Source organism: Mobula birostris, chromosome 11, assembly GCF_030028105.1.
Source record: "Mobula birostris isolate sMobBir1 chromosome 11, sMobBir1.hap1, whole genome shotgun sequence".
In the NCBI taxonomy this organism is placed as follows: domain Eukaryota; kingdom Metazoa; phylum Chordata; class Chondrichthyes; order Myliobatiformes; family Myliobatidae; genus Mobula; species Mobula birostris.
The window spans coordinates 34,959,911-35,104,089 of record NC_092380.1 but is presented as its reverse complement, the minus strand read 5'-3'; the positions used below and the strand labels follow the sequence as shown (position 1 = coordinate 35,104,089).

The window sequence follows — 144,179 nt, the reverse complement described above, 5'->3', positions numbered from 1 at the left end:
TACGGTCCACCATGATAAGAAGGTGCATGAAACGGCCGGGGGGGGGGTGGGGGAAGAGGATCAACAAGGTCCTCAAAATGGCACCTGAACATGACGGTTAATTTTTGCCCGCTGGCACTCCACACAGGTTGCAGTTCAATCACGCACATCCTTTCTGAGGCCGTGTCACACAAATTTTAGTGCAATCAGTTTCTGTGTAGTCTGCTGGCCCAGATATGAGAGGCCATGTAGGGAGTCAAAAACAGTCGGTCTCCAGTCTGCGAGTACGATGGGGTGAGGGCGAACTGTTGAGACATTGCACCGAAGAGAAACCCCAGTGTTCCCAAACATAATGTCAGCCAACCGCAGGCCCGTGGCTGCTCTTCGGTAAGCCTGGACCTCTGGGTCAGTAACTCGGTGGCTGCTGTTCTGGCATAGACAACCCCTATGTGTACGGCCTCAACAGCTGGCTGTGAGAGGTAATCAGCCACAGCATTACTTTCCTCTTGATATGTTGTGTATCAGTTGTGAACTCTGACATATAGGCCAGGTGGCATTGCTGCCTGCAGACCAAGAGTCTGATATTTTGGCCATTTCACAAGGGGTTTGTGGTCAACGAACACTGTGAAATGGTGACCCTCTAGAAGAAAACAAAACTGGCACACAGTCAGGTAGAGACTGAGATGCTCATGGTCAAACGTGCCGTACTTCCTTTCGAGGGGACGGAGCTGCTGGTTGAAGAAGGTGAGCAGCTGCCACGCACCTCCGACCAACTGTTCGTGCACAGCACCCACACCATTGTCTGAGGCATCAGTAGTAATGGCTATGGGTGCAATGTGGAGTGGGTGCTCCACAATTATACCAGTCGAGCTCTTTTTAATGTTACCCTATGGGAGCACCCACTCCACAATGCACCCATAGGGTCACATTAGAAAGAGCTCGACTGGTATAATCAGATTCCCTGGTCATGTCTGCTGACCACTTGATTAGGGGTATTGCCTTTAAGTGCCTTGTTAAAACATCAATAATCATATGGGCAGCAACCATCATTGGACTTAAGGGCGAAGCCCAGGGGCTATTCGACCAGCATACAATTCCAAGTCTTTCCATGTTGGGAACTGAGCCTTCGCGGTTGCCAGCTTTATGGGTCCAGTCTACACGCACAGGCGTAGACCGCTGGGCCAGTTGTGGGAATGTGGTGCTCGACCACATGTTTAGTGACTGTCATGGAGAATATTGGCCGGGTGAGGTTTGGGAATTCACCCAGCAGTTGAGTAAACTCATATGTGGTGGTGCACGCGCTTGACAGAGTCGTTGTGGGGAACTTACTGGGGAGCAGAATAACGAACCAAAGTCCTTGACGTCCAGAAACTGGCAGTTCTTAAGATCGACTAACAGTCTTTGGGCACACAGGTGATCTGCATCAAGCAGATGTCTAGCCACTTTAACCCGAACAAAGTATCATGTGTAATGTTGCTCACTGAAGCAGAGTGTCACCCATCGTGTCCCGTAGGTCTGGATCCGGCTGCCGTTGGCTGCCTCCAGCGAGGTTTCATCACTCTTTGCCCTTCTGATCAACAGGCGATGCCAGCAGCACAATCACTTGAGCACACATGTCGTACAGGAAACGTTGCCCTGAAAGGGTGTCTGTGATTTACAGTAGACGACCCTGGCAGTTGGAACCCATGGTGTTCACAGACCTCTGATGTCCTGATGCACTGGCACTGTCGAAGCTGCAAGGCGGTTGGCACTTCCTAGCGTTCCTGTCAAAGTGAGCGTGGTAAAAGCACAGCCCCAGCATCGTCTGCTTTGCAGCCACAGGCGTCCTTATGCAGAGGGACTTGCTCACCAGGCTTATTGAGGTAGAGAAACGAGGAGGAATGATGCATCACTGCCTGACTGAGTGTAGATTGTCAGCTATTTTAGCAAGCTCCCTATAGTCCTTATATACATATTATACATAGTCCTGTAGTGCATTAGTGAGGGCTACGCAAACTTGATCAGGAATTTGACATATGAAGCATTCTTTAAAAATAAAACAAGGATGTTGATTTCCCAGGAGAGGTGGCATATGGTCTACAAGTTCTGAAGGCCTAGCATTGCCGAGACCATGCTCAGACTTCAATAGTCCAAAAGACTGTAAAAAATGAGTTTTCAACAATTTGTATTTACTATGTTCAGGCAGGTGCCGAAGCAAACTCACCACTCTTGCCACTGCAGAATTACCGAGCAACACTACCACATAGTAAAATTTGGTGTCATTAGCAGTGATTTCTCACTGAACAAACTGGGCATCTGCTTGTACAAACCACATGACTGCATCTTGCTCCCAAAACTCCAGAAGTTTCAAAGTGACAGCATTGGCCAACATGTTCAATAACTCCAGAATCGTAGAGCATTGAGGTCACTGATGTAGATTATCACAAATAAAATGAAATGAGATGTTTATGTTTAATGAAAGCATAACACATTTTATTGAACTCCAAGACCTACACAACAAAAGCGCACTTTTACGTAATGACTTCATCATGTCAGACCAGCTTCTTAAAACGAAACCCCAACTCAGTGTTAATGGTTGTGAATTATGTACATTTCCACCAATTATGTTAACCTACAACCCCGTGATCAGTATGTCCTGGGATGACGTTCCAAATTGGAGGCCCGATGTCAGGGAGTCTAAGATTCCGGGGCCAAGGACTGGAAGCCCGGAGGGGGCCTGTCCTGGGGTTGGAGGCCTGCACGTTTGTGTGCGAAAGTGGCTTGTTTTGCTGCTGTTGTCTAGTTTTGTTTTGTTGTTATTGTTGTTGTTCTGCAGGATGTTGTGGGCATGCTACATTGATCTCACTTGCAGCCTGCCCCTGTCCTTGAGTGTGTAGGTCAGTAATGTAAAGAATGCTTTTCACTGTAGCTTCAATGTATGTGTGATAAATAAATCCGAATCCGAATCTGAGCTCATAAAGGATTTAAAAAAGGGGGGAAATTGCAGAAAATCTGAAACTAAAACAGAAAATGTGGCCTATCCGAGAAAAAAGTTTCAGGGTCTGATCTTGTTTTCACTGTTAGTTGTCAGCCATTGCTTATAGACTTGCCTCCAACTCACGGGTTGTGAGTTCAAGTCCAGAGAAATAGAACTGACCGTTTCAGCACAGAGCTGGCCCTTTGGTCCGCCATGTACTTTATACTTATACTTTATTGTCGTCAAACGATTGATACTAGAACGTACAATCATCACAGCAATATTTGATTCCGCGCTTCACACTCCCTGGATTACAAATATTAAGTATTTAAAAATATTAAAAATAGTAAAAATTAGTAAATATTAAAAATTTAAATTATAAATCATAAATAGACAATAGAAAAATGGAAAGTAAGGTAGTGCAAAAAAACTGAGAGGCAGGTCCAGATATTTGGAGGGTACGTCCCAGATCCGGGTCAGGATCCATTCAGCAGTCTTATCACAGTTGGAAAGAAGCTGTTCCCAAATCTGGCCGTACGAGTCTTCAAGCCCCTGAACCTTCTCCTGGAGGGAAGAGGGACGAAAAGTGTGTTGGCTGGGTGGGTCGTGTCCTTGATTATCCTGGCAGCACTGCTCCGACAGCGTGCGGTGTAAAGTGAGTCCACGGACGGAAGATTGGTTTGTGTGATGTGCTGCGCCATGTTCACGATCTTCTGCAGCTTCTTTTGGTCTTGGACAGGACAACTTCCATACCAGGTTGTGATGCACACTAGAAGAATGCTTTCTACGGTGCATCTATAAAAATTAGTGAGGGTTTTAGGGGACAGGCCAAATTTCTTTAGTTTTCTCAAGAAGTAAACGCGCTGGTGGGCCTTCTTGGCAGTGAACTCTGCTTGGTTAGACCAAGTCACGTCATTTGTGATATTGACCCCGAGGAACTTAAAGCTTTTGACCTGTTCCACTTGCGCACCACCGATGTAAATTGGGTCGTGCAGTCCGCTACTCCTTCTGAAGTCAACAACCAATTCCTTCATCTTGCTGACGTTGAGGGATAGATTATTGTCTTCACACCATGCCACCAGGTTCTTAATTTCCTCTCTGTACTCAAACTCATCATTACCTGAGATATGGCCTACAATTGTTGTGTCATCAGCAAACTTATATATTGAGTTTGATGGAACCTTGGCTACACAATCATGGGTGTACAGTGAGTACAGCAGGGGGCTGAGTACACAGCCTTGTGGGGCACCGGTGCTCAGAGTGATTGTAGAGGAGAGCTTGTCCCCTATTTTTACAGCCTGGGTCCTGTCTGTGAGGAAGTTGAAGATCCAGCTGCAGATCTGAGTTCTAAAGCCCAGGTTCTGGAGCTTAGGAATCAGTTTATTTGGAATGATGGTATTAAAGGCAGAGCTGTAGTCAATGAAAAGGAACCTTACGTATGCGTCTTTATTCTCCAGGTGTTCTAAGGAGGAATGTAGGGCCAGACAGATGGCATCTGCCGTTGACCTGTTGCTCCGGTAGGCGAATTGCAAAGCGTCAAGGTTGACCGGTAGGCTGTGGTTGATGTGTGCCATAACCAGTCTCTCGAAGCACTTCATAGCAATTGATGTCAGACCCACAGGTCGATAGTCACTCAGGCATGCCGCCTTGCTCTTCTTCGGCACTGGGATTATCGTTGCCTTCTTAAAACACAAGGGGACCTTAGACTGAAGCAAGGAGCAGTTGAAGATGTCAGCAATCACTCCAGCTAGCTCGCTTGCACAGGCCTGGGACACCATCTGGGCCCGTCGCCTTCCTTGGATTTATCTTCACGAAGGCTTTTCTCACGCCCTCCTCGGTGACGATGAATCTCGATGCCACCAGGTCCGGTTCATCTGGAGGGAGCGGGACGCTCCTCTTCTGTTCGAATCTTGCGTAGAATACGTTAAGTTCGTCAGGAAGAGAAGCGCCACAGTTATTGATATTCCCAGCCTTTTCTTTGCGCCCAGTGATCTCATTTAGACCCTGCCATAGTCTACTGGCATCCCTGGGCTTCCAACTTGGCTCGATATTGCCTCTTGCTATGTTGTGTCACCTTGTAACCTTCTCTAAAATCAAATCTACCCTTCCCTCCATGTGCCTAACTAAGAATTTATTTACTTCCCCAAACGAACCTACCTCTACCACCAACCCTGGCAGGGTGTTACATCCACCACTCTCTGCGTAAAAGACTTACCCCTGACACCCCCGCCCCTTTACTTTCCTCCCTAAAATTATGCCCCCTCATATTTTTGCCCGGGGAAAAAGTCTCTGGCTGCCACTTGATCTAAACCTCTTATCATCTTGTACACCTCTATTGTCATTTCCCACCCTCTTTCACTCCAAAGTGAAAAGCCCCAGCTTATTCAACCTATCCTCATAAAGATATGCACTCTAAACCAGGTAGCATCCTGGTGAATCTCCTCTGCACCTTCTCTAAAGCTACAACATCCTTTCTATAATGAGGCAATCAAAACTGAACACAATCTCCCAGGCAGTGGTCTAATCAGGGTTTTATCGAGCTGTATGATTACCGGCTGGTGGCATTGTGGCATCAGCGCTGGACTGCTGGTTCTGAAGTTCAAACCCAGCCGGCTCCCCGCGGCACTCTTTCCATCCATGCGGGGTTACGAGCTGGTGATCTCTTTGAAAAAAAAACTCACCCGGCAGAAGGCATTGGCACACCATTGTTGTAACTTGTCTCGTCCGTGGATTCCAACTACATCAGAATGGCGTGAGTGGAAGTCATCCGCTACCCAGGAAAATTCCAGATGTGACCTACATTATTATTATTATGATTGTCGCACAGCTATTGAACTCCAAGTTCCAAGAAACTCTTAGTGCGTATTATTGGCTGCTGCACTGTCAGAGATGCAGGTTCAGAGGTAAGTTATTAAATGCAAACTCGGTGTATCTGTTAGACGATCCCACTGTACTGTTGTTGGGAACAGGAAAGTCTTCCCAACTTTGACCATAAGGTCAAAGATAAAGGGGCGGAATGAGGCTATTTGACCCAAGTTTGCACCACCATTCGGTGATGGCTGATTTATTTTCTCTCTCAACCCAATTTCTTGCCTTCTCCCCCAACCTTTGATCCCCTTAATAATCAAGCATCTGGATTAAAGATACAAAGCATAGCTTTATTTGTCAAATGTACATCGAAACAGAATGAATCTAAACAAATCAGTGAGGACTGTGCTGGGCAACCCACAAGTGTCGCCACACTTCTGGTGCCAACGTAGCATGTCCACATCTCACTGACCCTAACTGGACACCTTTGGACTGTGGGAGGAAACCAGATCACCCAGAGAAAACCCATGCGGTCACAGGGAGAATGTACAGTCAGCAAAAGCTGCCACTGTAAAGCATTGTGCTAACCGTGATTACCTCACTGAACCTCTGTTTTAAATATACCCAATGACTTGCCCTCCACACCCATGTGTGGCAATGAACGCCACAGATTTGCCACCCTCTGGCTAAGTAAATTCTTCCTTATCTCTCTTCTGTTCTGAGGCTGTACCCTTTGGTCCTAAACTCTCCCACCATTGAAAACACCCTTTCCGTGTCTACTTCATCTAAGCCTTTCAACGTTCAGTAGGCTTAAAAGTGATGCTGGCCAATATTGATCATTAAGAAAGAGATTACAGAAGCTTAACCCACGATGATGCAGCGCCTACTGCTGCTCCATTTTAGTTCCAGGGACTCAGGTTCAATCCTGACCTCTGCCACTGTGTTTGTGGATTTTACACCTCCTCCCTGTGACCGTATGAGTTTCCCCACCTGCTCTGCTCCAGACTCCTCTGCATCCTAAAGACATGTTTGTGGGCTACAGACTCCTCTACATCCTAAAGACATGTAGATGGGCTCCAGATTCTTCTACATCCCAAAGACACATTGGTGGTCGTTAATTACCCAACAATAGGTGGATGGTCAGAGAATCAGAGGTGTGGGAGAGGAAAGTAGGTGGTAGAGAAAGAGGCAGGGAAATGGAATGGGTCAGCATAGTCACTAGGCTGAATGGCCCTCTCTACATTGTAAGATAATATGAACAATTATGAGAGAGATTAAAACACTGGTTCGACCATGCTTGGAGTATTGTATGTAGTTCTAGGCATTAAATTGCAGGAAGGATGTGATTGGGCTGGAGAGAGGTCAAAGGAGATTCCCCAGAATGTTCAACCTGACAGCATGAACATTGAGTTCTCCAACTTCCAGTCATTCCCACCACCCCTCACCTTCTCTCTTTTTCCATTCCCCTTTCTGGCTCCCCTCTTACCTCTTCTCTTCTCCTCACATGTCCTTCACCTCCCTCTGCTGCCCCTCCTACTTTCCTTTCTCCTTTGGTCCAATCTCCTCTCCAACCAGATTCCTTCTTCTTTAGCCCTTCACCTCTTCCATCCATCACCTCCCAGCTCCCCTCTTCCCTCACCCATCTGCCTTCCCCCTCACCTGGCTTCACCTGGCTTCACCTATCACCTACCAGCTTGTACTCTTTCACCTGCCCTCTTCCTTTTCAGTCCTGATGAAGGATCTCGGCCCGAAACCTCGACTGTTTATTCATCTTCATGGATGCTGCCTGACCAGTTGAGTTCCCCCAGCACTTTGTATGTGTTTCACAAGGACGTTGCCAGGGCTGGAGTACTTTGGTATGGAAAGAGATGAAAAAGGCTGGGCTTGTTTTCATTGGAGTGTGAGAGGTTGAGGGGGCCTTGATAAAAGTATATAAAGTTAAGAGAGGGATGAATAGGCTAGATAGTCAGAATCTTTCCCCATGGTAGGGGTATAAGAAATGAGAGGAAGGAATTTTATAGGGGATCTGAGGGGAAATGTTCTTTAACCAGAATGGCTGACATCTGGACCATGCTCTTGAGGAGGTGGCAGAATCAAATACAATTATCAAAATCGGGTTTGTTATCATTGGCATATGTTGTGAAATTTGTTAATTTATCAGCAACAGTTCAATGCAAATCATAACGTAGAGGAAAAGAAAAATAATAAATAAATAAATAAATCAAATACAGTATACATATAAAATGCTGGTGAACACAGCAGGCCAGGCAACATCTATAGGAAGAGGTACAATCAACGTTTCGGGCCAAGACTCTTCGTCAGGACTAACTGAGAGAAGAGATAATAAGAGATTTGAAAGAGGGAGGGGGAGGGGGGAGATCCGAAATTAGGAGGGGGAGGGACGAAGCTAAGAGCTGAGAAGTTGATTGGCTAAAGGGAAACAAAGCTGGAAACATGGGAGAAAGAAAGGGAGCGGAGCACTTCCGCTAATGCCCCTCCTCTCCTTCTTACTCCATCCCCTACTTTATTTATTTATTCATTTATTATTCCCCCCCACCTTTTTCTCTCTCTCCTTCCCTCTCACAATCACTCCTTGCCTGCTCTCCATCTTCCTCTGGTGCTCCCCTCCCCCTTTCCTTCTCCCATGTCTCCAGGTTTGTTTCCCTTTTGCCAATCAACTTCCCAGCTCTTAACTCCATCGCCCCCCCATCTTCTTCTATCATTTCAGATCTCCCTTCCCCCACCCTCTTTCAAATCTCTTACTATCTCTTCTTTCAGTTAGTCCTGACGAAGGGTCTTGGCCCGAAACGTAGACTGTACCTCTTCCTAGAGATGCTGCCTGGCCTGCTGCGTTCACCACCATTTTGTGTGTGTTGCTTGAATTTCCAGCATCTGCAGATTTTCTCGTGTTTACAGTATACATATATTGAATAGATTAAAAATCGTGCAAAGAAACAGAAATAATATGTATTTAAAATGTGAGGTAGTGTTCGAGCGTTCAACGTCCATTTAAGAATCAGATGGCAGAGGGGAAGAAGCTGTTCCTGAATCGCTGAGTGTGTGTCTTCAGGCTCTTGTACCTCCTTCCTGGTGGTAACAATGAGAAGACAGCATGTCCTGGGTGAAGGGGGTCCTTAATAATGGACGCTGCCTTTCTGAGACACCGCTCCCTGAAGATGTCCTGGGTACTTTGTAGGCTAGTACCCAAGATGGAGCTGACTAAATTTACAGCCCTCTGCAGCTTCTTGCAGTCCTGTACAGTAGCTTCCCCCCACTCCCCCGTACCAGACAGCGATGCAGCCTGTCAGAATGCTCTCCATGGTACATCTATAGATATTTTTGAGTGTACTTGTTGACATACCAAATCTCTTCAAACCCCTAATGAAGTATAGCTGCTGTCCTGCCTTCTTCACAGCTGCATCGATATGTTACTACATTTAGGAGTACTTCAACACTTAAATAGACAGTGCCATTCTCTGTAAACTCTAGAGACCATTGTGTCTGAAAATTCCAGGAGATCAGCAGTTTCTGAGATACTCAAACCACCCCGTCTGGCACCAACGATCATTCCACAGTCAAAGTCGCTTAGATCACATTTCTTCCCCGTCCTAATGTTTGTCAGAACAGCAAGTGAACCTCTTGATCAGGTCTGCATGGTTAGGGTTTCTGCCACCTGATTGATTGATTAGATATTTGCATTAATGATCACCTGTATAGTTGCCAATGGGTGTATGTATATGTGTGAGCTAAGAGCAGGAGAAAGGTTTCACTCTGCTTCTCAGCCAGCCATTCAATGAAATCAAAGCAGATGTGACTGTCAACCTACCATTCCGCCTCACGCAATAATCTCTGGTGTACAAATCCTTCAGTGAAACCGGGACACCCAGGCGATTGAGGAAAAACATCCAAATGCATCTCTCAAATTTACCAGATACTTGGGAGCAACTTGTGGGAGATCTCCCTCCTGTGGGGTCCTCAGTGACTGCTGGCTGGCAAACTGCCTGTTTTACAGGGGGCAAACTTTCAACAAGGCAGCGGAGCAACACCAGGGAGCCACGTTTTCCCTGGGATAGGACCATGGTCAAAAGTTAAAACGACAGACAAGGTGATGCCGTCCACACAGCATCTTCACCTGAACTTCCTTAAAGCTGAGGAACTCCTGTGAATTATCAGAGACTCTGGGTCAGACACAGAGAATTCCCAGGTATGGCGACTGTATGGTGATCAAGACCCCAGTGTCAGGATTTATATGCGCCTTAATACGTATAAAATCACATAAAATGTTACAACATCAATGACCTGTACCATTACTCAGTCTCTCCTTGTTGCATTTAGTCTTTCTCCCTGATCAGAAGTCATATACAGTACTGTGCAAAAGTCTTAGGTGCATGTATATAGCTAGAATCCACCATTTGCACTAACTTGAAATTTTTGTCTGGTGGCCTGTGATCAAGAAGCTTGCCATGCAATGTTTGGGATGGCAACATGTCCAGAAGATGCCAAGAGCAGAGCCTCTCCATCCCTAGGAATGACCTGGTAAAGGATTCAGGTGGATTTTTTCGGACCGTTCATGGGCACATATTTCTTTGTAGTAGTGGATGCAGCTACAAAGTGTCCGGAAGTGATCCCAATAAACTCCACCGTGGCCTTGCACACTGGTGACGTCTCTTCTCAAGGACTGGCGGTCCAGAACACTTCATCAATGACAATGTGTTAAGTTTTGTAACTTCAAAACATTTTAACTAATTCAAAGAAAGACATAGAAGTCGTAAACATGAGTCTAACTGCGTATTTGCTTTAAGCAAGGGACGCACGTATCACATGGTAGCGTGATGACGTATGCAATTCACGTGTTATACATATAACACATGATGAATTCTTGAAACAAACAAGAAGGTTTAATCAAACAAGACTAGTCTAATGTTACTGATATATTAACTACACAACACAACGGACCATAGTTTGCTGCAGAATAGTTTCAGTCATTCCTGAAAATGAATGGAATAAGACATATCACATCTGCACCATGCCACCCAGCTACAACAGGCTTGGCAAAAAGTTTCGTCCAGAATCTGAAGAATGTTCTGTGAGCAATGTCAGCAGAACGCACTGCACTGACACTGACTCTGAGTCAGAAACTCGCTAATTTCCACCTTGCATACCGCAATGCAGCACACTCCACAAACAACAACTCTCCAGCCATGCTGTTCCTGGGTCGTCCCGAGTGTTCACGCTTGGATCTCCTCAAGCCCAATCTCAGGAGGAGTATTCAGGACAAACAGCTGAGATAAATTGAGGGAACCTCAAACAAGGAGGGTGGATGTTTCAAGCAACACGCATAAACATTGCTGGTGAACGCAGCAGGCCAGGCAGCATCTCTAGGAAGAGGTACAGTCGACGTTACGGGCCGAGACCCTTCATCAGGACTAACTGAAAGAAGAGATAGTAAGAGATTTGAAAGGGGGAGGGGGAGGGGGAGATCCAAAATGATAGGAGAGACAGGAGGGGGAGGGATGGAGCCAAGAGCTGGACAGTTGATTGGCAAAAGGGATATGAGAGGATCATGGGACAGGAGGCCTAGGGAGAAAGAAAGGGGAAGGGGGGAAGCCCAGAGGATGGACAAGGAGTATAGTCAGAGGGGCAAAGGGAGAAAAAGGAGAGAGAGAAAATTAATTAATAATAATAAGTAAATAAATAACGGATGGGGTACGGGGTGGAGGTGGGGCATTAGCAGAAGTTAGAGAAGTTGATGTTCATGCCATCAGGTTGGAGGCTACCCAGACGGAATATAAGGTGTTGTTCCTCCAACCTGAGTGTGGCTTCATCTTTACAGTAGAGGAGGCTGTGGATAGACATATCAGAATGGGAATGGGAAGTGGAATTAAAATGTGTGGCCAGTGGGAGATCCTGCTTTCTCTGGCGGACAGAGCGTAGTTGTTCAGCAAAACAGTCTCCCAGCCTGCATCGGGTCTCGCCAATATATAGAAGGCCGCATCGGGAGCACCGGACGCAGTATATCACCCCAGCCGACTCACAGGTGAAGTGTCGCCTCACCTGGAAGGACTGTCTAGGGCCCTGAATGGTAGTGAGGGAGGAAGTGTAAGGGCATGTGTAGCACTTGTTCCGCTTACAAGGATAAGTGCCGGGAGGGAAATCGGTGGGAAGGGATGGGGGGGACGAATGGACAAGGGAGTTGCGTATGTTTCACTCCTGGACAAACAGTCCTGGTGAGGGACTACAGAGGTGATCAAAACTGGGTACCTGGAAAGATTAAGGACAGAACTGGACCACTCTCCTACCCAGTGGAGATTGTGTCTGATGTCATCTGGAGGTGGCACATCGATCAGTTGAGGAGAGTAGAGAAGAAAGGTGCCCAGAGCTGTCAGAACCACTTCGTGCAGTCCCGGTCAACTCCTACAACCAGCACGGAGGAGACCCCAGAACCTGAGATTGTTTTAACAGCCACAAGCCTCACCTGCCAAGCAAACTGACTGCCTGCACCTCTCCCTACCACCTCGGTCAGGAAAGACTTTATCCCACAAGCCTAAGAAATCCTCCACAGTGATTAAATCTTTCGAGCTGAATGGGACAATTTAAAGTTTACCGTGCTGTGTGTCTATATAGTATTTGTATTATATAGTGTATATATATGTATATGTGTATATATGTTTGATTACACATTCTTTGTTTATTTACATAATTCGTTACAGGTTATATGTAGGAAGTACCTGGATGGCTACATTGTTATGCCATCACATCATACGTGAGCACCTCACTGAAGAACTAAGTGGACTCATTTTCCTGGCTCCCATGTTTTCCTTCTGAAGTTATAAAACACAACAGCTGTTGCAGCACTCTCTCCCTGTTTGTTGCATGAGTCTGTCCCTCCCTGATCTATTAGCTCTGTCTCTCCCTGTACAACTGCCTCCGGTGCTGAGTAATTTTTCCTTCACTGTTTCAGTTTTACTTTTATAGGACAAGTATTTATTTATTAGCAACATATTTTTACAAGGTTCAGAAACAGCCTAGGAACACACAGCAAAACTTCGACTCATCAGCAGATCCTGGCTGCCTGAAGTTTGAGCTGAGTTCTGATCACATGTTTAGAACATGGAACATAGAAGAGGTCTGTAATTACAGGCCCTTCAGCCCACAGTATTGTGCCAACCATTTAACCCACAATTTAACCCTTCCTTCCCACGTAGCCATTCCTTTTGCAGTTAGTAAAATTCCATCTTTCCCAGAACATCCTGGTGCAATTCTACTCTGCCACCATAGAGAGCATCCTCACATCAGCCATTACTGTCTGGTTTGGTGTAACATCCCCTCACAACATACTAAAACTACAGTGGCTGTCTGCTCAGCAGAAAAGGCCACTCTCTACAGTCTACCATCACGGCAGGACTTACACGTGTCCAGGACAACAAAGCAGGCAGGAAAAATCATTGTGGACACAGCCCACCCGGAAAACTGCATTTTCCTAAAGCGCCCTTCTGGGAAGTATAATAGGGTTATTAAAACAAAAACTTCATGCCTTCTTAATAGCTTCTTCTCTCAGGCAGTTAATCTGATCAACCATTCTAGTTAGCCTCCCCCCTCCCCCCCTTATCTATAACCTGTGTCAGTACACTGTAATTTAAACACTTTAAACCACCTTTCATAATGCTTTTCACATTGTAAATCCATGCTGGAATTTATGTACATTTACTTTAATCTCTAGCTTCTTTTATATAATTCCTTATTCTTTACAGTTGTTAAATTTAATTTTTTGTTAATATATTACGTCACAGCAAATTCCTAATACATATATATTCAGCGGCCACTTTATTAGGTATCTCCTGCATCTAATAAAGTGGCCACTGGGTGTATGTTTGTGGTCTTTTGCTGTTGTAGCCCATCCACTTCAAGTTTCAACGTGTTATGCATTCAGAGATGCTCTTCTGTGTTTATCTGAGTTACTGTCGCCTTCCGGTTAGCTTGAAACAGTCTGGCCATTCTCCTCTGACCTCCCTCATTTACAAGGCGTTTTTGCTCACAGAACTGCCGCTCACTGTATGTTTGTTTTTGTTTTTCCCCACCATCCTCTCTAAACTCCAGAGACTGTTGTGTGTGAAAATCCCAGAGAATCAGCAGTTTCTGAGATACTCAATCCACCATGCCTGACACCAACAATTATTTCATGGTAAAAGTCACTTACATCACATTTCTTTTCCATTCTGATGTTTGGTCTGAACAACAACTGAACCTCTTGACCATGTCTGCATACTTTTCTGCAGTGAGTTGCTGATTAGATATTTGCAATAACTAGCAAGTTTATCAGGAGCGCTGCATGCAAGGTCTTTAGTATTATTGATGATCCCACCCATCTATCCAGCATTCTCTTTGACTTTCTACCATCAGGTAGGAGACTCCGATGCATAAAAACAAGAATGGTCAGCATGGGAAACAGTTTCTTCCCCCAGGCATGAGGCTTCTGAACTCCCTGCCACATCGAATTCAAAGTGTCACCAGTTAATCTGTTCTGTACCTTCGAGTATTTAAATTATGCACTTTGGTTTGGTATTTATGTGTGATTCATCTGTAGGTTTTATCCTTACCTTCTTATGTTATCATGTGTTATGTGCACTACTGTGCTTTACACCCAGGTTCGGAGAAACATTGTATCATTTCTATATACATTACATGGTTTTATTATAAACATATATATAGTTAAATAACAATAAACTTAATTTAACTTGACTGTACAGATGTACTTAATAAAATGGCCACTAAGTGTAACTACCCATGACAAATGAAGTGAGCCTATCTAAGAGTCTCGTAAATGTCCCTAATGTATCTATCTCTACCAATGACCCTGGCAGCGTGTGCTGAAGGGCCTGTACTGTACTGTACTCTTCTATGTTCTATGACTTATCAAGAGGTGGGTGGGTAGCAAGTTATTGAGGAACAGAACTACAAGTTGTCCATTCAGTGGATTGGGAACTGTCATTTTTAAAGAATGTCTCGCGGATCTGGGAAGGGTGAAAAGTTGCATAGCCAAGGTTAAAAGGGGGCAGTCCCTGACATGAATCAGGGCTTATTTATTTACTTAAAAATACAGCACAGTTACAGGGCCTTTCGTCCTTATGAGCCCACTGTGTCCATTATAGGCCCAGGTAATGACTTATCCTGCTCACCTATACGCCTTTAGAATATGGGAGGAAACCTGATCACCCTGACATGGTCACAGACTCCTGAAAGATAGCAGTGGGAATTATGATGTCCCTGCAGTTGGGAGAGTGGGTGGGGTGGAGTCTACCGAATACAAGGAATGAAACATTTACTTTGCCAGTCGCCCGCTCCAGTGCTGTGCTGGGAAGATCACGCTGTCCCAGGAGTGGCCAACAGCAGTCTGCAAGTTCTCCTGCAGAAGAACAGCTCTACAAGATTTCCTGTGTGTGTCCTCTGAGTTTAAGTAAAGGTTGGAACTGTCTGGCTAAATTTCAGGAGTTACACAAAATGACCCAAGATGGTCAAATTTCTGTTCCACTGACACTTAATTGCATAATCCTGGAAAATCACCACCGATTTTTGCCACAAGATTTATGGGCAACACTTTCAAACAACTTCTTTCAGATTTCAGATTTGCAATACATTTTACTTTAATTGTCCAGTGGTTCAGGGTGAAAGGTGAAATGTTTAAGGGGTCAATGGGGAGAAGCTTGTTCACTCAGAGGGCGGTGAGAGTGTGGAACGAGCTGCCAGTGGATTTAGTTCTGATTGCAACTTTTTAAGGGAGGTTTGGATGAGTGCATGGATGGGAGGGGTATGCAGGGCTACGGTCCAGATGCCAGTCGTTGGGACTAGGCAGATTAATAGTTCAGCATGGACTAGAAGGGTCGAAGGGCCTGTTTCTGGCTTTGACTCTGTGACTCAGAGGTCAGCCTCAATCACAATGAACATTAGAGATTCCAGTTAGTTATGCGTAATTCTATGCTAACACTAACTTTCCAAGGATGTTTGCAAAACAGTTTACATCCTGTGATAAACATTACAGGAAATGTGAGTCTTCCAGTTTCACCACAATTGTGCAGATTTCTGCTTGCGTTTCAAACTTCATTGAAGTTACATATCCAGACTTCGTAAAGGGATATATAGTTGGCCTATTCATTACTCCAAAGATGGCACATTTTTATTGCTCCCCCAGTAGCTGGTCCATGTTCAGAAGACCATAGACATAGGAGCAGAATTAGGCCATTCGGTCCATCAAGTGTTCTACCCTTCAATCATGACTGATTTATTTTCCCTCTCAACCCCTTATCCTCCCTTATTCCCATAAACGTTGACCCCCTTACTAATCACACATATATCTACCTCCGCATTAAATGTGCCCAATGACCTGGCCTCCACAGTCATCTGTGCCAATGAATTCCACAGATTCACCACCCTCTGGCAAAAGAAATCCCTCAGCTGAGGCCGTGCCCTCTGGTCCTAGACTCACCCTATTGGAAACATCCTCTCCACATCCACTATACACAGGCCTTTCAATATTCGGTAGGTTCCAATGAGATCCCCCTCATTTCACGAAAGCCCAGTGCCATCAAATACTCCTCGTATGTAAACCCTTTTCATTCCCAGCATCATCATTGGAAACAGATTCTCTCCAATGCCAGCATATCCTCCCTTAGATAACAGGTCCAAAACTGCTCCCAATTCTGCAAGTGCAACCTGACCAATAGCATGTGTGTGTGTGTGTGTGTGTGTGTGTGTGTGTGTGTGTGTGTGTGTGTGTGTGTGAGTGTGTGTGTGTGTATGTGTGTGTGTGTGACTGTATGTGTGTATGTGTGTGTGTGAGTGTATGTATGTGTGTGTGTTTGTGTTTCTGTGTGACTGTGACTGTGTGTGTATATTTGTGAGTGTGTTTGTATGGGTGTGTGTGTGTGTTTGTGAGTGTGTGTGCGTGTGTGTGTTTCTGTAGGTGTGTATGTGTATGTTTGTGTGTGTGTGTGTTTCTGTGCGTTTGTGTGTGTGTGTGTGTGTGTGTGTGTGTGTGTGTGTGTGTGTGTATGTTTGTGTGTGTGTGTGTGTGTGTGTGTGTGTGTGTGTGTGTGTGTTTCTGTGTGTTTATGTGTGTATGTGTGCTTATGTGTCCAGACTTGTAGTGGGACTGTCTCCAAAGAAACCAATCACATCATTTAAGCATAGGTTTATGATTGCACATTCCGTGAAGGTTTTGAGGGAACCATGGGCTTTGCGTATTTAATGTTCAAATAATATTTGAGTAATCTTGCGTGTGTGTGTGTATCCATATATATATATATGGATACACACATATATTGGTTGATTTAACCACTCTTGTTCACTTAAATAATTCATTACGGTTATACGTATGGACGTGTGAATTGCATACGTCACCTCGCTACCACATGATAAGTGTGCACCTCGCTTAAACAAGATGCCTTTAGACACGCATTTTGGACTCCAGTCTCTGCCTTGAATTAGTTTAATGTTTTGAAATTACGAAGCATAATACTGACCATGAGGTATTTTCAAAACAAACCCAATACAACTACCGACCTGTTGAAGCACAGCAAGCTATTCAAACTTAAAAAACGCAGCAAGGCATGTTGAGAAAAAAAAGCAGCTAGCATATCTTCTTCAAAAGGGAAGACACATTCAACAAAGTCCGGAAACAGAAAAATTTATGGGTTCATAAAGAGAAAGGAAGGGTTTGTGGGTTCATAAGAGAAAGGAAGGGTTCGTGGGTTCATAAACAGAAAGGAAAGGTCCATGGGTTCACAAAGAGAAAGGAAGGGTTTGTGGGTTTACAAAGAGAAAGGAAGGGTTTGTGGGTTCACAAAGAGAAAGGAAGGGTTTGTGGGTTCATAAGAGAAAGGAAGGGTTCGTGGGTTCACAAAGAGAAAGGAAGGGTTTGTGGGTTCACAAAGAGAAAGGAAAGGTCCATGGGTTTATAAAGAGAAAGGAAGGGTTTGTGGGTTCACAAAGAGAAAGGAAGGGTTTGTGGGTTCACAAAGAGAAAGGAAAGGTCCATGGGTTTATAAAGAGAAAGGAAGGGTTTGTGGGTTCATAAAGAGAAAGAAAAGGTTTGTGGGTTCACAAAGAGAGAGGAAGGGTCCATGGGTTCATAAAGAGTGAGTACCTGGTGGTAATAATCATTAAAAAAAAGAAATGGCTGGCTACATTGGAAAGATTGACACGTTTGAAAGCACAACAGATAACTGGATTTTATATGTCGATCAAACTGAGCAGTATTTTGAAGGAAAAGAAATAGCCAATGAAAAGCAAATACCAATTTTGCTAAGTGCATTAGGTTTAAAGCCATACAGTTTGCTTCGAAGTTTGACTGCTCCAACCAGGCCGTTAGAAACGAGTTTTGTTGATATTGTAAAACTGATGCAGGAACACTATGAACCAATGCCATTGTTGATTGCAGAATGCTTTAGGCATCATAAGTGGAATCAGAAGTAAGGGGAGACCACTTCAGTGTACGTGGCTGAATTGAAGAGATGGTCTGACCACTGCCAGTTCGCTAATGATGCACTGAGAACTGAACTGAACTGACATTATTTCTTACATCCTTCACATACATGAAGATTAAAAATCTTTACATTACGTCTCCATCTAAATGTGCATAGAAACATAGAAAACCTACAATGCAATGTGAAATCATAGTCATTTATAATAACTTATAATAAATAGAACAGTCGATGTAAAATTGAAATACACACAGATCAGTGTGAGTTAATCAGTCTGATGGCCTGGTGGAAGAAGCTGTCCCGGAGCTTGTTGGTCCTGGCTTTTATGCTGCTGTATCGTTTCCCGGATGGTAGCAGCTGAAATAGATTGTGACTGGGGTGACTCAGGTCCCCAAAGACCCCTTGGGCCTCTTTTTACACACCTGTCTTTGTAAATGTCCTGAATCATGGGAAGTTCACAACTACAGATGTACTGGGCTGTCCACACCACTCTCTGTATAATCCTGTGATTAAGGGAGGTACAGTTCCCATACGAGGCAGTGATGCAACCATAAACACAAACTACTCTGCAGATGCTGGGGTTAAAGCAACACTCACAACACGCTGCAGGAACTCAGCAGGTCAGGCAGTATCCATGGAAAAGATCGGTCGACGTTTCGGGCCAGAACCCTTTGTCCTGCTGAGTTCCTCCAGCGTGTTGTGAGTGATGCAACCAGTCAGGATGCTCTCAATTGTGGCCTTGTAGAAAGTTCTTAGGATTTGGGGGCCCATACCAAAGTTCTTCAACCATCTGAGGTGAAAGAAGCACTGTGAAGTCCTTGGTGATGTGGATGCTGATGGAGGGTGGCTAATGTTGTCCCTCTCTTCAAGAAGGGAGGAAGAGAGAAAACAGGGAATTATAGACCGGTTAACCTGACGTCGGTGGTGGGAAAGATGCTGGAGTCAATTATAAAAGATGAAATTACGACACATCTGGATAGCAGTAACAGGATTGGTCTGAGTCAGCATGGATTTATGAAGGGGAAATCGTGCTTGACTAATCTTCTGGAATTTTTTGAGGATGTAACTATGAAAATGGACAAGGGAGAGCCAGTGGATGTAGTGTACCTAGACTTTCAGAAAGCCTTTGATAAGGTCCCACATAGGAGATAAGTGGGCAAAATTAGGGCACATGGTATTGGGGGCAGAGTACTGACATGGATTGAAAATTGGCTGGCTGACAGAAAACAAAGAGTAGCAATTAACGGGTCCCTTTCGGAATGGCAGGCGGTGACCAGTGGGGTACTGCAGGGTTCAGTGCTGGGACCGCAGCTGCTTAATATATATATATTAATGATTTAGATGAGGGAATTAAAAGTAACATTAGCAAATTTGCCGATGACACAAAGCTGGGTGGCAGTGTGAAATGTGAGAAGGATGTTATGAGAGTGCAGGGTGACTTGGACAGGCTGGGTGAGTGGGCAGATGCATGGCAGTTGCAGTTTAATATGGATAAATGTGAGGTTATCCACTTTGGTGGGAAGAACAGGAAGGCAGATTATTAATTAAATGGAGTCAAGTTAGGAAAAGGGGAAGTACAACGAGATCTAGGTGTTCTTGTACATCAGTCACTGAAAGCAAGCATGCAAGTACAGCAGGTAGTGAAGAAAGCTAATGGCATGCTGGCCTTCATAACAAGGGGAATTGAGTATAAGAGCAAAGAGGTCCTTCTGAAGTTGTACAGGGCCCTGATGAGACCACACATGGAGTACTGTGTGCAGTTTTGGTCTCCAAGTTTGAGGAAGGACATTCTTGCTATTGAGGGAGTGCAGCGTAGGTTCACAAGGTTAATTCCCGGGATGGCGGAACTGTCATATGTTGAAAGATTGGAGCGACTGGGCTTGTATACTGTGGAATTTAGAAGGCTGAGAGGGGATCTTATTGAAACATATGAGATTATTAAGGGATTGGACACACTGGAGGCAGGAAGCATGTTCCCGCTGATGGGTGAGTCCAGAACCAGAGGCCACAGTCTAAGAATAAGGGGTAGACCATTTAGAACGGAGTTGAGAAAAAACTTTTTCACCCAGAGAGTGGTGGATATATGGAATGCTCTGCCCCAGAAGGCTGTGGAGGCCAAGTCTCTGGATGTTTTCAAGGAAGAGATGGATAGAGCTCTTAAAGATAGCGGAATCAAAGATTATGGGGATAAGGCAGGAACTGGATACTGATAGTGGATGATCAGCCATGATCACAGTGAATGGCAGTGCTGGCTCGAAGGGCCGAATGGCCTACTCCTGCACCTATTGTCTGTTGTTTATTGTCTATTGAACTTAAAGCTGCTAACCATCTCAACCCCAGATCCATTGATGTCAATAGGGGTTAGCCCGTCTCCATTCCTCCTGTAATCGACAACTAGCTCCTTTGTTTTTGCAACATTGAGGGAGAGGCTGTTTATTTGACACCACTGTGTCAGAGAAATGTCTTCTTAGAAACATAGAAACATAGAAAACCTACAGCACGATACCGGCCCTTTGGCCCAAATGCTGTGCTGAACCTGTACTTAATTTAGAAATTACCCCGGGTTACCCATAGCCTTCTACTTTTCTAAGCTCCATATACTGATCCAGGAGTCTCTTAAAGGACCCTATTGTATCCGCCTCCACCACCGTTGCCAGCAGCCTATTCCACGCACTCACCAGTCTCTGCGTAATAAACATACCCCTGACATCTCCTCTGAACCCATTTCCTAGCATCTTTGTCATGCCTAGTTTAGTGTTGGTCAGTATACTCTTCATTCTCGTAAAGGTGTCTTTTGCCATCCCTATTCTTCTTTGGATGTCCATGTCGCCCCTGCCATCTGATGTCACCCAGCTTCCTAAGTAGCAAAAGTTCTGTACTTGTTTTATGTATTCCCCATTTATTCTCAGCCTGCAGATAGGATTCTCCTTCTTTTTGGCTAACACCATACATTCTGTCTTTTTGCCATTGATAGATAGACCCATTTTTGCACTTTCTTCAACAATTCTATCAATTAAGTTTTGTAGTTCTTCCTCGGTACTTGCAATTAACACAGTGTCATCTGCATATCTGAAATTATTGATATTTTCACTGCCAACTTTGATTCCCAAGATGTCTCTTATATTTTGTAATATTGTTTCACTGTACACATTAAATAAATCAGGGGAGGAAACACACCCTTGTCTAACGCCTCTATTGATTTTTGTTATCTAACTCAGTTCTCCATCTATTCTTACAGCGACAATTTGCTCCCAGTACAGATTTCTGATTAGGCGGAGGTCTTTAGAATCTAGATCTAGAGTTTTCTGTAAAATTTCAAATAACTTATTCTGCTTCACTTTATCAAATGCTTTTGTGTAGTCGATAAATCAAACAAACAAATCTTTTTGCACTTGAATAGCTCGTTCTAATAGTATCCTTAACATCAATATTGCATTTCTTGTACCTTTGTCTTTCACAAAACAACACAGTTCTTTACCTATTTCAGCTTGTATCTTACTTTTAGCTCTTGTCATCAAAATTCTGATAAGTATCTTGGTGATATGACTCATTGAACTTATGGTCCTATGTAATTCACATTCTATTGTTCCAGATTTCTTAGGAAGAGTGATAAATACTGATTTTCTCATCTCTTCTGGTATTATTCCAGTCTCATAAATGTCATTGATTAAATCAGTAAGTTTTTCCATTCCATAATCTTCAAGGGCGATAATTTGTTCTATTACATCAGAACCTGCTGCCTTTCCTTTCTTCATCTTATTTATTGCATTATGAAATTCAGATTTTAAAATACTTGGACCTTCAATGATTTTCTTAACTTCTGATTTTTCACTTCGATCTTCCCCAAACAATTCCTGAATATACTCGGTCCATCTGTTCATAATCTCATCTTTTTCCATGATAATGGTACCATCCTTTGCTTTCAAACATCCACCTGAAGAACAGAGGAGCTTTTTACCAGTGATATTCTTGATTTGTTGATGTAACCTTTTTGGATCAGTAATAGGGATTAGAAACATAGAAAATAGGTGCAGGAGTACGCCATTCGGCCCTTCGAGCCCGTACCGCCATTCAGTATGATCATGGCTGATCATCCAACTCAGAACCTTGTACCAGCTTTCCCTCCTTACCCCCTGATCCATTTAGCCACAAGGGCCATATCTAACTCCCTCTTAAATATAGCCAATGAACTGGCCTCAACTTTTTCCTGTGGCAGAGAATTCCACAGATTCACCACTCTCTGTGTGAAGAAGTTTTTCCTAATTATGGTCCTAAAAGCCTTCCCCTTTATCCTCAAACTGTGACTCCTCGTTCTGGACCTCCCCAACATCGGGAACAATCTTCCTGCATCTAGCCTGTCCATCCCTTTAGGATTTTATACGTTTCAATAAGATCCCCCCCTCAATCTTCTAAATTCCAACGAGTATAAGCCTAGTTGATCCGGTCTTTCATCATATGAAAGTCCTGCCATCCCAGGAATCAATCTGGTGAACCTTCGTTGTACTCCCTCTATGGCAAGGATGTCTTTCCTCGGATTAGGGGATCAAAACTGCACACAATACTCCAGGTATAGTCTCACCAAGGCCTTGTACAAATGCAATCCTCTTGCTATGAATGCCAGCGTACCATTCGCCTTTTTCACCGTCAGCTGTACCTGCATGCCCACTTTCAATGACTGGTGTATAATGACACCCAGGTCTCGTTGCACCTCCCCTTTTCCTAATCGGCCACCATTCAGATAATAATCTGTTTTCCTGTTTTTGCCACCAAAGTGGATAACCTCACATTTATCCACATTAAATTGCATCTGCCATGAAGTTGCCCACTTACCTAACCTATCCAAATAACTCTGCATACTCTTAGCATCCTCCTCACAGCTAACACTGCAGTCCAGCTTCGTGTCATCCGCAAACTTGGAGATGCTGCATTTAATTCCCTCGTCTAAGTCATTAATATATATTGTAAACAACTGGGGTCCCAGCACTGAGCCTTGCAGTACCCCACTAGTCACTGCCTGCCATTCTGAAAAGGTCCCATTTATTCCCACTCTTTGCTTCCTGTCTGCCAACCAATTCTCTATCCACATCAATACCTTACCCCCAATACCGTGTGCTTTAAGTTTGCACACTAATCTCCTGTGTGGGACCTTGTCAAAAGCCTTTTAAAAATCCAAATATACCACATACACTGGTTCTCTCCTATCCGCTCTACTAGTTACATCCTCAAAAAATTCTATGAGATTCGTCAGACATGATTTTCCTTTCACAAATCCATGCTGACTTTGTCCGATGATTTCACCGTTTTCCTAATGTGCTGTTATCACATCTTTGATAACTGACTCTAGCATTTTCCCCACCACCAATATTAGGCGAACCAGTTTATAATTCCCCAGTTTCTCTCTCCCTCCTTTTTTAAAAAGTGGGGTTACATTAGCCACCCTCCAATCCTCAGGAACTAGTCCAGAATCTAAAGAGTTTTGAAAAATTATCACTAATGCATCCACTATTTCTTGGGCTACTTTCTTAAGCACTCTGGGATGCAGACCATCTGGCCCTGGGGATTTATCTGCCTTTAATCCCTTCAATTTACCTAACATCACTTCCCTACTAACATGTATTTCCCTCAGTTCCTCCACCTCACTGGACCCTCTGTCCCCCACTATTTCCGGAAGATTATTTGTGTCTTCCTTAGTGAAGACAGAACCAAAGTAGTTATTCAATTGGTCTGCCATGTCCTTGCTCCCCATAATCAATTCACCTGTTTCTGTCTGTAGGGGACCTACATTTGTCTTAACCAATTTTTTTCTTTTCACATATCTATAAAAGCTTTTACAGTCAGTTTTTATGTTCCCTGCCAGTTTTCTCTCATAATCTTTTTTCCCCTTCCTAATTAAGCCCTTTGTCCTCCTCTGCTGGACTCTGAATTTCTCCCAGTCCTCAGGTGAGCCGCTTTTTCTGGCTAATTTGTCTGCTTCTTCTTTGGAATTGATATTATCCCTAATTTCCCTTGTCAGTCACGGGTGCACTACCTTCCTTGATTTATTCTTTTGCCAAACTGGGATAAACAATTGTTGTAGTTGATCCATGCGATCTTTAAATGCTTGCCATTGCATATCCACAGTCAACCCTTTAAGTGTCATTTGCCAGTCTATCTTAGCTAATTCACGTCTCATACCTTCAAAGTTACCCTTCTTTAAGTTCAGAACCTTTGTTTCTGAATTAACTATGTCACTCTTTATCTTAATGAAGAATTCCACCATATTATGATCATTCTTACCCAAGGGGCCTCTCACGACAAGATTGCTAATTAACCCTTCCAATATCCAGTCTAGAATACCCTGCTCTCTGGTTGGTTCCTCGACATGTTGGTTGAAAAAACCATCCCGCATACATTCCAAGAATTCCTCTTCCTCAGCACCCTTACCAATTTGGTTCACCCAATCTATATGTAGATTGAAGTCACCCATTATAACTGCTGTTCCTTTATTGCACATATTTCTAATTTCCTGTATAATACAATCCCCAACCTCACTACTACTGTTAGGTGGCCTGTACACAACTCCCACCAGCGTTTTCTGCCCCTTAGTGTTATGCAGCTCTACCCATATCGATTCCACATCCTCCCAGCTAATGTCCTTCCTTTCTATTGCATTAATCTCCTCTCTAACCAGCAATGCTACCCCACCTCCTTTTCTTTCATGTCTATCCCTCCGGAATATTGAATATCCCTGAATGTTGAGTTCCCATCCTTGGTCACCCTGGAGCCATGTCTCTGTAATCCCAACTATATCATATTCATTAATAACAATCTGCACTTTTAATTCATCCACCTTGTTACAAATGTTCCTTGCATTGACACACAAAGCTGTCAGGCTCGCTTTTACAACACTCTTAGCCCTTATACAATTATGTTGAAAAGTGGCCCTTTTTGATTTTTGCCCTGGATTTGCCGGCCTGCCACTTCTACTTTTCACCTTACTACTTTTTGCTTCTACCCTCATTTTACACCCCTCTGTCTCTCTGCACTGATTCCCATCCCCCTGTTGTGAACTAACCTCCTCTCTCCTAGTCTCTTTAATTTGATTCCCACCCCCCAACCATTCTAGTTTGATAGTCATAGTCATACTTTATTGATCCCAGGGGGAAATTGGTTTTTGTTACAGTTGCACCATAATAATAAATAGTAATAGAACCATAAATAGTTAAAAAGTAATATGTAAATTATGCCAGTAAAATATGAAATATGTCCAGGACCAGCCTATCTGCACAGGGTGTCTGACCCTCCAAGGGAGGAGTTGTAAAGTTTGATGGCCACAGGCAGGAATGACTTCCTATGATGCTCTGTGCTGCATCTTGGAGGAATGAGTCTCTGGCTGAATGTACTCCTGTGGCCACCCAGTACATTATGTAGTGGATGGGAGACATTGACCAAGATGGCATGCAACTTACACAGCATCCTCTTTTCAGACACCACCATGAGGGAGTCCAGTAGTCACCTCAGTAGCCCTCGCAAATCTTCCCGCCAGGATATTGGTCCCCCTAGGATTCAAGTTTAACCCGTCCTTTTTGTACAGGTCACGCCTGCGCCGAAAGAGGTCCCAATGATCCAAAAACTTGAATCCCTGCCCCCTGCTCCAATCCCTGAGCCACACATTTATCCTCCACCTCATCGCATTCTTACTCTCACTGTCGCGTGGCACAGGCAGTAATCCCGAGATTACTACCTTTGCGGTCCTTTTTATCGACTCCCTTCCTAACTCCTTATATTCTCCTTTCAGGACCTCTTCCCTTTTCCTACCTATGTCATTGGTACCTATATGTACCACGACCTCTGGCTCCTCACCCTCCCACTTCAGGATATCTTGGACACGATCAGAAATATCCCGGACCCTGGCACCAGGGAGGTAGACTACCATCCGGGTCTCTGGACTGCGTCCACAGAATCGCCTATCTGACCCCCTTACTATCGAGTCCCCTATTACAACTGCTCTCCTCTTCCTTTCCCTACCCTTCTGAGCTACAGGGCCGGACTCTGTGCCGGAGGCACGGCCACTGTCGCTTCCCCCAGGTAAGCTGTCCTCCACCACAGTACTCAAACAGGAGTACCTATTGTCAAGGGGCACAGCCATCTGGGTACTCTCTATTACCTGACTCTTCCTCTTCTCCCTCCTAACCATGACCCACTTGTCTGCCTCCCGTGGCCCCGGTGTGACCACCTGCCTGTAACTCCTCTCTATCAACTCCTCACTCTCCCTGACCAGACGAAGGTCATCGAGCATTCAACGGCAACCCAGGCCTGTACCAGAAAACCAGGTATGATTTGCAGAGGGCTATTTCAAGGGTGAAGAGACAATTTCAAATGAGGTTGGAGGCGATATCAGGTGCACAGCAACTCTGGCAGGGACTGCAAGACATTACTTCCTACAAAGCGAAACCCAATAGCATGAATGGCAGCGATGCTTCATTACCAGATGAACTCAATGCCTTCTATGCAGACTTTGAAAGGGAGAACACAACTACGGCTGTGGAGATTCCTGCTGCACCTGATGACCCTGTGATCTCTGTCTCAGGAGCTGATGTTAGACTGTGAGCGAGGCGGAAGGTCCCGATGGAGTACCTGGTAAGGCTCTGAAAACTTGTGCCAACCAACTGGCGGGAGTATTCAAGGACATTTTCAACTTCTCACTGCTATGGGCAGAAGTTCCCATTTGCTTCAAAAAGGGAACAATTATACCAGTGCCTTAGAAGAATAATGTGGACTGCCTTAATGAGTATTGCCTGGTAGCACTCACATCGAGTGAGTGAGTGGGCCAGAGAAGGAGTGGAGCTTTGAGGCTTTGACTCGAGAGGCTTCGACGAGAAGAGGCAGAGGACAAGCTTGCTCACAGTTAGTCTTTACAATGTTTCCTGAGACAGTGATGTGCCTCTTATGTGAGATGTGGCAGTCTTGGGGGAACAGCCCTCTCCCGCAGAGTCACATCTGCCAGAAGTGCATACGGCTGGGCGATCTGGAAGACCGTGTAAGGAATCTGGAGCAGCACCTGGATGACCTTTGACTCATAAGGGAGAATGAGGCAGTCATAGATGAGAGCTACAGGGAGGTAGTCACACCTAGGCTGTCGGAAGCAGGTCGTTGGGTGACAGTCAGAGGGGGGAAAGCGAAGGTGAGTAGACAGGTAGTGCAGAGCACCCCTGTAGCCATTCCCCTGAATAACAAGTTTACCGTCCTGGATACTGTTGGCGGGGACGACCGACCAGATGTGAGCCATGGTGGCAGGGCCTCCGGCACTGAGTCTGACCCGGTAGTGCAGAAGGGTGGGACGGAGAAGAGAAGAGCTGTCGTCATTGAAGACTCTATAGTCAGGGGAGCAGACAGGAGATTTTGTGGACGTGAGAAGGACATCTGCATGGTTTGTTGCCTCCCGGGTGCCAGGGTCCGGGATGTCTCTAACCGGGTGCACGACATCCTGGTACGAGAGGGAAAGCAACCAGAAGTCATGATACATGTTGGGACCAACGACATAGGCAGGAAGAGGGATGAGGTCCTGAAGTGTGAGTTTCGGGAACTAGGCAGAAGGCTGAAGAACAGGACCTCAAGGGTGACGTTCTCAGGATTGCTGCCAGTGCTACGTGACAGAGATGGTAAGAATTGGAGGAGATGGCAGTTGAATGCGTGGCTGAGGAGTTGGTGCAGGGAGCAGGGTTTTAGATTTTTAGATCATTGGGATCTCTTCTGGGGAAGGTGGGACCTGTACAGATTGGATGGGTTTCACCTGAACTCGAGGGGGAGCAATATCCTTGCAGGTAGGTTTGCTAGCATGGTTCGGGAGGGTTTAAACTAATTTGCAAGGGGGATGGGACCCAGAGCGATAGAGCAGTGAAAGAAGTGCATGGAGTAAAGCCAGATCTAACATATAGGGAGGCTTTGAGGAAAGAGAAGCAGAATAAATGGTGTAAAGACAGTAAGGTAGAAGGACTGAAATGTGTGTACCTCAATGCAAGAAGCATCAGGAACAAAGGTGATGAACTGAGAGCTTGGAGACATACATGGAATTATGATGGAGTGGCCATTACAGAGACTTGGCTGGCACCAGGGCTGGAATGGATTCTCAATATTCCTGGATTTCAGTGCTTTAAAAGGGATAGAGAGGGCAGAAAAAGGAGAGGAGGGGTGGCATTACTGGTCAGGAATACTATTACAGCTACAGAAAGGGTGGGTAATGCAGCAGGATCCTCCTTTGAGTCAATATGGGTGGAAGTCAGGAACAGGCAGGGAGCAGTTACTCTGTTGGGGTTATTCTATAGGCCCCCTGGTAGCAGCAGAGATACAGAGGAGCAGATTGGGAGGCAGATTTTAGATAGGTGCAAAAATAACAGGGTTGTTATCATGGGTGACTTTAACTTCCCTCATATTGATTGGCACCTGATTAGTTCCAGGGGTTTAGATGGGGCAGAGTTTGCTAAGTGTGTCCAGGACGGATTACTGCCACAGTATGTGGGCAGGCCGACTAGGGGGAATGCCATACTAGATCTAGTACTAGGTAATGAACCGGATCAGGTCACAGATCTCTCAGTGGGTGATCATCTGGGAGACAGTGACCACCGCTCACTGGCCTTTAGCATTATCATGGAAAAGGATAGAATCAGAGAGGACAGGAAAATTTTTAATTGGGGAAGGGCAAATTATGAGGCTATAAGGCTAGAACTTGCGGCTGTGAATTGGGATGATGTTTTTGCAGGGAAATGTACTATGGACATGTGGTCGATGTTTAGAGATCTCTTGCAGGATGTTAGGGATAAATTTGTCCCGGTGAGGACTATAAAGAATGGTAGGGTGAAGGAACCATGGGTGACAAGTGAGGTGGAAAATCTAGTCAGGTGGAAGAAGGCAGCATGCCTGAGGTTTAGGAAGCAAGGATCAGATGGGCCTATTGAGGGATATAGGGAAGCAAGAAAGGAGCTTAAGAAGGGGCTGAGAAGAGCAAGAAGGGGGCATGAGAAGGCCTTGGTGAGTAGGGTAAGGGAAAACGCTAAGGCATTCTTCAATTATGTGAAGAAAAAAAGGATGACAGGAGTGAAGGTAGGACCGATTTGAGATATAGGTGGGAAGATGTGCCTGGAGGCTGTGGAAGTGAGCGAGGTCCTCAATGAATACTTCTCTTCGGTATTCACCAATGAGAGGGAACTTGATGAAGGTGAGGACAATATGAGTGAGGTTGATGTTCTGGAGCATGTTGATATTAAGGGAGAGAAGGTGTTGGAGTTGTTAAAATACATTAGGACAGATAAGTCCCCGGGGCCTGACGGAATATTCCCCAGGCTGCTCCACGAGGTGAGAGAAGAGATTGCTGAGCCTCTGGCTAGGATCTTTATGTCCTCGTTGTCCACGGGAATGGTACCGGAGGATTGGAAGGAGGCAAATGTTGCCCCCTTGTTCAAAAAAGGTAGTAGGGATAGTCCGGGTAATTATAGACCAGTGAGCGTTTCATCTGTGGTGGGAAAGCTGTTGGAAAAGATTCTTAGAAATAGGATCTATGGGCATTTAGAGAATCATGGTCTGATCAGGGATGATCAGCATAGCTTTGTGAAGGGCAGATCGTGTCTAACAAGCCTAATAGAGTACTTTGAGGAGTTGACCAGACGAGGGTGACTAGATGAGGGTTGTGCAGTGGATGTGATCTACATGGATTTTAGTAAGGCATTTGACAAGGTTCCACACAGTAGGCTTATTCAGAAAGTTAGAAGGCATGGGATCCAGGGATGTTTGGCCAGGTGGATTCAGAATTGGCTTGCCTGCAGAAGGCAGAGGGTCGTGGCGGAGGGAGTACATTCAGATTGGAGGATTGTGACTAGTGGTGTCCCACAAGGATCTGTTCTGGGACCGCTAATTTTCGTGATTTTTATTAACGACCTGGATGTTGGGGTAGAAGGGTGGGTTGGCAAGTTTGCAGATGACACAAAGGTTGGTGGTGTTGTAGATAGTGTAGAGGATTGTCAAAGATTGCAGAGAGACATTGATAGGATGCAGAAGTGGGCTGAGAAGTGGCAGCTGGAGTTCAACCTGGAGAAGTGTGAGGTGGTACACTTTGGAAGGACAAACTCCAAGGCAGAGTACAAAGTAAATGGCAGGATACTTGTTAGTGTGGAGGAGCAGAGGGATCTGGGGGTGCATGTCCACAGATCCCTGAAAGTTGCCTCACAGGTGGATAGGGTAGTTAAGAAAGCTTATGGGGTGTTAGCTTTCATAAGTCGAGGGATAGAGTTTAAGAGTCGCGATGTAATGATGCAGCTCTATAAAACTCTGGTTAGGCCACACTTGGAGTACTATGTCCAGTTCTGGTCGCCTCACTATAGGAAGGATGTGGAAGCATTGGAAAGGGTACAGGGAAGATTTACCAGGATGCTGCCTGGTTTAGAGAGTATGTATTATGATCAGAGATTAAGGGAGCTAGGGCTTTATTCGTTGGAGAGAAGGAGGTTGAGAGGAGACATGATAGAGGTGTACAAGATAATAAGAGGAATAGATAGAGTGGATAGCCAGCGCCTCTTCCCCAGGGCACCACTGCTCAATACAAGAGAACATGGCTTTAAGGTAAGGGGTGGGAAGTTCAAGGGGGATATTAGAGGAAGGTTTTTTACTCAGAGAGTGGTTGGTGCGTGGAATGCACTGCCTGAGTCAGTGGTGGAGGCAGATACAATAGTGAAGTTTAAGAGACTACTAGACAGGTATATGGAGGAATTTAAGGTGTGGGGCTTATATGGGAGGCGGTGTTTGAAGGTTGGCACAACATTGTGGGCCAAAGGGCCTGTATTGTGCTGTACTATTATGTTCTATGTTCTATGTTCTATGTTCTACATCGACAGTGATGAAATGTTTTGAGAGACTGGTTATGACTAGACTGATCACCTGCCTCAGCAAGGAACTGGACTCTTTGTAATTTGCCTATCGTCATAATAGGTCAATGGCAGATGTAATCTCAAAGGCTCTCCACGTGGCTTTAGACCACCTGGACAACACAAACACCTATGTCGGGATGCTGTTCATCGACTATAGCTCAGCATTTAATACCATCATTTCCACAATCCTGATTGAGAAGTTGCAGAACCTGGGCCTCTGTAACTCCCTCTGCAATTGGATCCTTGACCTCCTAACCGGAAGACCACAATCTGTGCGGATTGGTGATAACATATCCTCCTCACTGACGATCAACATTGGCGCACCTCAGGGGCGTGTGCTTAGCCCACTGCTCTACTCTCTGTATACACATGACTGTGCGGCTTGGTATAGCTCAAATAGCATCTATAAATTTGCTGATGAAACAACCATTGTAGGTAGAATCTCAGGTGGTGACGAGAGGGCGTACAGGAGTGAGATATGCCAACTAGTGGAGTGGTGCTGCAGAAACAACTTGGTACTCAATGTCAGTAAGACAAAAGAGCTGATTGTGGACTTCAGGAAGGGTGAGACGAAGGAACACATACCAATCCTCGGAGAGGGATCAGAAGTGGAGAGAGTGAGCAGCTTCAGGGTCCTGGTGTCAAGATCTCTGAGGACCTAACCTGGTCCCAACATACTAATATAGTCATAAAGAAGGCAAGACAGCAGCTATACTTCATTAGGAGTTTGAAGAGATTTGGCATGTTAACAAATACACTCAAAAACTTCTTTAGTTGTACTGTGGAGAGCATTCTGACAGGTTGCATCACTGTGTGGTATGGAGAGGCTACTACACAGGATCGAAAGAAGCTGCAGAAGGTTGTAAACCTAGTCAGCTCTATCTTGGGCACTAGCCTACAAAGTACCCAGAACACCTTTAGGGAGCGGTGTCTCAGAAAGGCAGAGACTATTATTAAGGACCTCTAGCACAAAGGGCATGCCCTTTTCTCACTGTTACCATCAGGCAGGAGGTACAGAAGCCTGAAGGCACACAGTCAGCGATTCAGGAACAGCTTCTTCCCTTCTGCCATCCAATTCCTAAATGGACATTGAAGCTTTGGACACAACCTCACTTTTTTTAATATACAGTATTTCTGTTTTTGCATATTTTAAAAAATCTATTCAATATATGTAATTGATTTACTTGTTTATTTATTATGTTTTATTTTATTTATTATTATTTCTTTTTCTCTCTGCTAGATTATGTATTGTATTCAACTGCTGCTGCTAAGTTAACAAATTTGACATCATATGCTGGTGATAATAAACCTGATTCTGATTCTGATTTAAAATAGAACTGGACACTGGTCAGCGGTTTCAGTCATTCTACAAAATGAGATTGAACAGCATTTCAAAAATACCAAACTGAAGCCTGCAAGTATCCATCTAAGAACTTTTACTGGAGAAGAGAAACCTCCTGTGTGAATGACAAGCTGATAGGAAACAGTGAAATACAACAATCAAAGAGCCACATTGAGCTTGTTCATGGTAAAAACAGAAGGACCAGCATTGTGGGGGCGTGATTTGCTGAGACCTCTACAACTTGGAGATCCATCCACTGTTTGCATGCCACATCCCCTGCAATGAAGCCAACTGAAAGTGAATTTGGAAAGGTACTGGATGATGCCGAAATTGTCTCCATCTGTACACCATGAACCATTTCCCAACAGAGAGCAAACAGGTGTTGGAGCCAACCTCTGTGCCTCTGGTTGGAAAGCAGATTGGGGCAAGGAAGGACCATGCTGCTCAGAGGAAGTATGGAAGTGATGAAAGCAGTGATCCAGCTACAACCGTGTTGTAGGAAACATACAGAGTCATAAAGAAGTACAGCACAGAAACAGGCCCTTTGGTCCATCTAGTCCATGCTAAAACTATTTAACTGCCTGTTGCCATCGATCTGCACCGGCACCATAGCCCTCCATATCCTTACTATCCACGTACCTATCCAAACTTCTCTTAAACGTTGAAATTGAGCTCACATGCATCATTGTGCTAGCAGCTCATTCCACGCTCTCACGACCCTTGAGCGCAGAAGTTTCCCCTCATGTTCCCTTTAAACTTCTCACCTTTCACCCTTATCTGCGAAAGCCTCTGATATATTAATCAGGCAGTTACTTGCAAAATGTGGCTTGGTTTTAAGCTGGAAGAGAGTTCAAGGAGCTTCAAGGAAGTTGCAAGCATTCAGGTTTTGTGAGTATAAAGAACCAGAATCTACTCTGCATGCATTAACTTTATTGCATGAACTTCAAGTGGGAGACAAAAAGCTGCTTGTAAAAATAGATGCAAAGACCAAAGCCCAGCTGGATGAATGGAAGGCCAAAAAGAAGGGAGTCAATGGAGATATGGATACAGAGGATTCATCAGACGATGTTGTGGATGAGGAAACCAAGAGGAGAGATCAGATCGTAAAGGGAGCAACAGAGGGATTACTAAGAGAACACTCCAGAGAACTAAATGCACCTTCCCAAGGTCAAGATGCACAGACTACTAGAAATAGAAAGTGGCTACTGGTATCAGAACCACTTCCTACAGTCAATTCCTACAATCTCCATAGATGGAAGTGAACACCCTACAGCCTTTACATCAAGTTCTCTTACCACTACAAAGAAAAATTTAGGCACAAATTGACAGAGAAGCCTTGAGTCTGGTTTGGGGAATAAAACATTTCAACCAGTACAGGTATGGGAGAGAGCTTACCTTCATTACTCATCATCAATCACTAGTGTCCATTTTCAATCCACAGATGGGTGTTCCACTAACAGCAGCATCACGAATGCAGAAATGGGCTCAGTTTCTTGTAGGATAGAATTACAAGTTTGAATTCAAGAGGAGAACTAATCATGGAAATGCTGATGGATTGTCCTGTTTACCCTTGGAAAAGGAAATACTTGAAACATTTACAAAAGGATACTCCTCTTGATGCATTCTCTCCAATAGTAGCATAGAAACATAGAAAACCTACAGCACAATACAAGCCCTTCAGCCCACAATGCTCTGCAAAACATGTACTTACTTTGGAAATTACCTAGGGTTATCCATAGCCCTCTATTTTTCTGAGCTCCATCTACCTATCCAGAAGTCTCTTAAAAGACCCTATCATATCCACCTCCACCACCGTCGCCGGCAGCCCATTCCATGCACTCACCACTCTCTGCGTAAAAAATATACCTCTGACATCTCCTCTGTACCTACTTCCAAGCACCTTAAAACTGTGCCCTCTCGTGCTAGCCATTTCAGCCCTGGGAAAAAGCCTCTGACTATCCACACAATCAATGCTTCTCTTTATACACCTCTATCAGGTCATCTCTCATCCTCCGTCACTCCAAGGAGAAAAGGCCGAGTTCACTCAACCTATTCTCATAAGGCATGCTCCCCAATCCAGGCAACATCCTTGTAAATGTCCTCTGCACCCTTTCTATGGTTTCAACGTCCTTCCTGTAGTGAGGCGACCAGAACTGAGCACAGTACTCCAAGTGGGGTCTGACCAGGGTACTACATAGCTGCAACATTACCTCTCGGTTCCTAAACTCAATCCCATGGTTGATGAAGGCCAATACACTGTATGCCTTCTTAACCACAGAGTCAGCTTTGAGTGTCCAATGGACTCGGACCCCAAGATCTCTCTGATCCTTCACACTGCCAAGAGTCTTACCATTAAGACTGCACAGAGTCTTGTCATCTTCAGAAGTTTTTGGATGACTCTGCCACAGTTGGATGCATCAGCAAGGGAGATGAGGTTGAGTACAGGGCTACGGTAGGTAACTTTGTCACATGGTGTGAGCAGAATTATCTGCAGCTTAATGTGAAAAAGACTAAGGAGCTGGTGGTAGACCTGAGGAGAGCTAAGGTACCAGTGACCCCTGTTTCCATCCAGGGGGTCAGTGTGGACATGGTGGAGAATACAAATACCTGGGGATACGAATTGACAATAAACTGGACTGGTCTAAGAACATTGAGGCTGTCTACAAGAAGGGTCAGAACAGTCTCTATTTCCTGAGGAGACTGAGGTCCTTTAACATCTGGTGGACGATGCTGAGGATGTTCTACGAGTCTGTGGTGGCCAGTGCTATCATGTTTGCTGTTGTGTGCTGGGGCAGCAGGCTGAGGGTAGCAGACACCAACAGAATCAACAAACTCATTCGTAAGGCCAGTGATGTTGTGGGGATGGAATGGACTCTCTCACAGTGGTGTCTGAAAAGAGGATGCTGTCTAAGTTGCATGCCATCTTGGTCAATGTCTCCCATCCACTACATAATGTACTGGGTGGGCACAGGAGTACATTCAGCCAGAGCCTCATTCCACCGAGATGCAACACAGAGCGTCATAGGAAGTCATTCCTGCCTGTGGCCATCAAACTTTACAACTCCTCCCTTGGAGGGTCAGACACGCGAGCCAATAGGCTGGTCCTGGACTTATTTCATAATTTACTGGCATAATTTACACACAATCTAACTATTTATGGTTCTATTACTATTTATTATTTATGATGCAACTGTAACAAAAACCAATTTCCTCCAGGGTCAATAAAGTATGACTATGACTATGACTACTATTAATACTATATTCTGCCATCATATTTGACATACCAAAATGAACCACCTCACACGTATCTGGGTTGAACTCCATCTGCCACTTCTCAGCCCAGTTTTGCATCCTAATCGATGTCCCGCTGTAACCTCTGACAGCCCTCCACACTATCCACAACACCCCCAACCTATGTTTCATCAGCAAATTTACTACCCAACCCTCCACTTCCTCATTCAGGTCATTTGTAAAATCATGAAGAGAAGGTGTCCCAGAGCAGATCCCAGAGGCACAACACTGGTCACCAGCCTCCATGCAGAATATGACCTCTCTACAACCACTCTTTGTCTTCTGTGGTCAAGCCAGTTCTGGATCCACAAAGCAATTTCCCCTTGGATTCCATGCCTCCTTACTTTCTCAATAAGCCTTGCATGGAGTACCTTATCAAATGCCTTGCTGAAATCCATATACACTACATCTACTGCTCTACCTTCATCAATGTGTTTAGTCACATCCTCAAAAAATTCAATCAGGCTTGTAAGGCATGACCTGCCTTTGACAAAGCCATGCTGACTATTCCTAATCATATTGTGCCTCTCCAAATGTTCATAAATCCTGCCTCTCAGGATCTTCTCCATCAACTTACCAGCCACTGAAGTAAAACTCACTGGTCTAATGTAAGTCTAAAGTCTCCCTACTATGGCAGAGATGATCCAAAAGGAAATCAGACAAGACCCCACACTGTCTCGGGTCTACATGGCCACCCAAACTGACTGGAATGTGCAGCAGAACTCCCAGTTCCCCAGTGCCAAGATGACCTTGCCCTTGACGTAGTTTGCTTTACATTGGAATTGAGAGTTGTTGTACCATTCAAGCTGAGAGCTAAATTGTTGGAGGAACTTCGTGCCAAACATCTAGGCATGGTCAAAATTAAAGCATTGGTTTGAAGTTTTGTCTGGTGGCCTGGGATAGATCAGCAGATTAATCAGCTTGCCATGGACTGTTCAGGATGCCAAGACACCCGGAAGATGTCCAGAGCTGTTCCTCTCCATCCTTGGGAATGGCCTACATTGCCCTGGCAGAGGATTCATGTGGATTTTGCTGGACCATTCACTGGTCTATAGATGCTGCCTGGCCTGCTGAGTTCTTCCAGCATTTTGTGTGTTGCTCAGAAGGACTATGCAGGACTAACAGCTGAGACAAATTTAGGGCTTCTCAAACTTGGAGGTTTGATTTTTCACTTCTTGATAAGCTGCTCTGGTGAGGGAACACTGAGGGGATCAAAAGTGGGTACTCAGAAAGATTATGGACAGAACTGGAACACTGTCCTACGCAGTGGAGATTGCACCTGAAATGACACATAGAGGAGGCCCCAGAACCTGAGATTGTTTCACAGCAACAAGCCTCACCTGCCAAGCAGAGTGATCCCCCTTGTCAGGAAAGATGCTATCTCTGAAGAGTAAGAAATCCTCCACAGTGATTTGGCTTGAATGGGACAATTTAAAATTTACTCTGTGTGGATGTCTATATATTATACCGTGTATATAGTTGAGATGCATTTTATATTGTGTTGGAATGTATAGCTAAGCAGGGAGGAGTTGTTGCTGTGGCACCACTCCACTAGTTGGCATATCTCACTCTTGCACGCCCTCTCCTCACCACCTGAGATTCTACCACAATGGTTGTATCATCAGCAAATTTTTAGATGGTATTTGAGCTATGCCTAGCTGCACAGCCATGTGTATACAGAGAGCAGAGCAGTGGGCTAAGCACACACCCCTGAGGTGCGCCAGTGTTAATCGTCAGCCAGAAGGATATGTTATCACCAATTCGCACAGACTGTGGTCTTCCGGTTAGGAAGTCAAGGAACCAATTGCAGAGGGAGGTACAGATGCCCAGGTTCTGCAACTTCTTAATCAGAATTGTGGGAATGATGGTATTAAATGCTGAGCTATAGTCGATGAACAGCATCCTGACATAGGTGTTTGTGTTGTCTAGGTGGTCTAAAGCCATGTGGAGAGCCATTGAGATTGCGTCTGCCGTTGACCTATTGTGGTGATAGGCAAATTGCAATGGGTCCAGGTCCTTGCTGAGGCAGGAGTTCAGTCTAGTTATAACCAACCTCTCAAAGCATTACATCACTGTCGATGTGAGTGCTACCAGGCGATATTTAAGTAATATCGTAATTATTGTTTGATTAAGCACTCTTTTCGGGATTCCAGCCGGGCCAAGGTATCAATTATAACTGACATTTCGATGACAAACTCTGTCATCTTTATCAGGGATGATGCCTGCGCATGTCTAGTCCAATGGTATTTAAACCTCCATTGTCTCTCCCTCCCGATTGGTTAGTTCTCATCTAATCAGGTTTCCGCTTTCTAGGCTTGTTTACAATTGAATTCCTGTTCTTCCTTCGAGCAAGACTTCATCTTTGTTAAAAATCTTATCCTTCAGTTGTATTTCAATGGCTTCTTTTACCAAGTGGTCTCAAAAGCCATTGGTGTGGCACAGTAGTTCTGTGCCATTGAAGTCAATCCTATGGCAATTGCGAATGTAGTGTCTGCTACCACCAATTTCTCCGGGTAACCCAGACGGATACACCTCCTGTGTTCGTTGATGCAGGTTCCCACTGTGCGTCCCGACTGGCTGATCTACGCTGATCCACATTCACAGGAAATCCTGTAAACACCAGCCAACCGGATCATCTTTGACCTGCATAAGCTGTGAGTTGAGCTTCCTTACAGGTTTGTGGATGGTAGTAATCCAAAATTTCTTCAGGATCCTGGCAATCCTTCCAGAAACCGTGGAAATACAGGGAAGACAGGCAGAATCAACAGGTTCCTCCTCATTGTTAGGTTTCCTGATTTTTCTATTGGCTCTTCACCTTGTAGCCATTCTGAGGGAATGTCGTGCGTAATTGTCTTATTTCCTTGGGGAGACTCTCTGGGTCCAGATAATATAATGGTCAGTTTCGACGTGGTGTCCATGTTCACGAGAGTTCTCATTAAGGACAGCTTGGTCCTCCTGTGGTCAAGGTTTGATAAGGGTACCATTGACCTTTTTGAACACACCCTTACTTTGACATACTTCCTCTGTAAGGGGAACGACTCTGAATTTACAGACAGAGTGACCATGGGATTGCTCTTGTTACTGGCTATTCCTAAATTCTACATGGAGGACTGAGGAGAGGGCTCTGAGTTCATTGCCCTTAAACTCCAAATGCTTCTTCAGATACGTTGATGACACCTTCATAGTGTGTAAGTCAACATTTCACGTCAAAACAGTGCATGAAGACTTAGAAGGAAGAGGAAAGATTGCCAGATTGTCAGGACGGCACAGCAGTGTAGCATAACGCTATTACATCACCAGAGATCAGCAATCAGTGTTCAATCCCACCGCTCTCCGTACGTTCTCCCCATGGCTGGGTGGATTTTCTCCGGTCCTCCCACATTCAAAAGGCTATATACATATAGTCTTCCCTACATATAAAAGACCATGCCAGTAACGCTTGATTACAAACCCAGCTAAGAATCCCATGTTCAGAGATGCCTCAATGTCCAAACTATTTTGATATTAGGTGTCATTGCTTTGTCTTTGGAAAGAATGTGGTCAACAATGGAAATTTTATCATATCTTTCTTTCACTGTGATGGTCAAAGAAAGACCAAAAGTTGATTGCAGTTGTGCTCCTGAACCTATTTACTTGCTGGAGATGTTACAAGCGATTAAGGTTAATCTCCAGGTTAATCGGGTTCTAAATGTAATTATTTCCAAATACATCTAAAAAGTTATTTTAGTGTTTAATAAGCCGAATGCATTGTCATTCTTTTCAGATGTTTTCATATATGATGTTCTATGTTACAAATAAATCGATTCGGATGGAAAAGTCGCCTAGCAACGCAACATAGGCTTCAGAACGGCCTCCACTTCCGCCACACCCTAACCTGCTGCCAAGCGGAAACGAACCTGGATGGATGTTCCTTCGTGCAATCAGGAGTCAGAACGGTGAGGTCATGTGCGAATTCCAGCCAATCGACCGGACTTTGGAGGCGGGGGGAATGGCCGCGCGCAGGGTTTGTGTGACGCGCGAAGAGACTCGAAATTGTCTCAGTGGTTTAAAGGTAAGCTTGCCGGGTGAATTTTATATCTCCCCTCCCCCCCAATGAAAAAGAGCTGGGAAGTTAACGGTGCTCGAATGGGTTTGGGTAGGGGGGATTTTGGTGATGACGAAGGGATGATTTCAGCTGATGGAAATAAGATGCAAGCCCTTGCTCTTTGTTTGCTGCCGTGATATGATGAAGTCCAGCTGCCCAGTCCTCATGTTGTCCCGTTGGAGTCACTCCCCACCCTCCCTACTGCATGTTTTAGACCTGAGGGGTTTCTGGGTTGCCCACCCCTCCATTTCTTCCCCCTGCAATAATCCTACATTTCTCTAGCGTCTGCAGCCCCGTTGAAAGGTGGGCAGATGTAGAGGTCGAAGCACACCGGTTTCATCCTTCCCCCTTATGAGATCCGCACCTCGTTACATCCTGTCCCACACACAGGATCCCAGGCTCCTGGACTTGTAGGCACAAGAGTCTGCAGATGGAGCATCACACACAGAACGCTAGAGAGACCCTGGGCCAGGCAGCAGCCCTGGAGGGAAATAGACAGTCAACGTTTCCAGTCCAGAAATGCCAGATGAAGTGTCTCCACCCAAAAAGTTGACTGTTCAATTTCCTCCATGAATCTGCTAAATCCCTCCAACGTTTTGTGTATGATGCTCCAGGATCCCCCACTACTGTTGTCAGGTCCTGTGTGGCCAAAATAAAATTTAAAAAAGCGGAAAATACTAGATCAACAAAGCTAGATGCTAGAGGACTTTAGTGGATCAGGCAGATGCATGGAAGAAAAGTGATAGCTGCCGTGGGCTGGAAGATAGAGGGAAGATGCTGGCTACTGGTCTTGACTATGTCTAGATGTTTCCTGTAGTTGGGGAGTCGAGGGTCAGAGACCATATCTTCTGAATAGAAGGATGTAACTTTAGAACAGAGATGAGGAGGAATTTCTTTGGTCAGAAGGCACTCAACCTGTGGAATTCTTTGCTACAAATGGCTGTGGAGGCCAAGTCATTGGGCATATTTAAAGCAGAGGTTGATATCCTCTTGATTAGTAAGAAGGGAGTCAGTGGTTCCAGGGAAAAGGCAGGAGAATGGAGCTGAGAGGGATAATAAATCAGCCAGAAAGAAATGACAGAGCTGACTCGTTGGGCCAATCGGCCTAATTATGCTCCTATGTCTAATGGTCCAATTTGTTGCATGATTTGAACATCTTCAGTTTCTATTGTCTCCAGAAGATATTAAGTCTTCTTGGGTGGTTCCTCAGGATGGAGATGACTTGTTTCTTCTCTGGTGGCTGCAGTAAGAACCATAGACTCTACCTGAGATGGGGCAAGAGGTGGTTGGGTCATTTGTGAAGTGATGTGTTCCTTCTACCTCTGAAATATTCCTTACACGCGCTGCCGAGGCATGGACTGGAGTTTTTCATTGTCACCTGAATGCTTCTCCACTTTGAGGTCCCAACAAGTCTCCACTAGAAGCTCCTAGGAGTTTTCCAGAGTTGCATTTCTTCATGGAGGTTTCAGAGCACGTCCCTGAAATATTCCCGCTGTCCAGCTTGGCAATCTTTTCCCAAGACAGAGCCCAAAATATGGTGTGTGTTTTGGAAGTCTGGCCAACGACCAGCATAGTTTATACTAGAGTCTGACCACAAACGTCACCGTGCTTCCGGCGCTAAAACAGCACGTTCATAACTTATTAACCCTTAAGGCATCCGTCAGTCTTGCGAGACCATGGATCTGCACCTGGAAAGTCTTCACTCTCCAGGACGCAGGCCTAGGCAAGGTTGTATGGAAGACCAGCAGTTGCCCATGCTGCAAGTCTCCCCTCTCCACGACACCAATGTTGTCCAAGGGAAGGGCATTAAGACCCATACAGCTTGGCACCAGTGTCGTCGCAGAGCAATGTGTGATTAAGTGTCTTGCTCAAGGACACAACACGTTGCCTCGGCTGGGGCTCAAACTCGCGACCTTCAGGTTGCTAGTCCAATGCCTTAACCACTTAGCCACATGCCCACACAATTATTAACCCTAATGGGTACGTTTTTGGAATGTGGGAGGAAACCAGAGCACCCGGAGAAAACTCACGCAGTCACAGGGAGTACATACAAAAATGTACAGAGTGGCGGAATTGAACTGGGATCACTGGTGCTGTAAAGTGTTATGCTAACTGTTACACTAGCTCTGGTCTCTGTTTTTAATATACTCAGCATTCTTGGACAGAGAATACCAAAGATTTAGAACCCTGTGAACAAGTAAGTTTCTTCTCACCTCTGTCCTGGGAGGCCAACTGCCAGTCTTTATTTTTAGACTGTGACTACTGGTTTATAGATATATAGTGTGGGGGAAGCATCAACTCCACCTCTACCCTTTCAAGGTCTAGAATCAGATGTATGCATGATATAAAACTTGCAGATGTTCTAAAGTGGTGTGGGCTGTGAGAAGGATTCAGAAAGGCTGCCAAAGATAGATACAGATTCAATGAATGGACAAGGACTTGGCACATGAAATGTAATTTTTCTTTTGATGGAAGAAAAATTGGAAAGGTGGGAATAGTTTTCAATGTTGAGAGTTTGAAAGGTGTGTAGGTGTTCAAAGGGACTTGGGTATCCTTCATGAATCACTCAAAATTAACATGCAATTGCAGCAAGCATTTAGGAAGATGGATAATAATGGCTTTTATTGCAAGGGGATTTGAGTGCAAAGTTAAAGATGCCTTGCATCAGTTACATGGGATCCTGGTGACACCATCTGGTGTATTATGCTCTGGTCTCCTTATAAGATAAGCAGTTAGTTTTATTATGTCACGTGCACTTTGAAACACACTGTGAACTGAGTTGTTTGCATTAATGACCAACAAAGTCTGAGGATGTGCTGGGAGCAGCCCGTGCTTCCAGCGCCAACGTAGCATGCCCACAATTTTCTTACCCTGACCCTAATCCGTATGTTTTTTTGGAATATGAGAGGAAACTGGAGAACGTATAAATGCTTTACAGACAGCGGCTGTAAAACATTGGGCTACCTGCTATGCTACTGAGCTGCCTGTATGTAAGGAGGGTATTTATTTATTTTGTGATACAGCGCAATGCAGAACAAGCCCCTTCTGGCCCAAAAGGCCATGCCGCCCAGCAACCCACCTATTTAACATGAGCCTAATCACATGGAAATTTACAATGACCAATAAACTTACTCACTGGTACGAGATTGGACTGTGCGAGGAAATCAGAGAACTTCGAAGGAGCCCATGCTGTCATAGGGAGAACTTACAAATTCCTTACAGCCGGTGCTGGAATTGAACTCCAAACTCCGACTGCAACAGTGTTGCACTAACCGCTACATGACAGTGGCACCCTACAGTTACAACTGAAGGAATACAATGAAACTTCATCATATTTACACTTGGGGTGGCAGGTTTGCTGTATGAGAAATTAGTTAAACAATGTCTATATTTTGTTTTGAAGGATGAGGTGATCTCATTAAAACATACATTTTTACAAAGCACAAGAAGTTAGAGATGATGTTTCCCTAGGGCCAAGTCTGATCTATATAGAATCAGGTCAGGACAGATACCAGAAGGAATTTCTTCACACAGATTGCAATAAATCTTTGGAATGCTCTATCCAGAAAGATTGTGGGGAGTAAATTTAAATCAATAGATTTTTAGACAAAGAAAATGGGGGAATAGGATGAATGCAAGAAAGCAATACTGAGTTTAAAAATCAGACATGATCTCCATAAGTGGCAGAGCAGGAATAAGGGACTTACTACCCAGGGTAGTCATTTAATTTTTTTTTAAATTGCAGATGTCAGTCACTCTGTGGCTAACTACATGGGAGTGATAGAACTGTATGTCACAGTAGCGTAGCAGTTAGGCATTTGAAGTTCAACTCTGGCACCGTCCGTAAGGATTTTGCATGTTCTCCCTGGGAACGCGTGGGTTTCCTCCAGGTGCACCAGTTTCCTTCCATATTTCAAAGACATAGCGGCTAGTGGGTTAATTGGTCATTGTAAATTGTCCTGTGATTTGGCAAATGTTAAATGGGCAGGTTGCTGGGCGGAGCAGCTTGTTTGGCCTGAAGGACCTGTTCCACACTGTGGAGGGGGACTGAAAATCAGTCTCACTCTATATGCTGTGTGGTGAAGTGCCAAATGAGTCAAATGTATTAGCATCACGGTAAGACTGTGATGACAATACAGCAGGCTCGGAAATCGTATCTCATAGAGTTGCTGGAATCGCTTAGTGTTAGTATCACAATCCTGCACATCTTCATCAGAAACAGAATCCAGTTGTACTATCATTGACATGGCAGCAGTACAATGCAATACATAAAAACACTAAATTACAATAAGAAATATATCAATAAATAGTGCAAAACATGGACAGCTTTTGAAAAGTTTTATGCCTCTAGCTGGTGCTCTGTGGAGAGATTTGCTGTTTTTTCCGTGCCTGTGACCTAATTTGTTCTCTGAAACTAGTCTCACCTCACTCATTAAGAGCTAGACAAGTTTTGAGGTCAGCAATGAGATAATGTTCAAGATTCAGGATTGTTTAATGTCATTTCCAGTACACAAGTGTAAAGAAGAATGAAGTAATTGTTATTCCAGATCCAAAGCAGCACAGGAAAAAAAACACACAATAAGATAAAGAACGCAATTTAAAAAACACAAGAAGTAGATGAAATAGCTATATGCATAGATTGATTATATGTACATAATGTGACACAAATTGGTATACAATTATTTGTTTCTGTCCTGGTAATGTCGATGAGCTTGGAACATCAGTACTAAACCTAATCCAATTTCAAAATCCATATGGCTGAGGTCACATCGCAGGCAATGATATGTAACAGGCAAGGTTTATGTGGTAATCATGCAAGGATCGTAACTGAATGACCAGCCACCTCCTTAGTTGAAAAGTACAGGCTCTAATGACTATAACTGGCCTAAATTGGCTGAAATCCATTAACTCCTCACAGAACTGCAGATGAGCGTTAGACCATGTGTACAACGCAGCTTCGGGTGCTGTATATGGATGAGGAATTGAGACATTTCAAAATAGAAACATAGAAAATCTACAGCACAATACAGGCCCTTGGGCCCACAATGCTGTGCTGAACATGTACTTACTTTAGAAATTACTTCAGGTTACCCATTGCCCTCTATTTTTCTAAGATCCATGTACCTATCCAGGAGCCTCTTAAAAGACCCTATCGTATCTGCCACCATGGCTGGCAGCCCATTCCATGCACTCACCACTCTTTGCATGAAAACTTATCCCTGACATCTCCTCTGTACCTACTTCCAGGCACCTTAAAACTGTGTACTTTTGTGTTAGCCATTCCAGCCTTGAGTAAAAGCCTGTGACTAACCACGTGATCAATGCCTCTCATCATCTTATACACCTCTATCAGGTCACCTCTCATCCTACGTCGCTCCAAGGAGAAAAAGCCAAGTTCACTCAACCTATTCTCATAAGGTACGCTCCAATCCAGGCAACATCCTTGTAAATCTCCTCTGCATCCTTTCTATAGTTTCCACATCCTTCCTGTAGTGAGGTGACCAGAACTGAGCACAGTGCTCCAAGTGAGTTCTGACCAGGGTCCTATATAGCTGTAACATTACCTCTCAGCCAGGACTTGGTCACCGCTCCCCTACTTTCTCAGCTACTTATGGTTTTTAAATTCAAGTCAAATGAAGATAGATTGGGGCTTTTTCTCCCAAGTGTAGGAAACCAAGAGGTGATGTTATCGGGGTTTATAATATCACAAGTGGGTAGGTGGGGGGGAGCAAAGATAGCCTTTTTCCCATGGTTAGAAAGTGCAAAAAGGCACATCTTTAACATGAGAAGGGGAGAGGGAAGATATTTAAAAGGGGTCTGAGGAGTAAGTTATTCATGTACAAGGTTGGAGGTGCCAGAGGCAGTGGTAGAAGTGTGAACAATTACAACTTTAAAAAGCTACTTGGACAGGTACCTGGATAGGAAAGGTTCAGAGGGATATGGGCCAAACACAGGCAAATGGGAAGGCATCTTGGTTGCCATGAATGATTTTGGCAAAGGGTCTGTCTCTGTGCTGTATAACTCTATGACTTTAATTATTGGTGACTGTGTTAAAGTGACAATTAAACAGCTGATAGAGCCATTCCCCTGTGCTTTCAGTGACACAGGTTCAGCCCTGACTTCGAGTGCTATGTGGAGCTTGTATGTTCTCCCTGCAACCATGTGCTTTTCCTCCAGGTGTTCCAGTTTCCTTCCTCTGGTTGGTAGATAATCGTCCTCTCCCTGGTTTGTAGATAATCGTCCTCTGTAAATTACCCCCACTGTGTAGGGGTTGGTAGAATCTGTAGGGAGATGGTGAAATGTGGAGAGAAGAGAGAAATTAGATTCATGTTGGATTGGTGTAAACAGGTGGTCGATAGCACAGATTTGTTGAGCCCGAGAGCTTGTCATAATAATGTTTATTCCAATTAATAAGTTGTGAATATATAATATTGATCAATTTGGAGTTGAATCTTTGACTCTATCTGGTAAGTGGAAGAGGGGGTCCACACCTCCATGCTCACGCTACCATCAGGAAGGAGGTCCAGAAGCTTCAGGTCCCAGCCCAGTTATTACCCCTCAACCACCAGGCTCCTGAACAAGTGTGGATAACTTCACTCACCCCAACGTTGTACTGATTCCACAGCCCATGGACTCATTTTTAAGGACTCCACAACTTATGTCCTTAATATTATTTATTACAACTTATCTATTATTATTTTATTTTTCTTTTTGTATTTGACAATTTATTGCCCTTTGAACATTGGTTGATGTCTATCTTTTGTATGTCATTTCTTACTGATTCTATTGTGTTTCTTTGTATTTACTGTGAATCCCTGCAAGAAAATGAATCTCAGAGTAGTATATGGTGACATATATATAGTTTGATAATAGATTTACTTTGAACTTTGAGCGCCAAATTTTTGCACATCTGTAGCAGTTTATTGTTTTGTGTGTTGTTTATTCTAATGTGTTCTTTCTTTTTAAACCCTGTAAACTCTAGTATGGTGATTGCAGGACATGGAATCCATACGTGTAACAGCTAGAGATTTATGTGAGTACGATGACCTTGCTACAAGCCTCGTACTCGATCCGTACTTGGGTTTTCAAACTCACAAAATGAACATCAGGTAAGCATTCGTCAAGTTGCTGTATCTCTCCGTACATCTTCTGTTTCTTCACTGTTCACATCTGCCCACCCCTCATTCCTGAACTTGTCATTTCTACTATCTTAACTGAGCCACTGTTCATTTTCTGTAGTTTCTGCAGGAAGCACATTACATCCTTGCTTTTATATTCTAGTCCCCTTGAAATGAATGCTAACATCGCATTTGCCTTCCTCACCACAGACTCAACCTGCAAATTATTTTTTAGGGATTCCTGCACAAGGACTCCCAAGTTCTTTTGCACCTCAGGTTTTAGTATTTTCTCTCATTTTGAAAATAGTCCACCCTTTCATTCCTTCTACCGAAGTGCATGACCAATAACTTCCCAACACTGTATTCCATTTGCCACTTCTTTGCCCATTGTCCTAATCTAAATCCTTCTGTAGTCTCTCTATTTCCTCAAAACTACCTGCCCCTCCACCTATCTTCGTATTGTCTGCAAACTTTGCAACAAAGCCATCAATTCCATCATCCAAATCATTGACATATAACGTAAAAACAATCAGTCCCAACACATACCTCTATGGAACACCAGGTCACCGGCCAACCAGAAAAGGCTCCCACGCTTTGCTTCCTCCAAACAGCCACTGTTTTATTCATGCTAGAATCTTTCCTGTAATACATTGCTCCCTCAACGTCAGCAAGGTGAAGGAATTGGTTGTTGACTTCAGAAGGAGTAGCGGACCGCACGACCCCATTTACATCGGTGGTGCGCAAGTGGAACAGGTCAAAAGCTTTAAGTTCCTCGGGGTCAATATCACAAATAACCTGACTTAGTCCAACCAAGCAGAGTCCACTGCCAAGAAGGCCCACCAGCACCTTTACTTCCTGAGAAAGCTAAAGAAATTTGGCCTGTCCCCTAAAACCTTCACTAATTTTTATAGATGCACCGTAGAAAGTATTCTTCTAGGGTGCATCACAACCTGGTATGGAAGTTGTCCTGTCCAAGACTGGAAGAAGCTGCAGAAGATCGTGAACACAGCTCAGCACATCACACAAACCAATCTTCCGTCCTTGGACTCACTTTACACCGCACGCTGTCGGAGCAGCGCTGCCAGGATAATCAAGGACACGACCCACCCAGCCAACACACTTTTCGTCCCTCTTCCCTCTAGGAGAAGGCTCAGGAGCTTGAAGACTCGTACGACCAGATTTGGGAACAGCTTCTTTCCAACTGTGACAAGACTGCTGAACGGATCCTGACCTGGATCTGGGCCATGCCCTCCAAATATCCGGACCTGCCTCTCGGTTTTTTTGCACTACCTTACTTTGCATTTTTCTATTTTCTATTTTATGATTTATAATTTAAATTTTTAATATTTACTATTGATTTGTACTCCAGGGAGCGCGAAGCGCAGAATCAAACATCGCTATGATGATTGTACGTTCTAGTATCAATTGTTTGGCGACAATAAAGTATAAAGTATAATACTGTGGGCTTGCAGCTTGTTAGGCAGTTTCATGTGTGGCACCTTGTCAAAGGCCTTCAGAAAATCCAAGTACACAACATCGACCGATTCTCCTTAGTCTATCCTGCTTGTTATTTCTTCAAAAAATTTGTCGGGCAAGATTTTCCCTTGAGGAAATCATGCTATCTACAGCCTATTTTACCATGTGCCTCCAAGTACCCTGAAACCACACCTTTAACAATCAACTCCAACTTCTTCCCAACTACTGAGGTCAGACTAACTGACCTCTAATTTCCTTTCATTTGAAGAGTGGGGTGACTTTTGCAATTTTCCAGTCTTCTGGAACTTTTCTAGAATCTAGTGATTCTTGAAAGATCATTGCTTACAATCTCTTCAGGCACCTCTTTCAGAACTTTGGGGTGTACACCATCTGGTCCAGGTGACTTATCTACCTTCAGATCTTTCTGTTTCCGAAGAACCTCCCTAGCAATGGTAACTTCACACTTCATGACCCCTGATAACTGGAACCTCCACCATACTGCTAGTGTCTTAATTATTACCTCTCCAGCATCATTTTCCAGTGGTCCGATATCTACTCCCACCTCTCTTTTAGACTTTATGCATCTGAAGAAACTTTTGGCATCCTCTTTAATATTATTGGCTAGCTTACTTTTGTATTCCATCTTTACCTTCTTAATGTCTTAATGACTTTTTAGTTGTCTTTTGTTGGTATTTGAAAACTTCCCAATCCTCTAACTTCCCACTAATTTTTATTAATATAATAATAAACTCTCTTGTTAGCCACAGCTGTGTCATCTTTCCTTTAGAATACTTCTTCCTGTTTGGGATGTATGTGTCCTGTGCCTTCCAAATTGCTTCCAGAAATTCCAGCCATTGCTGGTCTACCATCATCTTTTCCAATCAATTATGGCCATCTCCTCTGTCATGCCTCTGTAATTTCCTTTCCCATGGTTTTCACTCCATCTTCCCACTCGACTGTCTATTGTGGCCATGCAGACATTTGACTCAATCTGTGACCTATCTGCCTCTGGTCTCCATAAGGAAATGTTTATTTAGAATAACAAAGTCCAAACAAAAAATCAAGAAATTATATTGTGAGAAATACTACACAAATTTTTCTTTGATTGCTGACTTTCTTCCATTTGAACTATATTTTAGTATTAAACTTTTGGAAAATACTCTGATACCTGCAGGGCCTCTTATTGTCTTCTTGCTTGAGTCTGAAGCCATAAGCCTAACTCTAAGTGACGAATTTTTATTTCATTCCAGCCATCGACCAGTCGTAAGGAGGCACCAATACCTCAGGGATATTCTTCAAAAATTTCTTAAGTCACAGGATTTGGAAACTGTGTATCGAGCGTTGACTCTGGGTGACTGGGCCTGGCACTACTTCTTGCACAAAACGTCTCTTGAAGAAGAAATATTCAAAGCTCAGGTGAGTGAACAAGTGAATGTTTTTGCTTTTACCTTTTCGTGAAAGTTCTGAGCCTTGCCAGAAGCAGTTTCATAAATACCCAGTCACCATGCCCAGTTGTCCTGCTTGAGCCCAGATAGAATCCTGCAAGCAGTTCAGCTGTGAGAATTGTGGCCACGTGCTTTTTCCCAACCTCACTCGTGTCTGCATCTTTATTTTAAAGTTCATTATCGTTCAAACATACACATGTATACACCTGAACAAAACATCATTTCTCTTGGTTCAAGGTGCAAAACACAGTACATGTAGCCACACGCAGCACATATTAGATTAGATTAGATTATGAGGACACTCAGTCCTCGTTTATTGTCATTTAGAAATGCATGCGTTAAAAAATGATACAATGTTCCTCCAGAAAGATATCACAGAAACACAGGACAAACCAAGACTAAAACTGACAAAACTGCATAATTATAACGTATAGTTTCAACAGTGCAAAGCAATACTGTATTTTGATAAAGAGCAGACCATGGGCACGGTAAAAAAAAATCTCATGTCCCGATAGCCCCATCATCTCACACAGGCGGCAGAAGGAGAAACTCTTCCTGCCATGAACCCCCAAGCGCCGCAAACTTGCCGATGCATTGGAATCACCCGACCACAGCCGACTCTGAGTCCATCCGAAAACTTCGAGCCTCCGACACTGAGCACCAAGCACCATCTCTGCCGAGCACTTCGACCCCGCCCCGGCCGCCGAGCAACAAACAAAGCTGAGGACTTGGGGCCTTCCCCTCCGGAGATTCTGGATCACACAGTAGCAACGGCAGCGAAACAGGCATTTCAGAAGTTTCACCAGATGTTCCTCCGTGCTCTCATGTCCGTCTCCATCAAATCAGGATTGTGCACAGCACCCTACTTGACAGATAACAGACATCATTGACAGGAGTGGTCGCTGCAAGCTGCGTCGTGCCGCCATCTTCTCCTCCTTATAGTTACAATCCAGCACATAGAGACAAAATAATACCACCTGAGTGGCCAGATCGATAGAGTGTGACATGCACAGACTGTGAGAAGTTCTCCAGTTCTTACCCCTGGTCTTATTCTAACTTTTTCCGGTGAAGCCTCTGCCTCAGTTTCAGGTGGCATTTCAACATCATGTGGTGTATTCTCCTGCTAACTACCAGGACGAGACTGTGTAACACACCTATGTACTGATTAGGGCATTTTCTACAACTTTCAGAAGCAGTTATAAATCTCAGAGCTGAAGCTTATTTACCCAAGTGCTGCTTTTCTAAATGGTTCCATTTTATTCCTCAATTTGGTCTCCATAGTGCACCATTGCGCTGGAGTAGGTTCCCCAAGTATTGGCAACAATCGGGTACATAATATGGCTATCCAAGTAGTCATTTTTAACTGTGGGTCAACTTCACAGCACCTAGAGTATGCAGACAGCAAGATCTATCGTTAATTTTCACTTCATATCCCCCTCCTATTTCCCCAGTCGTAGGCTCTCTACCACATGTAATAGTCCCATCTATATCAACTAACTTGTTTTAATATAAGTAACAAATCTGAGGTCTCAGTTGATAGGGACAATTGAAAACAATTCGTATAACCTTGTAAATATGAATCAGCATTTTTTTTCTAAAATTCTTTTAATGTTGTAATCCATTTAATGTGTTCTGTATTTCAGACCATAAGATACAGGAGCGGAATTAAGCCATTTGACCCATCAAGTCTGCTCTGCCATTTGATCATGGCTAATGGCAGAGCAGACTTGATGGGTAAAATGGCTTCTGCTCCTGTATTTTATGGTCTTATATACAAAACATATTAAGTGGACTACAAAATTATCCCTCAACCCCATTCTCCTGCCTTCTCACCATAATCTTTGATACCTCTACTAATCAGGAACCTATCAACATACTCTTTAAATACACTCAGTGACTTGGCCTCCACAACCATCTGTGGCAATTAATTCCACAGATTCACCACCCTCTGGATAAAGAAATTCCTCCTCATCTCTGTTCTAAAGTGTCTTCCTTGTATTATAAAGCTGTGCCCTGTGGTCCTATACTCCCCTACCGTAGGAGACATCCTCTCAATATCCACTCCATCTAAGTCTTTCAGTATTTGATAGTTTTCAATGAGATTCCCCCTCATAATAATCAAAAGCTCCACAACTCATTCCCGACGAGGTCTGCAGCAGTTGTGGTATTTCAGATCATTTGAAGCTCAGCCCCAGAATAGAGAAAACATTTGTTTGTTTATACACGTGTACAGAAATAATAAAAATATACACATTGTAAAAACAAGCAAATATATACGCAGGCACGTGTGTGTGAATAAAGTTTACTCTTTAAAATGATCTTTCAGAGAAATATGTTTATTTGATGAATTCCTGAAATTTTGACCCTACTTTAGGTATTTCGTTACCTTCGAATATTCCTACCTGAAAGTGGCTTTGAAATTCTCCCGTGTAATCGATATTCTTCAGAATCCAATGGAGCCAAGATAGTGTCATTGAGAAAGTGGTATGTTTCCTCGCCTTTAATGGGATCTGTGACAAGGGTTAAGATAATGGCCTTTCACTTAACTAATTTGTGCTGAAGTTACAACCAGATTAATGAGATAAAATATGTTAATTTGGAATATGTAAAGATAAAGTTTAGTATTATTTCTCACATGTACATTGCAACATACAGTGAAATGCCTTATTTGCATCAAATCAAATCAAGGATTGTGCTGGGCAGCCTGCAATTGTTACACATTTCCGGTGCCAACATAGCATGCTGACAAATCACTAACCCTAAAGCCTGATCTATACTTCTGCGTCAACACATCGCTGTAAGTACTGCGTCGCCGCAAGCCCTACGCAAAGCCAACGCGGATCCCTATGCCAGAGCCTGCGTTGCTGCAACGCGCACCTCTCCCAAAATGTAACCGCGCGTCGCGGCAATGCAGAACGCAGCAGCTGTGATTGGTCCGCTTGGTAGCATCAAATTTCATCCTACGCTGCAATAGCTTCCCATTGGGCGACTGAAGGGCAGGGAAGGAACTCTGGCTGCAATGCGTTCCATAAAGCTTTACAGACCTCCGAAATTATGGAGGACACATTTCGCTTTTACAAAAAAAGACACTTGCGTCTTGTTTACCGGGAGAAAGACTACCATGACCATGAAGCCTTGCGCGGGCAGGTGAGTGCACATGCGTGACGTGCGTGAATTGCAGAGCGGCGCAGACACACCAACGTACAAGTATAAATGCTCACAATGCGCGTAAGTCACTTGCGTAAGTTACGGCGTCCAGTTAACGCAGAAGTATAAATCAGGCTTTACTGTACATCTTTGGAATGTGGGAGGAAACCGGAAGAAATGCATGCAGTCACAGGGAAAATGTAGAAAACTCCTTACGAGCTGCAGCAGGAATTGAACCCAGGTTACTGGCATTGTAATAGCGTTAGGCTAACTGCTGTGCTACTGTGCACCTAATCACAAGTTTAAGGTCCACTATAAGACCTGACCATTAAGCCCAGGCTAACTTTTCATGACACTTTCGTATATGACTTTGGATAAGGAACTAAACAGGAGCCTGCCTATGCATTTTAGACCATAAGAACACAAGTCATAGATCAGAATTAAGCTGTTTTGCCCATGGAATCTTCTCTGCCATTTGATCATAGCTGATTTATTTTCCTCAAACCCCAATCTGTAACTTTTGACACCCTTACTAATCAAAAAACCTTCTCCCTGTAATCTTTGATGCCCTCACTGATTAAAAACCTTTATTTTGTAATCTTTGACGCCCTTACCAATCAAGAACCTATCAACCTCTGCTACAAATATACCTAATGACTTGGTCAGCACAGCTGCTTGTGGCAATGAATTCCACTGAATTACCACTCTCTGGCTGAAGAAGTTCCTCCTCATGTCTGTTCTAGAGGGATATCCTTATATTCTGAGGCTGTGCCTTCTGGTCGTATACTCTCCCATTAATGGAAGCATTGCTCCACATCCACTTTATCCAGGCCTTTCAATATTCAATAGGTTTCAATGAGATCACCCCCCCCCACTCCCATCCTTCTAAACTCCAGTGAATACAGCCCAGAGCCATCAAATGCTCCTCATAGGATAACAAAATCTTCAGGACTCTAGATCCTTGCAACAGAGCATTGTGTCTGTTCCCCTGACGATGCCACACCCAATTATAACTACATTTCTCTTCTCTTCCTCCCTCCCACCCCCGAAATGATTTTGAGGCAAAGAAGATGGTTTTCGACTTCAGGAGAACCCGCACCATTCACACACACCCCTTTTTGCATCGGCGACACAACATTGGAAACTGCAAGCAGTTTCAAGTTCCTGGGAGTGCACATCTCATGGTCCCAAAACACATTCTACACAAATAGGAAAGCCCACCAAGGCCTCCACTCTCTGCGGAGGTTGAAGAGAGCTGGACTATGTACGTATACTCACATCATTCTACAGATGCACTGAAGAGAGCATCCTAACAAGCTACATCACTGCATGGTACAGAAACTGCACTGCAGCGAACAGAAGGGTCTGCAGAGGGTAGTCAAAACTGCCCAGTGCATCACCGACACCAGGCTGCCCACCATCAAGGACATACGTACAGAAACCAGTAACATTATGAAGGATCCCACCCACCCTGTTCATGGACTGTTTGTCTCACTCCCATCAGGGAGGAGGCTATCTAGCATCCACACCAGGACACCAGACTCAAAAACAGTTACTTTCCCCAAGCAGTAGGGCTAATCAATACCTCCACTCACTAACCCACCCCTCCACAAACCCCAACCACCACTACTTTATCATTTCCTGTCAGTCACTCTATGTACGGTGACTTATGTTGTAGTGATAGTAAATTACAGCACAGAAACAGCCCCTTTGGCCCAACTCATCAATACTGAACCATTTAAGCTGTCTGGTCCCATCAACCTGCACCTGCACCACAACCATCTATACCCCTATTTTCCATGTACCTGTCCAAACTTCTCCTGATTGTTGAAATCGAGTTCACATGCACCACTTGCACTGGCAGCTCATTCACACTCTCACGACCCTCTGAGTGAAGAAATTTCCTCTCATGTTCTCCCTTAAAATTCTCATCTTTCACCCTTAACTCATGACCTCTAGTTTTAGTCATTGGAAGAAGCTGCTTGCATTTACCCTATCGGGTACCCCTCATAATTTTGTACACCTCTATCAAATCTCCCCTCAGTCTTCTACATTTCAAGGAATAAAGTCCTAACTGATTCAATCTTTCCTTTTAACTCAGGTCCTCCAGTCCTGGTAACATGCTCGTAAATCTTCACTGTGCTCTTTTAACCTTATTTGCATCTTTCCTGTAAGTAGGTGACCAAAACTGCACACAATACTCCAAATTATCTTGTAAACAGCTTCAACATGACATCACATCTCCTGCACTCAATGCTTTGATTTATGAAGGCAAATGTGCCAAAAGCTTTCTTTACAACCCTAACTACCCATGCCCCCACTTTCAAAGAATTGTGGACCTGTATTCCCAGATCACTTTGTTCTACCGCACTCCTCAGTGCCAATGTGTAAGACATATCATGGTTGGTTCTACCAAAGTGCAACACCTCACACTTGACTACATTAAATTCCATCTTCCATTTTTCCAGCTGCAAGCTTTGATAGTTTTCCTCACTGTCCACGAGACCACCCCCCCCCCCCCCAATCTTGGTGTCAGCCACAAATTTGCTGATCCAGTTTACATTATCATCCCAATTGTTGATATAGATGACAAACAAGAACGGACCCAGCAGCACTCCACTAGTTACATGCCTCCAGTCAGAAAGCCAACTGTCTACTACTACTCTCTGGCTCCTCCCACAAAGCCAATGTCTAATCCAATTTACTACTTCATCTTGAATGCCAAGTGACTGAATCTTCCTGACCAACCTGCCATGCGGGACCTTGTCAAATGCCTCGCTAAAGTCCATGTAGACAACATCCACTGCCTTGTCTTCATCAACTTTCCTGGTAACTTCCTCAAAACTCTATAAGATTGGTTAGACACAACCTACCACGCACAAAGTCATCCTGACTATCCCTAGTCAGTTACTGTCTATGAAAGTGTTCTGATATCTGGTCCCTTAGAATAGTTCCATTAACTTTCTCCCTACTTACATCAGGCTTCCCGGCCTATAATTCCTGGTTTGATTTTAGAGCCTTTCTTAATTGTCAGAACAACATTAGCTATCCTCCAATGCTCCAGTACCTCACCTGTCGCTGAGGATGACTTAAATATCTGTGCTAGGGCTCCTGCAATTTCTGCACTTGCCTCCCGTAGGGTCAGAGGGAACACCTTGTCAGGCCCTGGGGATTTACCCAAATTAATTTGTCTTCAGACTGCACACACCTCCTCTGTAATCTGTTATCAGGTCCATGATCTTGCTACTGCTTTGCCTCACTTCTGTAGTCTCTGTGTCTGTCTCCTGAGAAAATATAGCTGCAAAAAATCAATTTAATGACTCCCCCAACACACATAAAAGTTGCTGGTGAACGCAGCAGGCCAGGCAGCATCTCTAGGAAGAGGTGCAGTCGACGTTTCAGGCCGAGACCCTTTGTCAGGACTAACTTAGTCTCGGAAGGGTCTCGGCCTGAAACGTCGACTGTTCCTCTTCCTAGAGATGCTGCCTGGCCTGCTGCATTCGCCAGCAACTTTGATGTGTGTTGCTTGAATTTCCAGCATCTGCAGAATTCTTGTTGTTTGCGTTAATGACTCCCCCATCTCTTTTGGCTCCACACATAGATTACTATTCTGATCTTCCAGAAGACCAATTATCCCCTGCTCTTAACCTATTTGTAGAATCCCTAAGGATTCTCCTTTACCTTGTCTGCTAGGGCTACCTCATGCCTTCTTTTACCCTCCTGATTTCTGTCTTAAGTTTTCCCTTGCATTCCATAAGTACCTAATTTGTTCCTTCTGTCCTATATGCTGTGCACTTCTTTTTTTTCCTTAACCAGGGGCTCAGTTTTTCCTGAAAACTAAGGTTCCTAAAGCTGCTACCTTTACCTTTTATTTTGACAGGCACATACAAGCTTTGTACTCTCAAAATTTCACTTTTGAAGGCCTCCCACTTACCAAGTACACCTTTGGCAAAAAACAGCCTGCCCCAATCCACACTTGCCAGGTCCTTTCTGATATCATCAAAATTGGCCTTTCTGCAATTTAGAATCTCATCCCATGGACCAGACCTATCCTTTTCCATATTTACTTTGAAGCTAATGTCATTATAGTCACTAGATGCAAAGTTATCTTGTCTCATTCCCTAATAAGCAGACCAAGTGTCACAAACTCTCTCGTTGGGACTTCTATGTACTGAACATGTTTGACAAACACTATCCCATCTAGTCCTTTTACTGTACGGGAGTCCCAGTCAAAATCTGGACAACTAATATCGCCTACTGTAACAACCTTATGTTTCTTGCAACAGTTTGTCCTGTGCCTACCGTGAGATCAAAACGTGAGGTTCCATATATTGACTGCCCCCCAGTAATAAAACCTAAAATTTGCTAAACCTAAACCTCCATTCTTTTTAGCTTTTTGAAGATGAACTTTATTTAGTCGAGAAAGTTTATTTTTCCATATATATGAAGATATGATAGAATCCAGACAGTCAAAAAAGGATTTAGGAATATAAACGGGTAAGGCCTGTAAAAGGTGTAAAAATTTAGACAAGATATTCATTTTAATAGAATTAATTCGGCCAATCGACGATAATGAAAGGGGCAACCATTTTGATAGTGCCCTTTTTACATTTCTTGTTACATACACCTGTTAGGGTGCATTCTCCAGTTACCTTATAAGGTAACCGTTGCCTTCAGCCAAGAGCAGATGTCATCAGGTGGTTCCCAACCTTCACCGAGTGTTTCGACCCTCAACCACAACACTCTCCAGCTGGTGGGCCAGCAGTGGTGGCCAAATCACTGCCCATCTGCTCCTGGCTTCCAGCTTACCTCCTGTTGCCTACTCCAAATCCAACAAGAGGCTCGTTCTGCCTCTTCCCCCATCCTACGAGCTGCTTGTTTTTCGCTCCTTTCATCCAGGCCCAGACCTGACAACAACCGCCATGCTGATTTGGCTGGGAAACCTCTGCAGCCGATCTCCACAGGGAACAACCATGCCTGCCATCCCTTGTCTTTACACTCCTGCACTAAGGGCTGGTACTTCAAGGCCTCTCTCTTGTGGGCCTCTACCCATCCCTCCTCCCAGTCAGCTCAACCAGAATTATTTTCTTGTCTTCAGTTGAGCACAGTACAATGTCCGGGCGTAGGGTTGTGTGCACCACATCCGGGAACTGCAACCTCCTTCCCACATTGACCTTCATCTCCCAGGACCTGGCCGTTAGCAGCAGATTGGGCTTTGGTTGTTTGGTTACAAAAGGCCTGGCTCCCTCTTTGATGAAGGTGATGGCCTTCCTCAAATCTGTGCCAGCCGTCCTCTCCCGCTCTAGCGTGTCAGCAAGAGCGAGAAGCACCTTAGCATGGCGCCACCTATACCATCCTTGAGTTAGAGCTGTTTTACACCCCGACAGTATATGAGCCAGTGACCCCTTATGACCGCAGAGCTTACAGTTTGGGTCCTCTCTCGTCCCCCATGTGTACAGATGTAATTGTGAACATAATTCAGTAAGGTAAGAAAATTTGCTTTAAGTAAATATTTATAATTCTTAGTAATTGTTACACCCAAATAAGTAAATTGATTTCTTACAATTTTAAAAGGAAGGTTAGTATTAATTGATACCAAATTGTTCAAAGGAAAAAGTTCACTCTTATGAAAATTTAGTTTATATCCTGAAAATTGACCAAAACAGGAGAGTAAGGAAAGTGCAGAAACCATAGAAACCATAGAAACTACAGCACAGAAACAGGCCTTTTGGCCCTTCTTGGCTGTGCTGAACCATTTTCTGCCTAGTCCCACTGACCTGCACACGGACCATATCCCTCCATACACCTCCCATCCATGTATCTGTCCAATTTATTCTTAAATGTTAAAAAAGAACCCACATTTACCACCTCATCTGGCAGCTCATTCCATACTCCCACCACTCTCTGTGTGAAGAAGCCCCCCCTAATGTTCCCTTTAAACTTTTCCCCCCTCACCCTTAACCCATGTCCTCTGGTTTTTTTCTCCCCTTGCTCAGTGGAAAAAGCCTGCTTGCATTCACTCTATCTATACCCATCATAATTTTATATACCTCTATCAAATCTCCCCTCACTCTTCTACGATCCAGGGAATAAAGTTCTAACCTATTCAACCTTTCTCTGTAACTGAGTTTCTCAAGTCCCGGCAACATCCTTGTAAACCTTCTCTGCACTCTTTCAACCTTACTTATATCCTTCCTGTAATTTGGTGACCAAAACTGAACACAATACTCCAGATTCGGCCTCACCAATGCCGTATACAACCTCATCATAACATTCCAGCTGTTATACTCAATACTTTGATTAATAAAGGCCAATGTACCAAAAGCTCTCTTTACGACCCTATCTACTTGTGACGCCACTTTTAGGGAATTTTGTATCTGTATTCCCAGATCCCTCTGTTCCACTGCACTCCTCAGTGCCTTACCTTTAACCCTGTATGTTCTACCTTGGTTTGACCTTCCAATATGCAATACCTCACACTTGTCTGTATTCAAGGTAATTCAACTTTCTTACAGACAGCGGCAGGAATTGAACCCTGGTCAGTGGCGTTGTAAAGCGATGCAGTAGCTGCTATGCTACCATGAGAGGCATAGATGGGTTTCAGAGTCTGAATCAGAAAGCGTGACGGTTATCAAAAAGTTGAAGCTAAAGTCTGACCTGAGCCTTGTGGCCCATCAGGCCGGTGCTTATGCCGGTTTCTGTATCAAAAAGTAGGGAGGCATAAATTCAAGTTGAGAGGAAAGAGTTTTAAAAGAAATTTGAGGGTTAATTTTTTTTAAACACGGAGTGCTTGATATTTGGAACTCGTCGGAGGAGGTGGTAAAAAGAAATATAACCACTTTGTTTTGGACAAGCACTTAAAGTAGGCAATGCATAGAAGGTTATGAACCTAATGTGTGCAAATACACTCAGTGACCACTGCATTAGTTACCTTCTGTACCTAATAAGGTGGTCACTGAATGTATGTTTGTGGTCTTCTGCTGCAGTAGCCCATCTTCTTCAAGGTTTGACATGTTGTGTGTTTGGAAATGGTCCTCTGCACACCAGTGTTGTAACGTGAGGTTCTTGAGGTATTGTCATCCTCCTGTCAGTTTGAACTAATCTGGCCATTCTCCTGTGACAAGGCCATTCTCTCAATTGCAAGGCATTTTCGCCCACAGGACTGCTGCTCGCTGGTTGCTTTTGTTTTGCTTTTTGCACTATAGAGACTGTACTGTGAAAATCCCAGGAGAGCAGCAGTTTTTGAGATACTCAAACCAACTATTGTGACACCAACAATCAATCTATGGTCACTAAGATCACATTTCTTCCCCATTCTGATGTTTGTTCTGAACAACAATTGAAGCTCTTGACTACGTCTGCATACTTTTATGCATTGAGCTGCTGTCACATGATCGGCTGATTTGATATTTACATTAACAAACAGGTGGCCACTGAATGTATGCAGTATTAATGTAGTCAGGAGGAAGAAGGATAACATTGACATGAAGGGCTGAAGGGCCCATTTTGTACTGTACAATTGATTATTGTTAACATTTCTAACAGATGGAATTTTATAAAACTGTGAGAGGTATACAGTAGATAGAATAAGTAGGTGGTACCTTTTTTCTCCAGGGCCGAAATTCGAATACTAAAGGAAATGCATTTAAGATGAGTGAGGCTAAGCTTAAAGGAGTAAGTTTTTTTTTTGCGCGGACAGTGGTGGATGCCTGGAATGTGCTGCCAGGGTGGTAGTGGAAGCATGTATGATAGAAGTATTTAAGAAGTGTTTAAGGAGGGAATAGAGGGACATGGACCAGCACTGCTGGGTTGTTGGTAGAGGTAGATACATTAGGGACATTTAAGAGATGTTTCGACAGGCACATGGATGAAAGATAAGCGGAGGTCTATGTAGGAGGGAAGGGTTAGAGTGGGTTTCAAAAGTCTTAGAGTAGGTTTAAAAGGGCTTGTACTGTGCTGTAATGTTCTCTGTGCAGACAGAAGGGATTAGGTGTCATTAGCTTAATTAGTTTGGCAGAACATCACTGCTGTGTCCTTGACTGGGATGACCTAACATAACAAAGTGTGCAGACTTGTTGTCTTCATTTTGCAAACAGTGAGTGCTTTTCTCCTGTTTAATTGGCACTTTTGTTCCTGTTCAAAAGGAAAGAGAATGATAAGATTGAACTGCTTGTTGGCTGCTTGGCAGAGCTTTCCGAAGAGGATGAGTCCCTCCTGCGTCCTGGAGAGAATGACTTCAGTGTGATGTACTCGACCAGAAAGAAATGTGCTCAGCTCTGGCTAGGGCCCGCATCCTTCATCAACCATGGTATGTTTGTACACTTGGTCCTCTATTTAACAGTGGAAGAAATGAAAAAACTCGTAGAGAATGTGCCGTTGTTGCAAATGTTTCCTTGTTTTACTTTATAGAATCGTACACTTAGAGAAAGTACAGTGCCTTGTAAAAGTATTCAGTCCCCCAACTCTTTGTTCAGATAAATGAGTACTACAAGTAATTTTTGACCAATTTAACTGAGAATTTTTATTTGTGAATCATATGCTCCTTTTTTCACAGTAGAGCCCAAAAAGCAGGGAAATTGTAAAGCATGAAAAACTAAAAATTCAAAACCTGAAATGTCAGCAGTTCAAAAGTATTCACTCCCCTTTGCTCAGTACTTAGTTGAAACACCTCTCGCAGCTATTACAGCCAGTAATAACCTTTGTGCAACATGATGGAGCAAGGTTTACCCATTCCTCCTAGTTAAATTGCTTAAACTGTGCCAGGTTAGTTTGGGAGCAACAGTGAGGTCTTGCCAAAGATTTTGATCGGATACGGTCAGTACTCTGACTGGGCAACTCAACAACATCAATTTTCTTCACTTGAAGCCACTCCTTGGTTGATTGCTCTCGCATTGTGCTTTGTGTTGTTGTCTAGTGAAAGACTAACTTCCTCCCCAGTGGCAGAGGCTAGCAAATTTTTATGCAAGATCTCTCTGTATTTAGCAGCATTCGTCTTCCAGTCAGTTCTGGCCAGATTTCCAGTCCCTGCTGCTGATAAGCATCCCTACAGCATGATTTTACACATTTTACAGTAGGGATGGTGTTACCTGGCTGATGTGCAGTATATTAGATTTATGCCACTCGTACTGCTAAATGTTGAGGCCAAAAAGTTCCACTCTGTCTCTTCCAACCACAAGACCTTCTTCCACCTTACAGTATCTTCTAAGTGACGCTTTGCAAAGTCTTTACAGGAAAGGATATGCATTTTTTTTTATTAGGGTTCTTCCTTGCCACTCTTCTATAAATACCCTTTCTATGCAAGGCCTTAGAGATTGTAGAGCCATGAACCTCAACTCCAGTTGGAGCTACTGACTTCAGCAGCTCACTCAGTGTGAATGTTGGCATCAAAGTAGCCTCTCTTACAAGTGCCATTATTCTCCAGTGACTAAGTTTAGAGGGGCGGCCTGACCTAGGCAGTGTGACAGTGGTTTCATATTGTTTCTACTTTTTCACAATTGACTGCACTGAGCTCTGCCTTTCACTGCCTTTGAGATAGTCTCGTACCCTTCCACCAGATTTGTGCTTCTCTATTATCATTTCGCTGACGTGTCTTGAATGCTTTTTTGTCTGCATTTTTTTGGAATGCATGTTGGTTTGGTCTGCTGAAGATCTACCATACTCTTGGACCATACAGAGAGAGCGGGTATTTACACTGTTCTTATGAATTCGTTGAAAGCAGGTAATCCTCCAATTTTCTACATCAACTAATTGGGTGAGTAGTATATTGCACCTGAGGAAAGTTAGCGTAGAAATTACAAATGGGATGAATACTTTCTCAGCCTCAATTTTGATTTTTAATTTTTAGTAAATTGTTGACAGGTTTTGGAATTTTTCTTTTGATTTGACATGATGCACAATGTTTTGTAGAGTAGCTCAAAAATCCTACTTCAATATATTTTAAGTTTAGAAATTTAGACAGTAAACTGTGAAAACAGTTGTGGGGGCTGAATACTTTTTCAAGTCACTGTATATATTATGTCTTGAAAGTTAGCTGCAGGACGTTCTGGAGCGGGAGGGTGAACAGCCAGTGGTCGTGGTGCACACAGGTACCAACGATATAGGTAAAAAACGGGATGAGGTCCTACAAGGTGAACTTAGGGAGTTAGGAGATAAACTAAACAGTAGGACCACAAAGGTAATAATCTCTGCATTACTACCAGTGCCACGTGCTAGTCAGAGTAGAAATAAGAGGATATTTCAGATGAATACGTGGCTTGAAAAATGGTGCAAGGGGGAGAGATTCAAATTTCTGGGGCATTGGAACCAGTTCTGGAGGAGGTGGGACCGGTACAAATAGGACGGTCTGCACCTGGGCTGGACTGGAACCAATGTCCTAGGGGGAGCGTTTGCTACTGTTGTTCAGGAGAATTTAAACTAATGTGGCAGGGGGATGGGAACAAGTGCAGAGAGACAGAGGGGTGTAAAATGAGGGTAGAAGCAAAAAGTAGTAATGTGAAAAGTAAAAGTGGCAGGCTGGCAAACCCAGGGCAAAAATCAAAAAGGGCCACTTTTCAACATAATTGTATAAAGGCTAAGAGTGTTGTAAAAGCAAGCCTGAAGGCTTTGTGTGTCAATGCAAGGAGCATTCGTAACAAGGTGGATGAATTGAAGTGCAAGTAGTTATTAATGAATATGATATAGTTGGGATCACAGAGACATGGCTCCAGGGTGACCAAGGATAGGAGCTCAACATTCAGGGATATTCAATATTCAGGAGGGATAGACATGAAAGAAAAGGAGATGGGTGGCATTGCTAGTTAGAGAGGAGATTAACGCAATAGAAAGGAAGGACATTAGCCGGGAGGATGTGGAATCAATATGGGTAGAGCTGCATAACACTAAGGGGCAGAAAACGCTGGTGGGAGTTGCGTACAGGCTACCTAACAGTAGTAGTGAGGTTGGGGATGGCATTAAACAGGAAATTAGAAATGCGTGCAATAAAGGAACAGCAGTTATAATGGGTGACTTCAATCTATATATAGATTGGGTGAACCAAATTGGTAAGGGTGCTGAGGAAGAGGATTTCTTGGAATGTATGCAGGATAGTTTTCTGAACCAACGTGTCGAGGAACCAACTAGAGAGCAGGCCATTCTGGACCAGCTTTGTGTCACTGGCAATGAGGAAGGGTTAGTTAGCAATCTTGTCGTGCAAGGCCCCTTGGGTAAGAGTGATCATAATTCGGTGGAATTCTTCATTAAGATGGAGAGTGATATAGTTAATTCAGAAACAAGGGTTCTGAACTTAAAGAAGGGTAACTTTGAAGGTATGAGATGTGAATTAGCTAAGATAGACTGGCAAATGATACTTAAAAGGTTGACGGTGGATATGCAATGGCAAGCATTTAAAGATCGCATGGATGAACTACAACAATTGTTTATCCCAGTTTGGCAAAAGAATAAACCAGGAAAGGTAGTGCATCCGTGGCTGACAAGGGAAATTAGGGATAGTATCAATTCCAAAGAAGAAACATACAAATTAGCCAGAAAAAGCGGCACACCTGAGGACTGGGAGAAATTCAGAATCCAGCAGAGGAGGACAAAGGGCTTAATTAGGAAAGGGAAAAAAGATTTTGAGAGAAAGCTGGCAGGGAACATAAAAACTGATAGTAAAAGCTTTTATAGATATGTGAAAAGAAAAAGATTGGTTAAGACAAATGTAGGTCCCTTACAGTCAGAAACAGGTGAATTGATCATGGGGAACAAGGACATGGCAGACCAATTGAATAACTACTTTGGTTCTGTCTTCACTAAGGAGGACATAAATAATATTCTAGAAATAGGGGACCAGGGGTCTTGTGAGATGGAGGAACTGAGGGAAATTAGTAGGGAAGTGGTGTTAGGTAAATTGAAGGGATGAAGGCAGATAAATCCCCAGGGCCAGATGGTCTGCATCCCAGAGTGCTTAAGGAAGTAGCCCAAGAAATAGGGATGCATTAGTGATAATTTTTCAAAACTCTTTAGATTCTGGATTAGTTCCTGAGGATTTGAGGGTGGCTAATGTAACCCCGCTTTTTAAAAAAGGAGGGAGAGAGAAACCGGGGAATTATAGACCGATAAGCCTGACATCGGTGGTGGGGAAAATGCTAGAGTCAGTTATCAAAGATGTGATAACAGCACATTTGGAAAGCGGTGAAATCATTGGACAAAGTCAGCTTGGATTTGAGAAAGGAAAATCATGTCTGATGAATCTCATAGAATTTTTTGAGGATGTAACTAGTAGAGTGGATAGGGGAGAACCAGTGGATGTGGTATATTTGGATTTTCAAAAGGCTCTTGACAAGGTCCCACACAGGAGATTGGTGTGCAAACTTAAAGCACATGGTATTGATGTGGATAAAGAATTGGTTGGCAGACAGGAAGCAAAGAGTGGGAATAAACAGGACCTTTTCAGAATGGCAGGCAGTGACTAATGGGGTACCGCAAGGCTCAGTGCTGGGACCCCAGTTGTTTACATTATATATTAATGACTTAGACAAGGGAATTGAATGCTGCATCTTCAAGCTTGCGGATGACACAAAGCTGGGTGGCAGTGTTAGCTGTGAGGAGGATGCTAAGAGGATGCAGGGTGACTTGGATAGGTTAGGTGAGTGGGCAAATTCATGGCAGATGCAATTTGATGTGGATAAATGTGAGGTTATCCACTTTGGTGGCAAGAACAGGAAAACAGATTATTATCTGAATCGTGGCTGATTAGGAAAAGGGGAGGTGCAACAAGACCTGGGTGTCATTATACACCAGTCATTGAAAGTGGGCATGCAGGTACAGCAGGTGGTGAAAAAGGCGAATGCAAGAGGATCTTCATAGCAAGAGGATTCGAGTACAGGGGCAGGGAGGTACTACTGCAGTTGTACAAGGCCTTGGTGAGACCACACCTGGAGTATTGTGTGCAGTTTTGGTCCCCTAATCTGAGGAAAGACGTTCTTGCCATAGAGGGGATACAAAGAAGGTTCACCAGATTGATTCCTGGGATGGCAGGACTTTCATATGATGAAAGACTGGATCGACTAGGCTTATACTCTTTGGAATTTTCAAAGATTGAGGGGGGATCTGATTGAAATGTATAAAATTCAAAAGGGATTGGACAGGCTAGATGCAGGAAGATTGTTCCCAATGTTGGGGAAGTCCAGAACGAGGGGTCATAGTTTGAGGATAAAGGGGAAGCCTTTTAGGACCGAGATGAGGAAAACCTTCTTCACACAGAGAGTGGTGAATCTGTGGAGTTCTCTGCCATAGGAAACAGTTCAGGCCAGTTCATTGGCTATATTTAAGAGGGAGTTAGATAAGGCCCTTGTGGCTAAAGGGATCGGGGGTATGGAGAGAAGACAGGTATAGGGTTCTGAGTTGGATGATCAGCCATGATTGTACTGAATGGCGGTGCAGGTTCGAAGGGCCAAATGGCCTACCCTGCACCTATTTTCAATGTTTCTATGTCAGGTCTGGATGTTAAGCTGACTTGTTTGTTGAAGTGTCACTGAAAGGACATTGTCATTGGTGCTCTGATTTATTTGCCCTGTTCATAGAGCCAGACTAGCTGACTCTGAAATAGCTTGGTATCAGCTAATGATGCAGCATAAAGTTTTAATGACACCTCAAGACTGGAACAAGGAGCATTGAGTCAGTCTTTGGATTCTATTTTGTTCGAACTACAACCTGTGGTGGCACGGTAGCATATCGGTTAGCATAATGCTTTGCACCACCAACTCCCACTGCTGTCCGCAAGGATCTTGTACATTCTCCCCGCAACCACGGGTTCCTCTGGGTGCTCTGTTTTCCTCCCACAATCCAAAGGCATATGGGTTAGTAACAGTTAGTAAGTTGTGGGCATGCTATGTTATCACTGGTTTGTGCCAGTAAATTATGAAATAAGTCCAGGACCAGCCTATCGGCTCAGGGTGTCTGACCCTCCAAGGGAGGAGTTGTAAAGTTTGATGGCCACAGGCAGGAATGAATCTGTGCTGCATCTCGGTGGAATGAGTCTCTGGCTGAATATACTCCTGTGCCCACCCAGTACATTATGTAGTGGATGGGAGACATTGACCAAGATGGCATGCAACTTAGACAGCATCCTCTTTTCAGACACCACCGTGAGAGAGTCCAGTTCCATCCCCACAACATCACTGGCCTTACGAATGAGTTTGTTGATTCTGTTGGTGTCTGCTACCCTCAGCGTGCTGCCCCAGCACACAACAGCAAACATGATAGCACTGGCCACCACAGACTCGTAGAACATCCTCAGCATCGTCCGGCAGATGTTAAAGGACCTCAGTCTCCTCAGGAAATAGAGACGGCTCTGACCCTTCTTGTAGACAGCCTCAGTGTTCTTAGACCAGTCCAGTTTATTGTCAATTTGTATCCCCAGGTATTTGTAATCCTCCACCATGTTCACACTGACCCCCTGGATGGAAACAGGGGTCACTGGTACCTTAGCTCTCCTCAGGTCTACCACCAGCTCCTTAGTCTTTTTCACATTAAGCTGCAGATAATTCTGCTCACACCATGTGACAAAGTTTCCTACCGTAGCCCTGTACTCAACCTCATCTCCCTTGCTGATGCATCCAACTATGGCAGAGTCATCCGAAAACTTCTGAAGATGACAAGACTCTGTGCAGTAGTTGATGTCCGAGGTGTAAATGGTGAAGAGGAAGGGAGACAAGACAGTCCCCTGTGGAGCCCCAGTGCTGCTGATCACTCTGTCGGACACACAGTGTTGCAAGCACACGTACTGTGGTCTGCCAGTCAGGTAATCAAGAATCCATGATACCAGGGAAGCATCCACCTGCATCGTTGTCAGCTGCTCCCCCAGCAGAGCAGGGCGGATGGTGTTGAACTCACTGGAGAAGTCAAAAAACATGACCCTCACAGTGCTCGCTGGCTTATCCAGCTGGGCATAGACACGGTTCAGCAGGTAGACGATGGCATCCTCAACTCCTAGTTGGGGCTGGTAGGCGAACTGGAGGGGATCTAAGTGTGGCCTGACCATAAGCCGGAGCAGCTCCAGAACAAGTCTCTCCAGGGTCTTCATGATGTGGGAAGTCAATGCCACCGGTCTGTAGTCATTGAGGCCGCTGGGGTGTGGCGTCTTCGGCACAGGGACGAGGCAGGACGTCTTTCACAGTACAGGAACCTTCTGGAGCCTTAGGCTCATGTTGAATACATGGCAAAGTACTCCACATAGCTGAGAGTCTGCTCTGCTATTCCATCATGGAAGTACTCCACATAGCTGAGAGTCTGCTCTGCTATTCCATCATGGCTGATTTATTATCCCTCTCAGCTCTTGCTTTCTCCACATAACTTGTGATGCCCTGACTAATCAAGAACCTATCAACCTCCACTTTAAATATACCAATGACTTAGCCTCCACAACTGTCTGTGACAATGAATTCTACTACCCTCTGGCTAGAGAAATTCTAAATGGATGTCCCTCTATTCTGAGGCTATGCCCTCTGGTCCTAGACTCACACACTATAGGAAACAGCCTCTCACATCTACTCTGTTCAATATTCAATAGGTTTCAGTGAGATTCCCATCCCCCTATTCTTCTAAGCTCTGGCAAGTACAGGCCCAGAGTCATCAAACACTCCTCACGCATTAACCTTTTCATTCCCAGAATCATTCTTGTGAACGTCCTCTTGTCCCTCTCCAATGTCAGCACTTCTTTTCTTGAATAATGATCCCAAAACTGCTCACAGTATTCCAAGTGTGGTCTGACCAATGCCTTATGAAGCCTCAGCGTTTACATCCTTGTGGGCATTGGGATAGCAACCCCATCCCTAGTGCTACAGAAGTGCCTACAGAAGCTCCAAAGGCCTCATCCCTGAGAGAAGAAGGACACACCATAACGATGGGCTTCACCTGGGAAAACCTGAAATACTGGTGCAGGACAGAGGACTCTAATAATCTGTAGTAGGGGTGAGGAGCTTCAGAAGAAAAAAAATGACATCCTTGTTTTAATATTCTAGTCCTGTGGAAGTGAATGCTAAAATTTCATTTGCCTTCTTTACTACCGGATCAGCCTGCAAATTAACCTTTAGAGAATCCTTTATGAGTGCTTCCAAGTCCATTTGCGCCTCAGATTTTTGAACTTTTTTCCCCCGTTTAGAAAATAGTCTGTGCCTTTATTCTTTCCAAAGTGCATGACCAGGCAGTTCCCAACATGATATTCCATCTGCCATTTCTTTGTCCATTCTTCCAGTCTGTCCAAATCCTTCTGCAGACTCCCTGATTCCTCAGCACTACCTGCATCTCCACCTAACTTCGTATCGTCCGCAAACTTGGCTACAAAGCCATCAGTTCCATCATCCAAATCATTGCAATATAGTGTGAAATGAAGTGGTACCAACACTGACCCCTTGTGGAACACTACTAGTCGCCAGCAGACAATCAGAAAGGCCTCCTTTATTCCCACTCTTTGCCTCCTGCCAGTCAGCCAATCTTCCATCCATGCTGGTATCTTTCCTGTAATACAAGGAGCTCTTAGCTTGCTAGGCAGCCTCATGTATGGCACCTTGTCAAAGGTCTTTTGAAAATCCAAGTACACAACATTCACTGAATCTCTTTGTCTATCCTTCTTATTTCCTCAAAGAATTCCAACAAATTTGACTAACAACACACATCAAAGTTGCTGGTGAACGCAGCAGGCCAAGCAGCATCTGTGGGAAGAGGTGCAGTCGATGTTTCAAGCCGAGACCCTTCGTCAGGACTAACTGAAGGAAGAGTGAGTAAGGGATTTGAAAGTTGGAGGGGGAGGGGGAGATCCAAAATGATAGGAGAAGACAGGAGGGGGAGGGATGGAGCCAAGAGCTGGACAGGTGATAGGCAAAAGGGGATACGAGAGGATCATGGGACAGGAGGTCTGGGAAGAAAGACAAGGATGGGGCGGGGGGGGGGACCCGGAGGATGGGCACGAAGTATATTCAGAGGGACAGAGGGAGAAAAAAGAGAGTGAGAGAAAGAATGTGTGCATGAAAATAAGTAACAGATGGGGTACGAGGGGGAGGCGGGGCCTTAGCGGAAGTTAGAGAAGTCGATGTTCATGCCATCAGGTTGGAGGCTACCCAGGCGGAATATAAGGTGTTGTTCCTCCAACCTGAGTGTGGCTTCATCTCCACAGTAGAGGAGGCCGTGGACAGACACGTCAGAATGGGAATGGGATGTGGAATCAAAATGTGTGGCCACTGGGAGATCCTGCTTTCTCTGGCGGACAGAGCGTAGATGTTCAGCAAAGCGGTCTCCCAGTCTGCGTCGGTCTCACCAATATATAAAAGGCCACATCGGGAGCACCGGACGCAGTATATCACCCCAGTCGACCCACAGGTGAAGTGTTGCCTCACCTGGAAGGACTGTTTGGGGCCCTGAATGGTGGTAAGGGAGGAAGTGTAAGGGCATGTGTAGCACTTGTTCCGCTTACACGGATAAGTGCCAGGAGGGATATCAGTGGGGAGGGATGGGGGGGATGAATGGACAAGGGAGTTGTGTAGGGAGCGATCCCTGCGGAATGCAGAGAGAGGGGGGGAAGGAAAGATGTGCTTAGTGGTAGGATCCCGTTGGAGGTGGTGGAAGTTACGGAGAATAATATGTTGGACCCGGAGGATGGTGGGGTGGTAGGTGAGGACCAGGGGAACCCTATTCCTAGTGGGGTGGCGGGAGGATGGAGTGAGAGCAGATGTACGTGAAATGGGGGAGATGCGTTTAAGAGCAGAGTTGATAGTGGAGGAAGGGAAGCTCCTTTCTTTAAAAAAGGAAGACATCTCCCTCGTCCTAGAATGAAAAGCCTCATCCTGAGAGCAGATGCGGCGGAGACGGAGGAATTGCGAGAAGGGGATGGCGTTATTCCACATCCCATTCCCATTCTGACGTGTCTGTCCACGGCCTCCTCTACTGTAAAAATGAAGCCACACTCAGGTTGGAGGAACAACACCTTATATTCCGTCTGGGTAGCCTCCAACCTGATGGCATGAACATCGACTTCTCTAACTTCCGCTAAGGCCCCGCCTCCCCCTCGTACCCCATCTGTTACTTATTGTTATGCACACATTCTTTCTCTCACTCTCTTTTTTCTCCCCCTGTCCCTCTGAATATACCTCTTGCCCATCCTCTGGGTCCCCCCCCCCCCTTGTCTTTCTTCCCGGACCTCCTGTCCCATGATCCTCTCGTATCCCCTTTTGCCTATCACCTGTCCAGCTCTTGGCTCTATTCCTCCCCCTCCTGTCTTCTCCTATCATTTTGTATCTCCCCCTCCCCCTCCAACTTTCAAATCCCTTACTCACTCTTCCTTCAGTTAGTCCTGACGAAGGGTCTCGGCCTGAAACGTCGACTGCACCTCTTCCTAGAGATGCTGCCTGGCCTGCTGCGTTCACCAGCAACTTTGATGTGTGTTGCTTGAATTTCCAGCATCTGCAGAATTTCTGTTGTTTGCAACAAATTTGTCCGTCTAGATTTCCCCTTAAGGAAATAATGCTGACTTTGGTCTATTTTATCACATGCCTCCAAGAACCCCGAAACTACATCCTTAATAATGGTCTCCAGCATTTGCCCAGCCACTAAAGTCAGGCTAACTGGCTTATAATTTCCTTTATTCTGCCTCCCTCCCCTCTTACAGATCAATCAATGCATTTTGCTCTATTTTTCGATGTTTTGTTGTACATGTAACAAATAAAGTTAATATTTTATCTATGATACAAGTGTCTAGGATGTAGATGTTAATGTAATGTGCTCCAGCAATACCAAGAAAATTACAGATCCTGTCATTATCCTGGAAATTGCTTAAAATTTAGAAATGTAACTAGTTAGCATAATTGACTCATATTTCTCAGATCTAGATATGAATTTATTTAATTTCATGCCATGGGAAATGTGAGATAATTTTTAGGTAGAGAATATGGTTGAGGACATGGATGTGGTGAGGACCTACAAGTACCTGGGAGTGCACCTAGATGACAGACTTGAGTGGAGCATCAACACCCAGGCCGTGTACAAGAAGGGGCAGAGGCACTTCTGTTTCCTGAGGAGACTGAGGTCCTTTGCAGTAAGCGGGGCTCTCCTTCACATGTTCTGCCAGTCTGTTGTTGCCAGTACAATTTTCTATGTGGTGGTGTGCTGGGGCAATGTCATCAACAGGGGTGATGCAAACAGCTCAATAAACTGATTAGAAAGGCTGTGTCTGTTATAGGAGTCAAACTGGACATACTGGAAACTGTGGGAGAACAAAGAACCCTACGGTAGAACAAAGGATCCTACAGAAAATCCTGGCAATTGTGGACAATGTTTCTCACCTTCTGCATGTCACCTTGGCTGAACAGAGGAGCAATAGACTAAGACAACTGTGCTGCTCCAAAGAGCGCTATATGAGGTCATTCTTACCCTTAGCCATTAGGCTCTATAATGAGTCAACCTATAGTCAGAAAAATGATGACCCCCTGCCATTAGACTGTTTTTGGTAACTTTTTTTTTTATTCTTTCTTACTTCTAGTATTTGTATATCTGTGCACTTGCAATGCTACTGTGACACTGTAATTTCCTTTGGAATTAATAAAGTATCTATCTATCTATGTCAGAGAAACAGTCTATCTTGCATTTACACTTCAACCTACATCAGAAACAGGTTGGTCACTGCATTACTGGTACTTGTGGGAGTTAGGTGTATACAGGTTACCTGCTGCATTTCCTGCATTGATTGCACCTTCAAAATACTTCATCAATTGGATCCATTCGAGGCTTTGAAAGATGCAATACAAATGCAAACTTTATTTCTATCACATTTGCATGCTCCCAGTCCACAGCTACTCCTCAAAGGTTTCTTGATTCTCTCTTCAGTTCACCTCTAATCTCCCCTGATCGCTCAACTCTTTGGAACTGATACCATCTGTCCTTAGGAATTCATCTGTCTTCTATTGTTGAGGCTTTGAACTAGCAGAATAGGCAACTCAAAGCAATCTTTGCTAAATTAAAATGGTTCTGTTATGATTCTAAATGGATATTGAAATATGCATGCATGTGTGTCTGTGTGTTTGTGCATATTTCTAGCTGTAGTTAGAAATGTTTTTATAAACGTCTCTTCATGGAGTGTGGTAACACTCCTGAAACAAGGTTGGTGTGTCTGGGGTTAGATTGGGTAAGGACGTCAGAGTTTCCTTTCTGCAAACATTAGTGAACCCCACAGGTTTTCACAACAATCTGTTGTTTCATGGTTGCTGTAACTTTCAGCTGCTATAAATTCAAATGTATATACCTGAATCAGTGGTCTGGTACACTGCAAATAAAACAGGCTATAACTCAAAATATGTGTTTATAAGGAAGGTTAATTGTAATGCTATTTCTTCTTTTCTCTCCTTCTCCTTGTCCTGAAGACTGCAGACCAAACTGTAAGGTAAGAGAGTGGCCTTTATCACATTATTTCACATGGTTTTGTCTTTAAGTAACAGCTGTTGAATCAGACACAACACAAAAAAAATCCTAAATCTATGTGACATTATGTTTTACTGTCATCCTTTTTTTCTGTCAAGAAATTGTTGACATATCATTTAAATTATGAATCAACAGGTTTAAAGTTCAACACCAGGAACTGATATCTTGGTGTGATGATGGCAGTTATCCGATGACTACAGGGAAATCTGTGTGGGCGGGTTTTTAAAGTGGAAAACTCATTGCACTGGGGCAGTTCCATTCTCTTGACATCAGAAGTCCAAGTCCAGTGGTATGAACAAACATCACAAACTGGGGTCTGTCCTTGTCATGCCCTTCGCTCTCCATGGAACGTTGCAGTACCGCCTTCCTGAGGTTGGATCTTACTGTAGATTTCATCCACCCAGTCCGCCACAGCTGATGTCACATGCTGGGACAGGGATGTCCCTATCTCACTAGCGTATGAGGTTGCCCATTACCCACACCTGGTTTAGCTAGCCTGTTGAAGCCGTGTACCGGGGTGTAGCTGCTGTCGCATGCAAACAGTTACTTGGAGTCACAGGTGAGAACCGAGTGTCCGGTGGGGGTGAAAGATGAGTGAGCTGCCTCTGAATGGACATGACAAGGCCTTCACCAGAGGTGCTACCCCTCCCTGCACATCCCAAACACCCCAATATCCTGGTGTAGAACTAGGGAATTGTGGCATTATTAGAAGAATGCACTTAGTGGCCACTTTATTAGGTACCTCTTATACCTGGTAAAGTGGCTACTGAGTGTACGTTTATGGCTTTGGGAAAATATAGAACAGAAAATGGCTGTCATCTGAACCATACCTGTGAACAGCTTCCCTCTTTGTAGTAAATCTTTTGTACTTCCTCACAACAATGACATCTTGCATTTATATAACAACTTTATCATAGCATCCCAATTCACAGGTATTAGCAAGCAAAATTTGACACTAAGCCCTGTCAGAAGATATGAGAACAGATGATCAAAAGTCAGAAATAGTTGAAGAGGCATAATTTTAAGGTGATTGAGGAAAGTATAGCGGGGATGTGAGAGGTAGGTTTTTTACAGAGAGTGATGGGTGCGTGGAGCATGCTGCCAGAGGTTGTGGTTGAAGCCACGTTAGGGATATTTAAGAGACTTTCAGGTGCATGGATGAAAGAAAAAATTAGGGCATTATGGGAGAAAAGGGTAGATTGATCTTAGAGTAGGTTAGAAAGTAGGCACAACATTATGGTCAAAGGGCCTGTACTATGCAGTACTGTCCTATGTTCTTGTTTTTAAGCAGCATCTTTAATGAAGAGACTGAGGTACAGAGTTCAAGGAATTCAAGGAATTGCTAGGCATAGAAACTCACAGATAGAAGACTGCACCCATGATGATTGGTCTATTGTTACACAGCATATCATAGCACAACTGGTCTCCTATTCTACAAGTACATTTACCTTGTATTTTCCTCACAGTTTGTTCCAACTGAAGGTGACCGAGCATGTGTCAAAGTACTTCGAGATATTGAGCCTGGAGATGAAATTACCTGTTACTATGGTGACAGTTTTTTTGGTGAAAACAATGAGCTGTGCGAATGCTACACATGTGAAAGGTGAGGAATAAGATGGTTTCCAGACCACCTCATCTGCTGGAAGGTGTTGTTTAGTTGAAGGTCATGATTATTGAAATGTACACTTGAGCACAAGTCTTCTGAGACTTATGGTGGCATCATTCAGCAATGGATAAAGTGGGGAGTGGGAGGGAGCTAAATTGCTAACTCCTATCCAAAGGCCTGATCTGAAAACATGAGTTAGAATCCTACCACTACAGCTGGGAATTAATTTTTTTTTTAAATGAACAAATCTGTAATTTGAAGTTATTCTCAGTAATGGTGACCATAAGTTACTGATTGATGTTTAAAAACCATTATGCTCCCGTTATGCTTTGAGAAGAAAATCTACCATCCATCATTGGTCTGATTTAAAGACCCACAACAGTCCGTTGATTCTTAGCTGCATTCTGAAATGGCTCAGCAAGCCTCTCAGTTCACAGCAGTTCGTAATGGGCTGCAAATGCTTTGGGGTGGCTGAAAAGAAGCCAGTTATAAGAAATCCAATAGTGAGGACCCTTTTACCCCTCTTTAGATGGTGCCTGACTTGCTGAGTTCCTCCATGTGTGTTGCTCATGATTTCCAGCATCTGCAGCATGTCTTGTGTTTGTGGAGACCCTTTATTTTATTCTTAAATGGAATTGATCTTCGAATTCTTACAGGAGAGGTGAAGGAGCCTTCAGGATGAAGAAGCGAGTTGTGGAAATGAATGCTGTCTACAACTACAGGCTAAGAGAGACTGACAGCCGCCTGAGTCGCATGAAAGAGAAAGGGAAAGGAAGAGTACGTGCATCTCTCTACCAGAAAACTGTTGATAGGGCACTGTGGAAAAGTAAGTACTCTCACCAGTGAACGTTGCTACCATGAGAGGGGCAGGTTCCATTGTTGAGGTAGGGAGGCTGGTGGAACATCGAAAAGGATACTCAGTCTATCAGTCAGGTGAAAACCAATCAGGAAATTGAGAACTGCACTAACAGGGATAATTACAGATGAAGAAAACAAATACAATATTTAACATTGAGCAGTACAGCACAGTTCAGGCCATTCGGCCCATGATATCATGCCAGCCTTTTAACCTCCTCTAAGGTCAATCTAACCTCTCCCTTCTTCATAGTAAAAACTCTTACCTCTGACAACTCTCCTATACTTTCCTCCAATCACCTAAATTTATACCTTCTCATATTAGTCATTTCCACCCTGAAAAAAAATCTCTGGCTGTCCACGCAATCTATGCCTGTTATAATTTTGTACACCTCTATTAAGTCATCTTTTGTCCTCTTTAACTCCAAAGAGAAAAGCCTTAACACACTTAGCCTATCCTCATAAGACATGCTGTCTGATCCAGGTAGCATCCAAGTAAATCTCCTCTGCACACTCTCTAAAGCTTCTACATCCTTCCTATAATGAGGCGACCAGAACTGAGCACAATATTTTAAGTGTGGTCTAACCGGAATGTTACCGAGATGCAACGTTACCTCGCGGCTGTACCCTGAGAAATGAAGGTCAACACACCGTACACCTTCTTAACCACCTTATCAACTGTACGGCAACTTGACCCACCTTAATGTATCCAGCTGGAATGTTTCTGCAGCATTCAAATGCTTACAGGGTTTCACCTACACTATTTCTAGCACCATTCTCGCAAGCTGGAAGCCCCAGAAACAGGAGGCAATGTCTCAGAATAAACGATCACCCACTCTGAACTGAAATGAGAATACATTGGTTGTGAAATCTTTTGTTTTTGTCTCAGAGAACTGGGTGTGATTCATTGAACCTAAATGGGTAAATTATGGTATGTTATTGCCACATGTACAAGGGTACAGTGAAAAACTTCTCTTTCATACTGTTCAAAGCACACGCTGTGCTGGAGGAACTCAGCAGGTAAGGCTGCACATATGGAGAGAAACTAAAGTCAATGTCACAGGCCAAGACCCCTCAGCAATACTGTTCATACAGTTCAATTCATTATAACATTATCGGGATCTGGAGATTGAGCTGGAAAGTAGATAAAGCAGAGGATTATTTGTAATTTTATTGAATAGCTATATGGCTTACTGCTGCTTCTAATTTTGTTTTTTCTCATTTCACTTCTTTGATCTGCTTGTAATTCCTAATATAGAGTCACAGATACCTACAGCAGAGAAATGGGCCCTTCGGCCCATCTATTCCGTGCTGAATCATTTAAACTGCCAAGTCCCATTGACCTGTACCCGCACTATTGCTCTCCATGCCATACCATCCTTGTACCTATCGAAACTTCTATTAAACGTTGAAATCGGAATCGCATCCACCACTTGTACTGGCAGTTTGTTCCAGACTTTCACCACCCTCTCTGAAGAAGTTTCCCCTCATGTTCCCCTTAAACTTCTCACCTTTCACCCTTAACCCATGCCCTCTAGTTGTAGTCTCACCCAACCTCGGTGGAAAAAACCTGCTTGCATTTACCATATCTATATCCCTCATAATTTTGTATACCTCCATCAAATCTTCCCTCAATCTTCTACATTCTAGGGAATGAAGTTCTAAACTATTCTATCTTTCCTTATACTTGGGTCGTCCAGTCCCAGCAACATCTTTGTAAATTTTCTCTGTACTCTTTCAATCTGATTTACATCTTTCCTGTAGGTAAGTGACCAAAACTGCACAGAGTACTCCAAATTAGGCCTAACCAACATCTTACACAACTTCAACATAACATCCCATCTCCTGTACACAATACTTGGATCTATGAAGGACAATGTACTTTCTTTACAACCTGTCTACCTGTGATGCCATTTTTCAATGAATTATTGACCTGTATCCCCAGATTCCTTTGTTCTACTGCACTCCTTATTGCCCTACCATTCACCTACTCTGCATTAAATTCCATCTTCCATTTTTCCAGCTGGTTCAGATCCCACTGCAAGCTTTGATCATCTTCCTTGCTGTCCACTGGTATTATCCACAAATTGTGACTATCAATATGAAACTTGCCTTTATTCATTTCAGTCAGTGTCCTCCTATCATTTGCATGGATGAACTACAACAATTGTTCATCCAGGTTTGGCAAAAGAGTAAACCAGGGAAGGTAGTGCACCCGTGGCTGACAAGGGAAATTAGGGATAGTGTCAATTTCAAAGAAGAAGCATACAAATTAGCCAGAAAAAGTGGCTCACCTGAGGACTGGGAGAAATTCAGAGTCCAGCAGAGGAGGACAAAGGGCTTAATTAGGAAGGGGAAAAAAGATTATGAGAGAAAACTGGCAGGGAACATAAAAACTGACTGTAAAAGCTTTCATAGATATGTGAAAAGAAAAAGATTGGTGAAGGCAAATGTAGGTCCCCTACAGACAGAAACAGGTGAATTGATTATGGGGAACAAGGACATGGCAGACCAATTGAATAATTACTTTGGTTCTGTCTTCACTAAGGAGGACATAAATAATCTTCCGGAAATAGTAGGGGACAGAGGGTCCAGTGAGATGGAGGAACTGAGGGAAATACATGTTAGTAGGGAAGTGGTGTTAGGTAAATTGAAGGGATTAAAGGCAGATAAATCCCCAGGGCCAGATGATCTGCATCCCAGAGTGCTTAAGGAAGTAGCCCAAGAAATAGTGGATGCATTAGTGATAATTTTTCAAAACTCTTTAGATTCTGGACTAGTTCCTGAGGATTGGAGGGTGGCTAATGTAACCCCACTTTTTATAAAAGGAGGGAGAGAGAAACTGGGGAATTATAGACCGGTTAGCCTGACATTGGTGGTGGGGAAAATGCTAGAGTTAGTTATCAAAGATGTGATAACAGCACATTTGGAAAGCAGTGAAATCATCGGACAAAGTCAGCATGGATTTGTGAAAGGAAAATCATGTCTGACGAATCTCATAGAATTTTTTGAGGACGTAACTAGTAGAGTGGATAGGGGAGAACCAATGGATGTGGTATATTTTGATTTTCAAAAGGCTTTTGACAAGGTCCCACACAGGAGATTAGTGTGCAAACTTAAAGCACATGGTATTGGGGGTATGGTATTGATGTGGATAGGGAATTGTTTGGCAGACAGGAAGCAAAGAGTGGGAATAAATGGGACCTTTTCAGAATAGCAGGCAGTGACTAGTGGGGTACCGCAAGGCTCAGTGCTGGGACCCCAGTTGTTTACAATATATATTAATGATTTAGATGAGGGAATTAAATGCAGCATCTCCAAGTTTGCGGATGACACGAAGCTGAGCGGCAGTGTTAGCTGTGAGGATGCAGGGTGATTTGGATAGGTTAGGTGAGTGGGCAAATTCATGGCAGATGCAATTTAATGTGGATAAATGTGAAGTTATCCACTTTGGTGGCGAAAACAGATTATTATCTGAATGATGGCCGATTAGGAAAAGGGGAGGTGCAGTGAGACCTGGGTGTCATTATACACCAGTCATTGAAAGTGGGCATGCAGGTACAGCAGGCGGTGAAAAAGGCGAATGGTATGCTGGCATTAATAGCAAGAGGATTCGAGTACAGGAGCAGGGAGGTACTACTGCAGTTGTACAAGGCCTTGGTGAGACCACACCTGGAGTATTGTGTGCAATTTTGGTCCCCTAATCTGAGGAAAGGCATCCTTGCCATAGAGGGAGTACAAAGAAGGTTCACCAGATTGATTCCTGGGATGGCAGGACTTTCATATGATGAAAGACTGGATCGACTAGGCTTATACTCATTGGAATTTAGAAGATTGAGGGGGGATCTTATTGAAACATATAAAATCCTAAAGGGATTGGACAGGCTAGATGCAGGAAGATTGTTCCCGATGTTGGGGAAGTCCAGAATGAGGGGTCACAGTTTGAGGATAAAGAGGAATCCTTTTAGGACTGAGATTAGGAAAAACTTCTTCACACAGAGAGTGGTGAATCTGTGGAATTCTCTGCCACAGGAAACAGTTGAGGCCAGTTCATTGGCTATATTTAAGAGGGAGTTAGATAAAGGGATCAGGGGGTATGGGGGGGAAGGCTGGTACAGGGTTCTGAGTTGGATGATCAGCCATGATCATACTGAATGGCGGTGCAGGCTCAAAGGGCCGAATGGCCTACTCCTGCACCTGTTTTCTATGTTTCTATGTTTATCATGTCCAAACTATTTAAAATTTGTTCATCAGCATGACAGTGACTTTCTTCAAAACTGTAGAGCTGTCATTTCTTTCCGACGCAGTCCAGGGATTGACTTTGCTGCTTGCCTTATGCTATCTTCAGTGTTTAGATGTCTTCTCAGCCTCTTAACGATGAGAATCACACACAGTATTTAAAGTGATGACTGACCATAGAAAGTTTTCAGTAGGAACATGTTGCATAGGTCTCACTGCTGACTGAGATAATCATAATAACCATCCACTGGTATATGAGGAGGGGTGGGGAGGACAAGATCCCAACCTTTCCTGACTTCATGTTAGCATAATGGGCCATTAAGCTTAGCAAAGAGTAATGGGATCTTTATAATAATCACTAATGAGATGGTGGAGTTGGGGGGATTAATTCACCTCAACCTTGATTGTGTGTGAGACTGTAGAAATCATTGTTTGTGAATTTCCCCTCCCCCCCCCCCCGAAAGACGCAAGGAAATGTTGCATCTCTATAAAACCCTGGTTAGAGCACACTTGGAATATTGTGTTCAGTCTGGTCTATAAGAAGGATTTGGAAGCTTTAGAGAGGGTGCAGAGGAGATTTACTTGGATGCTGCCTGGATCAGAGAACATGTCTTATGAAGATAAGTAGAGCAAGCTGGGGCTTTTCTCTTCAGAGCGATTGAGGATGAGAGGTGTACAAGATGATAAGAGACTTACTTCAAGTGGACAAACAGACTTTATCATCGAGTGAAAATAGCTCATAGAAGGGAAAATAATCTTAGGATGATTGGAGGAAAGTATGGATCATTTCAGCGGTAATTTTTTTTAATATAGAGAATGGTGGGTGTTTGGAACACCCTGCCAGCTATATTAGGGACATTTACGAAACTCTCATGTAGGCACATGGATGATAGAGAAAATGTAGGAGGGGAGGGTTGATTGACCATGGAGTAGGTTAAAAGGTTGGCACAACATCATGGCATTATGGGCTGAGGAGTGCTATAATGTCCTATGCCTGCCAAATATCACCGTCTGGCTGATGCACACTCGGTGGAGGTACCAATTAGTTCATTGTCTTCAGTGTGAAATGGAGGAAGAAGAACTGTATCTGGAGGGACTTTATAATGTTGAGCTTGCTTGCTAAGTAATTATCTTTTTCCATTTCAGCTTCAGCCCAAAGGCTCTCGTTAAGTAAAAGGAGAAATCGACGAAGGAAACGGAGAAGGCAGGCCCCACAGGACTCCTGCTCCAAGTCACTGCCTACACTTCCATCAATGCCTCTACAGCAGCAGAATGTCCAGACCAGTGAAACCAACGAGGCAGCAAGGCAAGCGGAGTTTCCAGAGAATGCAAACCAGACGAACTGCCACATGGAAAGGTCTGGAGTGCAGAAGGGGATGGCAAAAGATCTTCACTGTGGGTTTGGGTGTCCTTCAAAATTGCCCCCCACAGTTAAGGAAACTGATCCTGAAACGTCTGTAACATTCCACATGCCTGAAGGTGTTGTCTTAAAGGATTTGCGAGTGGGTTTGTATGACTGTAGAGATCTAGCCAGAACCTGTACTAAATTGACTGGAACAACTACAACACAACTTGGGGGCCATTTCTGGGAAGAATCAGATGTGAAGCAATGCCTAGCATCCTCTCAGCAACTGGAAGATGTGACCAATGGGGAAACTCCTGTGAGCACCAGCGGACTCACTGCACCTAAACCTCATTTCAGAGAGTCCACCATGGAGAAACCAGTAATTGTTGATTCAACAACTGGAGGGAATATTCTTTCCCCAGACCAAACACCAGTGGATTTTGGGAGCTCAAAGGAAGCTTTGCCCCCTGTTCATGCACAGTCTAGCCGGGGTAACTCCCTGCAAAGGAGGCAGAGCAGACACTGGCGACAGAGAAAGGCATTGAACAAAAGGACAAATCAAAAGAGAAGTACCTCAGAGAGTCCAGCAATGTTACTGAGAAAAGCTTTTGGTTTGACCCATTTTGTGAAGATCGACTTGAGCAAAGACACTGTATTTGTACCCAGTATTAAGAACAAAGTGCAGAGCTCAGTGCAAGGCAGGACAATACCTCAGCTGAACGCTAGCCAAGACCCAGTAGGCACTGTGAGCTGCTCAGAAATTCGAGATGTACATGTCGTTCTGGAGGATATTTCAAAGATCTACGAGACTGCCACCCGCACATGGTATATCAGCAGAAAGCTGACAGCGAAGATGAGCTTGGAATCAGAGGAAGCAAGCAGAAGGCCAGATCCTAGAGTAGGGTCTGAGCAGATTGCAGACAGCGGATCTTCAAGGACTTCAGGTCACTCTCAGCCACGCTTCCATGCCAGGTGCAACAAGCGGACGAGCAGTGTGCAGAGAAAAGGCGGCCGGCACTCGCTGAAACGAGCCGTTAGAAGGAAGGAGCCTGAGGCGAAGGGAACGGAACTGGCAAGCAAGCCAGACTCGACAGACCACTGCAACTGGCAGCCAAACTCGACACGGCAGAAGCGCTCCAGGCGTTTCACAGAGCCAACGGGGTTGGGATCATCGGAGAATAGAGGGTTTGATAAGGGCTTTCTCTCCCACGGTTGCTTTGTACCCTCAGTGGAGGAAGACAAAAAGCCTGCAGTTTTCACGCCGTTCGCTCGATCGAAACGCCTGCGTTTGGTGGTCAGCCATGGTTCCATTGACTTCGATATCTCCTCTTCAGCAAGTGAGAGCTCTGTCTGAGTGCTACACTGGGACAACAAGGGGTTCGTCTTCCCCTAACCTAAAGAAGTATTCTATGTGGAGAGGACCAACTTTCCTCATGCACAGAGGCTCGATGCAAAATCCCCTCTAACTGTTGTGTTATTGGTTGGCCCTGTGCTTACTCCAGTTTGCACGATTTTGCCACAATACTGGAACATGTGTTCTTTGTTTGTTGCTTCCCCATCCCAGTGAAGGATTGAGATGTATTAATAGACAAACCCCAGGTGGGTTGATGCCAGAATTGGGGGTGAATTCCCATGAGGATGTGGGACTAAAAGTTTTTTTCTGCTGTAATTAACTCAACGCCATTTGTGTAGGGGGCGGCTGATGGTGAAGATGCAAAATTGGCCCGGACTTCCTCTCCTGGCAGATATCCATCGACCCACTTCCTGGATGAGAAGTGAAGTGGTGGAGCTGCCAGCTCATGTTAACCGCGCATGGGTGAGGTGCCTGTTGGTGAACCAGGGCTACCACCTCAGCACAGGGCACAAGAGAATGGGGAATGGAGGCATTAGACAAACAGAAGTAAATTGTAGGGCTAACTTGGAAGTGGTTGTGACTGTCCAACCACATGTTATTAATGTAAGTAACTCATGAACTGGCAGATTCAGTCAGTTTGAAACAGTGAAGTATTCCTTTGAGTAACATTTGAAATACTCTCTCACAATTGCTTGACCCTGTTCCAAGGTCAATATGTAAAGCTTCTATAACCTCAGGATAACAACTCTTGGTGCTTTTCAATTGGCTAATGTGCTTGATAATTTTCCTCATACAAGAAAGATGTACAGTTTTTAAAGCAGCTTTTCTCCCCGTCTATGAAGTCCACAAGCAGATACGAGGATATTTGTTACTCCTAGGTGATTCTAAGTGACCAGAAAAGGTCTGTTCTGGGTCTAATAGTGGGGATGGTATTATCGTCTGATCTCATAGACTCACGCACGACATGAGGAATCCATTTGGTGCATCACATTTTTGCTGGCTCTTTGAAAGAGCCATCCAGTTACAGTAATTCCACTTCTGTGACCTTGCCTCAAAAACCTGGAACACCTCTTCCCTCTTCTTACATTTAACTTTTAATTTGCTTCCAGCACTATCATTACAACTTTGGGAGCTTGGGAAACAATTCTCCTTGCTTTTCCTATGTCCATCAGTTTTATTTTTGTTCAATTAATAAATGTAATGACCTTGCAAACACAGGGTGTGTCCTTTGAGCTTGGTCTCATAATGCAGATATATAGATAGATGCTGTTATAAGAACAAGCTTTAAGGCAGGGGTTCCCAACTTTTCTTATGCCATGGACCAATACTGTTAAGCAAGGGGTCCGTAGACCCCAGGTTGGGAGCCCCTGCTTTAAGGTGGTTCTTTTAGCCTTGGTACCAGAGCAGTCATCTATGAATTTTATGGTACATAGGATCTGCATAACTACAACTCTGTGCGTGCAATCTGCGATGGTTGTTGAAAAATTTTTTCTTTTTTTTCTCAGGAAATAATGGAATAAGAGTATTATATTATTGGTTCCTTGAGTTCCTGTGCAATCAAAGGTAGACCCTTAACAGGAATTCTGGTAAAAGCAGGAGTTTATTGTACGTGTTGAGTCTAGGAATTTGATATTCTCCACCTGCCTTCCCCAAAACCCCACTTGACATCAAAATATTTACCCAAGGTAAGCAAATAAACACAGCATTAGGCAATCCCCCAATCTTTCTATCATCTCTGTTCTTTACATAGTTTGCTGTGTGCTAACCAATTTGTGGTATTTTATTTTAAGGTGTTTTATAAATGCACTTTGTTATTGTACAGAGGTGCAATGTACAATCACTAGGTGTGTACATCATCTCTTTGTTATTTGAGGACAGTAATTTAAAATGTTTGTAAATAGCAACCAAAGTAACTGAGTACTGGCACTGACTGTTGAAGCTAAATCATCAGTATCACTTTTTTAAATGTTTTCAAGGTGCAAATAAATATCCCTTTAATGAATCTAATCAATTTTGGAGTATTTATCTTGGGCAGAAATCTGCCATTATTACATTTTCTCATTCAGTACTTTTTGTTCACAACTCAGTGATGCCCACGTCGTACCTGCCAATCTCTAACTGCGCTACAAGATCATCTACCTTATTGTGTGTACTGCAGTCCTATATTTATTACCCTTTTCAATTTTGCCCCATGTTACACTTCATCCCATCCCACTGAGTGCATTTCTGGGGAAGTACAGAAGTATGATGGTTAGCACATTACAGCATCAGATATAAGCTCAGGGTTCAATTCACAACATTATCTGTAAGGAGTCTATGTTTTCCCCTTGACCAACTTGGTTTCCTCTGGGTGCTCTGGTTTCCTCCCACATTGCAAAGACATACTAGTTAGAGCATGTAAGTTGTGGGTGTGCTGTGTTGGCGCCAAAAGCGTTACGATACTTGCAGGCTGCCCAACACAAACCTTGCTGAATTGATTTGACGCAAACTACGCATTTCACTGCATGTTTCGATGCATTTATGACAAAGCTAATCTCTTTAAAATGGAGTCAAAGCAGAATATGGCCAGACTATCTTGTGTACTGGGTAGGCGTAAGGCTGCCACCTAGTGGAGCACCTTTGGTAAGTAATAGTCAATGTGATCTTAGTCTTCAGAGAGCGTGTCTGAAGGTCTATTCATGAAGCTTTACATTTTGATGTGACAACAACCTAAACATTGCTCCTCAGAGAGGTCGAGATGGGATGTGTGTATCCCCAAAACCCCTCTGAACATCGGCTTTTTGTTGATGGGCATGTCTCTACCTCCTAAGTCAAACTTCCCAACTCATCTTGAGTGCCCAAGCAGAATCACAATGGGGGGCCCTCCACTGATCGGTGTCGACCACAGATGTTGCTTTCCAGCTGTCTATGTTGCTGCAATGCTGTCAGTTGACACGCAAACCAGGGCAGAACGACTATGGAGACCAAGCTGTTGCTCACGAGAAGGCTCCCTCTCACCCTCTCCACACAGCTGATGAACCCAAAGGAACAAGAGAGACCTTTTGGCACCAGTGATGTTGCAGGAGTTGCCAGTCAGCATTGAACTCAATTTAGGGACTTCAGCTCTGAACTCTTCTTTTGGATTTACTCCTGAAGTATCTCCAATGATGGGTATAACCGCAAGGCAGAGAAGGTTTGAGATCAGAGTTTTCCTTCTCCTAGGTGAGCTGCCAATCACAGCTGATAGGCCCCATCCATCTGCCCGAAGCAACTGACTTTAAGGAGCCAGTTATGTACCTTTGCCCTGTCTCCTGTGCAGAAACGTTTCCACTAGGCTTAGTAACTAAACTGTATGTGAAGGCCGAGAGCTGGACTTAGTTGTTCGAGGCTATTTGAGATGCACGCCACTGGGAGCATTTAATAGGCAGTGGGAGCTTATCCACATTACCACACCATGCTACTCGTGATTGTATTTAGAAAGGAGAACGAGGCTGTTCAACCCATTGAGATTATGCTCTCAGAACAATTACATCCATTCAGTGGCATTAATCTTCATGATCATACATAGAAAATAGGTGCAGGAGTAGGCCATTCGGCCCTTCGAGCCTGCACCACCATTTATTATGATCATGGCTGATCATCCAACTCACAACCCCGCCCCAGCCTTCCCTCCATAACCCCTGATCCCCGTAGCCACAAGGGCCATATCTAACTCCCTCTTAAATATAGCCAATGAACTGGCCTCAACTGTTTCCTGTGGCAGAGAACTCCACAGATTCACCACTCTCTGTGTGAAGAAGTTTTTCCTAATCTCGGTCTTAAAAGGCTTCCCCTCTATCCTCAAACTGTGGCCCCTCTTTCTGGACTTCCCCAACATCGGGAACGATCTTCCTGCATCTAGCCTGTCCAATCCCTTTAGGATCTTATACGTTTCAATCAGATCCCCCCTCAATCTTCTAAATTCCAACGAGTACATGCCCAGTTCATCCAGTCTTTCTTCATATGAAAGTCCTGCCATCCCAGGAATCAATCTGGTGAACCTTCTTTGTACTCCCTCTATGGCAAGGATGTCTTTCCTCAGATTAGGGGACCAAAACTGCACACAATACTCCAGGTGTGTTCTCACCAAGGCCTTGTACAACTGCAGTAGTACCTCCCTGCTCCTGTACTCGAATCCTCTCACTATAAATGCCAGCATACCATTCGCCTTTTTCACCACCTGCTGTACCTGCATGCCCACTTTCAATGACTGGTGTATAATGACACCCAGGTCTCGTTGCACCTCCCCTTTTCCTAATTGGCCACCATTCAGATAATAATCTGTTTTCCTATTTTTGCCACCAAAGTGGATAACTTCACATTTATCCACATTAAATTGCATCTGCCATGAATTTGCCCACTCACCCAACCTATCCAAGTCACCCTGCATCCTCTTAGCATCCTCCTCACAGCTAACACTGCCACCCAGCTTCGTGTCATCCGCAAACTTGGAGATGCTGCATTTAATTCCCTCATCCAAGTCATTAATATATATTGTAAACAACTGAGGTCCCAGCACTGAGCCTTGCGGTACCCCACTAGTCACCGCCTGCCATTCTGAAAAGGTCCCGTTTATTCCCACTCTTTGCTTCCTGTCTGCTAACCAATTCTCCACCCACACCAATACCTTACCCCCAATACCGTGTGCTTTAAGTTTGCACACTAATGTCCTGTGTGGGACCTTGTCAAAAGCCTTTTGAAAATCCAAATATACCACATCCACTGGTTCTCCCCTATCCACTCTACTAGTTACATCCTCAAAAAATTCTATGAGATTCATCAGACATGATTTTCCTTTCACAAATCCATGCTGACTTTGTCCGATCATTTCACCGCTTTCCAAATGTGCTGTTATCACATCCTTGATAACTGACTCCAGCAGTTTCCCCACCACCGACGTTAGACTAACATACAAGAAAGATATCAATAAGCTTGAAAAAGTACAGCAAAAATTTACAAGGGTGTTGCTGGGACTTGAAGACGTGAGTTATAGGGAAAGATTATGATTTTATTCCCCTGGAGTGTTAGAGAATTGGAGATTTAAAAGAGGTATACAAAATTTCTGAGGGGTATATATAGGGTAAATACAAGCAGGGGTTTTCCACTGAGCTTGAGTGAGAACAGAACTAGAAGTTAAGGGTGAAAGGTGAAATATTTAAGGGGAACTTGAGGAACTCCAAACTCATAAATGTTGAAATTGAACCTGCTTTTTCGCTCACAGTGGAATGAGCTGCCAATGGCAGCAGGTAGATGCAGGTTCAATTTCAACATTTATGAGTTTGTTTAAGTACATGGATGAGAGGAGAATGGAGGGTTGTGGTCCAGGTGTGGGTTGATGCTGCTAGGCAGAATAACAATTTTCCTGAAAGGAAAATCCTGCCTGACTAACCTACTGCAATTCTTTGAGGAAATTACAAGCAGGGTAGACAAAGGAGATGCAGTAGACGTGGTGTACTTGGATTTTCAGAAGGCCTTTGACACGTGAGGCTGCTTAGCAAGACAAGAGCCCAAGGAGCTACAGGGAAGTTACTAGCGTTGGTGGAGCATTGGCTGGTCAGCAGAAAACAGAGAGTGGGAATAAAGGGATCCTAATCAGGCTGACTGCCGGTTACCAGTGGAGATCCACAGGGGTCAGTGTTGGCACCGCTGCTTTTTACAATGTATGTCAATGATTTGGATTACAGTATGAATGGATTTGTGGCTAAATTTGCCAATGGTACAAAAAGTGGAAGAGCGGATAGTGTTGAGGAAACCTACAGAGAGACTTAGATAGTTTAGGGGAATGGGCAAAGAAATGGCAAATGAAATACAATGTTGGAAAGTGTATGGTCATGTACTTTGGTGGAAGAAATAAACGGGCAGACTATTATTTAGATGGGGAGAGAATTCACAATGATTTAGATGCAAAGGGACTTGAGAATCCTGGTGCAAGATACCCTAAAGGTTAACCTCCAGGTTGAGCCAGTTGTGAAGAAGGCGAATGCAATGTTGGCATTCTTTTCTAGAGGTATTGAATATAAGAGCAGGGATGTGATGTTGAGGCTCTATAAGGCACTCCTGAGACCACACTTGGAGTATTATGTGCAGTTTTGGGCTCCTTATTTTAGAAAGGATATGTTGACGTTGGAGAGGGTTCAGAGAAGATTCACGAGAATGATTTCAGGAATGAAAGGGTTACCGTATGAGGAATGTCTGGCAGCTCTTGGGCTGTGTTCCCTAGAGTTCAGGAGAATGAGGGGGGATCTCATAGAAATATTCCAAATGTTAAAAGGCCTGAACAGATTAGATATGGCAAAGTTGCTTCCCATGGTAGGGTATTCTAAGACAAGAGGGCATAACTTCAGGATTGAAGGATGTCCTTTTAGAACTGAGATGCGGAGAAATTACTTTAGTCAGAGGGTGGTAAATCTGTGGAATTTGTTGCCACAAGCAGCTGTGGAGGCCAAGTCATTGGGTGTATTTAAGGCAGAGATAGATAGGTTCTTGGTTAACCAGGGCATCAAAGGATGTGTGGTGCTCCTATATCTTATGGTCTTAATTCAGCATGGGCTGAAGGGCCTGTTTCTGTGCTGTAGTGCCCTGTGACTCTTTGATGCAGGGGAAGGAATGGGGAAGTATGTGTGCTCTCCAGTCCTTCACTGGGTTCCAGCAGACTAGCTAAAAGTAATGAAAGGTTAAAGTGGTGTCTTTTAGCTCAAGATAAAATGGATGTCACCACAGTGACCTAATTGGCCCAAGCAAGCATTTTCAAATCCTTTGAATGCAATAGATGCTTGTTTTCACATCCGTTCATGATATTGCCTCTCCCTATACTGTATTGGTAAACGACAGCTCTGCTAGCAATGAGCTATCCCTTCCTTCAATCTTGCTCTCTTCTATTTTGATTTAGATATAGAGATTTAGCACGGTAACAAGCTCTTCCGGCCCAGTGAGCCTGTGCTGCCCAATTACAGCCATGTGATCCATGTTACACCTATACTTCGGAATGTGGGAGGAAATCCACACGGTCATGGAGAGAACACATAAACTTCGTATGGACAGGTGGAATTGAACCCGGGTTGCAGGCATTGTAATAGCATTACCCTGACCGCTACACCACCATGCAAGGCCGTCCATTATTACATATCCTTAATTGTTCCCGTCTTCTTGATCCGCTACAGTTCTTCTGCATAAGGTGCTCCCTCAGCACTGTCGCGGAAGGAGTACCAGCATTTAGATCCTGAAGTGATAAAGGAATCCTAATCACTCAGCTATTGGTATATCTTAAAATATTGGAATTGTTTGAAGATGAAGATGACTTGTCCTGGGTCCAGTATAGAGATGCACTATAGGAAGGTGTGCTAGGTGTCTTTACTTTATTAGAAGATTCAGCTTGTCACCACTCTAACAAACTTTCATAAATACACTGTTGAAAGTATCCTGACTGGTTGCATCATGGTGTGGTAAGCGTGCAGGAACATAGGAAGTGCAGATAGTAGTGGGCTAATGGGCGCATCCCTCCCCACCGTCGGTAGTTTCTACAAATGCTGCTCTCCGCTGATGGAAGTCAACATCAGAGATCCCCACTACCTGGGGCATGCCATTTTCTCACAGGCAGGAGATACAGAAGCCTGAAGTCCCTCGCCACCAGGCTCGAGAATAGTGATCTCCCTTCACCATTCAATTCTTGAATGAACTTACACAACCCTCATCACTTTAGCAACACTATGATCATTTTGCACGAAAATGGACAATTTTTGTTCCAAATGCATTCTTTAATGTGTCTGATTTATGTTTAATGTTTTATTGTGAATGTTGTGTTTCTGAAGCACTGTGCCTGTGTTTTTCTTTGCATCTGTGCACACATGGACTTGTGCAAATGACAATTAACATCCTAACACACATAATGAAAATAAACGACTTTGAAATTAATTCAATTAAATATGTTAGAGTATTAATGGAACTAACATCTTATAGTCCGGAAAATCTGCTAATGCATACCAGATGACCAGATTTTTGTTGTTCTTAAAAAGGACAAGAAACAGAATTTATGACAGGAATTGTAGCAGTTCATCCAAATAAAAGCAGGCAGATTGCACCAGCAAAATGCAGCGAATTGGGAATAATTGCATCAGTTATGGTTGTAGTATCACTTCTCCCTTTTTTTAGAATGGTATCGTTATCGTTAATATAATATTGTATAATATATAATACTGTTTATATCCTCTGTGATTTTTTTTTGTGGCGGGGGTATTCCTGGGAGAAGAGTTCTGGAAATTAATCTTAAAATTCTAAATGTCCTGTAGACAGCACGTTGTCACCCTTTGGATTAGGGTGTTCTCTAACTGCCCAGTTGCGGGACTGAATGCCAAGGGTCCGTAATATGTATTTAATTTCACAAAATTCCTGTTATGCTTACATAACAACAGATTGCATCTCAGAAGTACTTAATGAGCTATAAAGGGCATGGGTCATACTATCCAAACACCACTTTTGGTCTTTGGGGAGATAGAACTGACTTCACTTTCCAATTGCGGAGCAAACGATGTCATTTCCGGTTAATAGACGTCACAAATGATTTGTTCCGCAACTTCCGGGAAAATGGTGGCGACCATGAGTTGAGAGCGCTGGAAGAATCTGGAAAGGAGGAGAAGGTGGGATCTAGGTGAGGGTTTGGAGGGAGACGGGGAGGGTGGTGTGTGGAAGAGGATGGGGGCCGGTGAAGCTGGGATCCCAAGAAGCGTTGGGCACCGCTCCAGCCCAGGGTCCTGTGGGTCACATGCGGCTGTGACAGGGACCAGCTCGGTCCGGTGGGTTTGTGCGGGGTTGGACCAGCCAGGGTTTTGGAGAATCGGCTCCGTTGGGGTGGGGACTTATCCATCCATCAGCCCCACTGGTATCGATCACACTGCTCAGTGCGGGATGTTTGGTCAGTGGCTTTCAGTTTGAAACTAGTGTGGGTTAGTTTTGCAGTTTGTATGCACTCCTCTGATCAAATTGTCGTCAGAATAAGTCAGGGACATTGGCAGTAAGGCAGTCACTTTTTATTGTCATTTATTCCTAGGATGTGGCTATTGTTTGTCTTAGATAGTTCACGTGAAGGGTCTGGACCAGGAGTTTCCAACCCTTTTTATGCTGAGGAATTTGCGGACCCCAGGTTAGGAACCCCTGGTCTAGACTCAAAACATTTTCCTCCATTGATCCTGTCTGATCTGAGTTCATCCAGCATCTTGCTTGTTGCTCTGGATAGGATGATTCAGGTTGCTATTGGAAAGGCTTGGGTCTGTTTGACAGTAGCTCATTGTCAGTCTCCTAATCATTAGAATTGAGAATTTAGCTATCAGCACCTCAGGGAAGTAATAATGAATTTTAGTTCAGTAGTTCCATTTAATATCAGAGAAATGTTTGCAATATACATCCTGAAATTCGTGTTCTTCACAGACATCCAGAAAGCAGAAGAGCCCCAGAGAATGTGACAGTTAAAAAGTTAGAACCCCAAAGCCCCCTACTTACCCCCACACTCACAAGCAGCAGCAAAGCAACGGCTCTCCCCCACCCCCACCTGCAAGCAATATCAAAGCAACACCCTCCACCCACCAAGCAAGCAATATCAAAGCCCCCAATAAGGACATAATCTGCAGTACAACAAAAGCTAATCACTCACCTGATAATTCGACATATAAGGAAATAACGGGGAAAAGAAGTGTCCCCTTTCACAGCGAGAGCGGAGACGTAACAAAACAACTCGCTGATTTACAGTGTTAAAAATCTGTAGTGCCGCCTCCCCCCTGCCCAGAGAATCGGCAACAGTCTCCTCCTCCAGCAACGTGTGAGAGAGCGCGACTTGCCAAGTACAGAGTCTCTAACAGCGCTATTCCTGATGTTCTATTTTCTCCTGCGACGTTTCAGTCGGTGGCACCGCTTAGAATCAGCCCGTCCACAGGGCCATGAAACCTTGGAACCTCGAAGGTACGCTCATCTTCTAGGCTGCGTTCTTAGGATATCGAAAAGCAGCCGGTCATGAGCCCCCAAGAGCGAGTCCCACCATGGCAAAGAACCAAAGTCTGAGTGTAACACCAGGTCAGGATCTTCAACGGAACTCCATCCACCCTGAAAAGGAAAACGAGAGACATCAAAGGTAGAAATTAAGCTGTTTTTGTAGGTGAACACAAAGGAGTCTCCGCTGAGTGCCATCATAACTCCGACTCACCCACGTCACCCTACTGTTTGTTTATGCTTGAGATGATCTTAAAATCTTCCATTATATTGAGAGCAACACACAAAATGTTGGAGGAACTCTGCAGGTCAGGCAACATCTATGGAAATAAATAAACAGTCGATGTTTTAGGGCGCAGACCATTAATCAGGAGTGGAAAGGACTGGGGGAAGATGCCAGAATAAAAAGGTGGGTGAGAGGAAGGAGGATAGCTAAAAGGTGCTAGGTGACCCCAGGTGGGTGGGAAAGGTAGAGGGCTGGAGAAGAAGGTATTTGATAGGAGAGGAGAATGGACCATAGGGGAAAAGGGAAGAAGGTAGGGCCCCATGGGGAGGGGATAGGCAGGTGAGGAGAAGAGGCCAGAATGGCGAATAGAAGAAGAAAAGGGGGAAGGAAGAATAATTTATCAGAAGGAGAAATCAGTGTTCATGCCATCAGGTTGGAGGCTACCCAGACCGAATTTGAGGTTATGTCGTCTGTTATATTTAATTTTCCTTCCTGATACCTGAAGATTTTGATCCAGTCTTTTTTCTCATGTCAGGCTGGTGTGTTAATACGTGGCATTATTCCCTAACCGAAATAGAAACTTTCATCCTCTGTCCCTAAATTCAAACCTGTCATTGGTGAGTCCTTGGGTCGATACCAAAAGGGCAGTGTCCAGAAACCAAAGCCAAAGGTTGAAGTCCGGAGACGTCAGTGAGTCCAGAGGTAAAGACCCAAAGATCAAAGCCCCTGGGTCATCTTATCCGCAGGTCAGAGGCCCAATACATGAAAGTACAGGCCAGGTTCGAGGCCTGATGTCTGAGAGTTTGGGGCCAAGGACTGGAGGCTCAGAGGCAGCCTGTCCAGGAGTAGGAGACCTGTCTGTGTATGTGAGGGGATGGGTAGGTAGGAGGGATAGAAAAGGAGCTTGTTTTGCTGTTACAGAAACATAGAAAACTTACAGCACAATACAGGCCCTTCGGCCCACAAAGCTGTGCCAAACATATCCTTACCGTAGAAATTACCTAGGGTTACCCATAGCCCTTTATTTTTCTAAGCTCCATGTACCTGTCCAGGAGTCTCTTAAAAGACCCTATCGTATTCACCTCCACCACCGTCACCGACAGCCCATTCCACGCACTCACCACTCTCTGTAAAAAAGCTTGCCCCTGTCATCTCCTCTGTACCTGCTTCCAAGCACCTTAAAACTGTGCCCTTTCATGTTAGCCATTTCAGCCCTGGGAAAAAGCCTCTGATTATCCTCACGATCAATGCCTCTCATCATCTTATACACCTCTATCAGATCACCTCTCATCCTCTGTCACTCCAAGGAGAAAAGGCTGAGTTCACTCAACCTATTCCCATAAGGCATGCTCCCCAATCCAGGCAACATCCTTGTAAATCTCCTCTGCACCCTTTCTATGGTTTCCACATCCTTCCTGCAGTGAGGCGACCAGATCTGAGCACAGTGTTTTTTGTTTGTTACATGTACATAGAAACATTACACGTCCAGTGAAAGGCATCATTTGCATTAACAATAACACGCCCAAGGATGTGCTGGAGGCAAGTGTCACTACGTATTCTGGCACCAATGTGACTTGACAGAACAACACAGAGCACAGTAGGCGACAAAAGAACAGCAAGACAAGCCCATTCATCCATTCTACCGTCTCATACACCTATACAATCCTCTAACCCCAGCACAGACCATCTTTGGCCTCCAGCCTCCAGGGGACTCGTGGACTTGCAGGCATTGGACCTTCGACTTCCCTAGTGAATTCACAGAGATTCATGTACCTGGGGCTCTGACAGCCGGGTCTCAACTTCTGGGTCTCAATGACAGAAGTTTGATTGGATTTTGTTGGTTTCACTTACTGTATAAAAGGCTTTTTCTTTATCTGCTTATTCCAGATTGAAATTTCTTTAAAATGGCTGAAGGTGGATCTGGGAGAAACAGGCAGCATCCAAATAATTTGCAGGGTCTGTTGAGACTTGCTGTGGAGGCAGGGTCAGTGGGTGACACAGCACCTGAGCTGCAGCCCATGCCAGAAGAGGCAAGTATGACTCAATGTCAATATCAATTTATCATCAAAGTACATACCTACATGTCTCTATATCCTACCCTGAGATTTGTTTTGGAGTAAAAGAAAACAACAGCACAGAAAAAAGCCCTTCAGCCCATCTAATCAATGCCGAACCATTTAAATTGCGCAGTCCCATCAACCTCCACCCTCTGTGCCCCCCTCCCCATCCATGTAGTTATGCAAACTTTTCTTAATCTTTGAAGTCGAAATCGCATCCACCACTTGCACTGGCAGCCCATGCCACTCTGTCACCACCCTCTGAGTGAAGAAATTTCCCCTCATGTTCCCCTTAAACTTCTCACCTTTCACCCTTAACCTCTAGTTGTACTGTCACCCAACCTCAATGTGCAAAAGTCTGCTTCCATTTACTCTTTATCTATACCCCTGATAATTCTGTATTTTCTTGAAGGTTTACAGGAAAATAAAGGAATGCAATGGAATTTATGAAAAACTATATAAAGACTGACAAACTACCCAATGTGCAAAAGACAAACTATATAAATACAAAAATAAACAATGCTGAGAACGAGAGTTGCAGAGTCGTTTAAAGTGAGTGCACAGAATTGGTTTGCCATTGCCGCCTCCTAGGCAGTGTCTTTATAAGTCAGGTGACACCAGCCATTATCACAACACTTCAGAGATTGCCTGACGTCAGCAATCGCACCAGCTGCTCCCAAAGCTTCATGTGACCTTGATGGGGGGGGGTGGGGGGTGCTACACCTGCAGATTAGTGGAAGGAGGGAAGGAGCACCTTTCACTTTTGGTAGAGCTGCACCTCCACCCCACCACCTGACAATGTACGGTACATGTGATAAATAACCTTCAATCTTGATATCTTGAACCTTGATTTTCATGAACCACTGATTATTTAAATCAACTTTCCAAATGTTGACAGACCTTTCTTTAGACTTCAGTTTCCAATATTTGTAGTCTTTTCATTATCCAAAATATGCAGACTGTCTGGACTGGAGTAAAGAATCTGTGGATTATGTATCTTGCTTTTGACCTGCTTTATTAACTGAGTGTTATTTAACCCCCATTGCTGGAGTAACAATACAGGCTATTTACTGTGGGTGAGTTCCTGCAGTTTATTGAAAGTTTCTTTCTCCATGTTCCCTCAGCGCAGACAGTGGCTGCAGGATGCGCTATCGGATGCATTTAACGGGCACTTGGATGAGATTAAACAACTCAAAGATTGTCTCGAAATCCTGAAAGAAATGCCTGAAGATGATACTGGTGATGACGAAAGGCGCTGGAATGCACTTGATACAGTGGCTGACTTGTGTGAAAACCTCGACAATGCGGGAGGTAATGGACATTTTCTGTAAGGCTTCAGAATCAGAATGGTTTATATTTGTTTTGCAGCAACACGACGTTCTAAAAAAAGCTACATTTAAAAAATAAAGAGCTCAGAAGAGGAATGGCGAGATTGGGTTCATGGGCTGTTCTGAAATCTGATGGTAGGGGGGATCCCACCATCTCTTTGACCAACTGTCGTCAGGAAGCGGGTACAGAAGCATATCAACGGTTGTGCTGTCAGACTGGGTAACAGCTTTTTCCCTTGGGCTGTGAGACTAATGAATACCCTGCCACTACCGAGATCTTGTCACTAGACAGTGAGCTCGTTACTGTACTGTTTACCCTGTGCGGCACACTGCATGCATTCTGAATTATATTTTATTAATGGGTGGTATTATTTTGGTTTGTGTGTGTGATATACGTTTTGTGGGTGCACTGTGGTCCAGAGGAGTGTTTCATTTGGTTGTATATATGTACAGTCAGATGACAGTAAACTTGAAAGTGCTGTTCCTAGAATCTTGAGTGTGGCTCTTCATGATCAGAATTATTATCACTGACCTGTATCTTGAAATATGTTTCATAGCAGTACAGTGCAAGAAGAAAATTACTATGTTACAATATAAAAAAGTGCGAAAGATGAATGGTGCGATGGTGTTCATGGATCATTCAGAAATCTGATGGGGAAGAAATGTTGTGTGTGGGTCTTCAGGCTTGCTGATGTAAGTAATGAGTAGAGTCATGTCCCACATTTATATGTTCCAATTTTAAAAGGTTGCATTGTCACCACTTTGGGACACATCAAAGCATTTGGAATTTGGCGGAGAGGCTTTGAATCGTAGTTGCTGTCAACCAGTTGGTGTACAAGAAGCTGTCACAAACAACTGAGATAACACTCAGGTAGTCTGTTTTAGTGTTGTTACTTGAGCAAGCATTAGGGATTCCCTTCTGTTTTGAAGTGAGTCCACCAACAAAACCCAGGCAGTGTTCAGGCATGGGGTAACCAGTGACTGGTAACATTCACAAACATTGAAATGTGTCAACGACTATCCTAGTCTGAGGATGTGCTAGGGCATCCCACAGGTGTTGCCATATTTCTGGTGCCAACATAGCATTCCAGCTACTCACTAACCCATAATGCTTTTTTAAAATGTGGGAGGAAATCAGAGCAAACCCCCGCAGTCACGGGGAGAACGTACAAACTCTTTACAGACAGCAGCAAGAATTGAACCCGGGACATTATCACTGTAAAGCAGTATGCTAATTGCTACACTACTATGCAAACTCCGATGTGGCCTGAGTTTCTCCCCCTATTGCCTCAGAGGCTCAGTATCTAGTGTGATTTGTGCTTTTGTCGACACCAGTAGACTGGACTCTGAAACTCAATGGATCCTCAAAACTTACTGGCTGTTACACCACTGGCGTTTAGAGCAGCAGTGAAGGTTCTGCACCTATGGCTGTTTCTTGTGCTTCCTTCATCATGTAAGTAGCTTCCTCTTGGTTTTCACTATTGTCAGTCATGCAAGTGGAGATTCAGGAATACTACTGCACTCAGACGTAGAAGAATTCTTCATTGCTGTTTCTGTAACAGTTTTGCTTTATCAGCTAGAGTTGTTAGCCTTGAGTTGAACCCCCAAACCTGGAGGACTGGTGGACTACTCTCAGTGTGGTCTCTGCCTTTTGAGTTGTTTGGCATGGGTGACCTGACCAAGAGCCAAAGCATAAGCCCTGACTCCAGCCAACTTAGCACACAGGCCTCCAAACCCATCAAGGATGTGGTCCACTTTATTTGTGCACTAGGGGAACAGCATGGACCTTGTCATTCAATTACGGAGAAGGCATAACAGTGGCTATATTTCAGTAGGAGTTTGAGGAGACTTGGTATGTTACCAAAGACTCTGGCAACTTTCTAGATGTACCGTGAAGAGTATTCTAACTGGTTGCAACACTGCTCTGGTATGGAGGGGCCACTGTACGTGTCAGAGCAAATTGCAAACTCGGTCAGCCACAGCAGGACACCAACCTCCCCAGCATCGAGGACATCTTCAAAAGGTGGTGCCTCAAAATGGCAGCATCCTCCAAAACCCAGGATGTGCCCTTTTTTAATTGCTATCACTAAGGAGGAGGTACGGGTGCCTGGAGACACATACTCAACGTTTCAGAAAAAGCTTCTTCCCCTCCACCATCAGATTTCCGAATGGACAATGAACCAATGAACACTACTTTGGTATATATTTCTCTCTTTTTTAAGTACCACTTAATTTTATTATTTTTTCATATGTACAGAATGTGCAGAAGTCTGTATGTTTCAATGTACAGTTGCAAGAAAAAGTTAGTGAACCCTTGGCAAATACCTGGTTTTCTTCATTCATTACTCATAAAATGTGGTCTGATCTTCATCTAAATCACCATAATAGACAAACACAATCTGCCTAAACTAATAACACACAAGCAATTGTACTTTTCATGTCTTTATTGAGCACATTGTTTAATCATTCACAGTCCAGGCTGGAAATAGCAGCAATAACCTCCACCAAACATTTCCTAGAGCTACTGATCAGAGTTGCACAACAGCGAGGAGGAATTTTAGACCATTCCTCCATACAAACTGTTTCAGTTCATCAATATCTCTGGGATACCTCTTCAGGTCAGGCCACAGCATCTGAATTGAGTTAAGGTCTGAACTCTGACTTGGCCATTCCAAAATACTAATTTTCTTCTTTTTAAACTGTTCCGTTGTTGATTTTTGGATCATTGTCTTGTTGCATCATTCAACTTCTATTAAGTTTCAGGTGATGGACTGCTACCCTGACATTCTCTTGTAAGATGTCTTGATACAATTTTGAATTCATTGTTCCTTCAACGATTGCAAGCAAAGCAGCCCAAAACCATAAAGCTCCTTCTACCTTGCTTTACAGTTGGGATGAGGTGCTGGTGTGCAGTGCCGTTTTTCCTCCAAACATAGAGGTGTGCATTTCTGCCAAGAAGTTCAACTTTTGTCTCATTCATCCGTAGCACATTGTCCCAGAAGCATTGTGGAACATCCAGGTGGTTTTTTGCAAACTTGAGACGTGCAGCAATGTTTTTTTTTGGAAAGTAATGCTTTCTTCTGTGGTATCCTACCATGAACACCATTCTTGTTCAGTGTTTTTCTTATAGTGGACACATGAACAGAGACTTCAGCAAGTTCTAGAGATTTTTGCAGGTCTTTTTGCTGTACCCTTGGGTTCTTTTTCACCTCCTTCAGCATTGTACATTGTGCTGTTGGTGTGATCTTTGCAGGACACTCACTGCTAGGAAGGATAGCAGCAATTGTCTATTATTGTGACGTAGATGAAGATCAGACCACATTTTGTGAGCAATTAATGCAGAAAACCAGGTAGGTGCAAAGGGTTCACAAACTTTTTCTTGCAACTGTGTATGTAGCTAGAGTGCCTAAGACTTGTGTACAATACTGTATTTGTTAACGTGGAGCAGAGAGCAAGTTTATAAATGCGGCAGGGTGTTGGGAATAGTGAGGGTTCAGCACCACAGGAGGGGTGTGGGACAGGTGGTAGAAAAGAAGTGTAAGGGCAGAGGAGGCACAGTGTGGGTACAGACACACCCAGCTCTGAGACACCAGGCAAGGTCACCAGACACCAAACAACTGGTTTATTGATCATCACTATATATATATTTCTCATTGTAATTTACAGTTTTTTCATTGTCTTGCAATTTTCTGCTTCCACAAAACAACAATTTTATAACATACATATACCAGTGATATTAAACCTGATTCTGATTGTGATTCTGTCAGCACACTGCTGTGAATTTTGAACAGTGAAATGCCATTTTTATACATATGGTAAACTGTGTAAATTGTTTCAATTCCTTACATGCAAGATCAATCGCCGGTCACAATAGAGGTGTTACAATAGAAATGACAATCTAACAACTGGTGACACTTTGAAGTTAGTAAAGCAATTGTCCCTTAGTTGATGTGTGTGCCTTAGACTGCTTATCAGGTCTCCAGACCCCTGGTGTGCAAAGGGGAAGCTATGCTTTTCAAAGACCTTTCTTACCTCAGCTGTCTGTACTCTATACTTGCCTAGATATTATGTTAACATTTTGCTTCCTGCAACTTCTACGCTTTGTTTAGACTTCTGTAAGCTGGCTGGCATGCAGCTGGTGGTGAGCAATTTCCTGGAATGTTCGGACCCTGAGCTACGATGGCGAACAGCGCACCTCATTGGGACGTGCAGCCAAAATAACCCCTTTGTGCAGGAGCACGTTCTAAACCTGGGCACAATGCCCAAACTCCTAGATCTGCTCAACAGCGACAACAACGACATGGTTCGAATCAAGGCTCTCTTTGCCATATCATGTAAGTGCTGCTACTCTCAGTGAGATTCTGAGGGGGGTGAGTGCTGTAGATAGGGACGGAGACCAGCTTATGCAAGTAGTTTCTTTGGTTGTCCCCAGTGTTAAAGAAAACCGTTTTTTCTTGGTTTGCCTATGGATACTTTACAGAGTCACTGTATGTCGCACCACAGCCTCCCCTACTGCCAAAATGAGGCATGGGGCCTCCCTCAGGTTGGAAGAACAACACCTTGTCTTCTGTCTGGTAGCGTCTGACCTGATGGCATGAACATTGATTTGTCTAATTTCCAATAATTTCTCCCCCCTCCCTCTTCTCTTCTTTTCCATTCCCCATTCTGTCTCCCCCTTACCCCCTCACCCCCTCTTGTCTGCTCACCTGCCTACCACCACCCTCCTCCTTCCCTTTCTTCCATGGTCCACTGTCCTCTCCAATCAGATTCCTTCTTCAGCTCTTCACTTTACCACCTATCACCTCTCAGCTTCTCACTTTATTACCCCTCTCCCACCCATCCATCCTCCCCCTCAATTGGCGTTACCCATCACCTGCCAGCTTATACTACTCCTCCTTCCCCCACTGCCTTTTTATTCTATCGTCTTTCCCCTTCCTTTGTGTTCCTGATGAACGGTCTCAGCCCCAAAATGCAAATTGTTTATTTCTCTCTATAGATACTGCTTGTCCTGCTGAGTTCTTTCAACAGCGCACCTCAGAATCTGCAGAATCCCTTGTGTTACTGTTAGAGAAGGTCATTCAGCCCTTCAATCCTGCCCCCCATTCAATATATCATCATGTCTTATGACCAGAGTGCAGAAGACAACAAACTGTACAAATACAAGAAGAAAGAAATAATAATATAAATAATTAAACAATAAATATTAAGAAATGAGATGAAGAGTCCTTGAAAGTGAGTCCATTGGTTATGGGATCATTTCAATGATGGGGCAAGAGAAGTTGAGTGAACCTTTGGTTCAAGAGCCTGATGGTTGAGGGGTATTAACTGTTCCTGAACCTGGTGGTGTGAGTCTTGAGGCTCCTGTACCTTCTTCCTGACGGATGCTGCTTTCCTGCGACAGTGTTTCATGTAGATGTGCTCGGTGGTTGGGAGGGCGTACCTGTGATGGACTGGGATGTATCCACTATTTTTTGGTAGGATTTTCTGTTGAATGGCATTGGTAGTTCCATGCATCAGAGTTTTAGGTATCATTCAGAATCTCCACAAACTGCTAAGGAATTGAAGGCACTGCTGGTCCTCAAAAACTATAACACCGAAGAACTGCTGACCCTCTCCATCTCTTGATTCTCCAATGAGAACTGATTTCCCTCCAAACTCCCACAAGCAAGGGCCAACTTCAGGATTAGAAAGGAAGGGTGAAGAGGTGGGGATGGGGGAAGGGTACAAGCTGAAAATGCAATATATTGGTTGAGGGTATCTTAAGACAATTATTGATGTAGAAGAGAAGATCCCAATCTCTGGAATAAGTTCCCTAGTCTTAGAAGAGGCATTGAGGGGCAAGCAGTATGGATGGGTTTTGAAATAGGGTCCCTCAACAGAAAAAACCCAAGGATAAAACAACTGAGCCTGAGGCTCAGGCTGCTGATGGGGACCTTGCTCATGGGTCAAAGCCTGATGTTTGAACAGTTCAGTTTGGGCGGTGAGCATGACACTGCTTAACTTCTGGAGGAAGGAATTGTAAATCCCGAGTTTCTTTGAAGTAGAAGAGGTGCATCGAATTATGAAGAGCTAAAAAGAGAATTATCTATTTTCTTTATTAATGGGATTGGAAACAAGTGCAGTAGTTCTAAAATTATTGGAAGGATGGCAGAACCTCACAATGTTGTGCTGACCTACTCCAGAATTGATCTAATCCTTCCCTCCTACACGGTCCGTAACCTTCCATTTTACCATCCATGTGTCTACCTAAATGTCTTTGTTATATCACCTTTTATGACCACCCCCTGCAGAGTGTTCCAGGCACCCAATACTGTCCATGTAAAAAAAACCTACCCCTGATAGGTCCCCAGACTTTTCTCCACACACCTTAAATGGATGCCCTCTGATATTAACCATTGCTGTCCTGAGAGAAAGACATTCTATCTATGCCTCTCAAAGTCAAGTAAATTTATTATCAATGTATGTATATGCCACCATACACTACCCTGAGGTTTATTTTCTTGTGGGCACTCACAGTAGAGCAAAGAAATATAATAGAATCAATGAAAGACTGACAAATGGTCAATGTGCAAAAGAAGACAATCTGTCAAATATAATAATAATAATAGTGATAAATAAATAAATAACATTGAGGATATGAGTTGTAGAGTGCTTGAAAGTGAGTCCATAGATTGTGGGATCAGTTCAGAGTTAAGATAAGTGAAGTTATCCACACTGGTTTGGGAGCCAGATGGTTGTAGGGAAATAACTGTTTCTGAACTTGGTGGTATGGGACCTAAGGCTTCTGTACCTCCTGCTGTGTCCTTCATTACTCCAAAGGGAACCTTTCCTTGTAAGACATGCTCCCTAATCCAGACAGTTTCCTGTTTTATCTCTGGGAACGGATGTGGATATCTGAACAGTAGGTCCGCGTGTTTGTGGCTCCATGCTGCATTTGGAAATCTGACTGTGTCTCCTTCAGGTCTGGTGCGTGAGCAGGAGGCTGGCCTGCGGGAGTTTGTTGACCACGACGGTTTCTCGGTATTGATGAGGGCCATGCAGAGCAATGTTGAGAAGCTGAAGGTGAAGGCTGCGTTCCTGCTGCAGAACCTGCTCATCAACAGCCCTGAGCACAAAGGTCAGAAACTGCCACTTAAACCTGCTGTATTAAAATCCACAATCAGTTGCCATTAAAGAAGCTGTCATATTAAGCCACTGCATTAGGGAAAAGGATGAGCAAGGCAAGGGTGCCGGTTGGCGTGGGGGGTGGAAGGGGAGAATGGGGTTTGACAGGTTAGCAGGGACATTTTCTTGCCAGTACCAATGTGCTATGATTAAGATTAAGATGAGCTTTACATCACATGTACATCGGTAAACATACAGTGAAATGCATTGAGTGCGTCAGCGACCAACACAGTCCAAGGATGTGCAGGAGGCAGCCGGCAAGTGTTGCCATAGCTCATTAACCCTAACCCTTCTTTGGAGTGTGGGAGGAATCCGGAGCACCCAGAGGAAACGCACGCAGTCACAGGGAGAACGTACGGACCCTGATTGCTGGTGCGGTAAAGCATTGTGCTAGCTACTACACTACCATGCTGGGGTTTTAACTGTTTTTCCTTCTCCCGTTTTATTCTCCTTCCCTGCTGAAGGTGGTGTCTCGTGCACGGATGCAGTTCCACACCAGCTGAATATTGCCAGTAAGTATTGGCAGGCTAATCTACCATGGGTGGGGGTGGGGAGGCTGCCTTTTACCTTACTTTGATCCTGCTCTTACTTGTTCCATGTACAAAGTTTCAAGGGTTCATTTGTTATCAAAGTATACAACTCTGAAATTCTCCTCCTCTAGGTGGCCATGAAACCAAGAAAGAAAAGGAAGGCATCAACCTCTAAATCCTCACTTACCACACAAAAAAAAGAAACTGTACAGGCACATCAACCCCCAAATTCACAGCCCCCCCCCACCCGCACAAACAGATAGAAAGATTGGGTGAAAAACACAGAATATAAAAATCTGTAAGACACAGAAAACCTGAGTGATATTCTCCAGGCACAGTGGCAGGCTCTCCCCTCTTCAGTAGCAGAGCGATCAAAAGGCTGGCAGCCGGCATTGGCCTTCCGCTTTCACCTCCATGCTTCAGTCTCCCTCGTTGCTTTAATTGGTGAACGCCGGCTTGTACCCCATTCTGCAGTCTGCTCACCATGAGGTTCACCCACGCTGCCTCTGCATCTTGCAGAACACTGGAACACCCACACCATCTCCAAACAGCAACTCACAGGTCCCAACAATTCCAGAATCACATCCAAGACGAAAAACAAACATAAAAGACATTAAGAAGTGAAATATATATACATGGAAACATTATAGTGAATTGTATCGTTTGTGTTAATCAAATCAGTGAATGTTGGACTGAACAGCCCGCAAGTGTCACCACATTTCTGACTCCAACATAGCATGCCCACAACTTACTAACCCTAACCCACACGTCTTTGGAATGTGGAAGGAAACCCATGTGCTCACGGAGAGAATGTACAAATTCTTTACAAACAGCAGCAAGAATCGAACCCCAGTCTTACAACTGGACTGTAAAGTGATGTACTAGCCTCCCCACTTTGCAGCAGAATTGCTCTGCATGGGTTGGAGTATTCCCAATGAACTTCCTTTAACCCTGGATGTGATTTGATGAAGTTAGTTATTCCTCTCCAGTTGCTTCCTGCCTGAAGCAACAAGACTAGTTATTGTCTCTGGAACTTAGTCTGGCTTCTTCCACCTTTCTTTCCATTCCAATGAGGGGTTCATGCTGGAAACAATTGATTCAAGTTCAAGTTTAATTATCATTCATGAATCAGACAAATGAAACAGGGTTCCTCTAGGTGCCAGGGTACCAACAGTCAGACACGGCACAAGGCACGTATAGCAGTAAACATACAGCCACAACAAATATACATAGCCCAAGTCCCTGCGTGACATGTCCTGTCAGTTGATGGTGCATGAGTGTTATCGACAAGCACAAGCAGTACTCAGCACTCTGCAGACGAATGTGCGCCACAAACATGCAATCCAGCTTGTTCTTACACTGAGTGAATGCTGGAGGACAGCACCGGTGGGAGGGGCCAGATGGGTGCAGTGCCAAATCACTCTGGCATCTCCCCTCGTGCACTGCTGCAACAGGCAAACTTGTGGCATGAGGCTTTGTTCTCAATACAACCAAGGCAATGCAGTCTCACCAATAAACTAGTGAACCAGACTTGCAGTATTTTACCTTAACGATGACCAACAGGGTCTTGGAATTGCAAGAAAAGCTCACTGTTAGACTGCACACTTCCTTCACACACCAATTCTGATGCCTTTCTGCAGCAGGCAGCAACACGGTTGCACTAAGTCCAACATTGTCTTGCAATCGTAAAAAACATGTTTTTAAAAAAAAGACAAAAATACCTCTACTTGGCCCTGGAGAGGCCACTGCGTCCGAGCACATGCCATCTCTCCATGATTCCTGTCCAAGATTCTGCCTGATCTGCTGAGTTTCTCCAGCATTGTGTGTTACTCCTCTTTTACTGCTTTTCTCCATTGCAGAGTTATAACTGACTTCTAATTTCTGTTTCTTCAGCAAGTGAAGAAGGGTATAGCTGCATACAGCAAGACCCAGACAACATTTGGACATAGGCTACTAAGTGGTAAATAACATTTGCACCAAAAAAATGCTAAGCAAAAGAGACACTTGCCCATGATATTGAATGGCATTACAGTGCCAAGTTCCCCACATGACAAGCCCGACTCAAATGAATTAGCTACCTAAGTATTGTGGCTACAAGTGTAGGGGCCCCATCATCAACGTGTCCAGAGTTCGAGTTCTGGATTTTGGGGTCCTGTCATTGGCAACTATTGGGATCAATACTGAAGACTGAAGCCCTAAAAGTCGAAGACTGAAGTCGGTGAGTCTGGAGGTCGAGGCCAAGTGGCCAAATCCTTGGGGAAGTTGGAGACCTGATGTCTGCAAGTCTGCTGGAGGCTTGTCTTTGTGGATGTGTGTGTGTGTGATTGAGGAAGAGGGGCTTGTTTTGCTATTGTTCTGCTATACATAGTGGGCTGGTGTGGAATGTGTGGCAACACTTGAAGGCTGCCCCCTGTACATGCTTTTCTGTGTTGGCTGTTAACTCAAACAAAGCATTTCACTGTTATGTTTTGATGGACGTGCGATAATAAATCTGAATCCTAAAATGCCTCACTGATCCTTGGAAGTCCTTTCACCATCAACAAGGAGTGTGATGAAATAATTTCCACTGTACTGAAAAAGCACCTGAAAATCTCAACACAGAATACCCTCTTACTTTGTGTGCTTCCACCACTGCAGCTACTCCGTGTATCACCCCATAGTGTGCACTAAAGTTGTATGTTGTATCACAGCCTGTATGGAAACACCAATGTCCAGGGGTGGGAAAGTCTACAAAAAGTGATCGAAACAGCACAGTCCTTCACAGGCAAAGCCCTCCCCACCATGGAGTGCTGTCATAAGAAAGCAGCATCTATCATCTAGAAGCACCACCGTGCTCCTTTCTCACCACTACTATCGGAGAAGAGGGACGGGGGCCTGAGGTCCCACGCCACCAGGTCAGGAACGGTTATTGCCCTTCAACCATCAAGCTCCTGGATCAGCATGGACAACTGTATTCAGTACAACGCTGAGCTGATCTCATAACTTACAGACTCACTCTCAAGGACTTTTCAATCCCGTTCTCAATATTAGTTATTTATTTAAATGCTCCATTAACTGTTTCGGTCTTTCTTTGTGTATAGTTTTGTCAATTCTATTGTGTTGTTATATTTTCTTGTAAATACCTGTAAGGAAATGGATCTCAAGGGAGTATATGGTAACGTATACATACTTTGAAAAACTTACTTTGACTTTCAGTTACTTGCTTGGGTCACTCCTAACAAGATCTCCCAAACCCATAATCTCTGCAACCCAAACAATCTAAGGTTTCAGATGCAAGGGAATGCTGCCATCTGCAGGTTCCCCTCCAAGTTGCACCCCATTCTGTTGTAGAAATTTACTGCTGGAGCCAAATTCTGAAACTTATCTACTGCTTCAGTAGGGCATCAATCGTACCGGTGCCCAAGAAGAGCAAGGTGAGCTGGCTCAATGACTATCAACAATTCTGCTGGGATGACGTGCTTTGAGAGGTTACTCGTGGCTAGAATTAACCCCCTTCTGAGCAGAGACTTGGACCTGCTGAGATTTATCTACTGTCACAACAGGCCTACAGGACTCACTGGCTCTCTACTCAGCCTTGGAACACCTAGCCAACAGCAGTGTTTATTGATTACAGCTCAGTATTCAACACTATCATCCCCTCAGTACTAATCAATAAACTTTAAAACCTCTGCGACTGGATCTTCGTCTTCCTCATCGGGAACTCAAATACGGATTGGAAGTAACATCTCATCCTTGCTGACAATCAACACTGGCTCACCTCAAGGATGTATGCTTAGCCAACTGCTCTCCGCTCTCTGCAGTCATGACCATATGGCTAGGCATAGCTCAACTGCCATCTATAAATTTGCCGATGACAGAACTGTTTTTGGCAGAATCTCAGATGGTGATGAGGAGGCATACAGGAGTGAGAAAGATCAGCTGGTTGAGTGGTGTCACAGCGATAAATTTGCACTCAAAATCAGTAAGACCAAAGAACTGATAGTGGACTTCAGGAAAGGAAAGTTAGAAGAACACACACCAGTCTTCATTGAGGGGTCAGCAGTGGAAAAGGTGAGCAGTTTAGTCTTCCTGCGTCAACATCCCAGGATAAATCCTGGGCCCAATGTGTTGGTGCAATCACAAAGGCACACTAGTGGCTATACTTCATTCAGAGTTTGAGGAGGTTTGGTATGTCATCAAAAACTGGCAAGTTTCTACAGATGTACCGTGGAGAGCAATATGACTAATTGCATCACTGTCTGGCATGGAGGCTCCAATACACAGAATCGTAACACGCTGTAGAAAGTTTTAAACTCAAACCAGATACATCATTGGCACTAGCCTCCCCACCTTCAAAAACGTTTTAAAAAGACAGTGCCTCAAGATGCCAGCGTCCATCGCTGAGGAGCCTCACCGTCCAGGACATGCCCTCTCATTACTACCATCAGGGAGGAGGTACAGGAGCCTGACGACCCGCACTCAATGTTTTAGGAACAACTTCTTCCCCAACACCATCAGATTTGTGAACAGTCCCTCACCTTTTGCTCTCTTTTTGCACTATTTGCTTTATATGTACTTACTGTAACTTCAATTTTCATGCCTTGCAATGTAAAACAATAAATTTCCCAACCTACGTCAGTGATAATAAACCTGATTCTGATTCTGGGCTCTCACCAAAAGAACACTATCTCATTCAGGTGGTGCCTTGTCCTTGACACCTCGATCCTGAAAAAAAGAAAGCATTAAATTATGTTAACTCTGCAGGGGCAGTCTCAACAGTCAGTTAGGATCTGAAGAAAAATGAAATTACTCCAAAATTTGGAGGATTGCTGGAAGAACTGAGGTGGATATTGAATGTCTTTTTTTCATCTGTGGATATGCCATATAACCATGGACAAAATATTCTGCTTGTACAGAGCTCTGATAAAGATGGACTCTGATCTCACTCTGGCTCGTACACTGCACTTTCTCTGTAGCTCTAACACTATTCTGCAGAGTTTTTCCTTGATGTACTGCAGAATGCGTGTGTGGATCGCATGCAAACAAAAGCTTTTCACTGTATCTTGATACATGTGGCAATAATAAACCAATGAGTCTTTGAATTATTGAGAGAAAGGATTAAACTAGGCTTGGCTTGACCTCTCAAATCCCCCTCCCCCCTCCACTAATGGAAAGTCACATGGGGATCTTGGTCAACATCATGTGGTTTGTAATTTTAGAATAGCCTGCCAACACTTGGACTGGGGTAATGTGTTCAATTTATGAGCTTGGTTTGTGTGGAACTGCACTGCAGATTGTGCTCAGGACAAGGAGGGGTGAAGGAAACAATGAGGAATACACACTACTTAATACCCTACTCCCAGCAGTCCAGGTGACAGAGAGGCAGTTCCCTGTAAGAAAATGGAACGAGTTCAGCTGGAAAATAAAGACTTTTCAATAAAGTGTAGCCAAGACCTTGACATCCTCAAAATCAGAAATCCATCAATAAAGAGTGTGCTTTATTCCTTCTACAGACGTTCTCTGCTCAATGGGAATGGTGCAGCAGCTGGTGTCACTCATACAGACAGAGCATGATCCCTTTCATGAGCATGTTCTGGGTGCACTGTGCAGGTGGGTGGACAAATGCCTTCCCTTCCAGTCTCTCAACTATTGTGTCTTTTAATTCCATAACACAACAAGAGCAGAACTGGGCCATTCAGCCATCAACTCTGCTCTACCTGTCTGATTTTTTAAAACCCTCTTCTCCCACTTTTTATTATTCATCTCTCACTCGACGTCTCAGTATCTGCCTTTCTATCTCACTGTTCCCGCCTTTCTCACTGTCTCCCTTTCTCATGCGCTCTCTCCCTCGTTCTCATGCTCTCTGTCTCCCTCACGCTCTCTCTTGCTCAGTCTCTAACCCATTGCGTACTGCATTTCAATATCTACTTTCTGATGTACTGCTCCCAGTAAGAGGAAAGGCTATGTGTAAAACAGGATTATGACTCTGCTTACAAATTACTGTATGCCTCTTTCCCTTGCAGCCTGGTGACCAACTTCCCTGGTGGAGTCAGGCAGTGTCAGGAACCTGAGCTGGGCCTAGAGAATCTTTTAATTGAGAGATCACGGATGCTGAAAGACCAAGAGGAGTTTCAGGTGCATAAATAATTCTGAAACTGGTCAGATAGATGGATACTTTATTGATCCCAAAGGGAATTACAGTGTCAGAGTAGCGTTACAAGTACACAGATATACAAATATTAGAAGAGAAATAAGAAAGAGTAAAAAACAAGTTACCTCAACAGGAAGGGGGGGGGGGGTCATCACTACCTCTGCTATAGCTTGACTCATTATTGAGCCCAATGGCGAGGGTAAGAACGACATCATATAGCGCTCTTTAGAGAAGCACAATTGTCTTAGCCTATTACTAAGGGTGCTCCTCTGTTCAGCCAAGGTGGCATGTAGAGGGTGGGAAACATTGTCCAGAATTGACAGGATTTTCCATAGGGGGTCATTTCTTCTACCACAGCCTCCAGTGTGTCCAGTTTAACAGAGCCAGCCTTTCTAATCAGTTTATCGAGCCTGTTGGCATTACCCATGTTGATGCTGACAGTAAATCAGTTATTAATATATCCATAGAAAGGAAAAAACTGCAGAATAAGTATGGGATGTTTAGACCATAGTACAGGACTATTCAGGCCATAATATTGTGCCGACCTTTTAACCTATTCCAAGATCAATCTAACTCTTACCTTCTACATAGCCCTCAATTTTTCTATCATTTATATGGTTATATAAGAGTCTCTTAAATGTCCCTAATGATTCTTCCTGTACAGCCACCCTTGGCAGGGTGTTCCACACAATCACCACTCAGTGTGGGGAAAAAACTTACCTCTGACATCCTCCCTATACTTTCCTCCAAGCACCTTAAAATTATTCCCCTCTCCTATTAATTATTTCCACCCTAGGAAAATGTCTCTGGCTGTCCATTCTATCCATGCCTCTTATCAGCTTGTACACCACTATCAAGTCACCTCTCATTCTCCTTTAGTCCAAAGAGAAAATCCCATCCTTTGAGTACGCAGAAAGGACACAGCCTGTGGGGGTCCTGGAGTTTTCAACGCACAGTACTCTTCTTCTCTTTAGGCTGGTGCTGGCTGCTGTTTTCCTTTGTTATTTTTGATATTAGTACCACCATTCTGTGTTTTGCCAGGAGAATAAATTGCAAGTCACTAGCTCTAATGTCTTTGGAATGTGGGTGTAAACCAGAGCACCCAGAGAAGCCCATGCAGTCACAGAGACAACGTACATACACCTCAGAGACAGCGGCAGCAACTGAACCCCGACTGGAGACTGCTGGCGTTGTAATTGCTATCATACTGATTAGATTGTACTTTTAGCCTTTTACTCTGCCTCAAAGCTGTTAATCAGTAATAATCAGAAGCATTCATGTCAATAACGAAAACATACCCTCCATTTTCAGTTCTCATCCCCCTCAGACTCCGAGAGCTTGGGTGGAAGGGACTGGGAGAAATTTCAATTGCATTTAACAATGAGATTAAAGATTAGCTGTATTTGTCACATGTATGTCAACACGTATCCTGAAATACATTATTTGTGTCGATATCTAACACCGTGCAAGGATTGTGCTGGGAACAGCCTGAAAATGTTGCCATGCGTCTAGTGCCGAGTGAATTTATTATGGGGAACCAGCAAATGGCAGACGAGTTAAACAGGTACTTTGGATCTGTCATCACTAGGGAAGACACGAACAATCTCCCAGATCTAATAGTGGCCAAAGGATCTAGGGTAATGGATGAACTGAAGGAAATTTATTTTAGGCAGGAAATGGTGTTGGATAGACTGTTGGGTCTGAAGGCTGCTAAGTCCCGGGAACCTGATGGTCTGCATCCCAGGGTACTTAAGGAGGTGGTTTTAGAAATTGTGGATGCATTGGTAATCATTTTCCAATGTTCTATAGATTCAGGATCAGTTCCTGTGGATTGGAGGGTGGCTAATGTTGTCCTCTTCAAGAAGGGAGGAAGAGAGAAAACAGGGAATTATAGACCGGTTAGCCTGACGTCGGTGGTGGGAAAGATGCTGGAGTCAATTATAAAAGATGAAATTACGACACATCTGGATAGTAGTAACAGGATTGGTCCAAGTCAGCATGGATTTATGAAGGGGAAATCGTGCTTGACTAATCTTCTGGAATTTTTTGAGGATGTAACTATGAAAATGGACAAGGGAGAGCCAGTGGATGTAGTGTACCTGGACTTTCAGAAAGCCTTTGATAAGGTCCCACATAGGAGATAAGTGGGCAAAATTAGGGCACATGGTATTGGGGGCAGAGTACTGACATGGATTGAAAATTGGCTGGCTGACAGAAAACAAAGAATAGCAATTAACGGGTCCCTTTCGGAATGGCAGGCGGTGACCAGTGGGGTACTGCAGGGTTCAGTGCTGGGACCGCAGCTGTTTACAATATATATTAATGATTTAGATGAGGGAATTAAAAGTAACATTAGCAAATTTGCCGATGACACAAAGCTGGGTGGCAGTGTGAAATGTGAGGAGGATGTTATGAGAATGCAGGGTGACTTGGACAGGCTGGGTGAGTGGGCGGATGCATGGCAGATGCAGTTTAATGTGGATAAATGTGAGGTTATCCACTTTGGTGGTAAGAACAGGAAGGCAGATTATTATCTAAATGGAGTCAAGTTAGGAAAAGGGGAAGTACAGTGAGATCTAGGTGTTCTTGTACATCAGTCACTGAAAGCAAGCATGCAAGTACAGCAGGTAGTGAAGAAAGCTAATGGCATGCTGGCCTTCATAACAAGGGGAATTGAATATAAGAGCAAAGAGGTCCTTCTGCAGCTTTACAGGGCCCTGGTGAGACCACACCTGGAGTACTGTGTGCAGTTTTGGTCTCCAAATTTGAGGAAGAACATTCTTGCTATTGAGGGAATGCAGCGTAGGTTCACAAGGTTAATTCCCGGGATGGCGGGACTGTCATATGTTGAAAGATTGGAGCGACTGGGCTTGTATACTCTGGAATTTAGAAGGCTGAGAGGGGATCTTATTGAAGCATATGAGATTATTAAGGGATTGGACACGCTGGAGGCAGGAGGCATGTTCACGCTGATGGGTGAGTCGAGAACCAGAGGCCACAGTTTAAGAATAAGGGGTAGGCCATTTAGAATGGAGTTGAGGAAAAACTTTTTCACCCAGAGAGTGGTGGATATATGGAATGCTCTGCCACAGAAGGCTGTGGAGGCCAAGTCTCTGGATGCTTTCAAGAAAGAGATGGATAGAGCTCTTAAAGATAGCGGAATCAAAGGTTATGAGGATAAGGCAGGAACTGGATACTGATTGTGGATGAACAGCCATGATCACAGTGAATGGCGGTGCTGACTTGAAGGACTGAATGGCCTACTCCTGCACCTATTGTCTATTGATATAACATACCCATAACTCACTAACCCCACCCCTAACCTATAGGTCCTTAGAATGAGGGAGAAGAACTAAAAACTCCTTACATTAAACCATAAGACATAGGAGCAGAATTAGTCCAATTGGCCCATCAAGTCTGCTCTGCCAATCTCTCATGCTGAATTATTATCCCCCCCCAATCCCATTCTTCTGCCTTCACTCCATAACCCTTACTAATTAAGAGCCTATCAACCTGCACTTTAAATATACCCAGTGTCCTGGCTTCCACAGCCATCTGTGACAAGGAATTCCCCAGATTCACCATCCTCTGGCTATTGAAATTCCTCATCTCAGTTCTAAAGGAACATCCTTGTATTCTGAGGCTATGCTCTCAGGTCCTAGACTCTCCCACTATTTGAAACACCCTCTCCATGTCCACTGTATCTAGGTCTTTCAATATTTAATGGCTAGTTACAGACAGCAGTGGGAATTGAACTCTGATCTTTCCATCACTGTTGCTATAAAGTGTTACACTAACAGATAGGGTACTGTGCTGCTCAACATTTACAACCACAGTGTTGTGAAATGCATCATCTTTCAGAGAAAGAGTGGAAATGGAAGGGGCAGTGACCCAACAGTGAGGAAAAGCAATGAATCCTGTCTAATTTGACTTGCAGGAAGAGTTGGAATTCTGTGAGCAGCTTCTCCGTGTATGCTTCAACCAGCCCGAGGAGAATGGGATGGACCGGTGATCCGAGATGTCTTTGAAGAGGTCTCTTACACTGCATTGTTGGAAAGAATTTATCCAGCCTTTCAAACAGCTTCCTGTAACTGCAATCTGTAAAGCTTTGGAAGCCTGGTGCATTGTGAATCAGCTTGTGTATTACACATATTGGGGAAAAAGGACTGTTTAACAGATATTTATTTCAGTCTTTTCGTGTTTCTTCAAACTATCTCAACATCCCAATGTTACCCGGTCACCCTGTCTGTTTATCCTGTGTACAGCTTTCTCCAGTCAGTAATGACCAGTTATTGAAGATAAAAATACACACAGCAATCTGTCTCGATGTCCCATCGTTTCCCAGTCACCCTGTCTTTTTATCCTGTGTACAGCTTTCTCCATTTAGTGAAGATAAAAATACACACAGCAATATGTGTCCAGTACAGTTTACAGTTTGTCATTCTCTGTCCACCATCTCTTTCTCTGCATCTGTTGTTTTTTAGGACTAAATCCCAGTGAGGGAATTGGAGATTTGTTATTATCACTGGCTGTCTTCTGTAGAATCCCAGACTCACTCGACTAACATTGCAATCTAGCTGTCTTGACGTTCCTGGTGTCGTGCCAGAGAATGTACAGTTTATTTCTAAGGAACAGGAGGTGCTGATCTCATGCTTCTGAACTAAGATACAAACTCCTGGGCAGTGAACTGGCTGAATAACTGCCAGGTTCTTTGACACTGCTGTAGCTTCCGCTGTGAATTTCCCCATAGCCTGAGGTGCTCAGAACAGCAGTGCTCCAAAGGAAAATTAACTTGGGAGGGAAGGTGTCGATAAGCATGGAAATGTGTGTTTTTAATTTAGAGCAACACACACAAACTGCTGGAGGAACTCACCAGGCCAGGCAGCTTCTGTGGAAAGGGGCAAACAGTGGACATCTTGGACCGAGACTCTTTATTCCTCTCCATAGATGCTGCCTGACCTGCTGAGTTCCAACAGCATCAGGTGTTTGTTTTTTAACTCTTCTCTTGCACAAGTATTATAATATTTTAAGATCTATACATCTGAAAATAATGCAAGGGGAGAAGAGGCCTGAGTGTAACAGGGCAGTTCACTAGACTGTTTGTGGTTGCCAGATCGGTACCTGTGGTGTTACTGAGAGTTAGCAGATTGACTTAACCTTATACCTGCAGCCTTTGGGTCAGTGGAGCTCTGAAGGGCTGCAGAGATGCAAGGAAGAGGCCACTTGTCTCTTGAGCCTGTTCAGCTGTACAGATCATTAGTTGTGTCAGTCTTTTCTACACATCCATTAATATCTTGGAGAACTTCCGAGCTGCTGTTTGTGAAAGTTGTCCAGCATTCTGTGCACTGTATTTTACATTTCAAAGCAGTCATTTGAATATAGTGATTATTGTGCGTAAGAACCTGGAAGGCACAACTTTCAGATTGACCCCAGACGGTAGCAGGCTAGTGTCATCTTGTGAGATCCTTGTTCCTGCTTCAAGGAAGATTCAGTTTCTGTAAAACATTAAAGTGACGTTTGACCCCGTTGACTCTGTGGGCCTCTTTTTTTCCCTTTTGTTGCTACCAAGCTGTGTGTGTGTGGGGGGGGGAGGGGCGGAATCCCTCACTACACTTATATAAAACTTAGCTTTGGACTTGTTGGGGGACTTTGGATCCAGTGTTGGAAGTTGTGGTTAGGTAGGCCAACTCTGTCTCAGTGGGCCAAATGGCTTTCCTATGTTCCAGAAATATTCCCTGTGTATATTCTGTGTAAACACAGAAAGATGATGAAAGGGAGAAGACCATACTGTGCTCATCAATGTAGCTAACGTGCACTGTGCAAAAGTCTTAGGCACACATATACACAGTTCCTATAAAAAGTATTCACCCCCTCCCCCCCCGAAGTTTTTGTGTTTTATTGTTCTACAACATAGAGTCTCAGTGGATTTAATTTGGCTTTTTTGACGCTGAATGACAGAAAAGACTTTCGTGTCAAAGTGAAAGCAGATCTCGACAAAGTGATCTAAATCATTTACAAATATAAGACACAAAATCACTGATTGCATAATTATTCACCCCCTTTTCATATGACACACCTAATCATCACTGGTGGGTGCAGCCAATTGGTCTTAGAAGTCACATAATTAGTTAACTGGAGATCTGTTTTTGGAGGTTTGTGTGCAGTCAAGGTGTTTCAATTGTAGTAAAAATACACCTGTATCTGGAAAGTGCAACTGCTAGTGAGTCACTATCCTGGCAAAAACTGCACCATGAAAGACAAAATAGTCCAAGCAAGTCCACAAACAGGTTATTGAAAAGCACAAGTCAGGAGATGGATATAAGAAAAATTCCAAGTCACTGAATATCCCTTGGAGTACAGTGTAAGTCAATCATCAAGAAATGGAAAGAAGATGGCACATCTGTAAATTTGCCCAGAGCAGACCGTCCTTAAAAACTGAGTGACTGTGCAAGAAGGGGAACTAGTGAGGGAGGCCACCGGAGACCTATGACAACTCTGGAGTGCTGCCTGCATGCTTTACCAATTGCAGCTTTATGGGAGAGTGGCAAAGAGAAAGCCACTGTTGGGGGAGGAAAAAAAAATTCACATGAAATCTCAGTTAGAGTTTGCCAGAAGGCATATGGGAGACTCTGAAGTCAGATGGAAGAAGGTTCTATAGTCTGATGAAACCAAAATTGAGCTTTTTGGCCATCAGACTAAATGCTATAATTGGCATGAGCCAAACACCACACATCATCAAAAACACACCATCTCTACTGTGAAGCATGGTGGTGTTTGCATCATGCTGTGGGGATGCTTCACTGCAGCAGGTCCTGGAAGGCATTTGAAGGTAAAGGGTAAAATGAATGCAGCTAAATACAGGGAGGGAAATCCTGGAAGAAAACCTGATGCAGTCTGCAAGAGAACTGCGACTTAAGAGAAGATTTGTTTTCCAGCAAGACAATGACCCCAAGCATAAAGCCCAAGCTACACAGGAATAGCTTATGTAATGCCCTGGTTAAGATTTTTACTGCTATGCTGTAGGTATTTCACTTTAGCAGTTCTGTAAAAACAGTCTGTTCTATTTTCAGCCTGTTTGGGTTTGAGCTGAGATAAAAAGAGGCTTTGTTCTTCAATTTAGTAATCTGGTGTCTGCCAGTCAGGATGGTGGAATTGGGAGAAGGTTCTGGAGAACACTGGTGTAGAGAGGTTTTTTTTTCGGGAGTTAGAAGACAGGAGGGAAGATGACTGAGAATGCCGTCCCTGTTGCACAAGGTGCTTTGTGCAGATGAATGGCTTCAAAGAGGAAGGACCAACACTCCCATGAGAAACCTATTTGTTCGAGATAGATTTCCAATGGCATTCAGAAAGGTGGGTTTCTCACTGCGGAGTCCAGAGGCTGTTAGTGAGGGGCTAATGAACTGCATTTCCAGAGACACCCAATAAAAAGGGGTTTCATTTAAAAACAACAAAGTTAATGTCCTGGAGTGGCCAAGTCCAGACCTCAATCCAATTGAGAATTTGTTGCTGGGCTTGAAAAGGGCTGTTCATTCATGATCCCCATGCAAACTGACAGAGATTGAACAGTTTTGTAAAGACGAATAGAGAAAATTTGCAGTGTCCAGATGTGCAAAGCTGATAGAGACCTATCCACACAGACTCAAGGCTGTAATTGCTGCCAAAGAAGCATCACTAATTACTGACTTGAAGGGGGTGAATACTTACACAATAAATTATTTTGTGTTTTATATTTATAATTAATTTAGATCATTATGTAGAGATCTGTTTTCATTTTTGACATGAAAGAGTCTTTCTGTTGACTGTGTCAATAAAAGCCAAATTAAATTCAATGTGAAATAAAATTCACAATAAAACATGAAAACTTCTGGGTGGGGGATGAATACTTTTTATAGTCAGTGTATATATAACTAGGGTGCCCAAGACTTTTGCACAGTACTGTAGTAATTTTATGTATTGCACTGTACTGCTGCCACAAAAAAAATTCACTACATATGTGAGTGAGATAAACCTGATTCTGATTACGGTTCTCTATTGTGGACTGAGAGTGGGAACAGGAGAGGGGAGGGAGCAGGAAGCACCAGAGAGACATTCTGTAATGATTAATAAACCAAATTTTTGAAATCAAATGACCTTGCCTGGTATCTCAGCTAGGAACATCTGCACCCGTGCCAGCCCCAGCCTTGGCATTCCTCTGCCCCCTGTCCCACACCCCAAGCTCACCATTCCCAACATCCTATATAAGATATACACATATGACTTTTGCACAGTACTGTATAGGAGCAGAAATAGGCCATTCAGCCCATTGAGTTTACTCTGCCATTCAATGAGGCCGATTGTTTTCAACACCATTCTCCTGTCTCATGTTAACTCTTCCTCCACCCCCCCCCAACCAATCAGTCTCTGCCTCTGTGGCAACAAATTCCATGGATTCACCACCCGTCAGCTGAAGAAATTCCTCAGATTCTGATTCATTTACTAATCAAATGTACACTGAAACATGCAGTGAAATGCATCGTTTGCATTAACAACCAACATAACCTAAGGATATGCTGGGGTCGTACGTGAGTGTCATCACACATTCTGATGTCAACATAAAGTGATGTCCCTTTATTGAGGCTGTGCCCTTGGATCTCAGACTCTCCTACTGACGGAAGCAATCTCTCCATGTCCACTGTGTCCAGGCCATGAGGATGGGGAGAAAAGGAAGCCCGTATTTAAAAGCACAACAGTTGGTGGTAAAGCAATGCACAGTGACATAAATCTGGCCCGTGTACTGAATTCCTTCTCCCCAGTAATATTTTACTTTCGTCTTCTAGATCTACCTACAGGATTGAAAATTTGCAGAGGAAATTTACGAGCAGGTTGCTGGGACTTGAGTTGCACGGAAAGGTTGAATACCTTAGAACTTTATTCCCCAGAGTGTAGGAGAACGAGGGGAGATTTGATTGAGGTATACAAAATTCTAAGGAGTGTAGATGCTTTTTCCACAGTGGATGCACAGCATCTGTGGGAAGAGAAACAATGATGGTTTCAGAATCATATTTATTGTCACGGACCTAGATGACAGGAAAACTGTCTTTTGTGACAGCGGTACATTTGTAAATTATTCTAAATTGCAAAAATAAATGGTGTAAAAAAAAAGAATGCAGTACTCATTGGTTCATGGACCATTCAGAAATTTGATGGTGGGCGGAAGGAGCCGTTTCTGAATTGTGTGTCGTCTTCAAGCTCCTGTACCTCTTTTCTGAAGGTAGTAATGAGTAGAGGGTGTGTAGTGGAAGTGAGGGTCCTTAATGATGGATGTTGCCTTCTTGAGACACTGCCTTTTGGAGATCTCAGTGTTGGGACTAGTGGCCATAATGGAGTTGGCTGAGAGTACAACCCTCTGCGGCTTTTTTTTTAGCCTGTGCACTAGAGCCTTCAAACTAGGTGGTGATGGCTGCTCTCTTGAAGCCTGAGGTTCTGCTGAATATTCCGATTCATTTATTCATCAGGTGTACATTGAAAAATACATTGAAATGTGTTGTTTGTGTTAATAAGGAGCTGCTGCGGGATGCTCAAAGATGCCTCCAGACATCCCACTGCCAACAAGAATCAACAAACCATGCCCTGTTCCTCCCACCCACACATGCTGACACTTGTCAAACCGCATGAAGGGCCATTTTCTTCAAACTCCAGTGGACTTGTGGTTTCGACCATGACCTGATTGTTCAATGTTTCTCTTTTCGCTGATGCTGCCTGATCTGCTGAATCTTCTGCCTTTATCACAAATGTAGTTTCTTTGGGTGGTTTTCTGTCCCTCTCCTTCACGTTTGTGCAACAATTCCATTGAGTCCATGGACCTGAGATATCACTGAACAGATCTTGTGCAGGTTAGCGTGACCACCTCTTAAGAGTATGGTCTGTCCAGTATTGTGGATGGAGCTGTACTGTTCCTAGCCTGGGTGCAGTCTTCCTTATTGAACAAAGAGGGCAATTGGCACAAGTAGGGCAATGATGGCAAATAGAGCCATCATAGAGAGCATCTCACATCAGCCATTGCTGCCTAGTTTGACACAGCATCCTCTCACAATATAAATGACCTACAGTGAACGTCAGGTCTGCAGAAAAGGGCATTGGCTGCAGTCTCCCATCACTGCAGGACTTGGCTTGTATGTGTCCAGGGCAGGAAGAATCACTGCGGGCACTATCCACGAGAAAAGATTGCCTTTTCCAAAAGCTCCTGGTAAGCTTCATAGGGCTGTTCAAACTGAAAATTCACGCCATCTTAAAAGTTTCTTCCCCCAGGCAGTTAATATGATCAATCATTCTCGTTAGGCCCCCACCCCTATATTTTTTTACCTCAATCACTGCACTTTAGACCATTTTTTATAATGGTGCTTACATTGTAAATAAACATATGCTGGTATTTATGCACATTTTAATTCCATACCCACACTTCTAACTTTGTATTATTCTTTAGGATGGTTGAATGTTGCTTTTCTGTTGCGGGTCACACCCCGAGCAACACACGCAAAATGCTGGAGGAACTCAGCAGATCCAGATGAAGGGTTTGTTCCAAAAACATTGACTGTTTATTCAGAATCAGGTTTAATACCACCAACATATGTTGCAAAATTGTTGTCTTTACAGCAGCTGTATAACGCAATACATAATAACAGAGGAAAAATGAATTACAGTAAGTGTGTGTATATGTAACACCCTGGGAAAGGTTTCACTGCTAATGTAATGGTTTTTCTGTAGCAGCAGTGTTTGGGGTATGACTAGGGATAATGGGGTCCTTGGCAGAGATGGTGCTCGGTGTCGGAGGGCTGTTCTCTCCCACCACAGGAAACATCCTTTCCACATCTACTCTGTCCAGGCCTTTCAACATTCGAAAGGTTTCAGTGGGATGCCCCCCTCATCCTTCTGAATTCCAGTGAGTACAGACCCAGAGCCATCAAACATGCTTCGTATGATAACCCTGTCATTCCTGGAATCATCCTTGTGAACATCCTCTGGACCCCCTCCAATGCTGGCACATCTCTTCTAAGATGAGGAGCCCAAAACTACTCACAATGCTCAAGGTGAGGCCTCACCAGTGCCTTATAAAGCCTCAGCATCACATCCCTGCTCTTATATTCTTGACCTCATGAAATGAATGCTAACATTGCATTGGCCTTCCGCACCACCGACTCAACCTGCAAGTTAATCTTCAGGGTGTTCTGCACATGGACTCCCAAGTCCCTCTGCATCTCAGGTTCCTGGATTTTTTCCCCATTTAGAAAATAGTCCGTGCATGACCATGCTTTTTCCAACATAGTATTTCATTTGCTTCTTTCTTGCCCATTCTCCTAATCTGTCTAACCTGTTTCCTCAACGTTACCTGCCCCTTCACCAGTCTTCATATCATCTGCAAACTTGGCAACAAAGCCACCTAATCCATCAGCTACATCATTTATATACAGCATAAAAAGAAGTGGTTACAACACTGACCCCTGTGGTCACTGGCAGCCAATCAGAAAAGGATCCTTTTATTCCCACTCGCTGCCTCCTACCAATCAGCCAATGCTCTAACCATGTTAGTAACTTTCCTGTAATACCATGGGCTCTTAACTTGGTAAGCAGCCTCATGTGTAGCACCTTGTCGAAGGCCTTCTGGAAGTCCAAATATACAACATCCACTGCATCCCCTTTGTCTATCTACTTGTAATCTCCTCAAAGAATTCTAACAGGTTCATCAGGCAGGATTTTCCCTGGAGCAAACCGTGCTGACTTTGTACTATCTTGTCCTGTGTCACCAAGCACTCCATCACCTCATCCTTAACAATTGACTCTTAACATCTTCCGAACCAGAGATCAGGCTAACTGGTCTATAATTTCCTTTCTGCTGCCTTCCTCCTCTCTTAAAGAGTGGAGTGACATTTGCAATTTTCCAGTCCTCTGGCACTATGCCAGAGTCTAATGATTTTTGAAAGATCATTTATAATGCCACCACAATCTCTAATGTTACTTCTTTCAAAACCCTAAGGTGCAGTTCCTCTGGTCCGGGTGACTTATGTACCTTTAGGTCTTTCAGCTTTTTGAGCACCTTCTCTCTTCTAATAGTAACTGCACCCACTTCTCTTTCTTCACGCACATCAGGTTACTGTCTTCCACAGTGAAGACTGATGCAAAATACTCATTTAGTTCATCAGCCATCTCATTATCCTCTGTTATTATTTCTTCTGCCTCATTTTTTAGCAGCCCTATATCCACTCTCATTTCTCTTTTATTTTTAACATACTTGAAAAAACTTTTACTATCCACTTTGATATTATTTGCTAGCTTGCTTTCGTATTTTCCCTTCTAATGAATTTTTTAGTTGCTCTCTGTAGGTTTTTAAAAATTTCCCAACCCTCTATCTTCCCACTAATTTTTGCTTTGTTGTATGCCCTTTCTCTTGCTTTTACAATAGCTTTGACTTCCCTTGTCAGCCATGGTTGCACTATTTTACCATTTGAGTATTTCTTCATTTTTGGAATACATGTGTCCTGCACTTTCCTCATTTTCCCAGAAACACACACCATTGCTGCTCTGCTGACATCCCTGCCAGCAGCTCCTTCCAATTTAATTTAGCCAACTCCTCTCTCTCATATCACCTTACAGGAGGAGACGATGGCAGCGCCACGCAGCTCGCAGCGGCCACTCCGGTGGTGATGTCTGTTATTTCTCGAGTAGGGTGCCGTGCACAATCCTGATTTGATGGAGACGGACGTGAGAGCACGGAGGAACATCTGGTGAAACTTCTGAAATGCCTGCTTCACTGCTGCTGCTACTGTGTGGTCCAGAATCTCCGGAGGAGAATGCCCCGAGTCCTTGGCTTTGCTTGTTGTGCAGCGGCCGGGGCGGAGTCGAAGCGCTCGGCAGAGGATGGTGCTCGGAGAGGCTGTGTCAGAGGGGCTGGTCGGAGGCTCGAAGTTTTCGGACGGACTCAGAGTCCGCTGCGGTCGGGTGCTTCATTGGCAAGTTGGCGGCGCTTGGAGGTTCATGGCAGGGAGAGTTCCTCCCTTCTGCCGCCTGCGTGAGACGATGAGTCTATCGGGACTTTGAGACTTTTTTTTTAACCGTGCCTACAGTCTGCTCTTTATCAAATTATGGTATTGCTTTGCACTGTTGTAACTGTATGTTATCATTATGTGGTTTTGTCAGTTTTAGTCTTGGTTTGTCTTGTGTTTTCTTGTGATATCATTCTGGAGGAACGTTGTATCATTTTTTAATGCATGCATTTCTAAATGACAATAAACGAGGACTGAATGTCCTCATAATCTAATCTAATTTCCCTTACTTTACTGAAATACTGCTACATTAGACTTCACTTTCTCCCTATCAAATTTCAAGCTGAACTCAATCATATTGTGATCACTGGTTCCTAAGGGTTCTTTAACCTTAAGCTCCCTAAATGCCTCTGGTTCACTACATAACACTCAATGCAGTATAGCCTCCGGTTCATTACATAACACCCAACCCAGTATAGAAAAGGGCGTGTCCTGGGTGATGGGGTTTCTTAATGACAGATGCCATCTTTATTAGGCATTGTTTCTTGAAGATGTCCTTGATGCCATAGAGGCAAGTCCCCATGATGGAGTTAAGTTTACTACTCTGCAGCTTATTTTGATCCTGTGCCCCAAACATCAGCTGTATGTTTTTTTCCATAGATGCTGCCTGCCCTGCCAAGTTCCTCCAGCATTTTGTGTGTGTTACTCATCACAGGAAATTCCTAGATCTTGGATCCTAAGGCAGTGCACTCAGGCTGGGGCTGGTGGGTGATGGATCCTTTGGTCTTCTCGTCTTATTTCTCACAGCGGGGGAGGGGGGAGCGTCTGTTCCCACTGCTGGATCCCTGATCCCAGTATTCTCCATCTGCCATTTTCCTGCCCACAATTCCGGTTGGTCTATATTATCCTGCCAATCAGCAAAGGAATGGAACTGGATCTCTGCTGGCTAATTAAACTGGTATATGGACATCCTGGAACCTGGCATGGCCAAACCACCCCAATGGTCTGGGATTAAACAAAACCTCCTGGGAGACACAAAAGGAAGCTGGTTGATCGGTCTACCTGTTGGCACTTGTAAAATCAGGAGCATTCAGAACACAGCCCAAGGGTGCTCACAGGATTTGAAACTTCTCCAAAAAATCTGAACTGATTCCACAACCTACAGACGCACTTTCAAGCACTCTTGTTCTCAGTATTTATTTTTTATTTGCATAGCTTGTCTTCTTTTGCTCTTTGGTTATTTGTCAGAAATCAAAATCAAGTCAATAACACTGGCATACATTGTGAAATTTGTCGTTTTATGGCGGCAGTACATTGCTATACATTTAAAAAAATAAGTTATTATATATAAAACGTTTAAAAAGAGACTAAAAAAATGAAAAAAGGTAGTGGTTATAGGTTCATTGTTCATTCAGAAATATGATGGTGATGGAGAAGAACCTGTTCCTAAAATGTTGAGTGTGTGTCTTTAGGCTCCTGTCCCTCCTCCATGATGGTAGCAATGAGAAGAGGGCATGTGCTGGGTGATGGGGGTCCTTAATGGTGGATACCACCTTTTTGAGGCATCACCTTTGAAGGTGCTCTTGATGTTGGGGAGGCGACTGCCCAAAATGGAGCTGACAAGTTTCTGCAGATTTTTCCGATCCTTTGCAGTGGCCCCTCCATACTAGACGGTGAAGCAACTAGTTAGAATGCTCCCTGTGGTACACCTGTGGAAATTTGCAAGAGTCTTTGGTGACATACCAAGTCTTCTCAAACTCCTAATGAAATTCCGCTGCTGTCGTGCCTTCTTTGTAATTGCATCAATATGTTGGATCCAGGATACATCCTCAGAGATGTTGACACCCAGGAATTGCTCACCCTTTTCACTTCTGACCCCTCGATGAGGACTGGTGTGTGTTCCCTCGACTTCCCCTTCCTGAAGTAAGTCCACAATCAGTTTCTTGTTCTAACTGATGACGTTGTTATGTATAATCTTTTTCATAAACTCTATTGTATTTCTTTATTTTCCTGTGAATGCCTGTAAACATTGACTTTCAAGGTAGCACATGGTGACGTGTACATACTTTGACAAATTTATTTTGATTTTGACATCTAGGTAAACTCGAAGTTCGAGCTCTTCATTGTCCTCTACGGCAGAAGCAGTTAGGCTGGTCTGGAGATAGCCTCCCTCCTGTGGACCTGGGTGTCATTACCTGTCCACAGGTAATGTGACACAAGAGACTGACCTGCCAAAATACCTTTTAGTCATTACTTAGCACAATATAGGCCCTTCAGCCCACAATTATGTGCCCTCCTTTTAACCTTCCCTCCTACACAGCCCATAACTCTCCATTTTTCTTTCATCAATGCACCTATTAAAGAGTGTTTTAAATGTCCCTATGGTATCAGCCTTGACGACTGCCCCTGGCAGTGCATTCCAGCAACTTCCTACATTCTGTGTAAAAAAAATCTCTCTCTGACATCCCCCTGAAATTTCCTCCAATCACCTTAAAATTATGCCTCCTTGTAACAGCCATTTCTTTTCTGGGAAAAGGTCTCTGGCTGTCCACCTGATTCAGTTAGCTTTATTTGTCACAAGTACATCGAAACATACAGTGAACTGAGTTATTTGTGTCAAGTGAAATCAGTGAAGATTGTGATCAGCACCTGACACTTCTGATGCCAACATAGCATGCCCACAATTTACTAACCCTAATCCTTAAGTATGGGCCATTTAAACCCCTAATGTCTTTGCAGTGTGGCAGGAAACTGGAGGACCCGGAGGAAACCCATATGCACACGGGGAGAACATATAAACTCTTCACAGACGGCAGTGGGAATCGAACCACAATCTTACAGCTGGGACTGTAAAGTGTGAACCAACTGCAACACTACAATGATACCCCTCTGCTATCGACCATTACCACTTCGGGGAAAAGGTGCGGCTGTCTACACCATCTCCATCACTTCATTATCTTCTATGCCTCTGTCAAGTCACCATTGTAATGGGATAGTTGCAATAGGGAAAGTTGAAAGGTATAGTTGTCCTCACTCCCATCTCCAAAGTGGGGCACAAGTGATTGCCATTTGAGTTCTATAGCAAGCCTCAATAAACTGTGAAAACATGACAATTCATATCACAGTCCAAGGACTGAACTGTCCTCCAGAATTCTTTCTTGGATTTCTTCAAATCTCAGTTGCTCATTTTCCAGACTTGTTATTGTTAGCCTGTGTCACTTATTGCTGTTACTGGTAATAACACATTGTGTGTGGAAAGTAAACTCGTACTTTGGCACAGCATTGTGGGCTGTAGGTTTTCTACGTTTCTATTCAGATTTACACTCAGTAGGCACTTTATGACGTACCTCCTTTACCTAACAGAGTGGCCACTGCGTGTAGGTCCGTGATCCTCTGCTGCTGTAACCCATCCACTTCAAGGTTCAATGTGTTGTGCATTCGCAGTTGCTCTTTTGCATCACTGTTGAAACATGACTTACTGTCAGCTTGAACCATTCTCTCTCACTAACAAGGCACGTCTGCACACAGGTGTTTTCTGTTTCTCTCACCATCCTCCGTAAACTCTGGAGTCTGCTTTGTGTGAAAATCCCAGCAGATCAGCAATTTCGAAGATACTCAAACCACCCCATCTGGCACCAACAATCATTCAATGGTCAAAGTCACTTGGATCATATTTCTTCCCCGTTCTGATGTTTGATCTGAACAACAACTGAACCTCTTGACCCTGTCTGCATACTTTTATGCATTGAGTTGCTGCCACATTTTTGCACATATTTACATTAACGATCAGGTGTACCTAATAAAGTGACCACTGAGTGGATTTATCGCCCGTACATCAAACCATACTGTGAAATGTACGTTAACAACCAACATAACCCAAGGATGTGCCTGAGGCAACCCACAAGTGTCACCACACAATCTGACGCCAATGTGGTATGCCACAATGTTCAGCAGAACAGCCCAAGAAACAATAACATCAACAATGCCAAGCAACGCACACAAAATGCTGGAGGAACTCAGCAGGCCAGGCAGCATCTACAGAAAAAAGTACAGTCAACGTTTCAGGCCGAGACCTTTCGGCAGGACTGGAGAAAAAAAGCTGAGGAGTAGACTTAAAAGGTGGGGGAGAGGAGAGAGAAACACAAAGTGATGGATGAAACCTGGAGGGGGGAGGGATGAAGTGAAGAGCTGGGAAGTTAATTGGTGAAAGAGATACAGGGCTGGAGAAGGGGGAGTCTGATAGGAGAGGACAGAAGGCCATGGAAAAGGAAAAGGGGGAGGAACACCAGAGGGAGGCAATGGGCGGGCAAGGAGATAAGGTAAGGGGGGAAAAGGGGTGAGGAATGGTGAAGGAGGGCAGATGGGGTCATTACCAGAAGTTCGAGAAATCAATGTTCATGCCATCAGGTTGGAGACCACCCAGATTGAATATAAGGTGTTGTTCCTCCAACCTGGGTATGGCCTCATCACAACAGTGGAAGAGGCCATGGATTGATATATCGGAATGGGAATGGGAAATGGAATTAAAATGGGTGGCCACTGGGAGATTCTGCTTTTTCCGGCAGATGGAGCACAGGTGCTCGGTGAAGCGGTCTCCCAATCTATGTCGGTCTCACTGATATACAGGAGGCCACACCAGGAGCACCAGACACAGTATATGACTCCAACAGACTCACAAGTGAAGTGTTGCCTCACCTGGGAGGAGTGCTTAGGGCCCTGAATGATAGTGAGGGAGGAGGTGTAGCACTTGTTCCGCTTGCAAAGATAAGTGCCAGGAGGGAGATCAGTGGGAGGGACGAATGGATAAGGGAGTCACGTAGGGAGTAATCCTTGCAAAGAGCCAAAAGAGGGAAGGATGTGCTTAGTGGTGGGATCCTGTTGGAGATGGCAGAAGTTTTCGATAATTGTGTGTTGGCTACAGAGGCTGGTAAGGTGGTAGGTGAGGATAAGAGGAACCTTATCCCTAGTAGGGTGGCGGGAAGATGGGGTAAGAGCAGACATGCGTAAAATGGAAGAGATGGGGGTGGGGTCAGCGTTGATGGTGGTGGAAGGGAAGCCCCTTTTTTTGAAGGAGGAGGACATTTCCTTCATTCTGGAACGAAAGCCTCATTTCTCTTGTTTGTGATCAACAAAGCCGGTCCCTTTTCCACCCCTCACATCCAAACAGGCTTCCAACCCCAGGATGTCTTCCTGGGTGCAATATCTCACAGGAGTGAGGCTGCAGAGAGACAGAGGGACACTCCCGCACCTCCTTGGGATGGTATTGTTAGAATCAGAATCAGGAACCTGAAGTTGCTCACCATTTCCACTTCTGACCCCTCGATGAGGAGTGGAGTGTGTTCCCTCAACTTCCCCTTCCTGAACTCCACAATCAACTCCTTTATCTTACTGATGTTGAGTACAACTTTGTTGCAACTCCACTCAACCAGTTGATCTATCTCGCTCTATAGGCTTCCTCTTAAAGAGTCAACTCTTTAGTCCTTTCACACAATTGCTGATAACAGGCCGTCATTAAAGGTGATGTATCCAGATACAGGCATCTGCCAGTGTTAACTGACCAGTGAAAAGGTGAAGTTCCTGACTGAGCCAAAGGTAGGTGGCCCTCCCTCTCCCCCAACTCATTAATATAACAGGACCTTTCCAACTGCAGTAAAACTGGTGAAGCCTCAGCACACGGGACAGGAAATTACAATGGCATGAGAGGGGAACTAGCCGAAGTTGACTGGAAAGGGACATTTGCAGGAAAGACAGCAAAGCAGCAATGGCTGGAGTTTCTGCAAAAAATGAGGGAAGTACAGGATAGATATACTCCAAATAAGAAGAAATTTTCAAAGGGGAGAAGGACATTACCGTGGCTGACAAGTGAAGTCAGCGCCCAAGTAAAAGCAAAAGAGAGGGCATACAAGGAAGCCAGAGCTAGTGGGAAGATAGAGGATTGGGGAGCTTATAAAAATTTGCAGAAGGAAACTAAGAAGATCATTCAGAACGAAAAGATGAATTATGAGAGGAAGCTGGTGATTAATATCAAAGAAGATATTAAAAGCTTTTTTAAGTATATAAAGAGTAAAAGAGAATTGAGGGTCTATATAGGACCAATACAAAATGATGCTGGAGATATTGTAATGAGAGATGCAGAGATGGCAGAGGAACTGAATGCGTATTTTGCATCAGTCTTCACAGTGGAAGACGTCTGCAGTATACTGAGCATTCAAGAGTGTCAGAAGTGAAGTATGTGCAGTGAAAATTAAGACTGAGAAGGTGCTCAGGAAGCTTAATAGTCTGAGGGTGGATAAATCTCCTGGACCTGATGGAATGCACCCTTGGGTTCTGAAGGAAGAAGCTGGAGAGATTACGGAGGCATTAACAATGATCTTTCAAGAATCAATAGATTCTGGCATTATACCAGATGACTGGAAAATTGCAAATGTTACTCCACTATTTAACAAGGAGGCAGCAGAAAGGAAACTATAGATCTGTTAGCCTGACATCAGCGGTTAGGAAGTTGTTGGAATCGATTAAGGATGAGATTACAGAGTACCTGGAGGCACATGACAAGATAGGCCAAAGCCAGCATGGTTTCCTGAAAGGAAAATCCTGCCTGACTAACCTACTGCAATTCTTTGAGGAAATTACAAGCAGGGTAGACAAAGGAGATGCAGTAGACATGGTGTACTTGGATTTTCAGAAGGCCTTTGACAAGTTGCCACACATGAGGCTGCTTAGCAAGATAAGAGCCCATGGAATTACAGGGAAGTTACTAGCGTGGGTGGAGCATTGGCTGATCGGCAGAAAACAGAGAGTGGGAATAAAGGGATCCTATTCTGGCTGGCTGCCGGTTACCAGTGGAGTTCCACAGGGGGCCGCTAGGAACCCTGTCGGGACCGCTGTTTTTTATGATGTATGTCAATGATTTGGACTACAGTATTAATGGATTTGTGGCTGTATTTGCCGATGATACAAAGATAGGTGGAGGAGCACACAATGTTTGAAAGTGTATGGTCATGCATTCTGGTGGAAGAAATAAATGGGCAAACTATTATTTATATGGGGAGAGAATTCAAAATACAGAGATGCTAAAGGACTTGGGAGTCCTTGTGCAAGATACCCTTCAGGTTGAGTCAGTTACGAAGAAGGTGAATGCGATGTTGGCATTCATTTCTAGAGGTAAGGAATATAAGAGCAGGGATGTGATGTGAGCAGGGATGTGATGTGAGGCTCTATAAGGTACTTGTGAGACCACATGGAGCATTGTGTGCAGTTTTGGGCTCCTTATTTTAGAAAGGATATACTGACATTGGATAGGGTTCAGAGAAGATTCACGAGAATGATTCCAGGAATGAAAGGGTTACTGTATGAGTCTGGCAGCTCTTGGGCTGTACTCCTTGGAGTTCAGGAGAATGAGGGTGGGATCTCATAGAAACATTCTGAATGCTAAAAGGCCTGAACAGATTAGATATGGCAAAGTTATTTCCCATGGTAGGGGATTCTAGGACAAGAGGGCACGACTTCAGGATTGAAGGACGTCCTTTTAGAACTGAGATGCGGACAAATTATTTTAATCAGAGGGTGGTAAATCTGTGGAATTTGTTGCCACGAGCGGCTGTGGAGGCCAAATCATTGGATGTATTTAAGACAAAGATAGATAGGTTCTTGATTAGCCAGGGCATCAAAGGGTATGGGGTGAAAGCAGGGAAGTGGGGATGACTGGAAGAATTGGATCGGCACAAGGTTGAATGGCAGAGCAGACTCGATGGGCCGAATGTCCTACTTCTGCTCCTATATCTTACGGTCATATGGTCTTACAGGATCAGAAATGTGGATAGAATAAGTCTCTGAGCTTCAAGTAAGAATCCAAATCACTGGCATATGTGGTGAAATTTATTGTTTTGTGGCGGCAGGACACTGCAATACATAGACAATAAAAGTGTATAGAGCAAGTAAATTAAATAAGTCGTGCAAAAAGAGAGGAAAAAAAAAGTGAGGTGGTTGGTGAGACCTAATTTGGAGTATTGTGTGCAGTTTTGGTCATCTGCCTACAGGAAAGATGTAAATAAGTTTGAAAGAGTACAGAAAAAATTTACAAAGATGTTGCTAGGACTTGAGGATCTGAATTGTATGGAAATATCAAAGAGGTTTGGACTTTATTCCCTAGAATGTAGAAGACTGAGGGGAGATTTGATAGAGGTATACAAAATTATGAGGAGTATTAGATTAGATTAGATGGTGAAATTATATGATAAAGTATGTAAAAGGGTTAACACATTAAACAATAGCAGCCTGTTTTTCTGAAAGAAACCGCTGATGATCAACAAATGTGCTAATTTTGTTATTCAATGCTGAGCAATATTTCTTCTTGAAGGTAGCTAGCTAGGGCTTCAGGATGCTTATCTCCTTCTGCAGTCATGTGTAGAGATAGGACAGCTCCAGTCTGTTTTGTGTATGTGAGGCCATTATGCCTATTTTGTAATTTGTCTTTCTGGACTGTCATGTAGTAGATAACTTTGGCTCCAGCCTGTCTTGTGTGGGGTATCTGAATGAATATGCCCATTCGTAAGGGCAATTGTGAGTTAGTTGGTGGATCGGGCAGGAACAGTCACAGACTGTTCCTGTTTGAGCAACTAACTGAGTAAGCTCTGGATGCTTTGAATAAAGAGTTTGTACTTATACGGTCTCTGAGTGACTTTATCCAGATTCGACTTCCACATATACAGTAGATGAGGGGTAAATGCAAACAGGCTTTTTTCCAGTGAGGTTGGGAGGACTACAACTAGAAGTCATGGGTTAAGGGTGAAAGGTGAAATGTTTAAGGGGAACATGAGAGGAAACTTCTTCACTCAGAGGGTCGTGAGAATGTGGAATGAGTTGTCAGCACAAGTGGTGCATGCAACCTTGATTTCAACATCTAAGAAGCCCAAAACAACTCACAATACTCCACTTGAGGCCTCACCAGTGCTTTATAAAGTCTCAACATTACAACCTTGCTTTTATATTCTAGACCTCTTGAAATGAATGCTAACATTGCATTTGCCCTCCTCACCACCAACTCAACCTGCAAATTAACCTTTAGGAAATCCTGCATAAGGACTCCCAAGTTCCTTTGCATCTCTGATTTTTATATTTTCTCTCTGTTTTGAAAATAGTCAACCCTTTCATTTCTTTTACCAAAGTGCATGACTACACACTTTCCAACATTGTATTTGCAATTTCTTTGCCCATTCTCCTAATCTAAGTCCTTCTGTAACCCCTATACTTTCGCAAAACTACCTGCCCCTCCATCCATCTTCGTAATGTCTGCAAACTTTGCTACAAAGTCATCGATTCCATCTTCCAAATCATTGAAATTTAACATAAAAAGAATCGGTCCCAACACAAAGCCCTGTGGAACACCACCAGTTACTGGCAGCCAACCAGAAAAGGCTTGCTTTATTCTCACTCTTTGCCTCCTGCCAATCAGCCACTGCTTGAACCATGCCAGAACCTTTCCTGTAATACCATGGGCTCATAGCATGTTAAGTAGCCTCATGTGTGACACCTTGTCAAAGGCCTTCTGAAAATCCAAGTACACAACATCGACCAATTCTCCTTTGTCTATCCTACTTGTTACTTCTTCGAAGAATTCTAACAGATTTGTCAGGCAAGATTTTCCCTTGAGGAAACCAGGGTGATTCTGGCCTATTTTAACATCTGCCTCCACGTACCCTGAAACCACTTCCTTAACAATCGACTCCAACATCTTCTCAACCTCTGACGTCAGACTAACTGATCTATAATTTGCTTTCTACTGCCTCGCTTCCTTCTTGAAGAGTGGAGTGACATTTGCAATTTTCCAGTCTTCCAAAATCTAGTGATTCTTGAAAGATCATGACTAATGCCTCCACAATCTCTTTAGCGGCCTCATGCAGAATTCTGGGGCGTACCCCATCTGGTCCAGGTGACTTTCGGTACCTGCCTTCAGACCTTTCAGTTTCCCAAGATCCTTCTCCCTAGTTATGGCAACTTCACACACTTCATGACCACTGACACCTGGATCTTCCACCACACTGCTAGTGTCTTCACAGTGAAAACTGATGCAAAATACTTATTTGGTTCGTCTGCCATTTCCTTCTCCCCAATTACTATCTCTCCAGCGTTGTTTTCTAGTGGTCTAATATCCACTCTCGCCTCTCTTTTACACTTTATGTATCCGAAGAAACTTTTGTTATCCACTTTATTGGCTGGCTTCCTTTTGTATTCCAATTTTACCTTCTTAATACCGTTTCTAGTTGCCTTCTGTTGGTTTTTAAAAGCTTCCCAATGCTCTAACTTCCCACTAATTTTTTCTCTATTATATGCCCTCTCTTTGGGTTTTATGCTGGCTTTGACTTCTGTTGTTAGCTGTGGTTGTGTCATCTTTCCTTTAGAATACTTCTTCCTCTTTGGGACGTATATATTCCATGATGCTAAATTGCTTCCAAAAATTCCAGCCATCGCTGCTCTATCATCATCCTGTCAGTGTTCTTTTCCAATCAATTCTGGCTAACAGGGTGGACCTTAGTGATGATGGCACTAAATTGCAACTCCTTTGCTTGCCTCCTCGGAAGCAGCTTTATTTCTATCTTTGATATCCCTTTTTTTCCCTTTCAAGGTTCATTTGAAGACCCTGACCTGGAGTGGCACTCTGACTTTGGTTCATTGCAGGAACGGGAGCCACTCTTGGGGCGTCACGACCGGCCGCTTTTCAATATCCCAAGGACACAGCCTGGAAGACTAGCGCGCCTTCAGGGTGCCGGATTTTTGTGGCTCTGGAGACGGGCTGATTCAAGGAAGATCAGAAGCAGTGGACTTCCTGCTGGCTGTGTGCTCAGAGGCACAGAGCCTCAGAAAAAGCGACGCAACTGACTTTTAACACCATAAATCAGCGAGTTGTTTTGTTATTTCTCTCCTCTTGCTGTGAAACGGGGCACCTCTTTTACCCTTATTAGGGAAAGAGAGAACCTGTGGTATGTTGAATTATCAGATGAACGAGTAGTCTTTGGAGTACTGCGAGTCTGTGTCTTTATTGATGCTTTGCTGCACGCTTGAGTGCTCAGTGGGAGGCGCTGATGCTGTTTTACTGGTGGGGGGTGTCGTTGCTTTGCTGCTGCTTATACGTGGGGGAGGAGCTGGGGGGGCTTTGGGATTCTAACATTTAATTGTCATTCATTCTTTGGGGCACTCCTGTTTTCCTGGATGTTTGAGAAGAAAAAGAATTTCAGGATGTATATTGCATACATTTCTCTGACATTAAATGTACTTATTGAAACCAATTGAAACTCCTCTCTCACTTCTCTATTATTCCTTTTACTCCACTGTAATATTGATACATCTGACTTCAGCTACTCCTCAAATTTTAGGGTAGATTCAATCATATTTTGATCACCTTCCCCTACAGATTCTTTTACCTTAAGCTCTCACATCATTCCGGTTCACTGCACAACACCCAATCCAGAATAGCTGATCCCCTAGTGGGCTCAACCACGAGTTGCTCTAAAAAGCCATTTTGTAGGCATTCTAGAATTCATCCCTCTTGGAATCCAGCATCAATCGATTTTCCCAATCTAACTGCATATTGAAATCCCCCATGACTATTGTAACATTGCCCTTTGGGCATGCATTTTCTATCTCCCATTGTAATTTGTAGTCTACATCCTTACCACTGTTTGGGGGTCTGTATACAAATCCCATCAGGATCTTTTTACACTTGCAGTTCATTAGCTCTATCCACAATGATTTAACACCTTCTGACAGTATGTCACTTCTTTCTATTGATTTCATTTCATTTTTTACCAACAGAGCGACACCACTCCTTTGCCTTCTTGCCTGTCCTTTTGATACAATGTCCCTTTGATACTCCTTGGACATTAAGCTCCCATCTATAATCTTCTTTCAGCCATGATTCAGTGATGCCTATAACATCATACATGCCAATCTGTAACTGTGCTACAAGTTCTTCCACCTTATTCTGTACGCTGTGTGCATTCCAATATAACATCTTCAGTCCTGTATTCACCCTTTTCGACTTTGTGCACCTTTTACATTGCAACTCATCCTGTTGACTGCAGTTTTGCCCTATCATCAGCCTCTCCTTGCACATTGCCTCTGTTTGTAAGCCAACTACCTCATTTTCAGCATTATCACTCCAGTTCCCTTTACCCTGCCAAATTAGCTTAAACCCACCCGAACAACTCTAGCCTACTTGCCTGCAAGGATATTGGATCTTCTCATGTTCAGGTGTAAGCCGTCCCTTTTGTACATGCCATACCTTCCCCAGAAGAGATCCCAATGATCCACAAATCTGAACTCCTGCTCCCTGCACCAGTTCTTCAGCCACGCATTCACCTGCCAAATCATCCTATTCTTACCTTCACTGACACATGGCACGGGCAGCAATCCAGAGATTACTACCCTGGAAGTCCTGTTTCTCATCTTTCTACCTCCAGCTCGCTAAAATCTCTCTTCAGGACCCCCTCATCTTGTCTTCCTATGTCATTGGTGCAAATATGCACCAAGACTTCTGGCTACTCTCACTCACCCTTGAAAATGCCATGGATTCAATCCGAAACATCCCTGATCCTGGCACCAGGGAGGCAATATACCATCCGAATGTCTCTATCGTGCCCACAGAACCTCGTCTCTGTTCCTCTGACTATGGAATCTCCTATCAATATTGCAGTTGTCTTCACCCCTCTGCCCTTCCTCAGTACCAGACTCAGTGCCAGAGACGCGGTCACTGTGGCTCTCCCCTCAATAATATCTAAAAGTCGTATACTGATGACTGAAGGCAACGGCCATGAGTGTACTCTGCACTGGCTGTGCATTTCCCCTCCTTCTCCTGACAGTCACCCAGTTACTCATCTCCTGCAACCTAGGGGTGACTATCTCCCTGTAGCTCTTGTCTATCACCTCCCCATTCTCCAATATGAGTCAAAGGTCATTGAGCTGCAGTTCCAGTTCCTTAACATGTTCTCTCAGGAGTTGCAGCTAGGTGTATCTGGTTCAAGTGTGTTTACCTGGAAGACTGGAGGTCTCTGAAACTTCCCACATCCCACACACAGTACAATACACTGCCCTGGAGCCATTCTCACTATACGGTGCACTAACAGATGAGGAATGAACAAATAAGAAGAGAGAGACAGTAACCTACAAGACAATCTACCTTACCCCAAACTGATCTCGCCTAAGCCGATGAGCCAAAGACACTCTAAGGACTGGCACACTCAAAAATGGCCGCTCCGCTTGCACCTGTACTATTTTCACTGGCCCTTTCTAATGAATCCCCTTTGTGGATTGGTCACTCCACAACTCAGAGAACTTACTGTGAAACCCTGCCTTTGAAATCTCGATCGCCACCCTGATTAAAAAGCACCCCTGGTGTGGATTGTCCAACTCAGAGAAAACTGGCTCGAAGGTCTGCTTTTTCAATCTGGAACGTGGACCTGACCGAAAGGTAGCTCTTTTTATACAATGTCTCTTGCTAATTGGTATCTCCTCAATTACCACAAAACTCCGCCTTTAAAATCCTGATCGCTGTCCTGATTAAAAGGTAGCTCTTTTTACGCACTGGCTCAGCCTATCGTCATAACAGATCTCATTCAACCTATCATCGTAAGAGCTGCTCTCAAATCCAGGCAGCATCCTGGTACATCTCCTCTGCACCCTCTCTAAAGCTTCCACATCCTTCCAAAATGAGGCACCCAGAAATAAACACAATACTCCACGTATGGCCTAACCAGGGTTTTAAAGAGCTGCAACATTACCTCAGGGCTCTTGAACTCAATTCCCAGGCTAATGAAAGCCAACACACCATACACTTTCTTAACCACCTTAGAAACTTTGAGGTGGACCCCAAGATCCCTCTGTTCCTCCACACTGTTAAGAATCCTGCCTTTAAATCTGCATTTTGCTTTCAAGTTCGACCTTCCAAAGTATATCACTTCACACGTTTCTGGATCGAATTCTATCTGCCACTTCTCAGCACCGCTTTGCATCTTGTGAATGTCCTATGTAACCTATGACAACCTTCTACACCGTCCACAACACCACCAAACTTTGTGTCATCTGGAAACTTAACTAAGTCTACCACTCTACCACTTCCTCATTCAATCATATATAAAAATCACAAAGAGCAGGGGTGTCAGAACAGATCAACATGGAACACCACTGGTCACCAAATCCAGGCAGAAGACACCACCACTGTCTGCCTTCTGTGCACAAGCCAATTCTGAACCCACACTGCCAGGTTTCTCCAAATCCAATTCCTCCTGACTTTCTGAATGAGACTACCACGCGGAAGCTTCTGCAGTGCCTTAGTAAAATTCAGATACATAATCTCCACTGTTCTGCCTTCATCAATATGTTTGGTCACTTCCTCAAAATATTCAGTCAGGATTGTGAGGCATGATATGCTCCTCACAAATACACGGTGACTATCCCTAATCACAATGTGCTTTTCCAAATGCTTGTAAGTTCTGACCCTAAGCATCCTCTCCAATAGTTTTCCCACCACTGACATAAGACTCACTGGTCTGTTATCCCTAGGATTATCCTATGTACCTTTTTTGAACAAAAGAGTAACAGTTCCCACCTTCCAATCCTGCAGCCAGGGAGGATGCAAAGATCGTCACTAAAGGCTCTCACTTCTCATAGTAACCCGGGATATATCCCATCTGATCCAAGGACTTATCTATCCTAATGTTTTTCAAACGTTCTAGCACATTCTATTTCTCAATGTCAGCCTGTTCTATGCTGATCTCACAAGGTCAAGGTCAATGATGCTCCCTCTGTAGCTGGACCATTGACATATTACTTCAGAAAACTCCTGGACACAGTTAAGAAATTCTGCCTCAGCTAATCCTTTAGCACTAAGCCAGTCCTGGTTAATATTACGAAAGGTTAAAATCACCTACAATTACAATCCCATTGCTCCTACACCTATCACTCTCCCCCTCCCTCACCTGGGCCCAGCAGCTCTTGCTCCACCACTTCCTCCTCTCTCTTTCCAGGCCTGAAACATTGGCTGCCCATTTCTCTCCATCGATGCTGTCTGACCTGCTGCGATCCTCTAGTTATTACCTGTTGCTCCAGATTTCCAACATTCAAGTTCAAGTTAATGTTCAATTGTCATTCAACCATACATGGGTACACAGCTAAACAAAACAGCTTTCTTCCTGGTCCAAGGTGCAAAACACAGCATCCAGTCACACACAGCATACACGGTCGCACACAGCACATACGATCACATGCAGCACGTATGGTCACTGTTATGTACCCCGTAACTGGGTTGCCAAACCAGCAGAAATGGATCACTCAGTTGGAGTCTGGACTACCAGAACTAAGAAAATTTTATTAAAGAAACAAGCAACACAGTAATCGAAAGGATAATAAATGCAACAGTTTAGCAATGATAAACACACATGTGCACAGAATTAAGATAACAGCATCAATCAAGCTCTATCGTTGTCTAGGGGTAAATGACCAATTTCAAAGTGACACAAAGTCCAGTTCAATTTAGTTCAGTTCGCAGTAATCGTTGCCATGGCGATGGACAATGTGGGGGAAGGAGAGAGAGAACAAGAACGAATGATCATTCAGAACGGCTTCCACTCACAGACCGGCGATATTGCTCACAAGCAGCTCTCGGGTGAGTCCTTTGTGATGTCACCTGAGGTCACCGACTGTGACCCCTCCTCCAGATGCGGTCGATCCTCTGCAGTGAACCTGGCACCCAAGCAAGGGTGGACACACACCGGGTTCCCGCTGATCGTACCTTTCCACCCTGTGCGTCTATGGCTTGGTTACGCAACCAGCCTTCCAAACGACTCCCACCGACTTGCGGGGGGGGGGGGGCACCGCTTCCAGGGTCTCGTTACCTCGTGGTGTCGTGTGTGTCCTGCCTCAGCGAACCTGTCCCTTTTTATCCCCCTGCTGGGGTATCACCTGTCCATCACTTCAAGGGTTCAAAGGGGGAGCCGCTCTAGATAGCTCTCTCTCCTGTCCCTTCATTACACATCTCCAAATCGCCTGTCCATCACTTCAAACAGTTCAGGGTTCAAAGGGGGAGCCAATCTTGACAATACCCAGACTGATGGCTCCTTCATTACATCTCCAAATGCTGCTTCATTGTGTTCCTTATCTCTCCCTCCCCTGAGGACAGGTGGCAGACCAACTGTTGATGCCACTGGTGCTAGCCCAGGCCAGCAAACATCTTAATTTATGTGTATTCTCATCACATCACACACAGCACGTACAGTTAAACTCAGCATGTACAGTCACACACAGCAAGTACTGTCACAAATAATATTAGTACAAGTCCCTGAGCGACACAGCCTGATGATTGATGGTGCATCAGATGCTGCCCCACAGCCACGTTTCTGCAAGAACAAGCATGCAACAATTTCTCATTTTATGCTGGGTCAACTGCAGATAGAGGTAATGCAGCTTGTCTTCCAGAGAGTGAAGAGACTCGGAATCAGGCTTACTATCACTGGCATATGTTGTGAAATAGGTTGTTTTGTGGCAGCAGTACATTGCATACACCTATAATTAAAAAAACTATAAATTATGCTAAGAAATATATATAAAATTGTCTTTAAGCAGTGCAAAAAGAGAGCAAAATAAAAGAAAGAAATACTGAGGCAGTGTTCGTGGGTTCATTGTCCATTCCCCATAGTGCAGCTGGCTGAATTTCTCAACTTTCTGAAATCTCCCCTCATTCTTCTACATTCTAGAACTCCAGACCTGACAACACCCTTGTAAATTTTTTCTGTATTCTTCCAACCTTATTTACATTTCTCCTGTAGGTATTTGACCAGAACTGCACACAATTCTCCACAGGCCTCACCAATGTATTATACTATACAACTTCAGCATCACATCCCAACTCCTGATCTATGAAGTCTAATGTGACAAAAGGTCTCTTAATGACTTCATCTGCCTGTGATGCCACTTGCAATGAATTATGGATCTGTATTCCCAGATCCCTCAGTGCCCTATTACTTATCATGTAAGTCCTACCCAGGTTGGTCCTCCCGAACTGCAACACCTCACACTTGTCTGCATTAAATTCCACTTGCCATTTTTCAGCCCATGTTTCTATATAGCCTTCTACCCATATGGCTTCGCTAGCCATTCCCACAGGATATTCTCTCTGCGTGGTGATATCCCTAATCAAATTGCAATCCCACTTCCTCACATACCTTCACCTCTGTTGCCCCATACCACTTGCACCTGGAAACAATGAGTTGTCAGTTCTGCTCATCCTTTAACCATTTCAAAAGTTTCAAAGATACATTTAATGTCAGAGAAATGTATACAATATAATCCTGAAATGCTTTTTCTTCTCAACCATCCACGGAAAGAGGAGTGCCCCCAAAGAATGAATCACAGTTAAATGTCAGAACACCCAAGTCCCCCCCAACTGCCCCCCCATGTGTAAGCAGCAGCAAAGCAATGATCACCCCCCCCAAGCAATAACAAAGCATCGGCACCCACCACCGAGCACTCAAGCGTGCAGCAAAGTAACAGCAAAGACACAGACTTGCAGTACCCCAAAAACTACTCTTTCACCCGGTATTCAACATACTAATAAGGAAGAAAGAGGTGTCCCCGTTTCACAGCGAGAGGGGAAACATAACAAACAACTCGCTGATCTACGACATTAAAAGTCTGTTGCATCACTTTTTCCGAGTTCTGTGCCCAAGGATCTCGGGTCTCTGGGCACACAGCCAGAGATGTTCTGTCTCCCACAACACATCGATTTCCTACCGAGACACCGACCTTCAGTCTGCCTGTCTCCAGAGTCATGAGATCCCAGACCTCCGAAGGTGAGCGAAGCTCTTAGGCCGAGCCCTTGGCATATCGAATAACGGCCAGTCATGAAACCCCAAGAGCAGGTCCTATTCCCACAAACAGCTAAAGTCAGCATGTAACTCCAGGTCAGGGTCTTCAAAAGAAAAAATAGAGATATTAGAGATAGAAGTAGAGCAGTTTCCGAAGAAGCAAGCAGAGGAGTTGCCATAAGGCGTCATTGTCTCCTCCTCCATTTATCCACAATAGTTAAAGATTAGCTTTATTAGAGACATATTGAAACACATAATGAAATGTGTTGTTTTTATCAGTGACCAACATGGTCCGAGGATGTGCTGGAGGCAGCCCACGAGTGTTGCTACGCTTCTGGCACCAACATACTAACCCTAACCCATCCGTCTTTTTGGAATGTGGGAGGAAACCGGAGCACCAGGAGGAAACCGACGTGGCCATGCGCAGAACGTACAGCAGCGGAGAATTGAATTCTGATCGCTGGAGTTAAGCTGCTTTGCTGCCATGCTGTTGGGTGCTGTGATATCACAATCCCATGAGTTGGCCTGTACTCTGTAGCTTTCTGCCTTGCTTGCCAACCTTTTTGTGTTAAGGTCAAATCAGCTAGCCCATCACACCTTCTTTACTCCCTGTCCTCACCATGCCTGACTTCCCTTTTGGACTTCATAGAAAAGTACAGCACCGAAAGAGGCCCTTCAGCCCAACGAGTCGGTGCTGAACCATTTAAACTACCTACTCCCATTGATCTGCACCTGGTCCATACCCTGACCATCCATGTACCTATCCAAAGTTCACTTGCACTGGCAGCTCGATCCACACTCTCACAACCTTCTGAGTGAAGCAGTTTCCCTTCATGTGCCCCTTAATTGTTTCACCTCTCACACTTAACCCATGACCTCTAGTTGACTTAAAGGCTAGCCGTATTAGTCAAGTGTACTGTACATGGAAACATGCAGTGAGCCGCATTGTTTGTGTCAGTGACCAACATGGCTCGAGGTGTGCTTGCGGCAGCCTGCAAGTGTCTTCATACTTCTGGCACCAACACTGCATGCCCAAGAATTAGTAACCCTTACTAACCTGTGTTTCTTTGAAATGTGGGAGGAAAACAGGGTGCCCAGTGGAAACCCATGTGGTCAGAGAAAGAACGTACAAACTTGACAGCAGCAGGAATTGAAGGACATTCCATTCATGGAAGGACACCATGGAGGAAACCATTGCTCTCCAAAAAGAACATTGCTGTACATCTGAAGTCTGCAGAACACCACCTGGATGTTCCACAATGTTTCCGGGACAACGTTTTGTGGACAGATGAGACAAAAGTTGAACTTTTTGGCAGAAATGCACACCGCTATATTGGGAGGAAAAAGGCAACTGCACATCAAACCCAAAACCTCATCCCAACTGTGAAGCATGGTGGAAGGAACATCATAGTTTGGGGTTGCTTTGCTGCCTCAGAGCCTGGACAGCTTGCAATCATTGAGGAACAGAGAATTCAAAATTGTGTCGAAACATTTTACAGGAGAACGTCAGGGTAGCAGTCCATCATCATGAAGCTAATGTGCTGGTTTTAATCTTTATATTTGTTTCATTTTTCTTACCTGCTGCAGTCCCAGACTAGTTTTCAGATTCATATTCACTTATTTATCACACATACATAGAAACATTCAGAGAACTGCATCGTTTGTGTTAACAATCAACATGTCCTGGGGCCACACATTCCAGCACCAACAGCATGCCCACAATGTTCAGCAATGAACCTCTTTCCTCCCACCCACACTCACAGTCGTTGAACCCCATTCCAGGTCTCCATTCTCCAGTGGACTTGCAGCTATGTTTTTCCAACTTCCTCACTGGACTCGCAAGCTCACAGACCTGGTACAGTAGTTTAAACCCTCCTGACCTCAGAGGCTGTGTGGAGCTTGTACATCCCCTCCATGAGTGCTTCTACACTCTCCCCTGTAGAGAGAGTTAAGTAGACTGTTCCTGGGAGTTCACATCATGACTGACCTCATCTGGTCCCTGACCATCAGCTCCTTGAACAAGCAGCACCTCCGCTTCCTGAGGAGATTGAGGCAAGCGAGGGTCCCACTCTCCTCCCCATCTTTCCTGCGTTTTGTAGGAGCGGCATGGCCGAGCATCCCACCACAAGTCCCTACGAAGGACCGTGAGAACACAGGGGCTTCCCTGCCGTCCATCAGGGACATTTGTCAGGAGCGCTGCGTACACAGGGCCACTAGTATTACTAAGGATCCCACCCATCCACCCAGAATCCTCTTTAACTTTCTACCATCAGGCAGGAGACTCCGATGCATAAAAACAAGAACAGTCTGGATGGGAAACAAGTTTCTTCCCCAAGCCTTTAGGCTTCTAAACTCCCTGCCGCATGCATTCGAAGAGTCACCGGTTGATCTGTTCTGTACCCGACAATATGTAATTTATGCACTTTACTATGTCTATTTATGCACGGTTCATCCTATCCTTACCTTCATACGTTATCGTTGATGTGTACTCCTGTGCTTTACACCCTGGTTCAGAGAAACGTTGTCACGTTCCATTACATATACGTATATAGCTAAATGACAATAAACTCGACTTGACTGTGTACGTTTCCTCTGGGTGTTCTGGTTCATCCCTCATTCCAAAGACAAACGGGTTAGGGTCAGTACATTGTGGGCACAGTATATAGTGTGGTGAGACTCGTGGGACGCAACGACACATTTCACCGTATGTGTCACATGTGACAAATAAAGCTGACCTTTACCTTTAAAGAATAATATTAGATTCGTGTTAAATGGGGAGGTCAATGCCCAGCTCAGCCTAGATGGGCCAAAGAACCTGTTTCCATGCTCCCTGAAAGATCCAGAGTTGGCAAACCTAAATCCCAGGGTCACACCAGATTCTGGAGAATAAAATGGCATTGCTGTCTGCTTGTCATTCTCCTTCTCTGAATATCTTCATTTTTTCGGTATAGAAGGACTCGTAAATGCAGGAAAAGTTCGTTGGATGTTGGGGAGTCCTCATAACGAACCTCTACGACAATG

At 44.1% G+C, this 144,179-nt stretch overlaps 2 protein-coding genes and 1 long non-coding RNA gene across 9 annotated transcripts in view; 2 read left to right on the top strand and 1 right to left on the bottom strand.

The window, feature by feature from the left end:
* The first annotated feature begins 39,728 nt into the window (after window positions 1–39,728).
* Window positions 39,729–84,846, top strand: LOC140205019 (histone-lysine N-methyltransferase KMT5C-like). 2 transcript variants are annotated; one of them, XM_072272089.1, is made up of 10 exons: window positions 39,740–39,799; window positions 45,186–45,250; window positions 46,815–46,941; window positions 49,677–49,842; window positions 52,246–52,355; window positions 61,163–61,326; window positions 73,403–73,422; window positions 74,927–75,063; window positions 75,723–75,892; window positions 81,307–84,846. In XM_072272089.1, the coding sequence occupies exons 3-10, from the start codon at window positions 46,832–46,834 to the stop codon at window positions 82,857–82,859; spliced, it is 2,430 nt and encodes an 809-aa protein (XP_072128190.1). In that variant the 5' UTR covers window positions 39,740–39,799; window positions 45,186–45,250; window positions 46,815–46,831; the 3' UTR covers window positions 82,860–84,846. The 2 variants fall into 2 exon arrangements, with proteins under 2 accessions (XP_072128188.1, XP_072128190.1); XM_072272087.1 differs by lacking the exon at window positions 45,186–45,250 and having other exon boundaries at window positions 39,729–39,799.
* A 6,584-nt stretch (window positions 84,847–91,430) lies between these two features.
* Window positions 91,431–115,817, top strand: hspbp1 (HSPA (heat shock 70kDa) binding protein, cytoplasmic cochaperone 1). 6 transcript variants are annotated; one of them, XM_072272082.1, is made up of 9 exons: window positions 91,431–91,510; window positions 94,966–95,108; window positions 96,260–96,446; window positions 100,573–100,797; window positions 103,425–103,580; window positions 104,092–104,139; window positions 109,650–109,746; window positions 110,160–110,271; window positions 114,225–115,817. In XM_072272082.1, the coding sequence occupies exons 2-9, from the start codon at window positions 94,983–94,985 to the stop codon at window positions 114,297–114,299; spliced, it is 1,026 nt and encodes a 341-aa protein (XP_072128183.1). In that variant the 5' UTR covers window positions 91,431–91,510; window positions 94,966–94,982; the 3' UTR covers window positions 114,300–115,817. The 6 variants fall into 6 exon arrangements, with proteins under 6 accessions (XP_072128183.1, XP_072128182.1, XP_072128184.1 ...); XM_072272081.1 differs by having other exon boundaries at window positions 91,435–91,521; XM_072272083.1 differs by lacking the exon at window positions 104,092–104,139 and having other exon boundaries at window positions 91,435–91,521.
* A 22,906-nt stretch (window positions 115,818–138,723) lies between these two features.
* The window catches only part of LOC140205475 (uncharacterized), a 7,606-nt gene continuing 2,150 nt past the window's right edge, over window positions 138,724–144,179 (bottom strand). The window contains exons 2-3 of the long non-coding RNA XR_011887854.1: window positions 141,097–141,262; window positions 138,724–139,857 (exon numbers count right to left, since the gene is read on the bottom strand). This is a non-coding gene — a long non-coding RNA (uncharacterized lncRNA). The remainder of the gene's footprint in view (window positions 139,858–141,096; window positions 141,263–144,179) is intronic.

Bases quoted from the DNA above. Each gene is read 5' to 3' on its own strand.
- hspbp1 (XM_072272082.1), top strand. From the start codon at position 94,983: ATGGCTGAAGGTGGATCTGGGAGAAACAGGCAGCATCCAAATAATTTG. The intron at 96,447-100,572 runs GTAATGGACATT...CGCTTTGTTTAG, and splicing joins AAACCTCGACAATGCGGGAG to ACTTCTGTAAGCTGGCTGGC. The intron at 104,140-109,649 runs GTAAGTATTGGC...TTCCTTCTACAG, and splicing joins ACACCAGCTGAATATTGCCA to ACGTTCTCTGCTCAATGGGA.
- LOC140205019 (XM_072272087.1), top strand. From the start codon at position 46,832: ATGGAATCCATACGTGTAACAGCTAGAGATTTATGTGAGTACGATGAC. The intron at 52,356-61,162 runs GTATGTTTCCTC...CCTGTTCAAAAG, and splicing joins ATAGTGTCATTGAGAAAGTG to GAAAGAGAATGATAAGATTG. The intron at 75,064-75,722 runs GTGAGGAATAAG...GAATTCTTACAG, and splicing joins GAATGCTACACATGTGAAAG to GAGAGGTGAAGGAGCCTTCA.